This window comes from Engystomops pustulosus, chromosome 11, assembly GCF_040894005.1.
Source record: "Engystomops pustulosus chromosome 11, aEngPut4.maternal, whole genome shotgun sequence".
Taxonomy (NCBI): Eukaryota; Metazoa; Chordata; class Amphibia; order Anura; family Leptodactylidae; genus Engystomops; species Engystomops pustulosus.
The window spans coordinates 75,725,337-75,869,515 of record NC_092421.1 but is presented as its reverse complement, the minus strand read 5'-3'; the positions used below and the strand labels follow the sequence as shown (position 1 = coordinate 75,869,515).

At 46.0% G+C, this 144,179-nt stretch overlaps 3 protein-coding genes and 1 long non-coding RNA gene across 11 annotated transcripts in view; 2 read left to right on the top strand and 2 right to left on the bottom strand.

Annotated features, from left to right (window-relative positions):
• The window catches only part of LOC140106240 (C-type lectin domain family 2 member B-like), a 24,471-nt gene extending 4,480 nt beyond the window's left edge, over window positions 1–19,991 (bottom strand). Inside the window, exons 1-6 of the mRNA XM_072130522.1 lie at window positions 19,749–19,991; window positions 13,361–13,414; window positions 12,169–12,237; window positions 11,608–11,643; window positions 9,350–9,510; window positions 8,138–8,247 (exon numbers count right to left, since the gene is read on the bottom strand). Coding sequence (XP_071986623.1) covers window positions 8,138–8,247; window positions 9,350–9,510; window positions 11,608–11,643; window positions 12,169–12,237; window positions 13,361–13,414; window positions 19,749–19,833 — 515 coding nt within the window. The 5' untranslated portion in view covers window positions 19,834–19,991. The remainder of the gene's footprint in view (window positions 1–8,137; window positions 8,248–9,349; window positions 9,511–11,607; window positions 11,644–12,168; window positions 12,238–13,360; window positions 13,415–19,748) is intronic.
• Window positions 19,992–25,550: 5,559 nt separating this feature from the next.
• Window positions 25,551–118,255, top strand: LOC140105681 (C-type lectin domain family 2 member D-like). 8 transcript variants are annotated; one of them, XM_072129695.1, is made up of 9 exons: window positions 46,348–46,649; window positions 76,521–76,747; window positions 100,331–100,376; window positions 102,479–102,529; window positions 103,025–103,069; window positions 104,432–104,530; window positions 108,242–108,429; window positions 108,923–109,029; window positions 117,937–118,255. In XM_072129695.1, the coding sequence occupies exons 2-9, from the start codon at window positions 76,736–76,738 to the stop codon at window positions 118,046–118,048; spliced, it is 660 nt and encodes a 219-aa protein (XP_071985796.1). In that variant the 5' UTR covers window positions 46,348–46,649; window positions 76,521–76,735; the 3' UTR covers window positions 118,049–118,255. The 8 variants fall into 8 exon arrangements, with proteins under 8 accessions (XP_071985798.1, XP_071985796.1, XP_071985793.1 ...); XM_072129692.1 differs by lacking the exon at window positions 46,348–46,649 and adding an exon at window positions 62,743–63,099; XM_072129694.1 differs by lacking the exon at window positions 46,348–46,649 and adding an exon at window positions 62,748–62,791.
• Window positions 34,592–46,015, top strand: LOC140105684 (uncharacterized). The gene is made up of 3 exons (XR_011850620.1): window positions 34,592–35,148; window positions 40,580–40,647; window positions 45,313–46,015. It is a non-coding gene; the product is annotated as an uncharacterized lncRNA (long non-coding RNA).
• Window positions 118,256–118,981: 726 nt separating the features above from the next.
• LOC140105683 (C-type lectin domain family 2 member D-like) lies at window positions 118,982–130,202 on the bottom strand. Its single transcript, XM_072129699.1, is given in 7 exon segments — window positions 118,982–121,443; window positions 122,605–122,711; window positions 122,996–123,078; window positions 123,081–123,170; window positions 123,397–123,495; window positions 124,288–124,366; window positions 130,076–130,202. Coding segments are annotated over 7 exon segments (621 nt in total). The 5' UTR covers window positions 130,109–130,202; the 3' UTR covers window positions 118,982–121,313.
• Between the last annotated feature and the right edge of the window lie 13,977 nt (window positions 130,203–144,179).

Here is a 144,179-nt window from a genome sequence, read left to right as displayed (position 1 = left end):
GCAAACGGTCCGACTGAGCGTTGGAATGCCCCCTAATTTGTGTCGCATGGAGGCTAATGCAGCTGCGCCACAAAACGATCACGTGCAACACAAATGTGGTGCAGACACTCCTTAACCCCTTAGCGACCTGGCCCTTTTTCGTTTTTTCTTTTCCATTTTTCACTCCCCACCTTCAAAAATCTATAACGTATTTATTTCTACATGTAAAAAGCTACCTGATGGCTTGTTTTCTGTGTAACAAATTGCACTTCATAGTGATGGTATTGAATATTCCATGTCATGTACTAGGAAGCGGGAAAAAAATTCCAAATCCAGTGAAAAAACGCATTCACGCCGTTTCCTTGTGGGCTTGGATTTTACAGAATTCACTGTGCGCCCCAATTGACGCATCTACTTTATTCTTTGGGTCGGTGCGATCACAGGGATAACACATTTGTATAGGTTTTATAATGTTTTCATACATTTACAAAAATTAAAATCTTCTGTACAAAATTTTTTTTTTTTATTTTGCCATTTTCTGGCACTAATAACTTTTTCATACTACGTTGCACGGAGCTGTGGGTAGTTTCATTTTTTGCGACTTTTGATGACGTTTTTAATGTTACTATTCTTAGGACTGTATGACCTTTTGATCACTTTTTATTGAATTTTTTATATTTTTCAAAATATTCTATTTTGATAGATCGACCAGATACGGGGATTTATAAGGTGTTGATTTTTACTGTTTATTTATATTAATATGACTTCTAGGGAAAGGGGGTGATTAGAATTTTTAGGGGTTTTTAATAATAAAATAATTTTTTTAAACTTTTTTTAATTTTAATTTTTATTATTTTTCTGACCCCCTAGGGTACTTTAACCCTAGGTTGTCTGATTTATCCTGTTCATATACTGCCATACTACAAATCACACATTGTAATGAATAGGTTAAAACGAGACAGCCTCAAGTCTTCGGAAGACCCGTCCTCTGATGACCATGCACCGCCATCTTTTTGAAGCCACCAACAATACCTAATTGCAATGTGCAGCAAAGACTTACCGGCTATGGAGAGGGCTCAGCCCATGAGCCCTCTCCATAGACTCACACCCGACACATGCTGTATTATTACAGCACGCGTCGGGAAGGGGTTAAATACCTGTGCAAGCAGTTTACACCTAAAAGAATGTGCAAAGTCCAACAGAGAACTGGTGCAAAGCCCTAAGTAAATGAGCCCCAGTATGTTATTAATTGGGGGAACCACAACTATTTTATTAGGGTAACAGTTTATTCAGGGCTTTAGAACAGTAACATTTTGGGAGGTTGCAATGGGAGGCAGAGAGTGTTTTTGTTATGGGGATATATTTGATATTTTTTGGGGGAACAGCATGGTTTTGTTGTGGGGATAGATATTATTTAGGAGAACAGTGTGGGATGTTTATTTTGTCCAGATAGTGTAAATCACTGTGGTATTTTTAGGGGCACAGTGTGGGATGTGCAGTCAGGAGCTGAAGACATCTGGCATAAAATTCTGCAGTGACCCGAATCCTCGTCGGACAACGCATGGCGGGGATCGCGACGGGACGGGTAAGTAAATGTGCCCCAGTATGTTAGACATGTCTCAGCATGTGTAGTGCTTTAACTGAAGTGTGAGTGAGAGAAGCTTGACAATTCAATCTGGTGCAGGGGCCCCTGTTATCATCAGTTATTATAAATGATATCAGAAGTACTGACACTTACATCCATAATAGAGATGAGCGAGCACTAAAATGCTCGGGTGCTCGTTATTCGAGATGAACTTTTCCCAGTGCTTGAGTGCTCGTCTCGAATAACGAGCCCCATTGAAGTCAATGGGAGACTCGAGCATTTTTCAAGGGGACCAAGGCTCTGCACAGGGAATCTTGGCCAAACACCTGGAAAACTCAGAAAATGATGGAAACACCACGGAAATGGACAGGAAACAGCAGGGGCAGCATGCATGGATGCCTCTGAGGCTGCTTAATCGCACCATTATGCCAAAATTATGGGCAACAGCATGGCCATGACAGAGTGACCGAATGAGGCTAGATAGCATCTAAAACATCCAATAATTGACCCTGACACTATAGGGGACGGCATGCAGAGGCAGCGGCAGCAGCGGCAGCTGGAGGCAGCTATGGAGATGATATGTGGAGTTAGCAATGGAGACAACGTGTGGAGGCAGCTAAAAAGACGACGTGTGGAGGCTGCTATGGAGACAATTTAATTTGGATAGTGCCTGTATGTGGCAGTCCAAAAAAGTTTTCAAACCAGAGGAGCAGGTAGGTGGCCCTCCAGAAAAATTAAATAGATTGAGTGCCTGTATGTGGCGCTCCCAAAAATTGTTTAAAACAGAGGACCGGGTAGGTGGCCCTCCAGAAAAATTAAATACATAGAGTACTATAGCTGGAGCCAGTTGGCCCTGGCAAAAAAAACCCAGTTTCCTCTGCTTTAGTGTACAAAGAGGAGGAGAAGGAGGAAAATGAGGAGGAGTGCATAAATTATTCAGGTTGAGCTTCCTTCACCTGGTGGAGAATGGAAATCCTGAGAAATCCAGGCTTTATTCATCATGATAAGCGTCAGCCTGTCAGCGCTGTCAGTCGACAGGCGTGTGCGCTTATCGGTGATGATGCCACCAGCTGCACTGAAAACCCGCTCGGACAAGACGCTAGCGGCAGGGCAGGCAAGAACTTCCAAGGCGTACAGCGCCAGTTCGTGCCACATGTCCAGCTTTGAAACCCAGTAGTTGTAGGGAGCTGTGTGATCTTTTAGGACGATGGTATGGTCAACTACGTACTCCCTCACCATCTTTCTGTACAGATCAGCCCTACTCTGGCGAGACTAGGGACAGGTGACAGTGTCTTGCTGGGGTGACATAAAACTGGCAAAGGCCTTGTAAAGCGTACCCCTGCCAGTGCTGGACAAGCTGCCTGCTCGCCTACTCTCCCTCGCTACTTGTCCCGCAGAAGTACGCCCTCTGCCGCTAGCGCTGTCAGAAGGGAAATACGGTTTCAACTTGTGCACCAGGGCCTGCTGGTATTCATTCATTCTCACACTCCTTTCCTCTCCAGGGATGAGAGTGGAAAGATTTTGCTTGTACCTTGGGTCCAGGAGAGTGAATACCCAGTAATCGGTGCTGGAATAAATTCTTTGAACGCGAGGGTCACGGGATAGGCAGCCTAGCATGAAATCTGCCATGTGCGCCAGAGTCCCAACACGCAAGAATTCACTCCCCTCACTGGCCTGACTGTCCATTTCCTCCAACTCCTCTTCTTCTGCCCATACACGCTGAACAGTGAAGGACTGAACAATGCTCCCCTCTTCTGTCTCGCCAACATTCTCCTCCTCTTCCGCCTCATCCTCCTCCACCTCCTCCGATATGCGCTGAGAAACAGACCTGAGGGTGCTTTGGCTATCAACAAGGGAATCTTCTTCCCCCGTCTCTTGTGACGAGCGCAAAGCTTCCGACTTCATGCTGACCAGAGTTTTTCAACAGGCCAAGCAGCGGGATGGTGAGGCTGATGATGGCGGCATTGCCACTGACCATCTGTGTTGACTCCTCAAAGTTACTCAGCACCTGACATATCAGACATCCACGTCCACTCCTCATTGTAGACTTGAGGAAGCTGACTGACCTGACTACCAGTTCTGGTGGAAGTTGACATCTGGCAGTCTACAATCGCTCTGGCTGCTGGTAAACTCTGGATAACATGGTTAATGTTGAATTCCACCTCGTGGGCACGTCGCACAACAGTCGGTGAGCGGGCAGTTGGAGGCGGCTCTGCGCTGACCTGAGAGTGGCAGCATCTGTGCTGGACTTCCTGAAATGCGCACAGATGCGGCGCACCTTCGTGAGCAAATCAGACAGATTGGGGTATGTCTTGAGGAAACGCTGAACTATGAGATTTAACACATGGGCCAGGCATGGCACATGTGTCAGTCTGCCGAGTTGCAGAGCCGTCACCAGGTTACGGCCGTTGTCACACACAACCATGCCTGGCTTCAGGTTCAGCACTATACTTCCTTTTGCGCTCCAGCGTCTGGGGTATGGAGAGCTGAACGCTGCGCATGGAGACATTGGTGGATGCTGTGGAGGCTCTTGGAGGCGAAGATGTGGTTTTCGCACGGGAGGTGTTTGGGCCGGGGTCCTGGGCAGGGGGCTGTCTATCAGAGGCAGCAGATGACACAGGGGAAGGAGCAGTGGTGTGCCCGGCCAGAGGTGAACGGGCTTGGTGCCATTGAGTGGGGTGTTTAGCATTCATATGCCTGCGCATACTGGTGGTAGTTAAGCTAGTAGTGGTGGAACCCCTGCTGATCTTGGTGTGGCACAGGTTGCACACCACAGTCCGTCGGTCATCCGGTGTTTCTTTAAAGAACCTCCAGACTTCCGAAAATCTAGCCCTTGCCACGGGAGCTTGACTACGTGAAACATGTGGCACTGATGCACCAGCTCTGGCCCTGCCTCTCCGTCTGGCCCCACCACTGCCTCTTCCAACCTGTTCTCGTCGAGGACTCACCTCCGTCTCAGAAGCACTGTGTTCACCCGGCCTATCAACCCAGCTTGGGTCTGTCACCTCATCATCCCTCAGTCTGCTCCCCCCTCGGACTTCCTGCCCTGACAACAACTTCACCACTGTCTGACAACCGTGTCTCCTCATCGTCCGACACCTCTTTACACACTTCTTCCACTACGTCAACAATGTCATCATCACCCACAGACTGCGACCGGTGGAAAACCTGGGCATCGGAAAAGAGCTCAGCAGCAACCGGACAAGTGGTTTGTGACTCTGGGAAGGGTCCAGAAAACAGTTCCTCAGAGTATGCCGGTTCAAATGCCAAATTTTGCTGGGAGGGGGCAGACTGGGGGGAAGGAGGCTGAGGTGGAGGAGCTGGAGGAGTGCTGATTTCGGTGACATGGGTGGACTGCGTGGAAGACCGACTGGTGGACAAATGGCTAGAAGCATTGTCCGCAATCCACGACATCACCTGTTCGCATTGTTCTGGCCTCAACAGTGCTCTACCACAAGTCCCAGTAACTTGAGACATGAACCTAGGGAGTGTAGCTCTGCGGCGTTCCCCTGCTCCCTCATCAGCAGGTGGTGTGTCACCCCGCCCAGGACCACGGCCTCTGACCCTTGCAGTAGTTGGACGCCCACGTCCACGCCCTCGTCCTCTACCCCTAGCCCTCGGGTTCAACATTTTCAAAATTAAAGTGTAAACTGTAAATTTTTTTGGATTTATTTATTTATTTTTTTTTTACAAAACGATGCTATCCTATTGCTATGGCTAGTTTCTAACCTACACTGACAGCACACAACTGGATTTTGTGCTGTGTCTGATGACTTTGAGTTATTAAAAAAAAGCACCAGTATTTTTTGGTGCACTAAGTTGCATATGAAGTCACCCACAAAATTTAAGTGGAAAAACACACTACAGGCTAATCCAACTTTGACGGGATTTCTGTAAAACAAGACGAAATGAGGCTCAGTATTGTGTGTGGCCTCCACATGCCTGTATGACGTCCCTACAACACCTCTGCACGCTCCTGATGAGGCTCATTATTGTGTGTGGTCTCCACGTGCCTGTATGACCTCCCTACAACGCCTTGGCACGCTCCTGATGAGGCTCAGTATTGTGTGTGTCCTCCACATGCCTGTATGACCTCCCTACAATGCCTCAGCACGCTCCTGATGAGGTTTTGGATGGTTTCCTGAGGGAATTCCTTGCAGACCGTGACTAAACCATCCGCCAACTCCTGGACAGTCTGTGGTGCAACTGTGGTGGACAGTCCATAGCTTTAATGCCTTCATCTTGCAAGAACTGCTGACACTCCAGCCACATGAGGTTTAGCATTGTCCTTCATTAGGAGGAACCCTGGGCCAACCACCCCAGCATATGGTTTCTCAGGGGTCTGAGGAGCACATGGAGGGCTGTGCGGCCCCCAAACCTTTACTGACCACTGCCAAACTGGTCATGCAGAAGAATGTGTCAGGCAGCAGATCCCTCTGCAAGGCATCTCCAGTCACGTCTTTCACATTTACTCAGTGTGAACCTGCTTTCATGAAGAGCACAAGGCGCTAGTGTGGACGTCGGCCACTCATACCATCCTCATGGAGTCAGTTTTTTGTGTAGACACATGCACTTTTTTGCCTGCCGAAGGTCATTTTGCAGGGCTCTGGCAGTGCTCCTCCTGTTCCTCCTTGCAAAAAGGCTGAGATAGCATCCTGCTGCTGAGTTGTTACCCTCCTACTGCCCCCTCATGGTGCACTGACAAGTCTCCTGGTAGCACCTCCGGCCTCTGGGCACATACAGCAAACCTTCTCACCAACATTCAAAATTGACCAAAATATCAGCCAGAAAGCATCGCTACTAAGGAGTGGTCTGTGGTCCCCACCTGCAGAACCACTAACCTCCAATTGCTAATTGCCAGCGACCTATAGGGCCGCCCTGGAAATACCCGTGACGCCGTTGGTTATGTAAGTAAAAAAAACCTTACAAAAAGAAAACAATAATTGTATTAAAAAAACTTAGATTATATACATAGAAATAGGTTAAGAATTAGTATATGTTCATCAGATCTCTGCGATGGTTCAAACCTGTGGGGATGCGAGTATTTAATGTGAGGATCCAGTACGTTTCTCTGGATCGCTGCTTCTTGGTCCAGTCTCTGCCCCTTTTTGGTTTGGCTATCCGTTCTATTGGTATAACTTTCAAAGTACTAGTGTTCCCAGAATGGATTTCTTTAAAATGCTTTGATGCACCAGACACTGTTGAAGATAAATCCAATGAGGAACTGTATATGTCCATACAATTATGGATCGTATAGATCTGAAACGCATCAGTTTTTTTTTTTGTTGTTGTCATGGTATCCTTCATGTTTTTAAAATGATGCAATAAAAGTTGTTTTTAACTGAAATATTCCATGGATTTGGTCAAGTGCTGGATAAACTTTATCTTCTTCCGTGTTCCCTACCGACTCCAACTAAGGTTCTCCTCCGTGCACCGGCATAGTAGGACATCAAAAGGGTGAGCTGATAAGAATTTTTCTTCTCTTCTTCTATATCTATACATATATATCTATACATATATATATATATCACTGCCTCCTCTGCCAGGGCAAGAACATCCCTGGATCGCACTACTGATTTGCAGTTGTTTGTGTTATTGATAAATGAGTGATTGATAGAGTAGATTTTCCATTCTCCCATGCTACACTGCAGAGTTGCTCCATCAAGTAAGGGGAGCAGGATCCCTATTCTTGTGATCAGTGGCAGTTCTTGCAGTTGTAGATCCACCAATCGAAATCTTATCATCTATCCTATGGATGGTGATAAAATGTTATCTTGAGTCAAACTCTTTAAAGGGAAACTGTCACCACATTTGCACATAAACAGCCAGTGACGGTCAGTTAATAGACCTCTATAGGAACCTGACCTTTTAGCTAAATATTGTTTGGCTTACATCCACATAAATCCCCTTTTATCTTATATTCCCTGGCATCAGAGGGGGTGTGTCCTGTTCGGCCGGCCCCTCCCATCTAATCCTCCCCATGCCGTATGCCTCCTTTCTGGTCACAGTTCATGTCATGTGACCAGAGTGACATCATCTCAAGTACTTTAGCTTCTTAATAATAGCAAACTGTACCCCATGCATATATCTGACCACATGAAGTCACAGCATCCTCCATGGACTTCTATTCCTCTCCATCCTCCATGGAGGCTGCTGTGATTTCATGTAATCACATACATTGTGTACAGTTTGCTATACTTAGAAGGCAGAAGGACCTGCAATGATGTCACTTGTCAAGGCACTGTGACACAAAAAAAAATGACACAATATTGCCCATCTGTACATAGAGCTTTGTATGTCTGTAGTTGAATATTAGAAGAGGGTCCCTAAGTACAAGGAGGCAGAGCAGGGATTTGAACAAACACAGAGCTGTCAGTCACAATAATGGGGCGTGGTTCACTGGCAGCCTGGGAGAGTGATAAGTAAGAAATACCAGAGATGAGTCAGAAATGGGGAGGGCTTGTAACCCTTTAGTGAGAGTGGTCAAAATCTGGTGACAGGTCCTCTTTAATATTCCAGGAGCCAGATAAAGCAAAGTATATACACTACATATGGTAATTATCTCCTACTTACAGTTCTTCAGTGTATGATACGCCATTTACCCAAGTCCAATGTGTATTCTCATCTGCACGTTTAAGACCGATCCAGTGATTGTCGCTGTCTTTAGTCCTAAACAAAAACTCCTGCGAATAATAAGAGGAACATAGTTATTACAGGCAGTCCCCAGGTTACATACAAGATAGGGTCTGTAGGTTTGTTCTTAAGCTGAATTTGTATGCAAGTCAGAACTGTATATTTTATCATTGTAACCCCAGCCAAATTTTTTTTGGTCTCTGTGACAATTGGATTTTAAAAATGTTGGATTGTCATCAGAACCAGGATTAACAATAAATCTTCATTACAGACGCCTGTGATAACTGTTATAGATGATTATTGTAGCCTAAGGCTAAAATACAGTAAATTGCCAACATCCAGAGGTCCGTTTGTAACTAGGGGTCGTCTGTAAGTCAGGTGTTCTTAAGTAGGGGACCGCCTGTATATATTTATCTGTATGTATGATAACTGGTTATACATGTCCTTGCTGCAAGCGCCTTCTACACAGTAGCCTCCAGTCACTCACCAGTCCCTTCTACACAGTAGCCTCCAGTCACTCACCAGTCTCTTCTACACAGTAGCCTCCAGTCACTCACCAGTCTCTTCTACACAGTAGCCTCCAGTCACTCACCAGTCTCTTCTACACAGTAGCCTCCAGTCACTCACCAGTCTCTTCTACACAGTAGCCTCCAGTCACTCACCAGTCTCTTCTACACAGTAGCCTCCAGTCACTCACCAGTCTCTTCTACACAGTAGCCTCCAGTCACTCACCAGTCTCTTCTACACAGTAGCCTCCAGTCACTCACCAGTCTCTTCTACACAGTAGCCTCCAGTCACTCACCAGTCTCTTCTACACAGTAGCCTCCAGTCACTCACCAGTCTCTTCTACACAGTAGCCTCCAGTCACTCACCAGTCTCTTCTACACAGTAGCCTCCAGTCACTCACCAGTCTCTTCTACACAGTAGCCTCCAGTCACTCACCAGTCTCTTCTACACAGTAGCCTCCAGTCACTCACCAGTCTCTTCTACACAGTAGCCTCCAGTCACTCACCAGTCTCTTCTACACAGTAGCCTCCAGTCACTCACCAGTCTCTTCTACACAGTAGCCTCCAGTCACTCACCAGTCTCTTCTACACAGTAGCCTCCAGTCAATCACCAGTCTCTTCTACACAGTAGCCTCCAGTCACTCACCAGTTCCTTGCTGTCATCTATAACCGCCAGTGATGCAGTGCGGTTGATGCAGAATTCCTGGCTGTTGCTCCATGTGTCAGGTTTTTTAGAAAAGTAGTAACACTTTCCGTTGTATGGGATCCAGTCATCATCACATGCAGTAACGGTGATTTTCTTTTCATCTATACAAGGAAGAACACAATGGCCCATATTTATTAAAGTGTCTGCGCCAGTTTTAAGTCGCGGCTGCTCTGTGTCCGACAAGACAAAAACAACAAAAAAAAATGTGCACATAAAGGGGCTATTACTGTTTAGTCAGAGTTTGTATCACATTTATTACTGACATGCGCCACAATTTTGCAGCATGAACAAATTGCACCAAAAAAATGATGCCCACTTCCCAAGCAGTGCAGGGGGCGCCAGATTCATGAAAATCGTGCTGCATTTCTGATGAATCTAGAGCCCCCCGCACACTCCACAGGCAACTGCACTAGTACTGATAATTGTGGGCCACGTCATCTGTAAGATCGTGCGCCCGATATCCTGCATGTGTCGCTTCCCCGCTCAGGTCCGACGGAGCTCACCTTCTTCTTCCCAGTGCATGTAAGTGTATTGTCTTGTGACACAATTTGAATGTTAAATCCCGCGCTCAGTCTGTACCAGTCAACGGCCGTGCGACACAATCCCCAGTTAAATACCACAGCGTCGCAAATCCCGAAAACTTTGAAAATCTGACGAAAGTGCGACCTGCAGGCCCTTAGTAAATAAGACCCATTATTAAAACATTAAACACATAAAAGAACTCTGCTTTAACACTGTTCCCTGGAGAAAACACAATGGAGTAATATTTCCCTGCAGCGTTTTCAGGTTGACTAGAAGCAGTTCAGCATGATATGTCTCAAAACTAAGATTAAAGGGGTTTTAGAAAATTTGTGGAATGTATTATCTATTTACAGTTCTATGAAAGCCTTGCCCGTATGATAAAGATTTAGGTTATACAATCTTACATAATGTGGTGCTCCCACTTATATACTATGACCCCTCTATTGCCTTACTCCTATACACTGACATCCATGTCCCCTTACCATTACCTTCTCTGTCCACATTCCTCATTACTATAACTTCTGTATGGCCCCACTCCCAATATCCTTGAATCTAACTGAGCATTAAGTTCTGTGTACCCATTCTATATACTGTGCACCCAATGTATCCTCTCCTATAACTACTAAGGCTGGCGGCACACGTGGCGTTTTGAACCCAGTTTTGTGCTGTTTTTAAGCAGTCTGTTAAAAAACGCATCAGTTTTTGTCCATTTTTCCCCAATTAATTTTTAACGGACTGCTTAAAATCGGCCCAAAACACCTTGTGTGCCGCCAGCCTAAGACTACCCGAGCAGCCTCTCCTATAGTTCGTGAAGTATTGACAATATCGAAATCCTGCCATGCATGAGACTTAAAAACTAAATTAATTTTTTTTTTAAATCGAAAGAAAAAAAAAACATTCCTGCATCCAAGGGCGCCGCCTCTGTAACTGGGTTCTTGGCACAGATCCTCAAGTACCTAATAGCAAATATCAAAGTTCCAGCATTTCCTCTTTTATGTCAAACCTCAGGTGTTACTTATAGAAAATCAACTCCGAAATTATATGCAAACAAGCAGTGAAGAGGCACTATTAGGGGCCGAAGGGGGAACATTACACCAGACACCATAAGTATTAATCTCTGTAAATATAAGAGCCTCATCAATGAAGTGGTAGTTACAGAACCAGACATATAGGCAGTTAACAATACAGTAGTGAGCTGTCGATAAAGATCCACTTCCTTCTATATCTTTAACAGTCTGTATCTTCGGTTCAGTAGCGCACAGTCATGATGAAAATGGAAAGATGAAAATCTCATCTTTGTAATGACACTAGAACTAGGTTCTATAGTGATTTAAATGTTTTACATTATCCTGTTCGTTGCCCCCCTTCCATTATTTCCATTCTGTTCACTCAAAAATACACATTTTACAAAAAAAAAGGAAATACGAGGGTGCTATAGAACCCAAGACACGGTCGCCTGGTGTGATATTCATATTCCAACGTGTAAAAGTGATTTTTTACTTGTAATTTGCATAAAATGGCGATTTTTTTTTTTACTATAAAAGACGCAATGCCGGAGATGATATTGTACAAGTAGCTTAGAAACGTAACCAAAATGGATCCAATTGAGAGAAGAAAAGTCTAAATGTAAAATGGTCTTAAGATGAAAACCCTAAATCACCAGTAAATGTTCTCACCTGCCGGTCTGCAGCTGGGGATGTCATTCCGACCACCTGATGAGAAATGAAAAAGAAATTCGGTGAATCTTATATCATGTGACCTTTCCTAATTCTCCTCTTAGATAGTGATACATTGATATTACTAAGGCGGTTTTTACATTGCTGTTAGAGCTGCGCATCTCTTGCGTTTTGCCTCCATTGTGTCTCTGCTTTGCTTCCGTTTTGTCTCCGTGTCCGCAAAAAAATCCGAAAACTTTTACATTGTTTTGAAAACATAACACTGGTTCCCCAACCTCATAAGTGAATCAGAAAAACTGACCTGTCATCACCTTCTGTGTATCAGTATCAATGAAAAACAATGGACTGTTTTTAAAATATTTTCCATAGAACACGGATCAGAACACGGATCAGTGAAAAAAAAGCCATAGAGAGAACACCCAGAGAAAACAATGGCTCAGAGAGGCATCTGCAAGAATCATGGAACCATTGATGTGAAAACCAGCGCCAATGTGATTACTTGTGATCAGTCTCATTGCAGATAACCCCCCCCCCCGAAGGTTAAGGAATCATTATACTTACTGCCGACAATGATGAGTGCTATCATTAATCCAATATTCAACAGTATTGAAGCAACAATCACCACACGTTCTTTTATAAAAGAAAAAAAAAACATTTACTGAAATGTGGAACAAACAAATAGTGAAGACATTTGCACAGATGTAATAGAATCGGTGTACAAAGACCTGTGTGGACTTTACTGCAATGAGGATCCCTACAACCACTGAGAAAAGTCACACAGGTGCACGGCTAGTTATCTCCCTGGTCATGTGATGTCACACAGGTGCACGGCTCATTATATCCCAGGTCATGTGATGTCACACAGGTGCACGGCTAGTTATCTCCCTGGTCATGTGATGTCACACAGGTGCACGGCTCATTATATCCCTGGTCATGTGATGTCACACAGGTGCACAGCTCATTATATCCCAGGTCATGTGATGTCACACAGGTGCACAGCTCATTATATCCCAGGTCATGTGATGTCACACGGGTGCATGGCTTGTTATATCCCAGGTCATGTGATGTCACACAGGTGCACAGCTCATTATATCCCAGGTCATGTGATGTCACACAGGTGCACGGCTGCTACTGTAGTTTAACTCTCAACACCACAATATTACTGAAGAGACATAGGTTAAAAAATACAATAATAGATATTTTGCAGTACCAGGACAACATCTGTAGACGACTTGTTCTTATTGTTTCTTATTGTCTATTATCTTGCGAGCGAGATGAAATTATACAGTTATACAATTATAACATATTTTGGCCAAAACCCCAATCTGTCCAGATGAGGAGCAATATCGTATGTGTAGAGATGTGTGTGTGGATGTAAGCTAATCTGCCTTGTTATATCATCCATTGCACCGCAGTATCCTGTAGCCACCTCTAGGTGGCAGTGGAGAGACATCTTCCTCTCTGTATTAGGGCTGGGTTACTTGTGATTCAGGATTAGCCGGCTCATTGCAGTCACCATACTGTATACTGTATACACTCAGAAAGCAATGGGCTATTTTGTGACTTGGGTAACTCCCTTTATGACGTCTGTCTGCCCCAATTAGACCTATAGACAGAGGTTATTTCTGTCTTGAGACTATCCCTTTAAATTTAAAAGGAAGATAAACCATCCACCATTGTCCTGCTGTGGGTTTTTTATAATGCAATGATATTCTGGCTCCAGCCTAACCCCAAACAATAGATTTTTTATTACCTTTTGTCAACTTTATTCTGGAGTGACCATATTTTGTTAGAAAATCTTCATAACCTGCCAAAAAGAAAGAAAAAAGTTGTGAAAATTTGTAGCATGTTAGGAAAATGTTCTTGGGCTCCTTTCACACTGCGTTCCGTGATCTGGAGGCGAATATTGGGAGAAGCCGCAGATATATACAACACGTAGAAGGAAACCATCACCTTTAGGGTGGCGGCACACGTGGCGTTTTGAACCCGTTTTTAGGCCGTTTTTAAGCAGTCCGTTAAAAAACGCATGCATTTTTTTTAAAAACGCATCTGTTTTTGACCGTTTTACCCAATTATCTTAATTAAGATAATTGGAAAATGGACAAAAACGGTCAAAAAATGGATGAGTTTTTTAACGGACTGCTTAAAAACGGCCTAAAAACGGGTTCAAAACGCCACGTGTGCCGCCACCCTTAGGCTCCTATGTTAAAAAATAACATTAGCTACCACCGCATGTAAATGTATAGTTAACACAAAACAATGGCAACCTTAATATATGGCGTCAAAACAGAGACCACCCCCCACCCACGGAAAAAGATCCACCTACATAAGATCCCCCCATGTAGGGACCGATGGACATGTGTCCTGTAGTAAATGAGTCAGTGATTAAAAAAATGTGAATGAAAAAAAGAAGTAAGGAAGAATAATAGGAATAAGTCAGGATCTGTCTGAGGTCCTGAGCTCCAATCATCCACATCTAGTAATAAGTCAGGGATGGATGTGCACGGGCTTTGTCTGTCTGCTGGCTTTTCCATGTTATCCAGAACCTGAGTGCACGGGGTTAATATCCCGCAGAGCTGGTAAACAACTTTATGAGGCGGAAGCAGCCGGAGCCTCAGATCCGGGAGGATTTATATATATATATACAGTATGTGGGAGAGACATTATAGAAATAGTAAGAGACATCTCATTCTATGTAGAACATGCTTCTCCCGATGTCCATATTCATCAGGTTCTTGTAGTTCTGGTCCATGATATCAGATGGATCTGTCAGGTCTGAGAGCAGCAAAGTATAAAGCAGAAGGCGAATGGGAAATCTAGAGTTCTCTCTACGTCAGATTCTGGCATTGAATAGTTAACAGTAATAATTTCAGGGGGTGCCAGGGCCCCAACCACTTGGCCCTAAAAGGCGCCCCCACCAAATGTGGGTGATTCAGGTGGTTGCATGACCACCCAAACAGCCTACAGTATATTGGGGACCGGCTCTATGGCTGGCAAAGTGGGTCTCGCTCTGCCATAGACCATCGGAGATGTACTAAGATGCGACCCCCGGTGGTATCCTGACACATCGGAGAAACTGAGAAAGGTGAGTACAATTTTATTATTTTATCCAGGACTGTATATAGTTATTTTGGGGGTGCATAGAGTTATTGTAGGGAGGTTACTACTGGTTATACAATAGCTCCTGCTTCTCACCTGACAGTGTCCTGACAGGAGGATGAGTCTCAGTGAAATCCTTTGGCTGAAGAAGCAGTTTCATTTCTAACAACACTGAAAGCTCAGATATAGTAGGGAGGAGGAGACTTCGAGGAAACAAAACCTATCGATATTATCAAGAAAGTAAAACCTGTTTTTCCATTTTTCTTTATTCTACCACTAATTGTTAGAAATTCTGCTCTGTTATCTGGGGATAACAAATACTTTCATAGTAGCAGCAACAGGACTGTAAAATGGATTCAAATTCCAGGATTTATTTATCCTGCTGTGCTCTTAAGCCAGGGGTGGATCATAGGGGGATGCCAGGGCATCTACCAAATGTGGGTGATTCTGGCGGTCGCACGACCACCCCAACAGCCCACAGTATATTGGGGTCCGGCTCTATGGCCCTGTACCCCCATAGATTTCAGTTTATGGCAAAGTGGGGCTTGCTCTGCCATAGACCATCGGAGATGTACTAAGATGCCGGCGCCCTGCCGCTGGTGGCGCAGTGTGGTTTCTTAGTACACTTCCAGTGGTATCCTGACACCACAAGGGAAGAAGATGAGGTTGGTGCTGTCGGAGAAACTGATAAGGTGAGTTCAATTTTATTATTTTATCTAGGACTGTATATAGTTATTATGGGGGTGCTGTATATAGTTATTATAGGGAGGTTGTATATAGTTATAGGGGGACTGTATATAGTAATAATAAGGGGCTGTATATCATTATTATAGGCAAGTGTATAGTTATACAAGAGGGGCTGTATAAATTTATTATAGGGAGGCTGTATATAATTATTATAGGGGGCTGTATATAGTTATTATATGGATGCTGCATATAGTTATTATAGGGGGTTGTATATAGCTATTATAGGGGGGTTGTATTTACTTATTATAGGGAGGCTTTATATATTTATTATAGGGAGGCTGTATATAGTTATTATAGGGAGGCTGTATATAGTTGTAAGGGGGCACTATATAGTTATTATAGGGAGGCTATATATAGTTATAGGGAGGCTGTATGTAGTTATAGGTAGGCTGTATATTGTTATAGGGAGGCTATATATTGTCATTTTAGGGGGCTGTATATAGTTATAGGGAGGCTGTATATAGTTATTAAAGGGAGTCTGTATATAGTTATTGGGGGGCTTTATATAGTTATTATAGGGGGTTTTATAGTTATAGGGTGCTGTATATAGTTATAGGGAGGGTGTATATAGTTATAGGGAGGCTGTATATAGTTATAGGGAGGCTGTATATAGTTATAATAGGGAGCCTGTATAATAATCACAATCTTGCGGCCATACATACGCCCCCCCTAGGCCGGCAATGGGCGCACGGAGTGATACGCTGATGCACACATGCGGCTTTGTACCACTCCGTACACAGGGAAAAGATAGGTCACCCCTCATCCTCTCCACGGCGCCGGACGTATGCGGGCACATGTTTATGTGAATGCGCCCTTATTGTCAGGACAAAATAAACAACATCTAACATTTATGGAATGTTGCAGATATTTACTTTGTGTACAAGGTGAATAACACTATTTCTGGCTATTCTATGCATTCTGCATTATCTACCTGTTATCTGTTTACCCCTTTCCAGATGGGTTCCTTGCTCATGTGACTCAATGCTCCCCCTTCCCTCTCCATAGACATCTATGCAATCTGACACCTTGGTGATCTTCTGTCCATCTTGTTAAATAAAAAAAAAATCTACATTAACTGATTGTATCAGCAAACAGGGCCGGCTTATAGGGGGGCTTTCAGGGCGTGTGCCCCGGGGACCCCACCACTTTGCCCTTAAAGGGGCACCCACCAAATGTGGGCAATTTGGATGGTCGCATGAACCGAATCGCCCACTGGGTATTTGGGAACGGTCTGTGTTTTTGCTGTACGGGGCAGTCAGCGCGCATGGGGCATGCCCCGATTTCAGCTTACGGCAGAGTCAGAGAACAGTAGTTTCCCTGCTCTGCCATTCGATGGCCCGGGGAAACTCAAGATGGTGGCGCCTGCTGCTGGCGCCGGCACAATGTGTGATGTCACTGCGCCGGCTCAGAGTGTAACGTCACTGAACTTCCTGTCGGCTGGGTGCCACCATCTTGGTACACCTCTGAGGGACACCGCGAGGGAAGATGATGAGGTCGGCGCGCATCGGGGGAACGGGAGAAGGTAAAGTATAATTTCATTATTTTACCTTGGACTGTATATAGGTTTTATAGGGCAATTGTATCTAGTTAGTTATTATAGGATGTGTATATAATTATAATAGGGGGGCTGTATATAGCTAGTTATTATAGGGGGGATATATAGTTATAATAGGGGGACTGTATGAAGCTAGTTATTATAGGGGGATATATAGTTATAATAGGGGGACTGTACATAGCTAGTTATTATAGGGGGTGTATATAGTTATTATGGGTGTCTGTATATAGTTATTATAGGGGGTGTAAATAGTTATTATGGTTGTCTGTTTATAGTTAGTTCTTATAGGATGTGTATATAGTTATAATAGGGGGACTGTATATAGCTAGTAATTATAGGGGGTGTATATAGTTATTATGGGGGTATATAGTTATGACAGGGGGACTGTATGTAGTTAGTTATTTTAGGGGATGTATATAGTTATTATGAGGGGGTGTATATAGTTATTATGGGTGTCTGTATATAGTTATTATAGGGAGTGTATATAGTTATTATGGGTGTATGTATATAGTTATTATAGGGGGTTGTATATAGTTGTTATAGGGGAACTGTATATAGTTAATGATGTGGGACTGTATATAGATAATGTTGGGGGGACTGTATATAGTTAATGCTGGGGGTGCATATAGTGATTACTGATTACTGGGATATAGTGATTACTGGGAAGCTGTATATAGTGAATGCTGGGGGGCTGTATATAGTGATTACTGGGGAGCTGTATATAGTGATTTCTGGGGGCTGCATATAGTGATTGCTGGCGGGCTGTATATAGTTATTACTGGAGGGCTGTATAAAATTATTACTGGGGGGCTGTATATAGTGGTTGCTGGGGGGCTGTATATAGCGATTACTTGGGGCTGTATACAGTGATTGCTGGGGGGTTGTATATAGTGATCACTTGGGGCTGTATATAGTGGTTGCTGGGGGGCTGTATATAGTGATTATTGGGGGCTTTATATAGTGATTGCTGGGGGGTTGTATATAGGGATTACTTGGGGCTTTATACAGTGATTGCTGGGGGATTGTATATAGTGATTACTGGGAGCTGTATATAGTGATTGCTGGGGGTTTGTATATAGTGATTACTGGGGGCTTTATATAGTGATTGCTGGGGGGTTGTATATAGGGATTACTGGGGGCTGTATATAGTGAATACTGGGAGCTGTATATAGCTATTACTGGAGAGGCTGAATAAAGCTCTACCCTGTCTAAACTACATTCAATGGGGGCGCCCACCAGATTTTGCGCCCATGGGCCCCCACCAGATCATTACCACAGGATGTCTGTGGGACATGCAGTAACTCCCGGACATTTCATATACAGAGGTGGTCGTATCCAAGGACACAGTCTTGTTTCTAAGAGACTGTATTACTACAATTATGAGAAATCATCTTTACACAGCTAAAACATTTTTAATAACATGTAATTGAAGAAATGTTTATATATGGCAGATTAATGAAACTGAATGTGAATGGCCAGACGTTAATACCATTTTAAGTTGAATTTGTATGTAAGTCAAAACTGTATATTTTATAATTGTAACCCCAGACAAAATGTTTTTGTCCCTGTGACAATTGTATTTTTGAACCCATAGTTACAGACAGACCCCTCTGACCTCTGGTGAAGCTGTAAGGTGTCTGTAATGAAGCTTTATGGATAATCCTTGGTCCCATTACAGCAAAAAATGTTAAACTCCAATTGTCACTGGGGCCAAAATTATTTTTGTCTGGATCTACAATTCTAAAATATACAGTTTCGACTTACATACAAATGCAACTTAAGAACAAACCTCCGGACCCTATCTTGTAACGTAACCCAGGGACTGCCTGTGGTTACATTCAGCTGCTTCACCAGAAGTCAAAGGGGGCAGTGCGGTCCGTCTGTAACTAGGGGTTGTCTGTAAATCGGGTGTCCGTAGAAAACCCGGTCTGTCCTGATGAGGAGCAAAACCCTGCAATATCCTGTAGACCTCTATAGGGGGCAGTGGAGAGACATTTTCTCCTCCAGTGATTAACCCTTTCACGCGCAGAATAATGTTTCTCCTGGCAGCTTTTGGGGCGGTTTTCAACCAAATCTGTCAATAGATTGTATTTAATTAACTCAGAGACAGTACACAAGGGGTAACACTAGAGGACCGCTCCGATAACAGTCTCTGATTTCCCTACTTGGTTATATTGATAAAACCGTCTCGGGATTGTCCCTAAGGGAAGAGAAGTGACTGCCCACGATTGTTCTGCTGCGAGTTTGTATAATGCAATAATATTCTGGGTCCGGGCCAAGCCCTGGGATATACACAATACACAAGTTTTTGGCTACACTGCTTGTAAGGGTGTAGTTTCTGCGCTATTTCATCACACACATAAAAAGTGCTGCTTTAACATATGGCAAAAATCAGGACACAGGACCCTGCACATAGTAAACTGCACATAGTACACTGGACCCTGCACATAGTACACTGGACCCTGCACACTGCACATAGTGCACTGGACCCTGCACACTGCACATAGTGCACTGGACCCTACACATAGTGCACTGGACCTAGTAAATGTGCCCCAGTATTTGTCTATGAACCACATCTAGTGATGATGGATCCGTCAGGTATAAAGCAGAAGATGAGCAAGAAATATATAGCTCTCTATACATCACATTCAGTAAATGACTAGAAATCGTCCTGAAGTAACATTACCACTAGTAATAATCCAGTATTAACCAGAAGGAAACAACAACTTGTCATTCTCACCGATCTTCATTTGATTCCCATAATCCTTATTTTTCTTAGTGTTGCCCAGGGCCTCGAATTCGGGGATAGGAGTTTCTTCTTCCATCTCCGTGGTACTTAGTAAGATCCCCTAATGTCCTCACAGGGTAAGAATGTAACGTTCCCTCTCCATACACTCTGTAACCGAGACTGAAGCAGCAGTTTCTGTTTCCACCACAAAGGGTGCAGCTACATCCGAGAGAATCAGAGGCAAGAAACGAAACTAAACAAGATGAAATATGAAAGTAGCGAGCAAAGTGACATCTGCTACTGCTACGAACTCATATTATCAGGGGAATGCAGAATCTATAGAAAATCTATTCTGCTCTGAATGTATTATACAGATTATTCTGGGGATAACAAATACTTTCATAGTAGCAGCAACAGGACTGTGAAAATGGATTTATAGCCCAGGATTGTAGATTTATTTATACTGCTGTGCCCTTAGCTCTCTGCAGTCACTGCTGTAGTTATCAACCTCCACAGCTTTTACTCAGAGCAGGCGGGAGTAAACTCATCTGTAAGGTAACAAGTGCCCACTGAGGGGGTCATTTACTAAGGGCCCGATTCGCGTTTTCCCGACGTGTTACCCGAATATTTCCGATTTGCGACGATTTTTCCCTGAATTGCCCCGGGATTTTGACGCACGCGATCGGATTGTGGCGCATCGGCGCTGGCATGTACGCGACGGAAATCGGGGGCGTGGCCGAACGAAAACCTGACGGATTCAGAAAAGCCGCCGCATTTTAAAAAAAAAAAGTGTCGCGGGACTCGCGCTTACCTTCACCAAGTATAGGATGTGGTGAACTTCAGTGCATTCCGATGGTCTTCAGCACAGCAGCGCCACCTGGTGGACGTCGGAGGAACTACCTTAGTGAATACCCAAATCCACCGCAGAGAACGCACCGCTGGATCGCGAATGGACCGGGTAAGTAAATCTGCCCCTGAATGTTTATTACCGATTACATGCATTTCTATTGAAACACATAAGCGATAGTGACAAGTCCCTCCCTGTTCCGCCTGGATTGTATTTTGAAACACGACCAAGACAGAACATGTAAACGCAAAGTTCTTGGAGAACAGAAGAAGTTGTCTTACTGGAAGAAGTGACCAACACAACCAGTCAGAAATCTGCAGCATTGTCATATTTTATATCATATGCTTCACATACCCATTGGGCTAATAATGGTAGACAGTCCCATGTAAGTTCCAAGCTTACAGTCAACACGAAAAAGGGGGACCTACAGAATTGGGAATTACATGGAACCCACCTCAATGGTTAGGATTTATCCAGCCATGTACGGCAGAACATGCTACTTTTTGCCCCTTTTGCACAAAAGGCAAAGCAGGTTCCGGCCAGTTCATGCAGCATTCACATGTAGGGTGCAACTAGCTGGAACATCGATATATAACTCTTAACAAAATTATTATTTAATAAGTGTCATGTACTTTTGACATTCAAATTGTTAGTGAATATTAATTTTGCTATGAATTATGGTCACAATCACTTCAGTGATGCAGCTGGCCGCATCCAGGCCGCTCTGCCTAGTTGCAGCCTTATAACTGCCATCTCAACTGCATCATTATCAGCAACGATGAAAGACATGAACAGAACAGGTTTCCCCTTGAATATCAAATTCACCTGTTCATTTCATGTCCTTCACTTCATAATAGCTCCCAATCATCCCAGATTCGGCGGGACAGTCCAGGTTTCTTGCTGCTGTCCTGCTGTCCTGAACAGTTGGAAGATTGTCCTGTCTGTCCCACCTCCTCCTTTACCAGTTCTCTGCTGCCTCCACAAGTCTCTTAAGGAGACATGTGGAGATGGCTCCTCCATTTGGTTGGTCCCACCCCCTCCTCTGAGTCAACACCAGGGCCCCCGAGAGTCAACCATATAACAACCCATATAACACTTTCCCTATTAGGTATTTCTGGAAATTTTGCTGTGTTATTTTCCAGAAAGATTTTGATATGTACAAATGAAACTGAAATTAAAGCATAGAGAATTATACTAAACTCCAACCAAACCATATATTTTCTGAGAGCAGAAACTTGCCCCATTTTTAAAGTTGCATTAAGTAGGCACTAGAGATGAGTAGGTTGTTTAAAATCCAGATTTGACGGGTTCGTAACAATTTAATGTAAAAATGTGATTCGGTATCCGAACTTCGGTCTAAACCTTGACTAGAACACATACCCCATTGAAGTCAATGGGGATATGGATTTTATCACCCAAAAATGGCAGTAAAATACACAAAGAACCAAAAATTGAAATGAATATAATGAAATGTACAGTATATAATGAAATGCTGTTAATGTGCTAGAAGACGGTATAGATAGTGATGATTGGATTTGACCAGCAATGTTCATGGGAAATGTTAAATTCTCCTTTTCAGGCAGTGTTAAGTTCAGTGTGTGTATTCCCAGAATGGATAGGCCAGATAAAGTTAAAGAAATGGTCAATCGGATCGTCCCCAGATTTCTGTTGCATGAAAGAAACCCCTGCTAAATATCTGTCACAGCGGCGCAAATTCCAAAAAACGTCAGAAAAACCAACGAAAGTGCATTACGCGGAGGCTTAGTAAATAAGCCCCTTTATGTCTTATTAACCCATCATGGGAACTTCATTGTGGAGTCCCCGCCAGACCAGAGAGAAATAGATATAAAAACACTTCTCCCTTTCTGTATTGGGGATGCAGCTCATAGTTTGGCCTTGTAATTACCAGAAGCGATCCATATGATTAACTTATTGCAGAACTGAATGAATATCGGTTACCAATGAATACAATTCTGCCATAGAAAATGCCATGCAAACATTTGATCCATGTATAGAAAAACCCAGAGCCATAAGCAAAGGGGGACATGACTTTGGTATGGGGGGGAATCTAGAACACTGGAATTTTTATGTATTTTTATTGAATTAATAGGTGTGGGTCTGCTTTGCGGGGACCAAATATGTGGTTTGTGGTGCAGGTCTATGTAATATCAAGTGTGGTGATGTGAGAGTGTTGTGGCCCAGCAGTACCGTATTTTCCGGGCTATTAGGCGCACCGGACTATAAGGCGCATTAGTAATAAACGCCTTATATATGGAATAATTCCATATGTAAGGCGCACCAGACTATAAGGCGCAGGGTCCGTGGGCGTGGCGGAGGTCCATGGGCGTGGCAGGCAAGCGGAGCGGAGACAGACCCGGCAAGAGGTGAGCGGTCTCCGGGGAAGGGGGTCCGTTCAGGTGGAGGAGGGCAGCGGACCCTACTTACATAGGTCCCCGCTACCGGAGACAGCAGATCTCCAGCGGGAACTGCAGACCACACGGTAGAAGTTGGTTGGCGTTATGGCGCCTGTTGTTCGTGCCACGTGGTCTGCAGTTCCCGCTGGAGATCTGCTGTCTCCGGTCTCCGGTAGCGGGGACCTATGTAAGTAGGGAACACTGCCCTCCTCCATACACCGGACTATAAGGTAATCCTAGGTTTTTATGTGCGCCTTATAGTCCGGAAAATACGGTATTTATATCACTTCCTGTCCTGGGTTTCTCTTCCTCTTTCTCTATGGAGAAACATGTCTGCTGCCTGAGGCAATATAATACTGGAGTTATATCACACTGTAGTCACCACATACACCTCACACATCGGGGCAGATTTACTTACCCGGTCCATTCGCGATCCAGCGGCGTGTTCTCTGCGCTGGATTCGGGTCCGGCCGGGATTTATTAAGGTAGTTCCTCCGCCGTCCACCAGGTGGCGCTGCTGCGCTGAAAAGCATCGGAACGCGCTGAGTTCACCGGCTTGGGCTGAGTGAAGGTAAGTGCAAGCTCCGCGACAGATTTTTTTGTTTTAAATGTGGCGGTTTTTCCGAATCCGTCGGGTTTTCGTTCGGCCACGCCCCCCGATTTCCGTCGCGTGCATGCCAGCGCCAATGCGCCACAATCCGATCGCGTGCGCCAAAATCCCGGGGCAATTCAGGGGAAATCGTCGCAAATCGGAAATATTCAGGTAACACGTCGGGAAAACGCGAATCGGGCCCTTAGTAAATGACCCCCATCATGTACTAATAAAGAATCAGCTTCTACATCATGTATAGAAGGATTTTTACCTCAGAAATCATAATTAACACAGGAGTTTATGTAATAATCTCCTCATGAATATAAGCCCAGTTATCTTATATATGGCAGACATGACTGTATGTCGGCTTATTACCTCATATACTGCGGATATGGCTGCTTAATGTTACTGGGAGAAATCATTTATAATATTATGTGGACATGCTGCAGGGGTGACCTGCTCCCAGTTACCTAACATAGTGCAGACATGGCGGAGCAGGTATCTGCTTCACACAGGGATCTCTATGGGATGTTTATTACCTCACACACTGTAGATATGGATGTTTTTCTATTGCATGGGAGCTTTCTGCTGCTCATATGTGCTCTTACAGCACTACTGCCTGTAGCCCTACATAATTATCAGAGGGGTCCAGGTGCACCCAATGGCGCTGGAAGGAAAGCGATTCACTCACTAAGGCCGGCGCCACATGTAGCGCTTTGTCTGCGCTTGCAAACGCAAACAAAGTCGCGCCCACCGGGGCGGGCCTCGGCCCGATCGCATCGTCGTTTCTATGGAAACGCCTGCGATCGGGAACGACCGCTGGTTAATTTAACGCGAAACACCGGCGGCTCGTTCCCGATCAGAGCCGTTTCCATAGAAACGCCGATGCGATCGGGCTGAGGCCCGCCCCGGTGGGCGCGACTTTGTCTGTGTTTGCAAGCACAGATAAAGCGTTACGTGTGGCGCCGGCCTAAGATTGAGGGTGCTGTCACACGTCGCGTTTACTGCATGCGTTTAAAAACGCATTGCTACAGCTGAAGGGAAATTTGCCTAATTAAACAGCTGTTAACACCTGCGTTTACAAAACGCATGCGTTAACCGCGATATTAACGCATGCGTTAACAATGCGTTAACAATTGCGTTTTGTAGCTTTATATAGGTTAAACCATTGTATAAACATTTCTTATTTTTTTATAATATTTTTTGTATTTTAGTATTATTTTTTTTAAAACATAGTTTGTACAGATAAATTTAAATCACAACAAACATAAAGTGCAACAAACCCCTCCGACCTGTATGCCGGCCAGCCAATGGGCATGTAGGCCAAATAACCCAACTAACCGCCACCTGTGACAAGTGTAACACCGAAAATTACCTTAAACAAGGGAGGGCGGGTGGGAAACACGATCCAGAAAGAGGGTGAGTGACGTCTGCAGCTCTTATTTATACTATGCCCACTTCCTGTACCACCCACGACACAAGCCCACCCCTAGTCACGTAGCCTCCACCACCAGCCCCGCCCCTAGTCACGTAGCCCCCACCTCCCTGGCATACGCAGGAAATTAGAAAGGAAAACCACCTCAGTCAAAGAGGGCCTATTCCCGTAATCATTACCCCGCTACCTAAGACCCCTTTGTGCAGTCATTAGCCCAACAGCTAATGACCCGAGGCTTAAAGGGGTTGTGTCACCATTGCACATTGCTGTAATTGGGTCCAATGCATTGTTAAAAGTACTTTCACCATTTACACTTATTACAAAATCTGCAGGCTTACTGAGATAAGTCCTTTTGTTCTGGTTGCTGGCGCCCCCCGGTGGTAGCTGTGTCCCGTCCTGAGCAACAGCTGATCTGGCCGAGTCTGTGCACAAATATTCCCCCAGCTGCTCTGCACTACAGATCACTCCACACTGAGAGATCACCTGACACACTGCAGCCAATAGGAGGTGAGAGAGGAGGAGGGGCAGAGATTGTGCTGTGATGGCCACGGCTCACCAGCTATACAGGAGCCTACAGCAGCAGATACAAGGTAACTGCAACCAGACATGTCTGCTCAGAGGAGTCCTCCCCTAACATGGATCATAGCAATGTAGCAGCCCTTTCCTCCCTCCACCATTAGTCAGGTCACAGAGGAGCCTACAGCAGCAGATACAAGGTAACTGCAGCCAGACATTACTATCTGCTGCACAGAGGAGTCCTCCCCTAACATGGATCATAGCAATGTAGCAGCCCTTCCTCCCTCCACCATTAGTCAGGTCACACAGGAGCCTACAGCAGCAGATACAAGGTAACTGCAGCCAGACACGTCTGCACAGAGGAGTCCTCCCCTAACATGGATCATAGCAATGTAGCAGCCCTTCCTCCCTCCACCATTAGTCAGGTCACACAGGAGGCTGCAGAGATAACACAAGTAACAGGCTGAGCTCTGACCTCTCCTGATGCAGTCCTCCTCCTGTACTCTCCTCCATGCACTGTCCCTCCATGCTACCCTGCTCTCCTGCAAAGGGGCCCCTGTGCCTGACTAGCAGGGAAGTAGCTAAATATCAGTAACATGTGAGAAGCTGTCACCTATTTATCTATCTCTCTATCTATCTATCTATCTATCTATCACATATCTATCTCTCTATCTCATATCTATCTATCTCATATCTATCTATCTCATATCTATCTATCTCATATCTATCTATCTCATATCTATCTATCTCCTATCTATCTATCTATCTATCTCCCATCTATCTATCTATCTCCCATCTATCTATCTATCTATCACATATCTATCTCTCTATCTCATATCTATCTATCTATCTATCTCCTATCTATCTATCTATCTCCTATCTATCTATCTATCTATCTCCTATCTATCTATCTATCTCCTATCTATCTATCTATCTATCACATATCTATCTCTCTATCTCATATCTATCTATCTCCTATCTATCTATCTATCTCCTATCTATCTATCTATCTCCTATCTATCTATCTATCTCCTATCTATCTATCTATCTATCACATATCTATCTCTCTATCTCATATCTATCTATCTCCTATCTATCTATCTATCTCCTATCTATCTATCTATCTATCTATCTCATATCTATCTATCTATCTATCTCATATCTATCTATCTATCTATCTCATATCTATCTATCTAGTGATTTGGTTGCAATTCCTTACAAAATACACAGAAAGAGATTCAATCAACATGCAAAAATACAAAAGTTTATTAGTAAAAGTCACAAAAACAACTATTGCACCTAATTTTGTACAATCAGTGCATACAAGAAGAGCAAAACAATGTATTCTCACAGCATCATGGTCGGTCAGGCGGACAGCAAAGTGTAAATATGTCGGAGGTCTAGAAAAATGCAGGGACAGCAAACTCCATGCGTATCCTCTCTTCAAAGTGACTTCCTCAGGGGTAAGTGGCACTTTGGAGTGACGATACACGTGGGGTTTGCCTCCCCTGCAACCACCTAGACTTCCGCCATGCATGTCAGCCTGACCGACCATGATGCTGTGAGAATACATAGTACATGTGTACTATGTGCAGTGTAGTGTGCAGGGGGCGCCAGATTCAGGATTTCTGGCGCACGTTCTTCATGAATCTGGTGCCCCCTGCACTGCTTTGACAGACTGCACCAACTTTTTTTGGTGCACTTTTAACATGGGGCGTGCGACACATTTCAATTGGACTTCTATTGGATCAGTAAATGCAGGGACTATTTGAGCACAGCAGGTGGAAGGAGACTCTGAAGGCTGAGCGCTCTGTAGCACTGAGGTGTGGAATAACTGCCGCTGTCAGTGCTGTGCATGTGCCTGGCCCCTCCCACATCTGCTTCTGTGTGGAACAGAGTAGAGGCTGAACACGCATCATAATAACAAATAGAAAGGTATCTTTACTTCCAGGTAACCATTACAAATAGATTTTTGAAATATTTTAACCTCTTTGACAGCTTTTTGTAGTCAATTGTTTCGTGGCATAACCCCTTTAATGGCTTCTGCAGATTCGTTACAATGAGCTGCAAAAATGCCATAAATTGCAATACAGAAGTGTTGCAGTATATGATAGGAACGATCTGACCATCTAGGGTTAATGTACCCTAGATGGTCTAAGAAATAGCGGGAAAAAAAAGAAAAAAAAAGTTTAAAAAATAAAAAAAAATTATAAAATATTAAAAATTCAAATCACCCCCCTTTCGCTAGAACTGATATAAAACATAATAAACAGTAAAAATCACAGACATATTAGGTATCGCCGCGTCCCAAAATGCCCGATCTGTCAAAATATAAAAACGGTTATAAGCGGCGGTGACCTCCGAGGCGGGAAATGGCGCCCAAATGTCCGAAATGCGACTTTTACACCTTTTTATATCACATAAAAAATGGAATAAAAAATGATCAAAATGTCGCACAGACCTCAAAATGGTAGCAATGTAAACGATGGCTCATTTCGCAAAAAATGACACCTCACACATCTCCGTGCGCCAAAGTATGAAAAAGTTATTAGCTTCAGAAGATGGCAAAAAAAAATTTTCTTTTTTGTACACATTCGTTTAATTTTTGAAAATGTATTAAAACACAATAAAACCTATAGAAATTTGGTATCACCGCGCTCGCACCGAACCAAAGAATAAAGTAGGCATGTTATTTGGAGCGAAGAGTGAAAGTCGTAAAAACTGAGCCCACAAGAACGTGATGCACGTGTGTTTTTTTAAAAAAATTTTTTTCCACATTTGGAATTTTTTTTCAGCTTCGCAGTACACGGCATGTTAAAATAAATAACATTATGGGAAAGTAAAATTTGCCCTCACACAGGTCTGTACACGTAAAAATGAAAAAGTTAGGGATTTTTGAAGGTGGAGAGCGAGAAATGAGTGAAAAAAACCCTGCGTCCTTAAGGGGTTAAACACTAAAATCCTGGCACAAAACTCCCTCTTTGACTAACTACAATCAGATTTCTGACCCAATCCTTTTACCGAGACTGCCCTGACCAAAGACTCTAATGATCTACTGGCTGCCAAGACAAAACATTACTCTGCTCAATTCGTCCTTGATCTGCCCCCTGCCTTTGACACTGTTGATCACTCTCTCCCGCTGCAAACATTGGGGGTCATTTACTAAGGGCCCGATTCCGGAATGTCCGACGAGGATTCGGAGCTGCCGAGATTCACTAAGATCGTGCGCCCAATTTCCTGCATGTGTCGCTTCCCCCGCTGAGGTCCGATTCACCACAATCTGATTGGGTGTGCCCAAAAAACCTTGGAAAAAAATTGCGAAACCTGATGCAAATGTGTCCAACTGACCCTTAGTAAATATGCCCCATTATCTTTCTTCCATCTAACACAACCTTCCCAACAAACCTGACCGTCACAATTCATGGCTCCACACCCCGGTCCCTAAGGAGTCATCTTTGCCTTATCCTATAAGCCTTACATCCAGGCCCTTATTACAATCTGCTGATTCCACCTCAGGAACATCTCACACATCAGATGCTTCCTCAAACCAGTGTCTACAAAATTGCTAGTCCCAGCCCTCATCATCTTCTGTTTGGACCACTGCAACATTCTTTTTTGTGGTCTTCCAGCTAAGACTGGAGGGTAAGAGCAGCGAACATATAATAAAATAATAAAAAGGCACTTTAAATTACCAACACGTCCTTAACTCTTATAAATAACAATACCCGTACAAGGATGTCACCGCCTATAAATAATGAGAACAGACTTCCTGTTGGGTGGTGAAAGGCCGCAGCTCTTTTATAAAGTGAATAAGATTAACAATCTTAACCAAACATAAGGCACATTTTTTCCGGAGTGTCTCTGCCTGAAGCGGACTGCCCAGACGGACTCCCATCCACCACTACAGACTTCCAGGCGGTGTCAAGTTCTTTCATTTCCACCAGCTGCCACTTGAAGAACACTGAAAGATAAGAGAACAGCAACAGTACACGAACCACAACAGATATGGGGGGGAGGGCGGGGCTGCTTCCAGGTGTGGGCAAAGGGGTCCGGGTAAGCAGGGAGGGTGAATTATAAAGGTTAGGGAGGAGGGAGATACATATACACCCCTTAAAGTGTAATAACCCCTTTGTAAACTTTTAATGTAAACCTACACGGTCTGTATGGTAGAGGATGGACACCAGCACACAGGGCTCCCCGGAGGCTGAGGGATTCGACTAGGGGGGAGTAGGACAGCTCCAGAGGACCCACAATCCTGGGCAGCAGGTCAATGGGTTATCTGTAGTGAGGGTAGGATGCCGGAAAGCTCTCACTCCGTGTGTCTTAATCCAGCTGATTAGAAGAATTGTGAAAGTTGGAGGAGGCCATAGATAACAAACAGGGGAGCAACAACAGCGGAAGCAGCCATAGCAGCTACTATGGGACCTGGCATCCGACCTGAAACACTAGAATATGCAGTATTATGTATATTATGCGGCACATTGTACATATACACTCACCGGCCACTTTATTAGGTACACTTTTCCAACTGCTCGTTAACACTTAATTTCTAATCAGCCAATCACATGGCGGCAACTCAGTGCATTTAGGCATGTAGACATGGTCAAGACAATCTCCTGCAGTTCAAACCGAGCATCAGTATGGGGAAGAAAGGTGATTTGATGCCTTTGAACGTGGCATGGTTGTTGGTGCCAGAAGGGCTGGTCTGAGTATTTCAGAAACTGCTGATCTACTGGGATTTTCACGCACAACCATCTCAAGGGTTTACAGAGAATGGTCCGAAAAAGAAAAAACATCCAGTGAGCGGCAGTTCTGTGGGCGGAAATGCCTTGTTGAGGTCAGAGGAGAATGGGCAGACTGGTTCGAGCTGATAGAAAGGCAACAGTGACTCAAATCGCCACCCGTTACAACCAAGGTAGGCAGAAGAGCATCTCTGAACGCACAGTACGTCGAACTTTGAGGCAGATGGGCTACAGCAGCAGAAGACCACACCGGGTGCCACTCCTTTCAGCTAAGAACAGGAAACTAAGGCTACAATTTGCACAAGCTCATTGAAATTGGACAGTAGAAGATTGGAAAAACGTTGCCTGGTCTGATGAGTCTCGATTTCTGCTGCGACATTCGGATGGTAGGGTCAGAATTTGGCGTCAACAACATGAAAGCATGGATCCATCCCGCCTTGTATCAACAGTTCAGGCTGGTGGTGGTGGTGTCATGGTGTGGGGAATATTTTCTTGGCACTCTTTGGGCCCCTTGGTACCAATTGAGCATCGTTGCAACGCCACAGCCTACCTGAGTATTGTTGCTGACCATGTCCATCCCTTTATGAGCACAATGTACCCTGTAACATCTGATGGCTACTTTCAGCAGGATAATGCGCCATGTCATAAAGCTGGAATCATCTCAGACTGGTTTCTTGAACATGACAATGAGGTCACTGGACACAAATGGCCTCCACAGTCACCAGATCTCAATCCAATAGAGCATCTTTGGGATGTGGTGGAACGGGAGATTCGCATCATGGATGTGCAGCCGACAAATCTGCGGCAACTGTGTGATGCCATCATGTCAATATGGACCAAAATCTCTGAGGAGCTTCCAGCACCTTGTTGTATCTATGCCACGAAGAATTGAGGCAGTTCTGAAGGAAAAAGGGGGTCCAACCCGTTACTAGCATGGTGTACCTAATAAAGTGGCTGGTATAACACTGCACATCTTCCAAAGTACACTGCACTTTGGAAGAAATGTGGGGTTAGAGGGAGGGGACAGCAGGACGGCAGGACTAGGATCTCTCATCTCTAATTCCTGCCCTGTACTTCCTTTATTCAGGAGCTACTGGGACTAAAAAACTGGATAAATGTCTTTAAGGGTATAAATGTGTGAGTATACAATTATGTATATTTTCTGAGGGGTGAGGGGGGCCCCATTCACAATCCTGCTTTGGGGCACTGCCTCTCCTGGTTACGCCCCTGATAACAAATATAAGAAGATACTTCAGTCCTGTGAGTAATGTCCTTGGTTTATCGTGATAGATTTTAATTGTGTATTTCCTTTAAAACAAATTATACGTTATCTAAGGGGGATGTTTCGTAAGAAAATATCAAGAATCGGCCACGTAAAAGTCTAAGATAAAGGGTGAGGACTCAACAGGAACAGAACGACAAGTCCTACAGTATAAGAGTCCATAAAGAAAGATTCAAAGTTTGTTGGGCTAACACCTTCTGCGAATTGGAATGTTAAACAAAAGGCAATGGTCCCGATTTATTAAAGCCCCTGCGTCCGTTTTTCTGTCGGACTTTGCTCGTTCTTTTCAGTGCTTTGCACTGGGATTTAAGAAGTGTCTATGACACATATTTGTCATGGCTTCACTATACTGTACTGCAGGGGGCGCTCCGGTGCTCCATCGGACCGTGCGCCAGATTTATTATGCAAAGTCCGACAGAAAAGTGTCGCACCCCCCATGTTAAAGGGGCACCAAAAAAGTTTGGTGCACTCCTACATCTCACTTCCTACATCTGGTACTAGAAGCCTCTTGGGGAATGGAGGACGTGTCCCTTCTGCTGATCTCAATCTGCGGTTTCAGGACTTTAGGAGCACCCACAAGGGTCCTGAAATGATATGATATGAGGATTTCATGGATGAAGGTGCTTCTCTGTTTAAAATTTGGTGGGTCGTCATGGGCCCCCTCGAAGGCTCGGGCCCTGGGCTACCGCCCAATACGCCCATATTATAATCCACTGCTGTCCACACTGTTGCAGGATCTGAAATGCAGTTTCCTCTGCGGTATCTTGGCTAAGCCTCATCACTGGTGGGAGGGAAGGGGCAGCCCTTAGCGCAGGGCACACACAACTTTAGCTCCTCTCAAGGACTTTATGTACTTTTATCTTTTTGAAAGTGTAATAAAATTCTTGAAAGGAGCTAAAATCATGTGTGACCTGCACTAAGGGCTGCCCCTTCTCTCCCACCAGTGATTTGGCTTACCCAGGATACTGCAGAGGAAACTGCATTTCAGATCCTGCAACAGTGTGAACAGCGCCCTATTGAGGTGAATGGATGGAAGTCAAAGGAAGCCGATTCCACAGCTCTTTTTAGAAACTATTTCTCGATAACTGATAAGGGCTTTGCCTTTTATTTGACATTTCAATTCGCAGAAGGTTGTAGCACGACAGCCTTTGAATATTTTATGTTGTTCTGTTTTGCCCGGGGATATCGGCGTGTCACCTGCCTTGGGTATTTGCTTTCACAACAGAACAGAACCTGTACCAGACTATTATATCAACAATGTCCTCATGTGATGAAGGGGTTGGGTGAGATTCAGACTCCTCCAAACACCAGGAAAATGTCCAGTTTGGGGCCCAGACTTTGGCATGAACCAGAACCCCATTGAAATCAATGGGGACTTGAATTTCGCCATTAAAAAATGGGTGTATAATGTGGTGAGTAAGGGGTAAAAGGCTGAAAAATATGGGGAATTACAGGGCAGTTTTTCACACAAAAGGGCTAGGGAAAGTCCTTAAAATCATTTTATAAAAAAATAAAACAAAGAAATAATAATAAAATAATTTTGTAAAAAATAAAATGCTATTGAGGTTAAAGGTCGTTGAGGATAAAGGGGTTTTCCCAGGAAAGAAAATTCTCATATTTCAATCCCCTAGTGATGTTGACTCACTAAAGATCATTTTAACCCCTTACTTTACAATGTTACTCGATCTAATTGTTGTTTTAGCTCCTATCACTCCTTAGGCTGCTCAGTGCAAAATTCCAGGGTGTGGGCGGAGACTCTCTAAGCAGACACAATGGGGCAGATTTACTTACCCGGCCCATTCGCGATCCAGCGGCGCCTTCTCTGCGGTGGATTCGGGTCCGGCCGGGATTCACTAAGGTAGTTCCTCCGCCGTCCACCAGGTGGCGCTGCTGCGCTGAAAAGCATCCGGATGCCCTGAAATTCACCGACCCGGACCAAGTGAAGGTAAGCGCGTCCCAAGCGACACATTTTCCGTTTTTAAATGCGGCGGTTTTTCCGAATACGTTGGGTTTTCGTTTGGCCACGCCCCCCGATTTCCGTCACGCGCATGCCAGTGCCGATGCGCCACAATCCGATCGCCTGCGCCAAAATCCCGTGGAAATCGGCGCAAATCGAAATATTCGGGTAACACGTCGGGAAAACGCGAATCGGGCCCTTAGTAAATGACCCCCAATATAATCCATCTAGTGCTGTGGGGTGACAATGTGGTTAGATTATCAGGGTACAGGTGTATATACACTTTCATCTGGCTTCTGACGTTGTACTAACACACTGACACATAGATGATGAGATGCATGAAATGCCTATTACACAGAGGCATGACAGATAGAGGCTAACAGACCCTTACATTGTGTGCTCTGCTACATCTTTCTTCTCACAGATGTGTCTGCCTTCCCCTTCTCCCGGATCACTTATCTGCTTGTAGTTTGTAATTTGCACCTCCTCTCTCTCTTCAGATGTCACGGCAGGAAGTGATCAGTGAGAGTCTCTAAGCTCCGTGCAGGGGGCGGGGCTACAGGCTCAGAGCAGAAAGACCCAGAAATCTTATCTCCTCACTGTCACACCCAAGATGGCGGCTACCCGACCCTAAGTCAGAAATTACAGGGTCGGGTCTAGGTGCAACTGAAATTGTGTACAGCAGGACTGATAGAGACAGGTTGGAATTCTGTGAAATGCTGGATTTTTGTTAATAACAGGGATTTAGAGAATGTGTTATTTTGTTATCCTGAGTACATGTAAGAAACTTGTCTTTGTAGTAATGTGACAGCACAATAGTCGCCGGGCAGGACAGCACCTGCAAAGCACAGAGGGCGAGCTCTGGCCATGTGTACAATTTTTCCACCCAGAAATTGAACAGGGAGTAACAGTCTACGAGTCACAGTGTGTCTTTTGGTATTACCTGCCGTATCCGTTGGTGGTGGAGGTTGAGGAGAATTGAACTTGGCGTTCCACTTTGTGGCTCACTCTCCCTCCCCAAATGTTCCTGTTGCGTTGATGACTTCCTCCTCCTCCTTGTTGTGCTGCCACTGAGCCCTCAATGTCGAACGGGAACTCAGCCATTAGTGCCTCCACCAAACTTGTACTCCCTCATTTTAGTTGTACGCTCTACTAGTAGAATTGACCCGGTCAAGAACTATGACCTATCCACTCAGTGTGGGAGATCAAATTATGTCATGTGACTGTGTGCACCTGAAACCTCAATAACAATAATAAGAATGAGACAAAGAGACGGTTATCTAGTTCCCAGACACTCGCAGTCAACAAGAGAGCCTGGTTCCTAGTGCTTCTTATAATAAGTATATTATAGCATAAGCCTATCGTGGCTTCACACGTCACAGCACAGCAGATAATATCCAATCGCAACAGTTTAAACGTTTCTAGGGCGCTGTCCTTTGGGAAGTCCCTGTACACTCGAGGGTGGAAGTATGTGGTTATCGGCATCCTGACGTCTTGTCAACTGTAGCAATTTGGCCAACGTCCCTCGAACACAAGACAAAAATAAAAATGAGGAACAAAGAAATATGAAATATGTTTTCTGCCATTTAAAGTAAGCCAAGCATATAAGCTACACCAGAGGTTCCTGGTCAGTTTATCAATATTCCCATGACTTTCTCATTTCCACCCTCGAAACTGACCGAGAACATCTTCTAGGGCAGTGATTTTCAACCTTTTTTGAGCCGCGGCACACTTTTTCTACTTAGAAAATCCTGGGGCACACCACCAACCAAAATAGCACAAAATGACACTAAAACAGTCATATTATACATATAGTTAATAATATAGATTTTAAATTTATTTTACTCACTCAGTGTGAAACCTGGGCCTGTTTTGATGAACACAAAAGGGATCTCCTCCCTTTACTAATAAAAAGCCCCTAGCGGCCTCCCTTTCCTGATAAAAAGCTCCTAGCTGCCTCCCTTTACTAGTAAAAAACCTCTAGAGGCCTCCCTTTACTAATTAAGAGCCCCTAGCAGCCTCCCTTTACTAATTAAGAGCCCCTAGCGGCCTCCCTTTACTAATTAAGAGCCCCTAGCGGCCTCCCTTTACTAATTAAGAGCCCCTAGCGGCCTCCCTTTACTAATTAAGAGCCCCTAGCGGCCTCCCTTTACTAATTAAGAGCCCCTAGCGGCCTCCCTTTACTAATTAAGAGCCCCTAGCGGCCTCCCTTTACTAATTAAGAGCCCCTAGCGGCCTCCCTTTACTAATTAAAAGGCCCTAGAGGCCTCCCTTTACTAATTAAAAGGCCCTAGAGGCCCCCCTTTACTAATAAAAAAAGACCCTAGCTGCCTTCCCTATACAAATAATAACCTTATATACTTACCCTCCGGTGATGTCTTCTTCCGCGTACCTTCACTCCTAATAGCGGCTTGGCTCCTCCAGGTTGCACCGCGCGCCTCTGGTCACGTCACTTACGCGACCTGACGTCAGTCACGTGACATGGGCCGCGCGATGCAGGAGGTACAGAAGGTGGGCGGACAGCTACACAGGGGCACCCAGGGCCGGCTCCAGGTTTCAGTGGGCCCTTGGGCGACAAAGCCTCAGTGGGCCCCTTTGCAGTAAACTGGCATAGCGGCATTGGATTCATTTTATACAGCCTCTTCACCCTCATAAATTAATTATATGCAGCCCCCCATGAATTAATTATATACAGCCCAGGCCCCTCTCACCACCCATAGTTTAATTATATGCATCCCCCTCATCGCCCATTATATGCAGCCCCCTCCTTTTCTCCAAAACATTACAGGCAGCCCCCTGCATGCACCGCCCATTCATTATATACAGCCCCCTCCTCATGCCCCCATTCATTATGTACAGTCCCCTCCTCATAGCCCCCCCCCATTCATTATATGTGGCCCGCTCCTCCCGCGCCCCCCCCCCGTTCATTATATGTGGCCACCTCCTCACGCCCCCCCATTCATTATTTACAGCTCCTTCTCATCCCCGTGGACTAGTAAATGTGACATTTAAAATAAAAGAATAGTACTCACCTCAGTCTTCTACTCAGATCCGGAGCTTCCAATTCGTTGTCTTCCTCCTCCTGCCAGCAGCCGCACAGCCCTTCACACGCAGCATCCTGCAGCATACCGCGCACCACTTTACGGCACTAGCACCCAGCACAGCCAGGCTGCTGGGGATTACACCACACGGCAGCGTCTTTCGGCAAGCGGAGCGCCGCTTTGCGGTGCCGGCTGCAGGGGAATGAGAGGGGTGCTGGCGCCGTGGCACACTCAACCATGTGTCGCGGCACACTAGTGTGCCGCGGCACACAGGTTGAAAATCACTGTTCTAGGGAGATGGGAGGGGTAGAGGCTAAAATACTTCTAAGTTGCTGCCTAGCGATGTTGGTTGTCTGTTCATGGGTTAATCCCATCCCCGACAGCTCCTGGCTCTCTGAACACGAAGACCTAAAGACTTGTTCCGTATCCCTAATCTTGAGTTATCTTGGGTTTGGGGATTCTAAGTGGGTTGCCCCTTTCGTCCTTACATCTAATACACAGATTCACGTTTTCCCTCTCATTGTCCTCCAAGGGGTGCTCTAGTGTCTCTATATAATCATACAGAAGGGGCATTGTGGGGGCTAGATCATCCACGGAACAAGTCAACGGGGGTCACTTACTAAGGGGCCGAATCGCTATTTTTCATCGGGTTTCCAGAATAATAATGATTTGCGCCGTTTTTCCCTGAATTGCCCTGGAATTTTGGGCCACGCGATCAGCGCTTCGGCGCCGGCATGCATGCGATGGAAATTGGGGGTGTGGCCATCAGAAAATCCGACGGATTCGGAAAAAATATCGATGGAGAATGCACCGCTGGATCGCGACAGGACCGGTTAAGTAAATGTGCCCCAACATCTTTTTTAAACAGGATAGCGCAGGCCGTCACCAGGAGCATTAGAACCAGAAATCCTAACAAAGCCACTTGGAGGAGTATACCTTTCCATTTCCCTAACCACAAAGTGAAGGACAAAGGGGCAGATTTACTTACCCGGTCCGTTCGCGATCCAGCGGCGCATTCTCTTCGGTGGATTCGGGTCCGGCCGGGATTCATTAAGGTAGTTCCTCCGACGTCCACCAGGTGGCGCTGCTGCGCTGAAGAGCATCGGAACGCACTCAAGTACACCGGCCTATTCCTGGTGAAGGTAAGTTCAAGCTCCGCGACACTTTCTGTTTTTTAAATGCGGCGGTTTTTCTGAATCCGTCGGGTTTTCGTTCGGCCACGCCCCCCGATTTCCGTCGCGTGCATGCCAGCGCCGATGTGCCAAAATCCGATCGTGTGCGCCAAAATCCCGGGGCAATACAGGCAAAATCGACGCAAATCAGAAATATTCGGGTAACACGTCGGGAAAACGCGAATCGGCCCTTAGTAAATGACCCCCAAAGTGTCCACTCAAGAGTTTCTTTTGAGTTCCCTGGACAGTCCTTCAAGGGTGTGTGTAATGGATCCATAGGGGGCGATGTCATCTGGGATGTACATGCAACAAGCCCCTCCCGCCATCTTACAGACTCCTCCCTTCTCAGCAAGGATCATGTCCAAAGTCAAGCGGTTCTGGAAAGCATCTTGGATATAATTCACAAATCTCTGTTGATTACAATAAAAACAGTTAAACCAATCAACATCTTTGCTCATAGCTATCAGGGGAATAATGGACTCTAGACCTGCCCATATCTGATTGTGGGCCTTGTACTCATCTGTTACTCCTGCTGTATCTATATATATATGTTGTTATCTTAGACCTTAGAACTGTTTTTTTATCACGGTACACTCACCTTTCCAGCTTCTTGACCTGACTCTTCTATCTCCACAAATCCAGTACACATCAGACACTGCTAATACAGGGCTACCTGTAGGGGCATTTATTAATGAAGGCGCAGAGTGGTGCTGGAACCTTGTTGTATTTTTCAGTTTGTGGTGCAAGGGATTAATTAATTGGCGCATGGACTAAAAGGTTTAGAACTCCCTAGACTTGCTTTTAGCTTCTTTCTTTTTGTGCCACAAATTGCGCCAAAAACTAGTCAACAAATAGAAGCGCCAGAAGACAGTTGGATTCACAACTGGCACTAGAAACTTGCACCAAAAATAGTCAAAGTCGAGAGTGTCGGAAAACCCCAATTTTGTGATCCACTACTTTGGACAATTGTTTGCATCCTGTGTCACAGGTGAACTCGGCTCACGCTCCATAGGACCTGCTTTCTTTTGCATTTTGGGCAGTCGGCTCATGCTCTCCACCAGAGATTGCAATTATTTCCCCCTTTATGCAACCTTTATGGCACGGGTGTGTGGAGGGGCGTGAAGGGCCCCAATGCGTATGTGGAGGGGCGTGGAGAGGAGCCAACTACTGTCACCCCCTGCTGACCACAAAAAGCGGAGGTCCTGTTCTCACTATCTGAGTAGTTCTGGAGAGTGGATAAGAAAAACAAAAAAAAAAAGTTTATTGGATTGGTGCCTATTATGCTGCTGAATTCTTATGCATTAAGTATTGTGTGTCTTTTGGGTGTTTTACATTTCATTATTTTGGCTTAGTCTGGTCCTGCAGGTGTAGACAGGTGTAGAAATTGTTGGCTCTGGATTCCACCGCGTTGGGCTAAACTGGAGAGGTTTAAAGTTTCATGTATCCACTTACACTACTGATTTACTCAAAATTTGTTTCTACCCTACACATATGTCTCCTCCACTCTTCTCTTCTCTTCTTGCCTTTGTGTTCTCACGTCTATACAAAAGTCATCATCTCACAGACTGTGTTGTGTCTATTCCTCAGTCAATAGGTGGCCTTATGTCTTCTTAACAGGAAATACAGTATCACTTAGAAGATGTGGCCCTGCACCCTCCACCCATAGGAGGAGCTCGGCATCACCACTGTTTATGTACGAGCCGAGGGCTGGGCCCACGGGTTCAGCGAGGACACGATGCCAAACAGATAAACAGCAATTCAAATTCTCAGCAAACTGTTTACTAAGTAACAACAGGAAGTGAGACCTGAGGAAATTGCAACAATGTATAACAGAAAGGATTTACAGAGAAATATTGAATAGATTATTATAACAACACTATACCCCAAGTTCCCACAGTTAGGCCAAAAACCAGGTCTCCACTTAAAACAGGACAACTTATGTTATGTAAGAGTCCCTTATGTAATTTGTGTATCACTACGTGGTCTCCGTAGGTGCAACCAGCCGTACTAACAAGTCCTTGAGGTCTTTCTTTCAAGTACTGTATTTTTCGGACTAAAAATCCTTTGATTTTCTCAAAAATCAAAGGTGCGCCTTATAGTCCGGTGCGCCTTATATATGAACCATACTGACTGACAACAGCTGCCTTGAACTGTGCACAGGTCTGCCACCTGCCGGTCATTCATCCTTATAATCACGTGCACCTTATACTCCGGTGCACCTTATATATGAACCTAGACGTTTTAGCAGGCGTTTATTGATAGTGCGCCTTATACTCCGGTGCGCCTTATAGTCCGAAGAATACTGTAGTCTTTCTGCCTAGAAGACTTCTCCTGCCATCAGCTAAGACCTCCATCCAGCACATAGCACCTGCCCTGCACCCGCTATCCTTCTAACTGACTCTCCTTCACTAAGGCTCATTTACTAAGGGTCCGCGGACCGCGCTATCGTCAGATATTTATTATACCCTAAGATTGTGCCCCCTTTACACATATAGAGGAAAGCTTTTTCTTCATTCAGAAATCCTACTACTAGTTTTCTCCAATCACATACTAGGCGGGAAACTCAATCCATCCTATCAGTATCTCTACAGCTGACACACCTTCTCATTCATTCATTACACTCCACCAAAGACATCCATTATTTTAATCCAATCCTATGCTAGGCGGGACATTCGATTAGTCCAATCAGCTTGTCTTATCGAAGCTTGTCTAAAAGAAGAATCAGGGGCTACGGTCAGATTAACTTTTTAATGTTTTAACTTGTGGACCTTGGCTGTTTGTAGCTCCCATAGAAAATAGAGCACATTGCTAAAATTTTATCATAGTTTTATATTTGTTTTTTCAGCAAAACAACTCAGTTCAGGGATCAAACAAGATATGTTCCTGCATCAGTGTAGCTGCAGCATTCTCAAGGTATGTTTGTTTCATAAAGCATAAAAGCAAATGGTAGATTTCCTTTAAAGGAAACCTACCACGTGAAATTCACCTTGTAAGCTTCAAATACCGAGCATCAGCTCAGGGTGAACTGGTGCCGGAGCATATTTTCATTATTCTCCTAAACTGCTGTATTGCGGTTTAAACACTTTTGTAATCTTTATATGTGAAGCCGCTTCGCCGCACCGTGGTACACGCTCGGCGCACCATGCGCCGAGTAATAAACATTACTAAAGTGTTTAAACCGCAATACAGCGGTTTAGGAGAATAATGAAAATATGCTCCGGTATTTGAAGCTTACAAGTTGAATTTCACATGGTAGGTTTCCTTTAAGGAGGACAGAGGGATGAGGAGTAGGGTCATGTAAGTGGAGAAAGAGGCATTTAGAGTCTCTAATAACATCAGTCTGACGACAGCCCCCCCCCCCCCATTTCTGTTGCACGGAACCCTGAAAACATCGGAAAGTCCGGCGAAAGTGCAGCCGCAGACCCTTACTAAATATGCCCCAATATATCCACATGAACACAACTGCAATGTCATGGCTTATGCCCGTTCTACACTTGCGAGTGTGATGCGATTCGGGCCGGGAGATCCCGGCTGCACGTGTTGCGAGTGTGATGTCATCATTTACTATTAGTGCACCATTTGGTTATAGTTTAGACCGGCTTCATGAATTATTTTAGATGTTTATCCTGTTTTGTATACCACATCATCTTGTATCAGATGTTCACCTCATTGTGAAATAAAAGGACACCTGCACTGAGATACTAACTTGGGGCATATCATGGAGATACAATCATGACAACAGAATAAAAATTCTAACAATGAGCTTTTTATTCTTTCTTTTATTCTTATTACACAGTGGGGCACATTTACTAAGGGTCCGCGGAGAGCATTTCCGTCGAATTTCCTGACTATTTCCAGCACACGCGATCGGAATTTGGCGCCGACTTTCATGCAACACAAATCTGGAAGCATGGCCGTCGGACATCCCGACTGATTCGGACTGAGTACGAGATTTAAAATTCAAATTGTGTCACAAAGCGGGATGGTCTTGCTGCGGCAGGATACCACCAGGTCGATCCACAGGTGCGACCAGCCCGCGGTGGCAGCCGAGGTCGAGACACCTTTGCAGGAGACAATCTCGTGGTAAAGTTCAGACAGGAACGGACTGGAACACACAGGAGCAGGAAGGCAGGAACATACAGGAGCACGGGAACAGGAAGGCAGGAACACACAGGAGCACGGGAACAGGAAGGCAGGAACACACAGGAGCACGGGAGCTGGAAGGCAGGAACACACAGGAGCACGGGAGCAGGAAGGCAGGAACGCAGGAACACAAAGGAGCAAGGGAACAGGAAGGCAGGAACACACAGGAGCATGGGAGCAGGAAGGCAGGAACACACAGGAGCACGGGAGCAGGAAGGCAGGAACACACAGGAGCACGGGAGCAGGAAGGCAGGAACACACAGGAGCACAGGAACAGGAACACTGGAACAGGAATGCAGGAACACAGAGGAGCACGGGAACAGGAACGCAGGAACACGGGAGCAGGAATGAACAGGAATATCGCAGGGAGAGTTTCACAATGGCGTAAGCTTAAAGATCCGGCAGAGTGTGCAGGAAGAGGCAGGCTTATATGCATTTTCAGAAAATGGCCAGTGCCCAATTAACGGCGTCCTTGCACTTTAAATCTAGAGAAGCTAGCGTGCGCACGCCCAAGGAGTCGGGAAAGCGTACGCACAGCGGAGGAAGAAGATAGAGGAGCCGGGACGGGTAAGGCACGTGGGCATGCGCTAGCGTGGGTAGAGGGGTATGGGTGAACCGATATGGGTCGCGGGACCACTCGTGACATGGGCCCCTATCTATCATGGCTAAATCCTTGTCATTTTCTATTGTATGCCAATTATCTCTCATGGCTTTTTTGACGATATCTGCCATAGGGGAAAAGTCAAAAGTAAAAGAGAATTTTTCCTTTTCTTTTATCATGTCCCTATTTCTCAATCATTCTTTCTGGCTTTTTAACCTCATTTTTTCATTTGCCCGATCTATTACTTCCTCAGGGTAATCCCTTCTCAGGAGTCTCTCTTTCAGTTCCCCTGCTTGTCTCTCAAACTCGATCGGATTGTGGTGCATCGGCGCCGGCATTCGCGCGACGGAAATTGGGGGGCGTGGCCAAACGAAAACCCGACGTATTCGGAAAAACCGCCGCATTTAAAAACGGAAAATGTGTCGCGAAGCTTGCGCTTACCTTCACTCAGCCGGCCTCGGTGAATTCCAGACACCTGGTGGACGGCGGAGGAACTACCTTAATAAATCCCGGCCGGACCCGAATCCAGCGCAGAGAACGCGCCGCTGGATCGCGAATGGGCCGGGTAAGTAACTCTGCCCCCTTATTCTTAAGATTTGCCCGTAAAGAATAGCTTCTTTACATGTCTTGGGTGATAACTTTTATAATGAAGCAAGGCATTAGTGGCTGTACAGAAGTACAGATTTCACTATCCTTTATCTCTATCAAGACATCCAAACCTTCAAGTCTATTACTGGTTATGGCGCACGTAAATGCCATGTTCACCTTATTAGTATGATTTAAGTACTCAACCATCTCCATGAATGTTTCTTCTGTACCGTACCATATAATCATTAGAAAGATAAAGAGGTGGTTGTAAATCCCGCAGTTAAGGGGGGAACGTCCTAATGATGGATAGCAGATACTATAAGGCAGAAGTACAGAGGTTGTTTGGGGATGAAAGAACATATAAGAGGCTATCTAAAGACCCCACACAGAAGTACTTGGAACAACATAGGACTTTCCTAAGATAACAAGTTGAGAAAGGGATTTTATTAAAAAAAATGGCGGAGAAATTGTTACCCTCTTTTCCCAAAAAAAACAGAATGGTATTTCTTGCAGAAGGTACATAAAAATCTGGATAAGCCGCCGGGTCAGCTTATTGTGGCAGCCATGGGCTCTGTCACTATACGTGGACTGGCTGCTTAGACCGGTATTAAAAGACATCCCCTCCTATTTAAAAGATACTAATGATTTTTTAGTATTAATGAACTATTTAATGAACAGGTGTGGCAAAGAGACTTTCTTTTGGCCTCAATCGATGTAGAGAGCCTCTATACACGTAAACCCCACAGAGAAGGAATAGTGGCAGTAAGGGAGGTTGTATCCAAAGCAGGAAAAGACGATGATTATATCAATTTTATCTGTGAAGCATTACTGTACATCCTGTCTCATAATGCTTTCTTTTTGATGGGGTCTGGTACATGCAAAGGGACGGAACAGCCATGGGCACACCCGTCTCCTTCACATACGCAAATATTTTCCTGGTGGTGTTTGAGGATGTGTACCTTTACAGTGATAGTAACCCCTATGTAAAATACATCCAGATGTATAGAAGATCCGTGGACGATGTTTAATCTCTCTATTGCTTGCTGTTCATTCTTAGTCATATTATGGCCCTCTTTTTTATAAATAAGTGCCACAACTTCCTTTGTTCCTTCCTGTTTTCAATATAGATCTATTGTTCTCCCCTGAAGGGCTCTATACTTCCTGGTGGTCTAGCCAAAAACAGAATGCATTCTTGCTCAACCTCAGAAAGTTCACGGTACCAAAAAAGCCAAGTGGGCCAATCTCTACTGGGGTCTCGGCCTCTTTCACACATTTTACTTTTTTTTTCCTTTCTCCCTTTGTGTGTGATATTTTTTAAGATTCATCTTTCTTAAACCTTTAAACAGATCTATTTCAAATTCTACTTTATTAAATTGTTTAGTATAACAGAGACTCAGTCCTTTTTGTAATGACGTGAAACAGTCCTTGCCCAAGACATTGACTAGGATTTCTTCTTTTTTCATTGTCTCCATGTCACTTGTTTTCTCTTCTGTTACTTGTTATTCCTGGCTTTCCAGGAAGAGAAACGCCTCCAACAAGAAACGAAACTTACAACCATGTCCCCTCCCAGCACATGTCCCCTCCCAGCACCAGCACATGTCCCCTCCCAGCACATGTCCCCTCCCAGCACATGTCCCCTCCCAGCACATGTCCCCTCCCAGCACATAAAACACACCGTACTGCATTACAAGTCACTTGCTCTACAATCGTTTGGCAAGACAAGTTGCATTTTACAAAAATTGTGACTTACCAGCAAAATTTAATGGTACAAGCATAATGTGTGACCTCCCCACTTTCTACTGTACTGCACCTCCCTCTCACACAGAACTGTATAACATAGTATTGAAGAAGAAGAAATAAAGGGACAACATGTTGTTCTAGACATAACTAAATATTTTTGGGATGTGGAATGCATCATCTGTGTTTGAATGCTTTCATATAAGAGTGATTTGAAAAACAGGCATGTTCCCAAAAAAAATTGGGGCTCATCTACTAAGGGCCACGCTGCTCACTTTCGTCGGACAAGCAATAGAGTTATTTAAGCACTACAGTTTTTACTTAGAGCAGAGGGTCCGGAACGTGGGAAAGCTTAGTGTAGTAGAGTGAGCAAGTGTACACTAGTGGTTGCTGACTGGAGATATCATTTTTGGGGATAGTAGGTAGTTGATGCTCTTAGGAAGCTCAAGAGCAAAGCTGTTGAAGTCCACCAGATGAAAAAGCTTTCTTTCAATGTCTTTTATGTTAAGGATGCAACTGGACCAATGGAAGTGGAAGCAAAGATTTCCTGGAGGAACAGCAGTTTGAGATCATGGAAAAAGTTTGGTATATGTAGGAAGGAAGAAAAATGTAACTTGTAGACCAAAAATTTTATCTGCTTACAAGCGATGAATGGGTCCTACAAACCTTAAAACAGAACAGCCAAATTTGTCTCTCTGGAAGAAGTGACCCACACATCCAGTCAGCACATCCAGTCAGCACTGGTTTCGACTTACGTGGAGAGTCCGGCGACGCAGAGGTGGTCCGCGGTTCCAGCAGGAAGAGGAGTCGGAGGATGTCGGTGGCGTCATCAGAAGACGATGGAGCGGCCGGTATGCGGAGTCCGAGGGCGGCAGGAGGTTCGAGGTCCACCGGCGGTGGAAGGCGCAAGATGGCGGCGGCGCGCGGAGGACACAAGATGGCGGGCGGACCTGGAGGTGGGCGGAGCAACGCTGGCCGGAAGTCCGGAACCGGAAGTCGGGGGTCGACGGGAGCCGAGAGGAGGAGCCAGCCCAGACGCGACGCTCACCTCGGACCAGCTGGAGTGTGAGCCGTGCGCCAGGCAGGGCGGCAACAGCTAGCGGCAGCGAGAGAGCGGAGGCTGGGGAGGAGGATGCCCCCAGCAGCCCAGGCAGCGATGGGAGCGGCGGGGAGGAGGCCGCGGTCGGGGGCCTGGATGCGGCCGGGGCCTAATGCGTGGTGGCAGCGGGGGGGGGGGGGGGTCGGGTCCCCCCTTCACCCAGGATGCACAGAGGGGCGCTGCAGCTGCATGGGGCAGCGGATGGGGGCCTGGATGTGGCCGTGGCCTCACGTGCGGTGGCAGCGGGTGGGGGGGGTCGGTTCCACCCTTCACCCAGGATGGGCAGAGTGGAGCAGCAGCCGCATGGTGCAGCGGATGGGGGCCTGAATCCTCCATCCAGGGGTAGCCGCAATGTTAGCTGGGTCGGTGGGGCTAGTGATAGGGCTGCTGTGGGGATGCAGCACTTTATGGGGCCTCCTGGCAGCAGCATGGGTGAGGGGGGGGTGCAAGGCGCACAGTGGTTAGGCGATGCTGTTTGTGTTCGCTGTGTTTCGTCTGTCTTTTTTCCTTACCAGATGCAGAGTGGCGCTGAGGCGGCCATGCTGGACACAGTGCGTTGTGCGCTAGGACTGGCCGCGACAGGAGGGGAACCCGTAGTGACGCCTGCAGCAGGATCAGCGGTTACGGTGCCGGTATTGGCTCCAGGAGGGATGTCAGCGGTGGGAGCAGTGCCCGTGGGCCAGGGGCTCGTTACAGGTCCCGGCGAAGCCGGGCCGGCGCCAGGAGGCAGCGGCGTCGCAATTACAGGTGGGGCCACAGCTACACACACACAGCTTCATACAAACACACATAACACTCCAGTGATAATAGCCACAAATACTTCTGATGCAGGGGCTGTTTCTAGCGTAGGGCCTCTTCAGGAGTTTATGCAGGGGATGCAGCGTTTGATGTCAGTCTTTGAGAAGGCTATGGGGTCACAGCGTGGGGGGCCAGTATCGGCCTGTGGTGCTGGGGCGGTAGGGCCATCTAATGTAGGGGTGACCATGACGACGAATGCAGTAGTGGCAGTGACGCCCACAGTGACGGAGGTAGTTAGCGCAGGGGCAGGTGGAGATTCGGTGGGGTCAGCTAGTGCTGGGTCAGTGACGGGAAACGGGCTAGAGAGCGCAGTGGTGGCAGTGAGTGGGGCGAAAGGTCCGGCGAGCAAGCCAGATGATGCGCCTAAATTGTTGCCAGTTTCGGACGCGGCGTTGGGCAACTTGTACATTTGTTTTGATGGGCCTCTGGGGGGTCATTTAAAACAAGAAGTGAAGGATAAAATATGGAAAAGGGATAATCTAGACATTTTTACGTTGTTGCCTTTAGAGTGCTTTAGTGTTGAGCGTTGGGAAAAGGGGAAGGAACATCGTAAGGAGGAGGATGAAGAGAGGCGCCGCTACCGGCTGATTCCTCGTAATTTTGGGAATTGGCTGCATGCTTTTTCTATTTTAGGTAGTGTCATTGGGGAAAAGCATCCTGAATGGTGCTCGAGGTTGTTTTGTCATCAGGAAACTATATGGGAGGCGTACAATACATATGGGGGGATAGCATGGCTTAGATATGACGAGCAGTTTCGTCAAAGAATGGCTGTGCGATCTTCCCTAGAATGGGGGCATAGGGATATTGGGCTGTGGATGAGGTTAATGACAGCGCCGAAGCCGGCGCCGAAGAGTTCTTACTTTGGTGGGGTGGCGGTGGCTGGGTCACCCTTTCAACCGGGGCCCGACGGAGCCAAGGCTGGAACCCCGTCGGGCAGCGGGAGAAAAGGAGTCTGTTGGAGGTATAATGAGGGTAACTCTACTTGGGGATCATCTTGTACCTTCAAGCACGAGTGCTCTGGATGCGGGGGTCTCAACCACCCCTTGTCACGTTGCTTCAGGAGGAAAGGACAGGGACAGCGGACGGGGGATAGTGCTCACAAAGGGGGTGAGGCTCGGCGTAATGATGCCGTGGCTCGAGAGATATCCAAATAAAGAAAAGGCTTGTTTGTTAATTCAGGGCTTTCAGGATGGGTTTAAGATTCCATTTAAGGAAGGGGAGCCAGCATTTTTTGCAAGGAATCTGAAATCTGCGGAGGAATCCCCAGGGGTGGTTCGGGAAAAGTTGCAGAAGGAGGTTAAGTTGGGTCGTATGTTAGGCCCCTTTGTTAATCCACCGGTTGGGAATTTACGGGTTTCACCACTGGGTGTAGTTCCTAAAAAGGAGGAAGGGAAGTATCGCCTGAATCATCATTTGTTTTACCCGCGGGGGGGGGGGGTTCGGTGAATGATGCTATAGATCCAGCTATGAGTTTGGTTTGTTATACTTCATTTGATGAGGCTGTGAGTTTGGTGAGGGCGGCTAGAGGTGGAGCTTTGATGGCGAAAGCAGACATTGAGGCTGCATTTCGTTTGCTACCTGTACATCCTGAATCAATGCATTTGTTGGGGTGTTATTTTGAAGGGGGTTACTATGTGGATGGCTGTCTGCCGATGGGGTGTTCTATCTCGTGTGCCTATTTTGAGGCGTTTAGTACATTTTTAGAATGGGTGGTTAGGGAACTGTCTGGTGGTGCTGGGGTCATTCACTATTTAGACGATTTTTTGTGTGTAGGCCCGGCAGGGAGTTATCGGTGTCAAGTTTTGTTGTCCACGCTGTCTGAGACATTTGATAGCTTTGGGATGCCTTTGGCGGTAGATAAGACCGAAGGTCCAGCCACGAAATTGTGTTTTTTGGGTATAGAGTTGGATTCGATTACTATGGAGTGTCGTTTGCCAGAGCAGAAGTTGGGGGAGTTGCGCTCTAGTGAGGCGTTAGTGAAGTCGAAGTTGACATTGCGGCAGGTGCAGTCCTTGCTAGGGAGATTAAACTCTGCCTGTCGAATTATGCCCATGGGGCGGGTTTTTTGTCGGAGATTGGCGCAGGCGACGGCTGGTGTTAAGCGGCCGGAACACTTCATTCGGCTGAAAAAAGAGCACAGAGCGGATTTGCGGGTTTGGGACGAGTTTTTGGTTGCCTACAATGGGAGGACATTGTGGCTGGCGGAGCCTGTTTCTAATGCGGAGCTTCAATTATTTACGGATGCTGCAGGTGCCATAGGTTACGGGGCGTTTTTTCAAGGGGAATGGAGTGTGGGGTCTTGGCCTGAGTGGTGGCACGACCAGAGGCTGACGGCTAATTTGTGTCTGCTGGAGTTATTTCCGATTGTGGTGTCCTTGGAATTGTGGGGTAGCCAGTTAGCAAACAGAAGCGTTGTTTTCCATTGTGACAACATGTCAGTGGTTAATGTTATTAACAAACAGACGTCGAGCTCTCCCCCGGTCATTGTGTTGTTGCGGCATCTGGTGTTGCTGTGCCTTCGTTTGAATGTGTATTTTCGGTCGGTACATGTTCCAGGTGTAGATAATGAAGTGGCGGATGCTTTGTCTCGATTGCAGCTGGTCAGGTTCCGGGAGTTGGTTCCGGGGGCGGCGTTGCGGTCGATGCAGTGTCCGGAGCATTTGTGGGAGATGATGCGTTGAAATTATTCCCATGGGTTCAGTTGTCCTTAGCCCCTTCGACTTGGGATTCCTACAAGAAGGTATGGCGTGATTGGTTTATATTGCTTGATGAGTGGTGTGCAGTCGGGGGGTCATCTAGTCGAGAGTCTGTCTTGTTTTTTTTTTTGATGCGACTTTTTGAAAGGAGGGCTTCTGTGGCCGTGGTTCAGAGGACGTTGGCGGCGTTGGCCTTTCTGTTCAAATTAACAGGTGGGGAGGATTCGACTCAGGGATTTTTAATGAAGCAAGCAGTGAAGGGATACAAGAAGGGTCATTATAGGGAGGACTGTAGGAGACCTGTATCTTTTGATCTTTTGAAGGATTTGGTAGGAAAAGTTCGGGAAGTTTGCGTGTCAGAGTACGAGGGCTGTTTGTTTACATTGGCATACTCTTGGGCATTTTTTGGGGCTTTCAGGATAAGTGAGTTGGTGAGCGGAAGCTGCTCTCACAGCGGGGGTATTCAGTTGCGGAATGTGCAATGTGTGGATGGTGAGGTGAGGATTGTGTTGCTGGACACTAAAACGGATCGCTCTGGTCAGGGTTTTTTGGTGCGTTTACGGCGGGTGCCTGGCTTTGTGGGTTGCCCGGTGGAGTGCTTTGAGTCCTTTTTGTCAGTCCGTCCAGCAACAGGGGATGCGTTATTGGTTCACCAGAATGGGAAGGCCTTGTCTAGATTTCAGTTTATTGCAGTTTTTAGAAAGTGTTTGATCACATTCTTTTCGCATTGGAGCTGCGACTGAGGCAGCCAGGTGGGGTTTGTCGGATGCCGATATTAAAAAAATTGGGCGATGGGAGTCTAGGAGGTTTCGTTCTTATGTTAGGCTTTATAGATTAGAGAAATGAAGGTGGGAGTGGTGTGTGTTTTGGCTGTTACGCTTGTTTATTTTTTGATAGGTTTTAAAAGATGTGTCATCTGGATTTTCGGACACTCTTTTATTCATTGGGCGGAAAAGAGGGCTCAGCTACGTTTGGGTGGTAGGTTTCTTGGGCTCGACGGAAATTTGGTAAGTGTGCGTTGCCTTGGTTACAGGGGGCTTAAGTGGGAGGCGGTGCGTGCGAAGTTGCGAATGGCAATTGAAAGATGGGGTGCTCCGGATGTCTTGTTGATTCATGCCGGGGGCAATGACATCGGGAGTTTCCCTATGCGTCAATTGATTAAGGCGATGAAGAGGGATGTGTTGTGGTTTATGAGTGAATATCCGGATGTGTTGTTGATTTGGTCTGAGATGGTGAGAAGGGAGCAATGGAGGAACGCAGTTTCAGTGGCGGCACTGAATCGGACTAGAGTGAAGATCAATAAGTGTTTTGGTAAATTCATCCGTTTGAATGGAGGTTTGATGGTGCGACATGGATTGTTGGAGGCTGATCGCAGCTACACGGGTAAGGATGGTGTGCATTTGACGGATCTTGGGTTGGATGTTTTTAACTACGGTTTGTCTGAGGTTGTCGGTTTTGGTTGGAGGGTGTGGCGGTGCACGGGGTCTTGAGGAGTCAAGACGCCGCGCTGTTTTGGGTGCTTGGCAACAGATAATTTTTATTAGGTAAATTGATGGCATCATTTGTTCTAAAGTCCGGGAGTTTGGAAAAATTGAATTACAGTCTCCTTGAGAGTGTGACCTCAGGAGCTGGATTCTTTTGATATTTGCCACATTCTGCCCTCGCCACTTGCCAGGTTGGTGTGCGGCTTGTGGATTGGTAGGTGTGGTTGTTTACACGCTGAGCGTGAGTTCTGAGCAATGATATTTTACATAACGGTTACCCCGGACTAAGTTGGTTGTCATAATGGACAAGCATTTTCTGTTCTGTTGTCAAGTACTCGGCCACTAAAATTTGACGTTTAATGTATTCAACATATTTTGTAATTTGTTAATATATGTTTAATAAAGTTTATATTTTACAGATTTTCAAAGAATAAATAAAGCTGTGACCAGCACTTTTCCAACAATAAAATGTGTGTGTGTTATTTAGTTGGTTAAGGAGGGTTCCTTTTTCTGCTCTGTGAGCCGTTCCTATGACAGCCCTATCCTGGTCATGGTAAATTTGAAACTGTTCAAGCTTCCTTTTTTTTTAAATGGCTTGAGGTTGCAAAAAGTAGCAATTTAAATTTAGTACTAATAACCACCCATTTTATGCTGATGCCAATTGGCCCAGAGCATGGAAATATTCCTTCTTGATCCTCTAATATGGCATAACTGGACCATGTACCAACAAGAAAAGATGTGATATTATTGCTCTCCAAAAAGGCATCCAGGCCTCTCTTGAACATGTTCAAATTATCAGCCATAACAACCTCCTGCGGGAGAGAGTTCCATAATCTCACTGCTCTTACAGTAAAGAATCCCTGTCTATAGAGATCATAGAACCTCCTCTCCTCTAGGTGTAGAGGATGCCCCCTGTCAATGGTGATGGTAGAACCTCCTCTCCTCTAGGTGTAGAGGATGCCCCCTGTCAATGGTGATGGTAAAACCCCCTCTCCTCTAGGTGTAGAGGATACCTCCTGTCTATAGAGATGGTAGAACCTCCTCTCCTCTAGGTGTAGAGGATGCCCCCTGTCTATGGTGATGGTAGAACCTCCTCTCCTCTAGGTGTAGAGGATGCACCCTGTCTATGGTGATGGTAGAGCCTCCTCTCCTCTAGGTGTAGAGGATGCCCCCTGTCTATGGTGATGGTAGAACTGCCTCTCCTCTAGGTGTAGAGGATGCCCCCTGTCTATGGTAATGGTAGAACCTCTTCTCTTCTAGGTGTAGAGGATGCCCCCTGTCTATGGTGATGGTAGAACCTCCTCTCCTCTAGCTGTAGAAGATGCCCCCTGTCTGTGGTGATGGTAGAACCTCCTCTCCTCTATTCGTAGAGGATGCCCCCTGTCTATGGCGATGGTAGAAGTGTCTCTCCTCTAGGTGTAGAGGATGGCCCCCGTCTATGGTGATGGTAGAACCTCCTCTCCTCTAGGTGTAGAGGATGCCCCTGTCTATGGTGATGGTTATACCTCCTCTACCCTATGAGTAGAAGATGCGTCCTGTCTATGGTGATGGTAGAACCTTTTCTCTAGGTGTAGAGGACGCCCTATGTCTATATCAACCGTAGGTGATGGATGCCCCCTGTCTGCAGTGATGGTAGAAACTCTTCTCCTCTAGGTGTAGAGGATGCCCCCTCTCTATGGTGATGGTAGAACCACCTCTACTCTAGGTGTGAGAATGCCCCTTGTCTATGCTTGATAATGGCTCTGTGGATGAGCTGAAACGTTGCACCTTATTTGCAATGGGTGAATAAAGATCACCTTTACACTTACCAGAGTGCTGCCTCATTGCATTTTTTGGATATCTTCTCTTCTCTAGGTGTAGAGGATGCCCCTGTCTATATCAACCGCTGTTGATAGTTTCCCGCTGTCTATAGTGATGGTAGAACCTCTTCTCTTCTAGCTGTAGAGGATGTCCCCTGTCTATGGTGATGGTAGAACTGCCTCTCCTCTAGGTGTAGAGGATGCTCCCTGTCTGTGTTGATGGTAGAATCTCCTCTCCTCTAGGTGTAGAGGATGCCCTCTGTCTGTGGTGATGGTAGATCCTCCTCTCTTCTAGGCGTAGAAGATGCCCCGTGTATATGGTGATGGTAGAACCACCTCTCCTCTAGGTGTAGAAGATGCCCCCTGCCTATGGTGATGGTAGAGCCGCGTCTCCTCTAGGTGTAGAGAATGCCCCCTGTCTATGGTGATGGTGGGACCCCCTCTCCTCTAGGTGTAGAGGATTCCCCCTGTCTATGGTGATGGTAGAACCTCCTGTCCTCTAGGTGTAGGGGATGCCCCCTGTCTATGTTGATGGTAGAACCTCCTCTCCTCTAGGTGTAGAGGATGCCCCCTGTCTATGTTGATGGTAGAACCTCCTCTCCTCTAGGTGTAGAGGATGCCCCCTGTCTATGGTGATGGTAGAACCTCCTCTCCTCTAGGTGTAGAAGATGCCCCTGTCTATGGTGATGGTAGAACCTCCTCTCCTCTAGGTGTAGAGGATGACCCCTGTCTATGGTGATGGTAGAACCTCCTCTCCTCTAGGTGTAGAGGATGCCTCCTGTCTATGGTGATGGTAGAACCTCCTCACCTCTAGGCGTAGAGGATTCCTCCTGTCTATGGTGATGGTAGAACCACCTCTCCTCTAGGTGTAGAGGATGCCTCCTGTCTATGGCTATGGTAGAAATGCCTCTCCTCTAGGTGTAGAGGATGCCTCCTGTCTATGGTGAGGTAGAACCTCCTCTCCTCTAGGTGTAGAGGATGCCCCATGTCTATGGTGATGGTAGAACCGCCTCTCCTCTAGGTGTAGAGGATGCCCACTGTCTATGGTGAGGTAGAACCTCCTCTCCTCTAGGTGTAGAGGATGCCCACTGTCTATGGTGACGGTAGAACCTCCTCTCCTCTAGTTGTAGAGGATGCCCACTGTCTATGGTGATGGTAGAACCACCTCTCCTCTAGGTGTAGAGGATGCCCCCTGTCTATGGTGAAGGTAGAACCTCCTCTCCTCTAGGTGTAGAGGATGCCTCCTGTCTATGGTAGAAATGCCTCTCCTCTAGGTGTAGAGGATGTCCCCTGTCTATGGTGATGGTAGAACCTCCTCTCCTCTAGGTGTAGAGGATGCCTCCTGTCTATGGTGATGGTAGAACCTCCTCTCCTCTAGGTGTAGAGGATGCCCCTGTCTATAGTGTTGGTAGAACCTCCTCTCCTCTGGGTGTAGAGGATGCCTCCTGTCTATGGTGATGGTAGAACCTCCTCTCCTCTGGGTGTAGAGGATGCCCCTGTCTATAGTGATGGTAGAACCTCCTCTCCTCTGGGTGTAGAGGACGCCCCCGTCTATGGTGATGGTAGAACCCCCTCTACTCTGGTGTAGAGGATGCCCCTGTCTATAGTGATGGTAGAACCTCCTCTCCTCTAGGTGTAGAGGATGCCCCCTGTCTATGGTGATGGTAGAACCTCCTCTCCTCTAGGTGTAGAGAATGCCCCATTGTCCTGGTCACAGGCCTAGGTATAAAAAGATCTTTGGAGAGATCCTTGTACTGCCCGTTCAGGTATTTGTACATTGTAATGATCTGAATAATCCCAAATTTGTAATCTGTCATTGTATTCTAGCCCCCCATTCCCCTAATAATCTTGGCTGCCCATGGCAACCAATTACAGTTCAGCTTTGATTTTACCAGTGCTCATGAATATTTTAAAGGGGAGCTGTGATTGGTTGCCATGGGCAACTAGAAATATTCTGACTTTCAGACAGCTTGTTAAATCTGTCCCAATATTTTATGTGTGGTCTGACCAGGCAGGGGCGGACTGGGAATTTAAAATGGCCCTGGAAAAACCTGTAAAAGCGGCCCCATTTTATGGGCGGAGTCAAGACATCTGGGTGGAGTTATAACCAACAAATTGTTGGTACATATAGAATAACTCAATACAAAATAAAACTACTAAAATACTTTCTCCCATATACAAGCTAACTTCTATAATCCTGCCCCCTACAGGAATATAAATACTATAATACTGCCTCCTATGTACAAGAATATAACTACTATAATACTGCTCCCTATGTACAAGAATATAACTACTATAATACTGCCCCCTATGTACAGGAATATACCTACTATAATACTGCCCCCTATGTACAAGAATATAACTACTATAATACTGCCCCCTATGTACAAGAATATAACTACTATAATACTGCCCCCTATGTACAAGAATATAACTACTATAATACTGCCCCCTATGTACAAGAATATAACTACTATAATACTGCCCCCTATGTACAAGAATATAACTACTATAATACTGCCCCCTATGTACAAGAATATAACTACTATAATACTGCCTCCTATGTACAAGAATATAACTACTATAATACTGCCCCCTATGTACAAGAATATAACTACTATAATACTGCCTCCTACGTACAAGAATATAACTACTATAATACTGCTCCCTATGTACAAGAATATAACTACTATAATACTGCCTCCTACGTACAAGAATATAACTACTATAATACTGCTCCCTATGTACAAGAATATAACTACTATAATACTGCCTCCTATGTACAAGAATATAACTACTATAATACTGCTCCCTATGTACAAGAATATAACTACTATAATACTGCCCCCTATGTACAGGAATATAACTACTATAATACTGCCCCCTATGTACAGGAATATAACTACTATAATACTGCCCCCTATGTACAGGAATATAACTACTATAATACTGCCCCCTATGTACAGGAATATAACTACTATAATACTGCCCCCTATGTACAGGAATATAACTACTATAATACTGCCCCCTATGTACAAGAATATAACTACTATAATACTGCCCCCTATGTACAAGACTATAACTACTATAATACTACCCCTATGTACAAGAATATAACTACTATAATACTGCCCCCTATGTACAAGAATATAACTACTATAATACTGCTCCCTATGTACAGGAATATAACTACTATAATACTGCCCCCTATGTACAAGAATATAACTACCATAATACTGCCCCCTATGTACAAGACTATAACTACTATAATACTACCCCTATGTACAAGAATATAACTACTATAATACTGCCCCCTATGTACAAGAATATAACTACTATAATACTGCCCCTATGTACAAGAATATAACTACTATAATACTGCCCCCTATGTACAGGAATATAACTACTATAATACCGCCCCCTATGTACAGGAATATAACTACTATAATACTGCCCCCTATGTATAGGAATATAACTACTATAATACTGCCCCCTATGTACAGGAATATAACTACTATAATACTGCCCCCTATGTACAAGAATATAACTACTATAATACTGCCCCTATGTACAAGAATATGACTACTATAATACTGACCCCTATGTACAGGAATATAACTACTATAATACTGCCCCCTATGTACAAGAATATAACTACTATAATACTGCCCCCTATGTACAGGAATATAACTACTATAATACTGCCCCCTATGTACAAGAATATAACTACTATAATACTGCCCCCTATGTACAGGAATATAACTACTATAATACCGCCCCTATGTACAAGAATATAACTACTATAATACTGCCCCCTATGTACAAGAATATAACTACTATAATACTGCCCCTATGTACAAGAATATAACTACTATAATACTGCCCCTATGTACAAGAATATAACTACTATAATACTGCCCCCTATGTACAAGAATATAACTACTATAATACTGCCCCCTATGTACAAGAATATAACTACTATAATACTGCCCCCTATGTACAGGAATATAACTACTATAATACCGCCCCTATGTACAAGAATATAACTACTATAATACTGCCCCTATGTACAAGAATATAACTACTATAATACCACCCCCTATGTACAAGAATATAACTACTATAATACTACATATATACACAGAAGCGAACATGAAAAAAATCAGTATTTATCATATACAGCTACAGAAAACACATGAGATCCTCACCTATTGCATCCAATGACATCAGGTGTCGTGTCCTCAGATTGTACTTGTTCCTCTTCTCCATTAGTTCCACCATCTCCTTGTCTCTTCCTCCAGGTACACAGCTTTCCTGCAGAGTTTACCACACAGACGTCTTATGTTCTGCACTTTCCCATTGTCCCTTAACTGTCCCTTCTTCTGCTACCACCTATACTGTGCCCCAAATACTGTAATAGAGCCCCCTGAAATATTAGTACCACACAAATAGTGCCCCATAATGTAACACACTGTAGTGGTAATGACCCCAGCCCGCCCCAGACATGCAGTAAATAGCCCCAGCCCGCCCCGGACATGCAATTAATAGCCCAGCCCGCCCCAGACATGCAATTAATAGCCCCAGCCCGCCCGGACATACAATTAATAGCCCCAGCCCGCCCCGAATATACAATTAATAGCCCCAGCTCGCCCCAGACATACAAATAATAGCCCCTGCCCGCCCTAGCAATAAAATGAATGCCCCAGGCCCCAGCCTGCTTTGCTTATATAATCACTGCCCCATTTATACAATGAATGCCTCCAGTCTAGAATTAAAAAAAAAAAAATCATAATACTCACCTCTTGTTCTTCGGAGGAGGTTTCTTCCTGTCCTCGGTCTTCGCTAGCTTGGTGTAGAGGTGCAGGATAGTGAAGTCACTACCCCGCGCCTCTTATACCCAGCAAGCCGCGGAGCAGCAGGTGGACGGGAGAGCTGACGGCTGACACGGTATGTGTCTGCGCTACTCCGCGCTACACAGGTCACGCAATGACGTCAGTTGCGTGACCTGTGTAGCTGCATACAGTAACACACAGACGCAGAAGCAGCGATGCTGCGCTGCGTCTGTGTGCTAATTAATAGTACCTGCATCGTACGATCGTACGATGCAGGTACTACAGATTAAATCAAAAGTTATGCATAGGCAGTGCGGACCGGCCCGGACCAGCTCCGGACCGGCCCCAGACCGGCCCAGAACCAACCGGCCCACCGGGAAAATTCCCGGTGGGTACAATGACCAGGGATTTGTATAAGGGCAAAACTATGTCCTTAACACGAGAATCTATCCCCCTCCTGCTACATCCCATAATTGTAGTTGGTTTATTAGTAGCTGCCTGGCTCTGGTCACTCTGGACCCCCAAGTCTTTTTCTCCATTAGTTTTACCATCAACACTGGTTGTGCACCCCTGTTCTAGCCCTTTAGTTGAAATGAATGTAGATGCACGTTATGTACATGCTCAGTAGTGAGGCATAAGTTACTGGGAAGGAATGCCAGCATTTATCGCAGCACTGCTAGAGGGACCAGGAAAACAATACTGTAAAGTCAAAGCCAGTGATTATTTTGGTGGAGCTGAAGTCGATATTGGAGTCGGAATTAGGGAAATTGAGGGTTCTGAAGTTTGGCTAACCGGCCCACAGCCCTTCATATTATACTGCTGGTTTGGTCCTGCAGGTGTAGACAGCTGAAGAAATTCTTTGCCCCAGATTCCACTGGGTTGGGTTTTAAAGTTTCATGTATCCACTTGTACTACTGATTTATACAATGATTGTTAACTTAACATTTAGATTCTATGAATGATCTCTCGTGCTTGAAAACTTTAGTATATTGGAAGTGGTCTAGTCCATTTTGTCCTTATCTCCTCTGTGGTCTCCCCGCTAATACTCTTACTTCCTTTCCAATCCATCCATGAGTCTGTTGTCCGGCTCCACTTTTTTCAATTCAGTATAAAATATTAACCAGAATACCATCCAGACCCTGCCCCTCCATACATATCTGACCTATGCAGCTAAGAGCGTCTCACACATATATTCCAGTCCATAACCTGACCCCCCATGTATCTATGACCTACGCAGCCAAGAGGGTACCAAACATAGGGAGTCGTTTATCAATTGTGGTGCAGGGTCCATGTATTTGGCGTATGGATTGTGCTATAATTTAATTGCCTTCCATGGGGCTGGAATTTTTGGACAATTCTATAGGATGTGTATTTGGGTAGATAAGGTTCAGTCTTGTGGGCATAAAGTACCACTTTAAGATGGCATCTATATGTGATGTACAGCGTAGTGTCTGGTATGTCATTTTTAATTCAGCTTTCCATTTTACTTAAAGGTCCAATTTACTTCCAATTTCACTTGAAGGTCTTCTTCCCATTTTATTACGTTGTGAGTCTTGATGAGGTCTGTTCTTTTCCCTATTTTGTTGTAGAAGAAGGAGATTCCTTTTTTCCCTGGCTGCTGTTTATCCAGGAATAAGTTGTGTTACATTTTTGGTGTTGCTTGGTTTAGTGAATTGTATAGGTTTTAAGCCTTACAATTTGCTGAGCTTTGCTGTTTGGAAGGCCTTTGATGGATAGAAGGTATCTGGTGTCTATGGGGCCTATTTAGTAAGGGTCCCGCGGCCACATTTTCATCGGGTTTTCCGACTTTTCGGGGATCGCGGCAGGGAATGGGTCGCATGCGAACAGATTTTTGCACATCAGCACCGGCTTTCATGCGACAGAAATCGGAGGGCAGGCCATCGGACGATCCGACGGATTCGGACTGAGAGCGGGATTTAACATTCAAATTTGTGTCTCAAGCCAAGCACTTACATGCACCAGGAAGAAGAAGGTGAACAGGGAAGCGACACAAGCAGGAAATTGGGCGCACAATCTACATGAATCGCGGCAGAGTTCATCCTCGTCGGACCGTCCGGATCAAGGATCGCGTAGGGACCAAGTAAGTAAATGTGCCCCTATGTGTCCATTTGGGTTGAGGATGTCGCCTATTACTTCCATTACTCTTTGTCTCCATACTTCTAGTTTAAGTTGTTTGGTTTGATTTTCTAGAAAGTTTAGTGTTTTTATTTCTGATCATGTTTTCCCATATTGAGGCATATTTATCAGGACTTCTGTGCCACGCTAGCTTATTGCTAGCACTTGTGACTATTTTTGCCCTCTCCGCCACATTCACGCCAGTGGGGCGTGAAGGGGTGTGAAGGGGGGCCGCGGCTCGCCAGGAGTGGGCCGGCGCAGGGCGTTACTGCCTGGCGTAAAATAAACGCTGCGCAGACCCTTAGTAAATAAACCCCCTTGTGTCCCAGCCAGGCCTGGTCAATAGTGAAAATATCAATTCTTGAATATGCATTGTGATCTTTTTCGGTGTATGTTGTATTCTCCATATGTCGTGAAGTCCAATTTTCCATGAGAATGAGTGGAGCTCGTATGGTTTATGTTTCGTGGAGGAAGTGGAATCAATGTCATGTTGTACTGCAGCGCTGAAGTCACCACAGATTACTAATGATCCTTGTTGTATCTGTCTGACTTTATTATTTTTGTCATAAAACAGTTTTGTCTTTTATTTGGGCCATATAGGTTCAATATTGTATACCTTATTGTTATTAATAACGCCTATTATTATGATGAATCTGCTGTTGGGGTCGTTTATCTGTTGTTCTGTTTTGATGGATAGGTGTGATTTGAATGCAGTTAATTGGCCTCTTTTCTTTCTATTGTATGTTGAGAAGATAATAGTTGGGTACAGATTGTGGTTAATTTTGGGAGGATTTGTAGCTGATATATGTGTTTCTTGTAGGCAGCAAATATCTATGTTATTGCATTTGGCCTCACGCCATACTGATGCTCTTTCATATGGGCTGTTAATTCCCTTTACGTTTAGGGACATTATTTTAATACCCATCTACTTGTTTTTCGTGTGCTTTAACCCTGACTGGTGTATATGGGATGTAATGCTTATGTTTGGTTCTTTCCTATTGTGTCACATGATGTGTGGGCAGGAGGCAACAAAAACATTTTAACAAAAATACATTTAGTTCTGCATCTATCTTTCAGCATTACAAGCAGGGCCGGATTAAGGTTGGTGGGGGCCCCTGGGCGAAAAAGCTGGTGGGGGCCCCTGAAAAATGTACTTGTTAAGCTAACCTTTAATTAATGAAACTGAGCTTCTGCAGAACCTAATCATACACACTTCACTAGGTGAAGAATATAATAATACATTGTATAATCAGTACCTCGAAGTACTACATGACTCAGCTGCTACAAAACATCACATTACTCCAGGAAAGCCTCATAATACAGACCTCAGTTTGTCTGTGTTGGATAATAACAGTGCTGTTGCCAGTAATAGTCTTCAAACAGAGACACTGGGGCACATTTACTAAGGGTCCGAATCGGGCATTACCGTCGGGTTTTCCAAATTTTAGCGTTTTGCGCCGAATTGCCCCGGGTTTTTGGCACACGTGATCGGATTGTGTCGCATCGGAGACGGCTTGCATGCAACGGAAATTGGGGGACGTGGCCGTCAGAAAACCCGGTTTCTGTAGAGGGCTGGTTTTCTGTCTAACAATTTATACTTCCTAGAGAGAGCATTAAATATTCCATGCCGTGCACTAGTGATTATAATTATTTTTTTACTACTTATTTGACCCCCCCCACCAAGTGTACTTTTACATTTAGAGGTCTGATCATTCCTACCACATACTGCAATACTATGGAGAATTTCCTAGGGATCTATAACAATGTGCTCTGGCACAGTGTAATAGATCCTGCCGAATGGCAGGTGCCAAGGGAACAGATTGTCGCTCCCCATTGATGTCACAGGGAACGACGATCGAACCAAAATGGTGGGATTTTGGCAGCAGGTAAATGGTTAATACACTCAATGGGGCAGATTTACTTACCCGGGGTCCCATCGTGCATTGTCTGACGAGGATTTGGGTCCGGCGCAATTCACTAAGATCTTGCGTCGGAGTTCCTGCTTGTGTCGCTGCTGCGCTGAGGTCCGCCGGAGTTCTCCTGCTTCTTCCTGATGCATGTGAGTGCTGATCTTGCGACACATTTCCTTTTTTAAATTCCGCGGTTTGTCCGAATCCGTCAGGTTGTCCAACAGCCACGCCCCCCGATTTCTGTCGCGTGCAGACCCTTAGTAAATGAGCCCCAATGAGTGCTAGTGAGGGTTTTGGCTACATTCATCCTTAACGCATTATGGTGTACATGTACGTCCTAATGCCTTAAAGGGGTTGTCCGAGAGTAATGAAAAAAAAACTAAAGGTGGCCGGAGGGTGCTGCTTAAAAAAATAAAGATCTACTTGCCTTCCGGCGCTGTCGCTCTGGTCCGGGCGCCAAGTAAACAAACATGGCCGTTGGAGCAGCGCTGGACTCAGCTTCCGGCCGGACCCGACAACCTTCCGGCCCCCATACACAGTGCTGTGAATAGGGACGAATAGGCGTGGCCGGTCACGGCCGGCCGGAAGCTAAGTCCAGCGCTTCTCCTGCGGCCATGTTTGTTTATTACTCTCAGACAACCCCTTTAAGGGGTTAAAATCACAGATCCTGACTGCGTGTGCTGGCCTGTGGGGTAGAATAAGTGAAGGGGTCTATGGAGGGTGGGTTTTACTCAAGTACACAGGTTTACATAGCAAATGCTGCCAAAATAAAATAAAGAAGGTTTACAAGACAGCAGCCACTGCGTACCAGGCAACAAGTGGTTAAGAGTGTGAGAGCAGAGACCGGGGGAAGGGAGCGCTTATCACTTATCTGATCCTGTGCTAGAGAAGTGCAACACCCTCATGCAAGGCAGAGGAGTGGTTGCGAATACGTCCCACCATGTAGCTTGCAGCCTGTGAAGGGTCTGATCAACCCCACAGCAGGTCACTACATAACAAACACCTCACATAGATGGGCATTGCAGTGGTAGATCCTGCCTGGTAAGGCAGGAGTTAATTGTTTGATGTGATGTCAGATGTGTCATCCAATCACATGTGTTATTCCAATATGTCTGTGAGCTGAGATGTAATTGGAGGAGCAGCCACCACCTGACCAGGGGAAGTAACAAAACCCCTGGGCTAGAAACTTCCAGATCAGTGCAGGAGCCCGGCTCCCTGCCTGCCGGCAGGAGAAGTTAGTTCTCTCTTAGAAGAGAGTTCAGTTCCAGTCAGACTAGAGAGTCTGAGGACTCAGTGCAGCTAGCACACCAGACTGTAGTTAGACAGAGAGAGAGGAAAGGGATATCATCCTACCTTCAAGGGTGATACCTGAAGCTACACAGGACAAGCTGAAGCATCCTTCCAGGACACAGCTACCTCCCAGCCTGCCCTTGCATCCAGGCTGATGATTTACCTCCTGTGGCTCCCTCCAGCTGCACCTCAGCACTCCCCCATTTTGTTAAGGCACGTTGCTGCAGTTCCTGTCGGTTCCAATAAAGAACTGTAAGTTGTTTTTGTTCAACGTCTGCCTCCGTCTGGTCCCTGCTACTACAGGGCACCCTGTCCACCACACAGAGACTCATACTCTAGACACCAAAGGGTTGCCCCAGGGAGATCCGCTATAGCAGCCTCTCCCTCATCATTTCTTGCACATACCACCTGCTGGAGACCTGCCAGGCTGTAGGACAGCCCTCCGGTTCCCCATACCAAGCACCGTGACAATAGCGTGCCTAGGCCGCAACCGCCAGCCACTCAGGTACTGCGGGCCCCGGCTGTCTCTAGGCCCCGGTGGGGGATATTGCAGAAGTTACAGGTCAGACACTGCAGCGCTGTACAGGCTCCTCTTCACACACTGCAGGCAGCCTTCATCTTCACTCTGAGCCACCCGTTGCTACTTACAAGGGGAGAAGGGATTGCGGGATGCGCTCCTGCTGCTGCTCTGCCATAAAGCTCATTTGTATTGCTGTCCTGTGAAGGGCCGATATATATGAGCGCATAGATTACGTGTAGGGGAGAATAGAGGGGTATGGTGGAGGCCCCTCTTCACCCCATCAACCCAATCTGAGAATGTGCCATTAATGACGACCCTCTGTTTTCTATCACTTAGCTAAATACTTTCCCAAAATACACAGATTTTCCCCTATTCCCAGCAGTCTCATTTTATATACCAATCTTTTATGCTGCACTTTGTCAAATGCCTTTGAAAAGTTCAGATATACAACATCCACAGCGTCCCCCAGATCCAGTCTTGAACTTACCTCCTCATAGAAACCAATCAGATTAGTCTGACAGGACCGATCTCTCATAAACCCATGCTGACGCTGGGTTATAAGGTTATGCACAGTGAGATACTCGAGGACAGCATCTCTAACAAACCCCTCAAATATTTTCCCCACCACAGAAGTTAGACTCACAAGGCTGTAGTTTCCAGTATCAGCTTTTTATCCTTTTTTGTACAGTATATTGGTACCACATTCGCCAGTCCTGTGGAACATAACCAGTATGACTATCACGGTGCATAGTTGATACAGAACCTGGGGGTGTATGCCATCTGGGCCCGGTGATTTGTCTTAGTGGTTGTGCGGCGGCGCCGTACCTCTTCCTGCATTAAGCTGTTGACATTGCAAAAAGAATTTACATTATTCCTCATTGTGTCTTCCACCAGGGGAGTTTCCTGGGTAAAGACAGTCGACAAGGGTACGACATTCAGTAGATTGGCCCTTTCCTTATCTCCTTCCACAATGACCCCCATGTTATTCCTAAGAGGGCCCACACTCTCCGTTTTTAGTTTCTTATCATTTATTTACTTGAAAAATAATTTGGGATTATTTTTACTCTCCTTGGCAATATTTCTCTAAAGTCTTTATCTGCTTTTTACAGGATTTATTTTTCTCTATATAATCCTATAACACCTCATCGCTACCTTTGCATTTTAGCACCTTAAACGCCTTATCTTTCTTGCGTATTGGTCCCCTTACAAGACTACGGTAGTTACCACATTGGCTTTTTTCTTGTTCCTCTTATGCTTTTTCTCATATGGTATGTGTTTCTCACAGGCCTTTTTTTTAGAATATTTAGGAAAAAGTCCCATTTTGACCTTCTCCTGTCCCGAGTAAAATAGAAGAGCTTTTAGTGGTATCTAGCCCTGTGTGATAGCAGGAGCCAGGGGCTCCTTTATACTCTACAGACCAGGCCACTAGGGGAAAAGTGAGGACAAATAGCTGCCACTTATTCTACCCCTGTTCATACTTTGTTCAGAGCCTCCTCCCCCTCCATGTTAATGCAGGAGATTACTGCAGGTCAGAGAAGAAGGGGAGTAGGGTGATGGTGGCTGTGCTGCACCTCGGGTCTTGGAGTGAGCTGTATCCTCCTCCTCCTCCTGGAGAGGGAGAAAATACTGATCTCAGGAGGTAAACAATTGATAAATGTGGGTATGTGTGTGAGTGATTGTCTATATACAAAGTGTGGAAATGACACATGTATACAGCGTTGGGGGCGCCATTTGAATTGTCGCCTCAGGTAGCAAAAAGGCTTCAGAAACTGTTTTATCAGATACTTGGAATCTAGTGCAACATCCCCCACCGGGGCCTAGCCTTTTCTTGGGGCCTGGAGACAGCCGGGGCCCGGAATACCTGAGTGGCTGACGGTTGCGGCCTAGGCACGCTAGTGTCACGGTGCTTGGTATGGGGAACCGGAGGACTGTCCTACAGCCTGGCAGGTCTCCAGCAGGTGGTGTGTGCAAGAAATGATGAGGGAGAGGCTGCTATAGCGGATCTCCCTGGGGCAACCCTTTGGTGTCCGGAGTATGAGTCTCTGGGAGGTGAATAGGGTGCCCATGATGCAGAGGCAGACGTTGAACAAAAATAACTTACAGTTCTTTATTGGAACCGACAGGAACAGTAGCAACGTGCCCGGACAAATGGTAGAATGCTGGGTCTGCAGTTGGAAAGGGAACCACAGGAATGGAACATCAGCCTGGATTCAAAGAGCAGGCTGGGAGATAGCTGTGTCCTAGTAGGATACTTCAGCTTGTCCTGGGTTGCTTCAGATACCACCCTTGAAGGTAGGATGATATCCCTTTCTCTCACTAACTAGCTCCTCAGAGCTGCTCAGACAGTGAGCTGAGCTCTGACTGCACTCTGGTCTCCTCTCTACTCTATTCTGCCTCTAATCCACTAACTCTAGAACTTTATGACCAGGGGTTTTATTACTCCCACTGGTCAGGTTGTGGTTCCTCCTCCAATCACATCCCAGCTTACAGATACAATAGGATAACACATGTGATTGGTTGACACATATTACCTCACATAAAACAATTAACTCCTGCCTTACCAGGCAGACTCTACCGCTGCAGTGTTCCCCTGTGTTATGTAGTGACCTGCTGTGGGGTTGATCAGACCCTACACAGGCTGCAAGCTACATGTTGGGACGTATTCGCAACAACCCCTCTGCCTTGCATCGGCAGGGGTGTTGCACTAGCAAATGCATCATGGGGTTCGGATGTAATATCAGGCATGTCTGGGTCCTCCTCTTGTGTGTCATTTAGCTCCTCATCATGCAGTTTCTGTTTTTGCTTTGCAGGGCTAATTGAGGGGGAATTATATGCAGAGTTAGGAGATGATAGCAGGGAGGATGTGTCAGAGGAGTTTCTCTCTGCATGATCCTGCCGGCTGGTGCTGGTATGTGTGTTCCCGCGTTTAGCGTGGAACAGCGCCATTTTGGGATCCCGCTGAGCTGTTATTGTGGAGCTGCCTAAGAGCACTGACCTTAGGGGGTTTTCTGTCTGACCTGAGTCGCTGCCACTCTCCTTATTCCCCCGATCTTCTTCAGGCTATGGGATTTTCATTGTTGCTTCCCTGCTGGCTGTGTTGTGGGAGCGGATGCGGTGAGTGCTGGTGTTTAGAACCGTTGGCGACATTTTTAGCTCTTCTAGGGCGCCGCAGAGCTCGGCTGTCGGTGTGTCCAGTCGGCTTCTTTAGCCATTCTTTTCCTGCCTGATGCATGCATTATAGTTCCCCTGATATCTGGATGTCTGTTTTTTCTATCTGGCAGGTGGTGCAGATGGCTGGCTGGTAATAAGTTAAGCTTTGGGAATGGAGCTACTCTCCTATGGGGCCATGGATGCGACACAATTTGAAAGTTAAATCCAGCGTCAGTCCGAATCAGTCGGATTGCCTGTCGGCCCGCCCCTCGATTTGTGTTGCATGAAAGCAGCGCAGCTGCACCAAAAACCAATCGCGTTTGACACAATGGGGGCCATTTGCTAAGGGCCCGATTTGCGTTTTCCTGATGTGTTACCCGAATATTTCCGATTTGCGCCGATTTTCCATGAATTGCCCCAGGATTTTGGTGCATGCGAACGGATTGTGGCACATCGGCGCTGGAATGCATACGACGGAAATCGGGGGCGTGGCCGAATGAAAACCCGACGGATTCAGAAAAACCGCCGCATTTAAAAAAAAAAATGTGTCGCGGTACTCGCGCTTACCTTCACTTGGTCCGGCTTGGTGAAGATCAGTGCAATCCGGGGAACTTCAGCAGCGACACCTGGTGGACGTCGGAGGCACTGCCTTAGTTAATCCCGGCCGGACCCAAATCCACCGCAGAGAACGCGCTGCTGGATCGCGAATGGACCGGGTAAGTAAATCTGCCCCATTCTCAGTGCAGACACCTGTTACATACATGTCCAAGCCGTGCAAATCCCCAAAACAGCGAACAGTCCTACAAAAGTGAGTAGCGCGACCCTTAGTAAATAGCCACTCTCTGGCCGCTATGTGACTTGTATTCAGTATGTTAGCAGTTTTCCCATCTGTAGACTCTCTCCATAGTTGTCTCAGAGCTGGTGGCTGGAGACCAGCCGCTATGATGTCTCCCATCCACTGCACACAGAAGGTAAAGGAGAATCTGCCCTCTAAGTCATATAGAACATTATAGAGAAGTACTGACCAATACTGATGTACTTGGGGTGAGACTTACTAATAGCTTTATTTGCCTCAGTGAGTGAATGAGAGACACATGCAGACAAAGATTTTACAGTGCAGTTAAGGAGGACAGAGAGATGAGGAGTAGAGTCATATAAGTGGAGAAAGAGACATTTAGAGTCCTAAATATGATATATTACAATTATTATATTCACTTGCTGTATCCATTTGTGCAAAATGAGCCTGATACCAACCATAAGTTACATTTCATGTCTGTAGCTATCACGTACAACAAAAACGAAAGAGGAAGTTTGATTGAAACCATAAAAAAATCTTTGCATAAGAGTTAACAACGTTGCAAAGAAAATTTTGCAAATTGTGTGAATTACGTGGGAAGTACGATTAGACCTTTAAAAACGCGGGTGTCAGAACACATCAGTAGAGATGAGCGAACATGCTCGTCCGAGCTTGATGCTCGGTCGAGCATTAGCGTACTCGAAACTGCTCGTTGCTCGGACGAATACTTCGCCCGCTCGAGAAAATGGCAGCTCCCGCCGTTTTGCCTTTTGGCGGCCAGAAACAGAGCCAATCACAAGCCAGGAGACTCTGCACTCCACCCAGCATGACGTGGTACCCTTACACGTCGATAGCAGTGGTTGGCTGGCCAGATCAGGTGACCCTGGGATAGACTAGCCGCTGCCCGCGCTGCTCGGATCATTCTGTGTCTGGATGCCGCTAGGGAGAGAGCTGCTGCTGGTCAGGGAAAGCGTTAGGGTGTTCTATTAGAATAGTGTTAGGCAGGAGTGATTCTACAAGAACCCAACAGCCCTTCTTAGGGCTACAATAACGTTATACTTTTTTTTTTTTATTTGCAGCTAGTACCATATTGTGAGGAATTAGCAGGGGGACTTGCTACCGTTGTGTTTAGCTCTTAGTGACACACATATCCACCTCAAACACCAAAGTGGGAAAATTTAGTAGGGGTTGGATTTCAATTAGGCACAGTCTGCCATTTACTTTTTATTTTACGTTTATTTTTTTAATAACTCAGTGTCATCTCATCTTGCATAGTAGTGTGCTTTCATACTTGGCTAGAAAATAGCCATAGGAGAATCCAAACGGCTTACTTACGCCTACAGTAGCGTTATATATATTTGATTTCTGGTTGATCTGCTGGTGGCTGTACTTGCTGCAGTGCATCTACTAGCAAATTGTGAGCAATTTGTAGTGAGACTTGCGACCGCTGTGTTTTGCGCTTAGTGACGCACATATCCATTGCAAAGACCGAAGTGGGAAAATTTATTAGGGGTTGGATTTCAATTAGGCACAGTCTGCCATTTCCTTTTTTATTTTACGTTTATTTTGTTTAATAACTCAGCGTCATCTCATCTGGCATAGTAGTGTGCTTTCATACTTGGCTAGAAAATAGCCATAAGAGAATCCAAACGGCTTACTTACGCCTACAGTAGCGTTATATATATTTGATTTCTGGTTGATCTGCTGGTGGCTGTACTTGCTGCAGTGCATCTACTAGCAAATTGTGAGCAATTTGTAGTGAGACTTGCGACCGCTGTGTTTTGCGCTTAGTGACGCACATATCCATTGCAAAGACCGAAGTGGGAAAATTTATTAGGGGTTGGATTTCAATTAGGCACAGTCTGCCATTTCCTTTTTTATTTTACGTTTATTTTGTTTAATAACTCAGCGTCATCTCATCTGGCATAGTAGTGTGCTTTCATACTTGGCTAGAAAATAGCCATAGGAGAATCCAAACGGCTTACTTACGCCTACAGTAACGTTATATATATTTGATTTCTGGTTGATCTGCTGGTGGCTGTACTTGCTGCAGTGCATCTACTAGCAAATTGTGAGCAATTTGTAGTGAGACTTGCGACCGCTGTGTTTTGCGCTTAGTGACGCACATATCCATTGCAAAGACCGAAGTGGGACCGAAGTGGGAAAAAAAACCCGAGGGCTAGGGGTAGAGGACGAGGGCGGGGACGTGGGCGTCCAACTACTGCAGGGGTCAGAGGCCGTGGTCCTGGCCGGGGTGAGACACCACCTGCTTATGAGGGAGCAGGGGAACGCCGCGGAGCTACACTCCCTAGGTTCATGTCTGAAGTTACTGGGACTCGTGGTAGAGTACTGTTGAGGCCAGAACAGTGCGAACAGGGTATGTCGTGGATTGCCGACAATGCTTCGAGCAATTTGTCCACCAGTCAGTCTTCCACGCAGTCCACCCATGTCACTGAAATCGCCACTCCTCCAGCTCCTGCACCTCAGCCTCCTCCCCCCCAGTCTGCCCCCTCCCAGGAAAATTTGGCATTTGAACCGGCATACTCTGAGGAACTGTTTTCTGGACCCTTCCCACAGTCACAAACCACTTGTCCGGTTGCTGCTGAGCAATTTTCCGATGCCCAGGTTTTCCACCAGTCACAGTCTGTGGGTGATGATGACCTTCTTGACGTAGTGGAAGAAGTGTGTAAAGAGGTGTCCGACGATGAGGAGACACGGTTGTCAGACAGTGGGGAAGTTGTTGTCAGGGCAGGAAGTCCGAGGGGGGAGCAGACTGAGGGATCGGAGGATGATGAGGTGACAGACCCAAGCTGGGTTGAGAGGCCGGGTGAACACAGTGCTTCTGAGACGGAGGAGAGTCCTATAGCAGAACAGGTTGGAAGAGGCAGTGGTGGGGCCAGACGGAGAGGCAGGGCCAGAGCTGGTGCATCAGCGCCAAATGTGTCAACTAGTGAAGCTCCCGTGGCGAGGGCTCTTGCGGCGAGGGCTAGATTTTCAGAAGTCTGGAGGTTCTTTAAGGAAACACCGGATGACCGACGGACTGTGGTGTGCAACATTTGCCAAACCAGGATCAGCAGGGGTTCCACCACTACTAGCTTAACTACCACCAGTATGCGCAGGCATATGAATGCTAAACACCCCACTCAGTGGCAACAAGCCCGTTCACCTCCGGCCGTGCACACCACTGCTCCTTCCCCTATGTCAGCTGATAGTCAGCCCCCTGCCCAGGACCCTGCCACAAAAACCCCATCGTCGCCTCCACGATCCTCCACAGCATCCACCAGCGTTCAGCTCTCCATACCCCAGACGCTGGAGCGGAAACGCAAATATAGTGCAACCCACCCGCACGCCCAAGCCCTTAATGTCCACATCTCCAGATTGCTTAGCCTGGAGATGCTGCCCTGTAGGCTAGTAGAGACCGAGGCCTTTCGCAACCTCATGGCGGCGGCCGCCCCTCGGTATTCGGTCCCCAGCCGCCACTACTTTTCCCGATGTGCCGTCCCAGCCCTGCACCAGCACGTGTCAGACAACATCATCCGTGCCCTGACCAACGCCGTTTCTGACAAGGTCCACCTGACCACGGACACGTGGACGAGTGCTGCCGGGCAGGGCCACTATATATCGCTGACGGCACATTGGGTTAACTTGGTGGAGGCTGGGACCGAGTCTGACCCTGCGGCTGGTCATATACTGCCGACGCCGAGGATTGCGGGGCCTACCTCGGTCCAGGTGTTTCAGGCCTACTATGCCTCCTCCTCCTCCCACCCCTCCTCCACCTCCTCCTCCGAACTACCATCCGTGGGCATGGCGCCATCAGTCGGTAGCTCTAGGCACAGCAGCAGTGCCGTCGCTAAGCGACAGCAGGCGGTGCTCAAACTGCTGAGCCTAGGCGATAAAAGGCACACCGCCCAAGAGCTATTACAGGGCATCACGGCGCAGACTGATCTGTGGCTGGCACCGCTGAACCTGAAGCCAGGCATGGTTGTGTGTGACAACGGCTGTAACCTGGTGGCGGCTCTGCAACTCGGCAGACTGACACATGTGCCATGCCTGGCCCATGTGTTAAATCTGATAGTTCAGCGTTTCCTCAAGACATACCCCAATCTGTCAGATTTGCTCACGAAGGTGCGCCGCATCTGTGCGCATTTCAGGAAGTCCAGCACAGATGCTGCCACTCTCAGGGCAGCGCAGCGCCGCCTCCAACTGCCCGCTCACCGACTGTTGTGCGATGTGCCCACGAGGTGGAATTCAACATTAACCATGTTATCCAGAGTTTACCAGCAGCGCCGAGCGATTGTAGACTGCCAGATGTCAACTTCCACCAGAACTGGTAGTCAGGTCAGTCAGCTTCCTCAAGTCTACAATGAGGAGTGGACGTGGATGTCTGATATCTGTCAGGTGCTGAGTAACTTTGAGGAGTCAACACAGATGGTCAGTGGCGATGCCGCCATCATCAGCCTCACCATCCCGCTGCTTGGCCTGTTGAAAAACTCTCTGATCAGCATGAAGTCGGAAGCTTTGCACTCGTCACAAGAGACGGGGGAAGAAGATTCCCTTGTTGATAGCCAAAGCACCCTTAGGTCTGTTTCTCAGCGCATATCGGAGGAGGTGGAGGTGGAGGAGGATGAGGAGGAAGAGGAGGAGAATGTTGGCGAGACACAAGAGGGGACCATTGTTGAGTCCTTCACTGTTCAGCGTGTATGGGCAGAAGAAGAGGAGTTGGAGGAGTTGGAGGAGGAGGAAATGGACAGTCAGGCCAGTGAGGGGAGTGAATTCTTACGCGTTGGTACTCTGGCGCATATGGCAGATTTCATGCTAGGCTGCCTATCCCGTGACCCTCGCGTTCAAAGAATTTATTCCAGCACCGATTACTGGGTGTTCACTCTCCTGGACCCACGGTACAAGCAAAATCTTTACACTCTCATCCCTGGAGAGGAAAGGAGTGTGAGAATGCATGAATACCAGCAGGCCCTGGTGCACAAGCTGAAACACTATTTCCCTTCTGACAGCGCTAGCGGCAGAGTGCGTAGTTCTGCGGGACAAGTAGCGAGGGAGAGTAGGCGAGCAGGCAGCTTGTCCAGCACTGGCAAGGGTACGCTTTACAAGGCTTTTGCCAGCTTTATGTCACCCCAGCAAGACACTGTCACCTGTCCCCAGTCTCGGCAGAGTAGGGATGATCTTTACAGAAAGATGGTGAGGGAGTACGTAGCTGACCATACCATCGTCCTAAATGATCACACAGCTCCCTACAACTACTGGGTTTCAAAGCTGGACATGTGGCACGAACTGGCGCTGTACGCCTTGGAGGTTCTTGCCTGCCCTGCCGCTAGCGTCTTGTCCGAGCGGGTTTTCAGTGCAGCTGGTGGCATCATCACCGATAAGCGTACACGCCTGTCGACTGACAGCGCTGACAGGCTGACGCTTATTAAGATGAATAAAGCCTGGATTTCTCATAATTTCCAATCTCCACCAGGTGAAGGAAGCTCAACCTGAATAATTTATCCATTCCTCCTCATGTTCCTCCTTCTCCTCCTCTTTGTACAGTAAAGCAGAGGAAACTGGCTATTTTTTGACAGGGCCCACTGGCTCTAGCTATAGTACTTTATGCATTTAATTTTTCTGGAGGGCCACCGACCCGGTCCTCTGTTTTAAACAATTTTTGGGAGTGCCACATACAGGCACTCAATCTATTCCATTTTTCTGGAGGGCCACCTACCTGCTCCTCTGGTTTGAAAACTTTTTGGGACTGCCACATACAGGCACTCAATCTATTCCATTTTTCTGGGGGGCCACCTACCTGCTCCTCTGGTTTGAAAACTTTTTGGGACTGCCACATACAGGCACTCAATCTATTCCATTTTTCTGGAGGGCCACCTACCTGCTCCTCTGGTTTGAAAACTTTTTGGGACTGCCACATACAGGCACTATCCAAATTAAATTGTCTCCATAGCAGCCTCCACACGTTGTCTCCATTGCTACCTCCAAAAGTCGTCCATATAGCTGCCTCCATACATCGTCCCTTTATCAAACGAGGTGTGTCAGGCAGAAATTTGGGTTGTTTTCATGGATTCCACATCAAAGTTGTTAACTTTGTCGCCACCCTGCTGTGTTATCCACAAAATATACTGGCAAACTTTTATCATTTACCAATATTATTTCAGCGCTTCTTGCGCATCTGTTTACATTCCCCTCACCCGCCATATCCCAAACTTATAAGAACGCTACTACACTTGATCTTATACAAAAGGTTCTTAGAAGTGCTGTTTGGGGAGTAGCCTAGAGACAGGGGCTTGGATTGGCGAAAGCTCGCCTGGCAGCGGAGCGCCAGCTCCATGCCAAGATCCAACTAACATAGTTTTAACTGCAGCACCTTTAATCTACTACTAGTTCACTGCCTCCATAATAATAATAATAATAATCTTTATTTATATAGCGTCATCATATTCCGTAGCGCTTTACAAATCATAGGAAACAAATACAAATGTAATGTAACAGAGCACAACATTTGTATGGAACAACAGGAGTGAGGTCCCTGCTCGCCAGAGCTTACGGTTTATGAAGATGATGGGGTAACACGAGGTAAAAGAATATTTAATGGTCAAGCCATTCTTCTTAGGGAATAGAACAAAATATAATAAATGGAATTGCTGTCGCTTGAACCACTCAGCCGTCATCTTATATACCAGGTCCAGGGTGAATGGGACTGCAGAGAAGTCTGGTGCCTGTTGGTTGCTGGATAACAGATGGGAGGACGACACAGGACGGGTTAGTAGAAGAGTTAAAACTTCATGCAGTTAATGAGTGTTATAGGCTTGCCTAAAGAAATGGGTTTTAAGAGCACGTTTGAAACTTTGGAGGTTAGGTATTAGTCTGATAGTCCGGGGCAGAGCATTCCATAGAATTGGTGCAGCTCTAGAGAAGTCTTGGAGACGCGAGTGGGAGGTCCGCACTAGGGTAGAGGTTAATCTAAGATCACTGGCGGATCTAAGAGCACGGGTTGGGCAATACACTGAGATAAGAGAGGAGAGGTAGGGGGGTGCAGCATTATACAGAGCTTTATGGATGAGGGTTATTATTTTAAACTGTATTCGAAAGGAGACTGGAAGCCAGTGCAGCGACTGGCATGAACTGTAAGCATACATGGTCCCCTTATCAAAAGAGGTGTGTCAGGCAGAATTTTGGGTTGTTTTCATGGCTTCCATGTTAACTTTGTCGCCACCCTGCTGTGTAATCCACAAAATATACTGGCAAACTTTTATCATGTACCGATATTATTTGAGCGCTTCTTGCTCACCTCCTTTGGTTCCTCTCTGCCACCCATTGGTTTGAAGCCTGAGTCCATTTAGGGTATGTCGCCATGACACTCTCTAGCCTGCCACTGCTGCCGCTGCCTCTGCATGCCGTCCCCTATAGTGTCAGGGTCAATTATTGGATGTTTTACATGCTATCTAGCTTCATTCTGTCACTCTGTCATGGCCATGCTGTTACCCATAATTTTGGCATAATGGTGCGATTAAGCAGCCTCAGAGGCATCCATGCATGCTGCCCCTGCTGTTTCCTGTCCATTTCCGTGGTGTTTCCATCCTTTTCTGAGGTTTCCAGGTGTTTGGCCAAGCTTCCCTGTGCAGAGCCTTGGTCCCCTTGAAAAATGCTCGAGTCTCCCATTGACTTCAATGGGGCTCGTTATTCGAGACGAGCACTCGAGCATCGGGAAAAGTTCGTCTCGAATAACGAGTACCCGAGCATTTTAGTGCTCGCTCATCTCTACACATCAGTGATGCTTCAAAAATAGACAGGTTAGGAGTACAAAATATGTCTTCCCTCTCGAAACATCGGCTTACATGTCCCCTGGGTGATGCCTCCAGTACCCACATTTAGACCCTTTCAATACACAGTGTAATGTCATCGACAAACGTTGAGAGGATATAGTGATCAAACACTTAGGAGAGCATATTCAAAAGCAGCCTCCGCTTGTCTTAGAAATCGCATGTCTTTGGCCCCTTCCACACTTGCGACTGTGATGCGATGAACTCGCATCACACTCGCAACGCATGCTGCCGGGAACGCACGGCCCGAACGCTGCACCGCGGGAGTGAACTCAGCATGTCAGTTCTGATTTTGCTACTTCCACTCTTGAGGAAGTAGCACAAGTGTAACCTCGCTGCAAAGGGTAAATATTCTTACCCTGCTGGACTCTTCAATGTCTGCCAGTCTGCAGATTGGAGCTGCTGCTCAGGACCCTCACATAAATAGCCCACCAGAAGTATAGGCCTGCCCCACCTCGGCAGGTCCCGTCTATCATAAAAGAAAAATCTATTGCAACTGTGTCTTTATGACACAGACATAATTGATACACACATAGGGGCAGATTTACCTACCCGGTCCGTTCGCGATCCAGCGGCACATTCTCTGCGGTGGATTTGAGTCCGGCCGGGATTCACTAAGGTAGTTCCTCCGCCGTCCACCAGGTGGCGCTGCTGCGCTGAAGTTCCCCGGAGGCGCGCTGGAATGCCCTGAAATTCACCGGCCTATTCCTGGTGAAGGTAAGTGTAATTTTCGCTACACATTTTTTGTTTTAAATGCGGGGTTTTTCCAAATCCGTCGGGTTTTCGTTCGGCCACTCCCCCTGATTTCCGTCGCGTGCATGCCAGCGCCGATGCGCCACAATCCGATCGCGTGCGCCAAAATCCCGGGGCAATTCAGGGAAAATCGGTGCAAATCGGAAATATTCGGGTAACACGTCAGGAAAACGCGAATCGGGCCCTTAGTAAATGACCCCCATAGTGACACAGCGCAGGGGGAAGGCTGCATATTAATACATTTGAAGGGACTATATAATTGAACTAGAGTGTTGTATAAATTAGAGGAATTAGATGCTATATGTAAATTAATTAGAAGGGGCTGTATGCAAAAAAATTAGAGAGAGAACATGAATTTAGGAAACACTCTATAAATTTCAATGTAGAGGAAACAAAAGGAGTGAGGGCCCTGCTCACAAGAGCTTACAGTCTATAAATATATGATAATTAATTCAAGGACATTACTAAATGCATCTTTTGCGTGTGTCTGAGTCCTCTAGTCACTATCTAAACTCCTAATGTGTGAGACAGCACTCAGCATGTGTAGCGTAAGGTCTGATGTGGGCCGGTGACGCCGTATGGGGGCGATATCAATTGTCAGTAATGTTATTATTATTTTCTTGATCAGGGTGTTGGCGCCTTTCAATGATTCGCCTGTTAGCTTCAGTGGATGAAGAGTTGGTCACTGTATCGATGTATGTTAAACTCAAGACCGATGGGGAGCCCACAAGCATTAAATAGCTGGGTACAATAGTAGCCCTAATCTCCCACTGCTGAATTCCTATGACTGACAACATTTCCAGCGCAACCAGAAGCGTCCAATAAAGAACCAGAGACACAAAAATGGGGTGCAGGGTAAGTACACTGCTGCGCTCTTAGTTCTCTGCCTCGAGTTTCTCTACTCCGCTCCACGAGACCTGTAAAAATTGTCTTTTTTAATTATTACTTTATTAATTGTTTCCCAATTTTGATACAGTCACAAAAACCCTTAGAAATTAGTCAAGTAAATGGGGGGGGGGGGGGGGGGGCTAAACATTACTTATGTAGAGAAATGTGTTTAAAAAGGCCAAACCTCATATACAAAAAATGAAAAATCTTTTAAAATTCTACTATACTGTCTATTATACTGTCTACTATACTGTCTATTATACTGTCTACTATACTGTCTATTATGCTGTCTATTATGCTGTCTATTATACTGTTGCTTTTACTGCTCCCATGTTAAGAATGTCACGTACTGTAATAACATGTAACCAGCAGAACAATCCAAAGATATGTACAATAAGATACGTAGATATGAGCAACAGACACCTGAGTGAAGTTGAACCCCCCCCCCCCACTCTCCCACCTTGTCCAAATCTAACAAAATTGGTGTCAAACGTTTGTGCAGCAGAAATTTTTGTTTGTGCCGCTATAGTTTTTAAGATATTAATAAAAGTTTCCAGAGGTCATCAGAGGTCAACCAGACCCCCCCCCCACATTACCCAAGTCAAACAAAACTGGTGCCAATCAATTCTGCTACGTTTGTGCTGCTCAAATTTTTGATTGTGCTGCTATTGTTTTGAAGATATTGGGGGTCATTTACTAAGGGCCCGAATCGCGTTTTCCCGAAGTGTTGCCCGAATATTTCCATTTTGCGCCGATTGTACCTGAATTGCCCCGGGTTTTTGGTGCACGCGATCGGATTGTGGCGCATCAGCGCCGGCATGCGCGTGACGGAAATCGGGGGGCGTGGCCGAACGAAAACCCGACATATTCGGAAAAACCGCTGCATTTAAAAACCGAAAATGTGTCGCTCGGGACGCGCTTACCTTCACTTGGTCTGAGCCGGTGAACTCCAGGGCGTTCAGATGCTTTTCACCGCAGCAGCGCTACCAGGGAAATGCATGCGATTGTTAAGCCGATCGCATACGTTTCTCTGGAAACGCATGTGCGTTCGGGCCGAGGACCTCCCCCTGTGCGCTAGCGTCGCGGTATGAACGGACGTCTAGCGGTACGTGTGACCGCCGCCTTAGTGAATCCCGGCCGGACCCGAATCCACCGCAGAGAAGGCGCCGCTGGACCGCGAATGGGCCGGGTAAGTAAATGTGCCCCATTAACTAATTAGTAGAGTTCAAAAGGTCAACCAGTCCCCCCACATTAACCGCAACAAACAAAAGTGGTGTCAAACGTTTGTGCTACATTTGTGCTAGTTTGTGCAGCAAATATTTTCATTTGTGCTGCTATTGTTTTTAATGCATTTATCATTTCTTCCAGAGGTCATTAGAGTTCATTCCTTCCAAAGTACAATGGGGCAGATTTACTTACCCGGTATTCGCGATCCAGCGGCACGTTCTCTGCGGTGGATTCGGGTCCAGCCGGGATTCACTAAGGTAGTTCCTCTGACGTCCACCAGGTGGCGCTGCTGCGCTTAAGTCCGCTGAGGCCCGCCGGAATGCACTGAAGTTTACCGGCCTATACCTGGTAAAGGTAAGCGCGAGTCCCGCAACACTTTTTTTTTTTTTAATGCGGCGGTTTTTCCGAATCCGTCGGGTTTTCGTTCGGCCACGCCCCCCGATTTCCGTCGTGTGCATGCCAGCGCCGATGCGCCACAATCCGATCGCGTGCGCCAAAATCCCGGGGCAATACAGGGGAAATCGGCGCAAATCGGAAATATTCGGGTAACACGTCAGGAAAACGCGAATTGGGCCCTTAGTAAATGACCCCCAATGTGTTTGCTAGCTCCCCCTGGTGATCAAACCAGAGAAGTGTCACAAGGTTTGTTTTTTAGCAGTTCATCCTAAACACCTTAACTTATGTAAACACCTAAACATACCTTAATAACCCCTTAGCGCTCTGCGCCATAACTGTACTGCGCTGAGTCCCGCGAATAGCGCTCAGCGCAGTACAGCTACTGCGCAGAGACGATGCCGGTTCAGCGCTGCACAGCAGCCGAACCGGCATCGGGGGTCGCGGGATGTCAGCGGCAATCTACCGCTGACATCCCCGGCTAACACCCGCGGCATTTAACATGCCTTCCGGGGGTCTTTAACCCACGATCGGCCCCCCACGCTGTTTTCGGAGGCGCCGATCGCTGCTATGGCACCTCTTGGGTCCGATCGGGACCCCAGAGAAGCCTGAAGGCAGTGCCTTTAAGATGGCGTCTGTGACGTCATCTTAAAGGCAAAGTGTCAGCCTATGCATCTGCATAGGCTGACACTGCTAATACCCTGCAATACATCAGTATTGCAGAGTATTATCATGAACAAGCAATCAGATGATTGATTGTTCATGTCCTATGGTGGATCAAGAAAAAATGTTAAAAAAAAAATTTTCAATAAAAAATAACTTTATAAATCACTAAAAATGCCTATAAGCCCCAAAACATATAAAGAGACATATAACGCTCAAAAAAGTCTAAATCATAACACAAACCCCACATATATAGTATCACCGCGTTCGTAACAATCCATAGAATAAAACTAAATAACTATTGAACCCATATGATGAACACCGTAAAAAAAACCTTTAAAAACCCGCCAAAAATTATAATTTTTACATATTATATCCCACTAAAAATGCAATAAAAAGTGATCAACAAAACATATGTACTCCAGAATGATACTGTTGCAAAGTACAACATGTCCCGCAAAAAAACAAGCCATCAACCAGCTCTGTAGCCAAAAACGTAACAATGTTATGCCACTTGGAAAACGGTGATGCACAAATGATAGATTTTTCCACACATTAGGGTTTTATTTGACACATTTAGTAAAACATAAGAAAAAATATTCATGTCTGGTATCCCCGTAATCGTATCGACCCATAGAATAAAGATAACATGATTATTAGTCTATACGGTGAACACGAAAAAAAAAAAGTAAAAAATCCAGTACAGAATTGATGCTTTTCTACTCATGACCTCAAAAAAAGTTCAAAAATTTTCAACAATAGGTGATACCAACCCCAAAATGGTAACACTGGAAAAAGCATCTCATCCCGCAAAAAAAAGTGCAGTCACATGACCCCAATAACGGAAAAGCGAAAATTTTATAGCCTTCAAAGGGGGCCAATGAGGAAACTAAAATCCTGGCAGCTGCAGGGCGCTCCTTCCTTTCTGCGCCTCGCTGTGCGCCCATAAAACAAGTAATGTCCACATGTGGGGGGTCACTGCACTCAGGAGAAATTGTAGAACAAATTTTATGGTGGGTTTTCTCTTTTTATCTTTTGGAAATGTGTAAATTTTAGGGCTAAATGAACGTATAACCGACAAAATTTGACCATTCTAAATTTCACCGCCATTTTGATTCAATTACTATGAAGATCTCAAGGGGTTAACAATCTTTGTAAATGCTGTTTCTGATAGTTTGAGGGGTGCAGATCTGAAAATGGGTTGGTTATATGGGGAGTTTTAATGCTAAATATGTAAAATTTAATTTCAAACAGTATTTATCCCCAAAATAGTCAATTCCGAAAATACGGAAAATTGCTCTTCGATTTGTAGGCCGCGTGACGTCAAAATAAATTATCCAAACATTTCAAAAATTATGAAAATGTAAAATAGACAAATGGGAAATGTTATCCAGCAAGTTATTTAGGTGGTAAATCTATCTGCCTGAAAACGCGGTGATTTTGAATTTCGAAAATGGCAAATTTTTCTACTTTTCAAATTTACCACTAAAATGAAGTACAACATGTGGGGAATAAACAATCTCAGAATCGCTTTGATAAGTAACAGTGTTCAAAAGTTATAACCATATAAAGAGACGCAGGTCAGAACCCAAATAAAGGGACTGAGCCTTAAGCTACAAAATGGCTGCGTCCTTAAGGGGTTAAAACCCGTAGCAGCACCAACAAAGATTTTTGCTGGGTAATTTTTTTGGGTAATGTGGGGGGGCTGGTTGACCTCTGATGACCTCTGGAAACTTTTACTAATATCTTAAAAATGATAGCGGAACAAATGAAAATTTCTGATGCACAAACCAGCACAAATGTTCGACACCATTTAGTTACATTTGAACAAGGTGGGGAGGCCAACTTCACTCAAGTGCAACAGACAACAAATTTATAGAGGGAAAATGAATATATATATATATATATATATATATATATATATATATATAATATATATATACATGTATGTATACAAGAGCCCTACCAGGACGTTCAAAAGTTCTATCTGTGATGTCATCATAACCCCTCGGCACAGGCCGCTGTTTTGGAGTTCTGCTGGACTCCAACCTCTCCTTTGCACCTCTTGCCAGATGCACCTTAAAAATATTTTTTATAGAACCCGGCGTTTTCTTACAACTTAAACCTTTAATACACTAATTGTCGCTCTGATTCCCTCTCGTCTCGACTACTGTAACTCCCTACTAATCATCTTCCACTCGCTAAACTCTCTCCTCCACAATCTATTCTCAATGCAGTAACCAGGCTCGTCTTTCAGACCAAACTCTACACGGATACCTCTGCACTGGTTGACCATCTCCTTCCGAATACAGTTTAAAATAATAACCCTCATCCACAAAGCTCTGCAAAATGCTGCAACCCCCCCCACCCCCCGACCTCTCCTCTCTATCACCCAAACCGCACTCTTCGATCTGCCAGTGATCTTAGATTATTCTATTCCTTAATTCGAACCTCTCATGCACATCTCCAGAACTTCTCCTGAACTGCACCAATTCTCTGGGATGTCCGTCCCTGGACTCTAAGACTAATACGCAATCTCCAAAGCTTCAAATGTTCTCTTAAAACTCATTATTTAGGCAGATCTATCACACTTCCAACCAATTCTGGGTACTCATCCTGTCTGTTACCCGCCAGCACCAATCGTGCATGTTACTGGTAATTGTTTGCTGCAATATGCCATTCGCCCGCATCCGAGGCGTGACGTACAAATGCATCACGTGTCGGTAAGGGGTTAAATTATTTTTATTCCATTCCCTTGTACAAATGGCTGGACCGTTATACAAGCGCCTATACCTCTTTTGTTACCCCCTCATCCTCATAGACTGTAAGCTCTTGTGCCCCCGCCCTTATCCTCATAGACTGTAAGCTCTTGTGCCCCCGCCCTTATCCTCATAGACTGTAAGCTCTTGTGTTCCCCCTCATCTCCATAGACAGTAAGCTCTTGTGTCATCCCCTCATCCTCATAGATTGTGAGCTCTTGTGCCCCCCCCTTATCCTCATAGACTGTAAGCTCTTGTGTTCCCCCTCATCCCCATAGACTGTAAGCTCTTGTGCCCCCCCCCCCCTTATCCTCATAGACTGTAAGCTTTTGTGTCACCCCCTCATCCTCATAGATTGTGAGCTTTTGTGTCATCCCCCATCCTCATAGACTGTAAGCTCTTGTGTCACCCCCTCATCCTCATAGACTGTAAGCTCTTGTGTCACCCCCTCATACTCATAGACTGTAAGCTCTTGTGTCACCCCCTCATCCTCATAGACTGTAAGCTCTTGTGTCACCCCCTCATCCTCGTAGACTGTAAGCTCCTGTGTCTCCCCCTCATCCTCATAGACTGTAAGCTCTTGTATTACCCCCTCATCCTCATAGACTGTAAGCTCTTGTGTCACCCCCTCATAGACTGTAAGCTCTTGTGTCACCCCCTCATCCTCATAGATTGTGAGCTTTTGTGTCATCCCCCATCCTCATAGACTGTAAGCTCTTGTGTCACCCCCTCATCCTCATAGACTGTAAGCTCTTGTGTCACCCCCTCATACTCATAGACTGTAAGCTCTTGTGTCACCCCCTCATCCTCATAGACTGTAAGCTCTTGTGTCACCCCCTCATCCTCATAGACTGTAAGCTCTTGTGTCACCCCCTCATCCTCATAGACTGTAAGCTCTTGTGTCACCTCCTCATCCTCATAGACTGTAAGCTCTTGTGTCACCCCCTCATCCTCATAGACTGTAAACTCTTGTGTCACCCCCTCATCCTCATAGACTGTAAGCTCTTGTGTTCCCCCTCATCCCCATAGACTGTAAGCTCTTGTGCCCCCCCCTTATCCTCATAGACTGTAAGCTTTTGTGTCACCCCCTCATCCTCATAGATTGTGAGCTTTTGTGTCATCCCCCATCCTCATAGACTGTAAGCTCTTGTGTCACCCCCTCATCCTCATAGACTGTAAGCTCTTGTGTCACCCCCTCATACTCATAGACTGTAAGCTCTTGTGTCACCCCCTCATCCTCATAGACTGTAAGCTCTTGTGTCACCCCCTCATCCTCGTAGACTGTAAGCTCCTGTGTCTCCCCCTCATCCTCATAGACTGTAAGCTCTTGTATTACCCCCTCATCCTCATAGACTGTAAGCTCTTGTGTCACCCCCTCATAGACTGTAAGCTCTTGTGTCACCCCCTCATCCTCATAGATTGTGAGCTTTTGTGTCATCCCCCATCCTCATAGACTGTAAGCTCTTGTGTCACCCCCTCATCCTCATAGACTGTAAGCTCTTGTGTCACCCCCTCATACTCATAGACTGTAAGCTCTTGTGTCACCCCCTTTATCCTCATATACTGTAAGCTCTTGTGTCCCCCCCCTCATCCTCATAGACTGTAAGCTCTTATGTCACCCCCTCATCCTAATAGACTGTTAGCTCTTGTGTCACCTCCTCATCCTCATAGACTGTAAGCTCTTGTGTCACCCCCTCATCCTCATAGACTGTAATCTCTTGTGTCACCCCCTCATCCTCATAGACTGTAAACTCTTGTGTCACCCCCTCATCCTCATAGACTGTAAGCTCTTGTGTCACCCCCTCATCCTCATAGACTGTAAGCTCTTGTGTCACCTCCTCATCCTCATAGACTGTAAGCTCTTGTGCCCCCCCCCTCCTCATCCTCATAGACTGTAAGCTCTTGTGTCACCCCCTCATCCTCATAGACTGTAAGCTCGTGTCACCCCCTCATCCTTATAGACTATAAGCTCTTGTGTCACCTCCTCATCCTCATAGACTGTAAGCTCTTGTGTCACCCCCTCATCATCATAGACTGTAAGCTCTTGTGTCACCTCCTCATCCTCATAGACTGTAAGCTCTTGTGTCACCCCCTCATCCTCATAGACTGTAATCTCTTGTGTCACCCCCTCATCCTCATAGACTGTAAACTCTTGTGTCACCCCCTCATCCTCATAGACTGTAAGCTCTTGTGTCACCCCCTCATCCTCATAGACTGTAAGCTCTTGTGTCACCTCCTCATCCTCATAGACTGTAAGCTCTTGTGCCCCCCCCCCTCCTCATCCTCATAGACTGTAAGCTCTTGTGTCACCCCCTCATCCTCATAGACTGTAAGCTCGTGTCACCCCCTCATCCTTATAGACTATAAGCTCTTGTGTCACCTCCTCATCCTCATAGACTGTAAGCTCTTGTGTCACCCCCTCATCATCATAGACTGTAAGCTCTTGTGTCACCCCCTCATCCTCATAGACTGTAAGCTCTTGTGTCCCCCTCATCCTCATAGACTGTAAGCTCTTGTGTCACCCCCTCATCCTCATAGACTGTAAGCTCTGGTATCACCCCCTCATCCTCATAGATTGTAAGCTCTTGTGTCACCACCTCATCCATTCATTTCTATACAGCTACAGATGCAGGTGTGGCGCTGTTTTTGGAAGAATGCAGTCATGATTTTCGACCTCGGCAGAATTACTGACGTCTGAAACCTGACTTCTGACATGTAACTTCTCATACTTGACTACTGACTGTAACACCTGACATCTGAGTGTGACACCTGATATCTGGTAAATAGAAACACAGCGTCTGGTCTGGTGAGTATTAAATCTGCTTATAGACACAAACAAACTGTGATTCAGTCAGCACGAGTCTACTCAAGCAGAAGCCATGTATCTCCTACTCATGCTTACTTGGGAACATAATGGCTACATAAGATTTCTACACAGCAAGGAGATGTAGTATATGGAATATTCATGCCGATTGTGGCAAATAAAGCTACTCAGGGGTCATTTGAGTATGTAAGCACGAGTCATCGGCGGCTTAATGCCCCATTAAATTAAAAGAAATATATACACTGCCCCTCAAGCATTAAAATTCATGTAGTGCCATCCATTTATTATAACCACTCTCTGAGAATGTTATATAGAGACCCCCCCTAATTATTTGTATACAGCAACCAGATTCAAATACACAGGCATCCTAAATGATTCATATACAGCACACCCCTAGGTAATACACAGCACCCCCTAATCAATGCTGTAATATACAGCCACTCAGAATTCATGTGCCACCCAACTATGCCTGCTAACAAAGGGTTACAAGTCCTCCACCTAAAATTAGCTGCCTAAAATTACCTTAATTACAGACGTTTTTCTGATATGCAAATTAGCTTTCCTGACTCATCTCTGGTATCTCTGACTCACCGCTTTCCCAGGCTGGCAGTGAACCACGCCCCATTATTGTGACTGACAGCTCTGTGTCTCTTCAAATCACTGCTCTGCCTCCTTATGCGTCCGTCTGCTAATATTCAACTACAGACATATAAAGCTCTATGTACAGATGAGAAATATTGTGTCAATTTTTTACACGGTGCCTTGTGTTACATTCATGACATGTGACCAGTGACATCATCGCAGGTCCTCCAGCCTTCTAATAATAGCCAACTGTACACCATGTATGTGATCAAATGAAATCACAGCAGCCTCCATGGAGGATGGAGATTACTAGAAGTCCATGGAGGCTGCTCTGACTTCATGTGGTCAGATACATGCATGGGGTACAGTTTGCTATTATTAAGAGGCTAAAGTACCTGAGAGGATGTCACTCTGGTCACATGACATGAACTGTATCCAGTAAGGAGGCATAAGGCATAGGGAGGATTAGATGGGAGGGGACGGCCGAGCAAGACACTGATGCCAGGGCATATATGATAAAAGGTGATTTATGTGGATGGAAGCAAAGGAATTTTTAGCTAAAAGAAGGGGGTCAGTCAGTTACTAGAGCTCTATAGGAACCTGTCACTGGCTGTATATGTGCAAATGTGCTGACAGACACTGCTGTGCTCTGTGCTCATATTGTTAGTTAGGGAGGGGGGTACTATATGGGGTAACTAAGGGGAACATTATATGGTTTTAATATGATAAGTTATCTTCCATGCACACAGGACTCCTAATCTGTATATACAGTACATAGTATAGAGCTGCTATCTGAGAGCTTTCAGTATGACCTCTTCTTGTAATGTAATAGTGAAAAGGAAAATGAAAGAGTGTAGAAATACATTCCAGGAAATTCCCAGGATAAAAATACTGCCCCACCTCATCCAACCCTCTTTAACCATTTTGTGTTAATCCGCAGTTATCACCATAGTCCCAACCCCGATCCCACCCCCTTGTATTCCCATGCAGCATAATACCGAGATTAATGGCCCTTACACTGTATAATGCCCCCCCCCCTCTCTGTGCCTTACACACATTTTAAAATGTCCCCATACTGTATAATGCCCTATTCTCCCCCCCTGCCCCCCCTCTTATTGTCCTTTCCTTCTCTGTCCCCCATCTTATTGTGCCCCCTCCACCCCTCTATATACTGGGGGCATGTTCTGGGCAACCCTATATACTGGATAACCCTATATAATGAGGGAAGGCTGCCGTGCATTTAATGAGTGAGGGGAGGTTGCAGGGCATTTCATTAGTGAGGGGAGGCAGTTGGGCATTTCATCATTGAGGGAGACAGCAGGGCATTTCAGCAGTGAGGGGAAGTACATAGTGTTCCAGCAATTGTTACACAGAGAAAGATTTAACAATACAAATAGGCGCGTTCTTACTTGTTGCAAGTTCCTTTGTTGCAAAAAAACATAATTACAGGACAGCAAGCAAAAGGAGTGTGATCCAGCTTCCAACGAAAGGCAAAATAAGAATAAAAGTCCACTTTATTTAGAAAAATAACATGATAAAAACATCATAGGACGTCCATGAGAAGAAAAAACTGACGCGTTTCGGGCGAAAAAACGCCCTTAGTCCCTGTCAAGACATTTGTTAGAAACTCATTGTGGTGACGTCTCAGCCATGTCTGTAATTCCCATTGAGCGTTTACCACGCCCCCGTAGAGGAGGAGATTGGACCAGACAGCTGCGATCTCGTGAAGCCTTCTGGATCCTCTCCCTCCAAACAAGGTTCCCACAGGGTTTAAATTATAAGAATGATCTTATGTATCTCTATTAATACTTCTTCACCTGTGGTTCTACATCATTGTATTTGTATATTATCTTTTGTTCTCCTATTATGTTCTAACGCCTGCATTCTAACAGGCTCCGCCTTGTTGTATCATGTGACTCTTCACTTATACTTAAATAGTCTCCTCATATTCCATGTGTTAGGCTACGACTAAGGGCGTTTTTTCGCCCGAAACGCGTCAGTTTTTTCTTCTCATGGACGTCCTATGATGTTTTTATCATGTTATTTTTCTAAATAAAGTGGACTTTTATTCTCATTTTGCCTTTCGTTGGAAGCTGGATCACACTCCTTTTGCTTGCTGTTTCTCTCTGGTTCCCCAGCCCAGGTGTCCGTGCAGCCACGATTCGCCCTCCACATAGAACATATTGGTGAGCTGAAAAAAACCCTTTTTTTTCTTATAATTACAGGACGTTGCGATACCGCACCATGCAGGTTACATGACACATATGGGGAAGCAATTACAGTTCAAGAATATACTAGTCACAATAACACATAGACAGACATATATAGGGGATATTACAGGTGTGGCGCTGACAGTGTTGTGCTGAACTAGTGGTGCACTGCTGCTGCAGGTATCGGTTTGGCAGAAGATGCACTGTCGTAGTTCCATTGTTGGCAGGTACCAGCACTTAAGCTGCCCATTTCTGGCTGCCACTGGAGCCTTGGTGCTGGTTCTTCCTGATTTGCGTTAAGGCTCTCTTCGTAATCACTTACATTTCCGGTGCTCTGATGAAGCTGCTAATGGTGCTCTTGGCTGCCAGGATCCATTACCGGCGCTCTGTTGCAACTAGTTGTGCGACATGGAGCCCCTGCTGCTGATGATCCGCTTGGTGCAGAGTGATAGAGTGAGAGGCCAAGTTAATGCCACAGGGCGGAGTCAGAGGAGTAAGGGGGAGGCCGCAGTTCAAAAGCCGGTGCCTATGCACAGGCAGCCACCTACAGTGGCGCCATCTTGACAGTGCATCTTTCCTAAGTGCCACCACAACTTCACTAGATTTGGAGTGAGAAGGCGATGGAGGAAAGAGGTTATTTTTGTTTTCCGGATAACATGTTGAAAGACAAGAGTTAAAGAGAACCCGTCATGCAAAATAACCCCCCTAAACTAAATATATTTTCACAAACTGCCATTAGAGAGCATTGCCTCTATCCCTTCATTGTCCCTCTACATGCCTGTAAACCTAAGCAATGAGGTCCTAAAGCTGTATGCAAATGACCTGTGAAATGTCCAATGAAGCATTAGCATATTCAAGCTGTCCACGTTATTCATGAGTGGGAGGCACAGCCACACCCCCAGTGCATGACTGACAGCCTGTATAATGATGTGAGGCTGTGTAATGATGTGCTTCCTGGTGCTGGTGGCCACGCCCCCTGCAGCCTGTGTGTGCATGTGTGTGTATAGGAGAGATACAGCAGCTCCAGGCAGCCATGTTATAGCAGAACATGTCAGATTCATGTGTAGCTGATGTCTGTGTCTCTCACCTGTATATTAGGAGGATGCAGCATGTCAGCAGATGCAGCACACACACTAGCCATGCTTTACTATACATTACACACAGACATGAGCAGGGGGAGGAGAGGGGTAACAGGGGTGACATCACTGCCTCTGACCATGTGACCAGCCTCATTTACATAATAAAGAAAAGATGATTTTTATAATGATTAATGTATGAAATAACTAGATAAAGGCTGTGATGGATCCTTGTGAGCTGCTCCAACAGGTAGAGGTGACAGGACTAGTGACACAGACCTGATGACAGGTGTCCTTTAAGCATGTCCTTACAGATATTGTCCCTTTGTTCCCTTCTGGTTCAATTCTGGAATAATTCTAAGCACTTAAATAGTCGCACTTACAAAAGTTGCACTGGGTAAGACCTCGGTCAGGTATGACTTGTAGTGTCCAATTTATACACTAGGGTAAATTAGTTACAACTATCAGGTGTTAATCCAGAGGGTAGATAGACACTGAAAGGAGTCAGGAAGTCTCCAGTGGGAACAGGGAGACAGAGCTGCATTTACACAGACCAATAACATGAAAGATTAGAGGTGCAGAGAGTGTCTATAGAGAGTGCAATGGTATCTATATAGCTGAGCTGCTGTATCTAAGCTCCCATTATAGAAGTTCCCTCTATATATGGAGCCGAGCTGTTGTATCTAAACTGCCTTTATAGAAGTATCTACCATACATAGAGCATCTTAGCAATTATTATATAAGCATCCACCTTATATAGACCTAAGCTGCTGTATCTAAGCTGTCATTATAGATGGGTCTACCATAAGACGGTATATCTAGGCTTTCAATATACAAGTATCCACCTTCCATAAAGCTGAGATGCTGTATCAAAGTTGTCATTACTGAGGTATCTACCATAAGTAGAGCTAAGATGCTGTATCTAAGCTGCCATGTTAATAAAGTTTATAGAAATTATACATCCCATATATTTATTGATGAGGATGATACTGTATATCATGGAACTTGTACCCATAACTATAGAGGACTCTAGCCACTGCGTCTATGGGTCATATGATGCTGTTAAGTACTGATGGGCCGCTTCTGCCGAATATAAGGAATTGTGGTTGGGGGTGAAGTGTATGACAATGAAAAGATCTGCTTTTAGAACATCATTGACACAGTGCTTGTGGGGCTGAATGTAATAATCCAGGGTAACACATTCCAGAGAACTTGTCCAGGACAAGAAAAATCTAGGGAAATGTATCAATAGGGTTATATTATAGAAGTTATCTGATTGTAACATCCGGGTCAGTCTCTTTCTCTGTCCGCAGAATGCAGTTTGCGACTTTTCATAGTGTGAACTGCGCTTTATGTAGTTGGCTGTACTGAGACTAATTACACCAGTTCTTCTTCAGCTCAGTTCTGGTCATTTACCTACTGTGATGGACAGACCTCCGCTCCAATCAGCTGGGACTGAGGCTCTCTGGTTACCTATTCAGATAATACCTAGATATCTGTTCCAGCTGGTTCATGTTTTGATCTTGTTATATTTCTAGTTAGCTGATCCTGGCTTACGTTTTCTGACTTTCCTTTTGGACTTTGGATTTTGTGCTTTATTTCCTATCTAGTTGTGACCCAAAACACTTGTTATTCTTCCGTATTATTTGTTTGTGTGTCCTTACATTGGCGTTGGGAGGGAACATTGACCTGTTCCTGGCCACTGGTTTGGGTGTCGCCCAGTAATTAGGCAGGTGACTATTTGGGGGCTCAGGTTTTGGGCTCATTGTCCTGCCTAGGTCCTGCTTACACTCATTATGGTATATATTACATACACAGTGGTCATGGGGATGTAGGACTATATTTATTTGGACATTTGCCTTGCAGGATCCTAGGAAAGTTGAGTGACAGCTATAATAAAGACTGCACTGGGTGTTGTCCCATATAGAGCGGCCAAGTTATTTCCCTTCTACTTCTGTCCTTCAGATGGTCACATGTTTCTTCCTAGTAACTATGTGGGGAGTGAAGAGTATGAGATAATGTGAAGGAGGGGACATCCCTGGGGGGATATCCTGCAGTACGATGCGGTGATTCATAACCCAGACTGTGATTAGTGGAATGGGGCGAAATCCAAAATCTGCCGGATATTTTCCATGTGATACATGTGTCCTGGTCTGCACCGCTGCTTCTCCAAATGGGACAGAGTGATGGAGCCTGGTTACCAATGGGTTAAGAGCTTCCTCATTAGACAAGGATAGTCTCCCCATTGCTCTATGGACTCCTGCCCCTGCCAATCTGCGACCACCCTCGAGACCAACTTTCTCCATCCAGACAAACAAAAATACCAAATATAGTCATTTTATTGGAAAAGTACACAGACATCAAGTATTAAATACATTAACACCAAATTTAGAGAAAAATACACAGCAGTGAGGACCCCCCGATTCCATGACAGAATTCGAGAGAAGTTATGACTGTTCTCATTGTTTTACCAATCTAATAATAATGTCCGAAATTACATATGGAGCCACATCACTCAATACACTCATTTCCCCTGTAATGTTAAAAAAAAATTACCGTAGCATCACATAATGGTAAAAAAAAAACACTGACAAAAGTTCCAAATTCTCTCTGAAAATCTTTATCAAGACAAAGTGGAAACTTCCATGAGTCAAAGAGCGACATTTATACTCATAATGTATTTCTCTAGTGTTCTGGGTTCTGGGTGTCGATGGAAATTTGTAGTGTGACAAAATAACTTGGTATGAAAAATTCTCAAAACAGGCGGTCACTTTGGGGGCCTACTTAGCACAGTACTACTACTCCTATCCTGTAACTCTTTTATTTTATATGAAAGTATAAAACTTAACATAAATCATCAAAGTCAACAGAAACAATCGCTAGTCCAGCCGACACCTCGCGCCTCGCACCTCACACTGACACAATATACATAATAAGAACAGAAAACGGCCCTCACCGGGATCATAACAGAAACTAAAAGCTGACCCTGCCGGTCCAATGCCAGGAAAATGCAACACAAATAAACCAATAATAAGCAATATAATATATACAATAAACATAACGAAAATCAACAATGACGACAACATTTTTTTTTTATTATTTTTTTCATTTTGCAATTTTTTTTTTTTTTTTTGGAATTTTTTTTTTTTTTTTTATTTTTTTTTATTTTTTTTTTCTTCTCCTCCTCCCCATTAGCACCCTCCCCCCCTCCACACCCCAAGCCCCAGTGTCCATTGTCCATAGTGTCCCACATACTCACCACCCCCCCACCCCACCTAACACCCCCCTACTATCACATAACTATTACAAAAAAATATATTAATAATAATATAAAACACAACAATTCAAAAACTACACAAATTATCATTATTCCCACAAAGCCCAAGTTCGGCGCCTCCAAGCCCCACATCTACCGGATCCTCAAAACAAAACAAAAATCTGCAGTGTCAGCATCAGCCCAACACCAGGAGCGGAGATGACAGACTAAGGGACACTAAAGGAGAACCCCCTCCAAAGGAGAGAGGCCCTCCCCATGCCCAGCCTCTCATACTCCAGAGAGCGCACCTTCCCCAGGTCACCCAGAATGTTCCTAACCACCTCATCCACCGGGAGGATTTTATTCTGAGCTGATACTAGACATCGTGCGTTCCACATGTGGTACCTGACCACTAGACTAGCTAGAAATAAAGTGCATCGGTCCAGGCCACCAAGGCCTCTTAATGCTCCATAGGCCCACTCCGCATAGGAGAGACCGGCCAACCTGGATGGAAGTGCCCACCCGGTTGTACACCTCTGTGTTATAGGGGCACTGAAGCAGGAAGTGGTCCATGCTCTCCAGCAGACCACCATACTCCTCCCGGGGACAACCGCTTTCCTCAGAGCTCCTACACTTCAGATTGTCCCTCACACACAGCTTACCATGGAAGCAGCGCCAAGCCAAGTCCCAAAACTTCAAGGGGATCCTGATGGAATTCAAAAGTCTCAAACCCACCCCAAGATCCCGACTTGGGCAATCCCTGAGGGCCAGGGGCTTCTGGAAATGGGTCAACAGAACCCTATGGTCGAGGAGTTTCCTCGACATGGTCCTGATCTCCCACATTCCCAGACCCCACCGGCGAATCACCTTCAGAACCGGGGTAGCGTAAGCCGGAAGATGCCCATGAGGTGTACGAAGATCCTTCACTTGCCCCCCTGTCTCCCATTCCTGGAAGAAAGGCCGAAACCATCCCCTGCAGGAGTATACCCACGGAGGAGCCCTCTCTTTCCAGAGGTTTGCAACATTGATTTTAAGAAAGGTACTCACTAGGAATACCACAGGGTTGACCATACACAACCCTCCTTGTCTCCTCGTGCGGTAAGTAACCTCCCTCCTGAGTAGGTTCAGCCTATTCCCCCATAACAGCTGGAAGTACAGACTGTAGACCCGAGCCCAGAGAGGCTGTGGCAAGACACATACACTGCCCAGATAAATCAGTAACGGGAGCAGGTAGGTTTTGATCAGGTGAACCCTTTCTCTGAGGGTCAAAGACCAACCCTTCCACTGGTTAACCTTCTGAGTGGCGATCTTAAGCCTGCCGTCTCAGTTTTGCATGGGGTAATCCCCCTGGCCAAATTTGATGCCGAGAACTTTGGCAGAGTCCTGGGGCCCTGGAAGAGTGTCCGGGAGATCAAAGCCTGGATCCCCCTCTCCCAGCCAGAGACTCTCACACTTATCCCGGTTGATCTTGGACCCAGAAGCCTCCGAGTAGCGGTCAACCTCCGACATCACCCATTGCGCCTCCCCTCGCGAGGACACAAAAATGGTGACATCATCAGCGTACGCTACCACCCTTAGAGTGGCTTCCGGTGCCGCCTGGTCCATCCCGACTCCCACTAACGGCCCACGATCAACCATCCTAAGGAATGGGTCAATCGCGAACACGTATAGAAGTGGGCTCAGAGGACAACCCTGGCGGACACCAGACCCGACCTCAAAAGAGCGGCCAATCCATCCGTTCACAAGCGGGAAACTCTCTGCCCCTGCATACAAAACCTTTAGCCAATTGACAAACTCCCCCGGCAGGCCATACCTCAGAAGGACAGACCAGAGGTACTTGTGGTCAACCCGATCAAACGCTTTTGCCTTGTCCAAGGACAGCAAGTACCCCTTCCAGTTACCAGCCCTGCCCTGCTCCACTGCCTCCCGAACACAGAGCACAGCACTAAATGTACTGCGGCCTGGAACAGAGCAGTGCTGGGTCCCCGAAAGGAGCCGGGGCGCAAACTGCACCAGCCAATTAAACAGCACCTTTGCCAAAACCTTTCTGTCCGTATTGAGAAGTGCTATGGGCCGCCAGTTCTCAATACGAGATCGGTCCTTACCCTTTGACAGAATGATCAGGGCAGACCTCCTCATTGACTTCGGCAGAGCGCCCGAGGAAAGACACTTATTGAATACCTCAGTCAAGAGGGGAACCAAGGCGTCCTTTAAGGTCTTATAAAACTCAGATGTTAAGCCATCCGGGCCTGGCGATTTCTTGAGGGCGAGCCCTTCAATCGCCCGGCTGACTTCCTCTTCCCTGATCACTTCGGTCAAAACATCAAAAGAGGGGTCTACTCCTGGCTCAGGGACAGTTTCTGCCAGGAAAGCCGACATCACATCCTGATCTAGATCCTTCCTGCCCAAGAGGTGTGAGTAGAAGGATCTGACGACCTCCAGAATCCCTGATCTGGACCTTTTCACGGATCCCGTACTGTCAACCAGTCCTGTGACAACTTTACCATTCACTGACATCTTGCAGTTTCTGTAAGGGTCGGGCGAGCGGTATTTCCCGTAATCCCTCTCAAAAACCAAAGATGCGTGTCTATCGTACTGACACCTCTTCAGCAAGGATTTCACTCTGGAGATGTCCTCACGACTACCTCCAGTCGAGACGAGATGCTCGAGTTTCCTCCTCAGGCCCTGATACAGGCGGTACCTGTCCAGGCTCCTGAGGCTCGAGAGCTGGCGGAAGAATCTCGCCACCCTTTTCTTGAGCATCTCCCACCACTCTGACTTACTGCTACAAAGGCCCATCAATGGTACCTGGCTCTGAAGAAAGTCCTCAAACGATTGTCTTATCTCTGCTTCTTCCAGGAGAGATGAATTGAGCTTCCAGTAGCCTCTTCCCATCCGGGGGGTCTCTGTAACATTCAGAGAAAACAAAATTAGACAGTGGTCAGAGAACTCCACCTCAACAACGGACACTGCTGAAGAAATGGCTTCCTCCTTTAAAAAAAACCTGTCTATTCTAGACCTGCAGCTACCCCTATAATAGGTGAACCCCGCGTGGCCTGGGGTGTGCCGGATGTGGACATCCACCAGGCGAGCCTCACTAGCTATGCTATTAAGTGCTACGCTATCATAAGTCAGCGTGTCTATGGAACCTCCCCTATCTTGGAGCCTTGTGACAGCATTAAAGTCCCCTCCAAAGACCACCTGCCGACTTGTAAAAAGGTAGAGCTTGATCCTCATAAAGAGACACTTTCTACTCCAGCAAGACTGGGGACCATAGATATTAATAAGACAAAGTTCTTGTCCCTTCATGAGGACATCCAGGATCAGGCACCTCCCCATTTCTAACTCAATAACCCGTCGGCATTCTACCGGTGCGGTAAAAAGTACCGCCACTCCACTATACGGCTCGGCCACAAGAGACCAATAGGAAGGCCCATGTCTCCATTCCCTCTTAGCTTTATACACGGCCGCCAAATCTGGCAGCCTGTTCTCCTGCAAAAATAAAATGTCGGCTTCAACGCGGCCAAGAAAATCAAAGGCCGCAAATCTAGCCGCATCAGACTTAATGCTGGCGACATTAATGGACGCCAGCGTCAACGGAGTGGGTGCCGCCATCAAGAGTGATTGAGTTAGACGGCTTTCTTTTTCCCACCCCCCTCCTTTAGGGAGACAGGCATATCCATTGCCCCCTTGGTCACCCCACCGTCAGACTCATCGTCCCCATCAGCAGACTCTGGGCCAGTTTCCCCCCTCGAGGACCTTTCATCCTCCGAGGAGGGAGACTCGGTGCCCCCCACAGGACCTACCGCCACTGACTCCAGATCCTTACCCCCTACCTCCTCTTCCGAAGAGGAGATATCCTTGAGGGCTTGGAAACGGTTTGAGAGAACAATCAAAGGGGAGGTGGTTTGGCCTTCCTTTGAAGCGGCTGCAGCTTTCACAGTTTTGCGTTTTTTCTTTTTGGCACCCTTCTTACGTTTTTCATTTAGCCACCTCCTATTGTCCTCATCCATACTCTCATAAAGAGAGGAACCAGTGGTGATGGCCTCTTCCTCTTTCTCCAGCCTCCTGACCTCTTCATCCAAGTCCTGTTCCCCCAGGGCCTCAGCTGCGGCAGCACTTGTCTCAGGAACAGGGCTATGACTCACCCCAGCAGCCTGGGGCTCCCCAAGCTCTCTGCTCCTTCGACGGCCTTCAAGTCGCCTCAACTTAGAAGGCGGCGTGGTTTTGCCTTTCTTCCTTGGCCCCTCTGCCCCTTCAGCCCTAGCAGAACCCTCCACAGCAGGAGCAACACCTCGGCTCTCTCCCACTGGGGCTCCGACTATATTGGCAAAGGAGTGAGGGCAGCGACTGAACAGGTGACCAAGCTCACCACACAGATGACACCTGATCTGCTCACAGTTTGCGGCAAGATGACCAACCCCACCGCACAATGCGCACTTCTGCACATGGCAGTTGGCGCTAAAGTGCGTAGGATCACCGCATCTGTGGCAGACCTTTGGCTGCCCCTGGTAAAAGATCAGGATTCTGTCCCTCCCCAAGAAAGCTGAGGAGGGAATGTGGGTGACCGTGCCTCCTGAACGCCTCAACTTAACCATGAAGGTCCAGGCTCCTGACCAGATGCCAAACTCATCCAAGTTCTTTTTAGGAACTGCCACCACTTCGCCATACCTGTTCAACCAGGTCATAATATCCATGCATGAAAGTGACTCATTACATGTTAAAACGGTCACTCTCTTGACCTCATTTTGACGGGACACCGCTTGCACAGCGAAATCCCGCCAGCCGGGCTCATTGCGTTTCAGCTCAAAGATGTCAACTGCCTTGGAGGGCACGCATCACTGCCCCTCCAGCGAAGACGGACCACATTCCTACGAGTCCCCACTGGCCCGGCTGTCGGGAGAGACCACACAGTGTCTCCCCCTCTTTCCTCTCGGAAGGCTGCCAGGCCAAACCTGTCTATCCAAAAGGATAAATCAACCTCCTGCCCCTCTACATTCATCGTTCTCTCTCCCCTTCTGAGGGCCTCCAGGAGGCGCCGTTGCAACATGCCGTCCCCAAAGTCTGGTGATGGGGAGGATACACCAGCAGCCCCAGCAGCGACACTCGCATAACTACGCGTCTGAGATGCTGCCACCAGGGGGGCAGATGGACCAGCCCCCACTGACCCTACAGACCCACCACCTACAACAACATTACTACCACCATTCACACCACTATTCACACTACAAGATGGTACACTAGCTTCCACACACACAGTGGCTGGACCAGCTGCAGTCTTTGCCGCAGGGGATAGGACCATCTCCCCAGGACAGGCGGAAGACCTCTGGCTTGTGACAGTCCCATCCAGTCCAGCGTCCTTTTTTTTTCCTCCAGGAGGATCGGGTCCCTTTGCCCCAACTGTCCTTCACACAGCGGCAACCGCTTAGCAGCTGCCACAGGTTCCAGGGCAGCCGGAGCACTCACAGCAGGCTCTAGTGCCAGGCCGCCCCCCCCCCCCTCTCACTGACGGACCTGAACACCAGAACCAGAACATGCCGTGCCCGCCGCCGGGCCGCCCTCACTGTTCGGCCTCATTGCCGATGTCTGCCCCACGTCACCTTTGCTACCACAAGCAGAGATGACGTCTGTTGCCATTAGCGATGCCATAGGTTTTATCTTCCCACTCCCTTGCTCAGGGTCCACAACAGAACTCGAGCTGGGGTGGAAAGTGGGACTCGCACAACGGGCTTTCCCTGCCGCTGGCGGGGGGTGCACAGGGTGGGGCACATATACAAGTCTTACCTCCTCTCTGGCCGAGATCTTCTTAGCCTTGGTCTTTATTTTCATCTCCGGTCCCAGATCATCACCAAACGCCATGTTCTCCATATGGACCGGAGACTCGAGGAGGCGTATCTGCGTCATCAGCCTCCCACCCCGGCCGCTGGTGTCATCTTCCCCCTCACCAGCAGAGCTGGAGTCTGATGGCAGAGCCACCTGCTCTGCAGGGGGCCCGCTGTACGGAGTCTGCTGATGTTGCTGCAGACTATCAGATGGACACTGCTGATGTTCTGGTGCAGTCTCTTCCACCACCTCATCCATCTGTGACTGGAGGCCCCTCAGTCTCCGGGTTTTCTCCTCCATGGCCCGGAACCGGTCATCATTCTGTAGCTTCTCTCTGAAGGGGCCGCTGTGCTGCAGGATGATGGTCTTCCTTCCCTCCAGAGAGTTGATGTTTTTCTTTAGCCGCTTTGCAGTCTCTGCAAGCTCCACCTTGCTGGTCCTGGTCGCAGTCGTCATCTTTGCCCGGGTCTCTCGCAGCTCCTCCCGGAGCCGCCACAAGGTCTTACTGGCTTCCTCATACTCACGGAGGTTCTCTACAATGCGGGTGCTGTAGCTGACATCAGGCTCCCGGGCCTTGCGCACCCACCAGTCCTGGTCACCCCCGTGAGTACTTAATTTGTGAGGCTGCTCCAGAAGGAGCGCTGCTGGGTCCTGCCACCTCACCTCCACCTGGGGCCTTTCGGCGTCCACGGATTTCTGGCTGCGACCCGCGTGGAGCTGCACTGCTGCGACTCCTCTCCGATCTTCTGACCGCTGCTGGCTTGGCCGGTTGCTGCGTCTCTCCAGCTCCCGCCGGCCTAGTCCGGGAACTGGAGGCCTTGGACTGGCGTCCACTATTCATTCCCAGGACCTGCACTCTCCCTGGGGAGAAAATACAGGCCCCGGCTGGTCTGGGATCTCCTGGCTCTCACTCACAGACAGAGCACCTGGAGCAATCAGAACCACACCCACAGGCTGAGCACTTCCTTCTCCTGTATAGATGGGCACAGTACTACTACTCCTATCCTGTATATATGGGCACAGCACAGTACTACTACTCCTATCCTGTATATATGGGCACATCACAGTACTACTCCTCCTATCCTGTATATATGGGCACAGTACTACTACTCCTATCCTGTATATATGGGCACAGTACTACTACTCCTATCCTGTATATATGGGCACAGTACTACTACTCCTATCCTGTATATATGGGCACAGCACAGTACTACTACTCCTATCCTGTATATATGTGCACAGCACAGTACTACTACTCCTATCCTGTATATATGGGCACAGCACAGTACTATTACTCCTATCCTGTATATATGGGCACAGCACAGTACTACTACTCCTATCCTGTATATATGGGCACAGTACTACTACTCCTATCCTGTATATATGGGCACAGCACAGTACTACTACTCCTATCCTGTATATATGGGCACAGCACAGTATTACTACTCCTATCCTGTATATATGGGCACAGTACTACTACTCCTATGCTGTATATATGGGCACAGTACAGTACTACTACTCCTATCCTGTATATATGGGCACAGCACGTTACTACTACTCCTAGCCTGTATATATGGGCACAGTACTACTACTCCTATCCTGTATATATGAACACAGCACAGTACTACTACTCCTATCCTGTATATATGGGCACAGCACAGTACTACTACTCCTATCCTGTATATATGGGCACAGCACAGTACTACTACTCCTATCCTGTATATATGGGCACAGCTCAGTACTACTACTCCTTTCCTGTATATATGGGCACAGCACAGTAGTACTACTCCTATCCTGTATATATGGACACAGCACAGTACTACTACTCCTATCCTGTATATATGGGCACAGCACAGTACTACTACTCCTATCCTGTATATATGGGCACAGCTCAGTACTACTACTCCTTTCCTGTATATATGGGCACAGCACAGTAGTACTACTCCTATCCTGTATATATGGCCACAGCACAGTACAGTACTACTTCTATCCTGTATATATGGGCACCGCACAGTACTACTACTCCTATCCTGTATATATGGGCACAGCACAGCACTACTACTCCTATCCTGTATATATGGGCACAGCACAGTACTACTACTCCTATCCTGTATACATGGGCACAGCACAGTACTACTACTCCTATCCTGTATATATGGGCACAGCACAGTACTACTACTCCTATCCTGTATACATGGGCACAGCACAGTACTACTACTCCTATCCTGTATATATGGGCACAGCACAGTACTACTACTCCTATCCTGTATATATGGGTACAGCACAGTACTACTACTCCTATCCTGTATATATAGGCACAGCACAGTACTACTACTCCTATCCTGTATATATGGGCACAGCACAGCACTACTACTCCTATCCTGTATATATGGGCACAGCACAGTACTACTACTCCTATCCTGTATACATGGGCACAGCACAGTACTACTTTGGTTTGCAGAAGAGACATTTTATGGGTCTCTGAGGGGCCCTGAGCCGGATGTTCCCTCCTGAGCCAGATGTTCCCACATCCTGTGATCCCTGATGGATTAGTCTTAAACAGACTGATGATTTTATGTGTAGATACAAAATGAAGTTCTCGCTACTTTCACTTTCTTTTCCCCTCGTCGCCTCGTGAAGAGCAGACAATGACAGTAAAGAGAGAGTAAAACTTATTCTCATTCTTTTTTCCTGCACTTACATGATGGTTTTGGGATCTAACTTCCTTTTTGTACAGAATTTTACTTCCAAAGAGACTCCGTATTCTTCCGGATCAGACACAGGTGAGATAATAATATGGAGCGGGGACAGGGATTGTGGTCTTTGGGCTGTAATCTTACTTTCACCTACGATGTAGAACAGAAACAAACTCCTTTCCTGGAAATATATTACTGGAAGGGGATTCCACAGCAGTTCATAATATTCCCGAGCTGTCACCCGGGCCATGTCACCCGAAACTGCCATGTGGGGAGATCATAAGCATACCTCCCAACATTTCTGGAAGGGAAAGAGGGACAAAATGTCGGCACGCTACGCATCCCCCCTAAGCCACACCCCCAATCATGCCCTGTCCACGCCCCAAATTCTTACCATAATATCATAATAATAATCATATTAAATAAATTTATGCCCAGGCTGGGATACGAACCCAGAACCTGCACACTCCACATGCCATAGACACACAGGTCTTCTCAGAGATTATTATTGTAATTATTGGGATAATTATTTTTATTATTATTATTCCTATGGAGACAATTACTATTAATAATAATAATTGTCTTCATAATAATACAAATAATTATAATAATAATTGTCTCAATAATAACAATAATAATCTCTGAGAAGATCCCTCTCCATATTCCAGTGCATGGAGCCTGTGTCACAGTGTAACAGTGAAGCTCTTAGTTACAAAAAATCCATATATAGACAACCACTGAGCTCATAGCCTAATGGGTAGGCTATGGCTGCAGAGGTTCTGGGTTCAAATCCTGTGCTGTGCAAAAATGTATTTAAATGAATTAAATGGAGCCTTGTGTCTGGGGAAGCCCTGGGTGATGTAGACAACACCATATATGGACAGATGGTGATATCTCCCTGATGACGTGGTCCCTTCCCTGCCTCTAACCCGACACATCTCTCAAAAGGATTCCCTACCCAATGTCAGCATAAGCCATTCAGTACTGCAAGTTCTGGCTTTGAAAGTATATACTAGGCAGGACCTGGAGGGAATATCCGGGACAATCTCCCAACTGCCTGTGACAGCGGGGCAGAGGTGAAAAACCAGGACTGTCCCGCCAAATCCGGGACGGTTGGGAGCTATGTTATAAGGGCTCCTTTACCAGCCCTGATGTAGGGTTGTGACACAGATGATATACAGAGCAAAGAATGTATCGAGAACCAAGGAGAGAAAATGGCTTCTCTTTGGTGGTAATAGAAAGCAGATATAAAATTTGAAAAAGGTAGTTTATTTCTACTACATATAGTGACGCCTTTTTTAAAAGTAATGGATAGAGTCAAAAAATTAGTTCTGGTGCTAAGTATGTAAGTGCATGATGGTTCCAGATAAATCCTGGCGGGCAGCTGCGATACACTTCGACTCCAGATCATAGGTACAGGCATGGGACATGGACCCCCCGCTCCAGCCCACTGCACTGCCTGCCAAAGCCCTCCCCTCCGCCCAATTGGTATAGAGGTCTAAGAAGTCTCTGCAGCCGTTGCGACCCCTGTTTTCAGAACGGTCATGGGCTGAACTTAATGGAGTTTAATGCAAACACCTGCAGCTAATACTAGTACAGGTCACGGGTGTTTACTGTTCAAGTGCCGCAGACTTGGGTTCAATCAGTGCCCGCCCCCGAGTGGCACTAATCAGGTATAGGAGAAGGACTGAACATTGGCAGCCAGGGTCAGCTCCAGGTTTCATTAGGCCCCTGGGCGACAGCCTAAGAGCCTTGGAGTGAATTTAAAAACTAAAACAAACACTCTTTTGTTCCCTAAAATATTCCATTGTTTATCATCCCAAACAGTCCCCTCATGGTTATTTTGTATAAAGCCCCATCACCTCATGGATTCCTAAGATAAATCCTTATGTGGGCCCCCCCAGCAGCTCTGGGCCCCAGGCACTTGCCCAGGTATGCCCAGAGCTGGCACCGGCCCTGTTAACAGCAATAATCTGATATTGATAACTAATACATAGAAAAATCATGAAAACCAATAGAAAACCCCTTGGATAAATTCATATCTTGGTCCTATGTGTCCTGTAGTTTGTGTTGTTATAGAGTGAAGTCTTTTAAGCACGTGAGAGCGCGCAGTTTTTATTGTTTTGTGCCGTGTTTTTAGGCTAAAAAATGTTGATTTATTGTAAATGATAATAACTTGTGTCCTGTAGGAAGAAAAAGATCGGGAGCACAGGGAACATCAGAAGGACCCACACATGAAGGTAATGCACAGGACTGCCGGTACTGGCAGATAGGTTCGGATAGGTTTTGGGCAGTCCATATGTACTCCAGCCCATTTTTGATCTTTTTTAAAAATTCTTATTTTTATTTCCATATTCAAAAATTTTTTTTAATAACTTATGTAGCCAGGGCAACACACAGCACTGCATAGAAGGCCAGAAAATTGTGCGGCCGGGCAATGGCACCCATAGATGTCTATGGCACCTGGTCATGGTGTGGGAGCATACGCTGTCTCACCGCACCGAGACCGAGCCCGGAGAGTGTGGCGCAAAATATAAGACATATCCTATATTTTGCTGTCTTTACAGCACAGCTGCTTGGCTTTCGATGAGCAGCGCTCACCCCTCCTCCCTCCCGTACACGACTACGAGCATATGAATGTGCACAAGGGCTTAGTCCAGTAAACCAGTTAAATCAATTTTATGTGCAATTTAGCTTTTATTATTTGATTTACATGAATTGTGTTTTTGATGCAGGAGAAACGGGATTGAATTTATCCAATCAGGATGAAGGACAAGCAGGTATTGGACACTGTCTATCATAAATATTAATATCATCATAGAACTAAACGTTTACTAAACTCATAGACTAAACGTAAGATCGCCAGCACAACAGGGCTAATAGGCTGCTACTGCTGCTGGTTTATATAGACCCAGCACAGCCCAGACAGTGACAACTCTCACATTGTTAAAGTTTTACATGTCCTTGAAGTTAAAGAGAACCTGTCACCAGGTGTTACCCCACTAATCTACTAGGCCCCTCTGAGCAGGTATGAAATAACCTTGCTAGAATTCCCTCTTTTATGTGAATTCTCATCGTTTTAACTCATCCCCTGTCTTCTGTTCTATAGCACCTAAAAACAAGATTCTTGTGTCATACTAAAGATAAGAATCTCATCTTTCAGATAACATCAGCCTTATAGGTTTGTGAGCTAAACAACCAGAAATACAAACATCCAAATACATATATGGTAATTCAAGCTGCAGAAAAGATCCCGTTACCGCCTGTATGTCCAGTTCTGTATCTCACAGAACCAAAAGCTATGATCCCATATGGGATCAGAAAGATGAGATTCTTATCGTTAATATGACACAAAAAGCAATGTGTCATATTAAGCAATGATCCTATAGAACCAAAGATAGGGACTTCTGAAGGGACCCTCCCCCTGTTACCAGTGACTCATCTCAGACAAATATGACTCTTCTCACCTCATTTTCACATAAAAGAGGCAATTCTAGAAAGCACCATCCATACCCTGAAGGGACTAATCATTTAAAACCTGATGAGGGAAGTTCTTACCTGTTACAACCTCATTTACAGGAAAAGTTTAAACAAAAAAAAAATTCCCATTGCTCTTCTCTGACCATTGTGGAAAAGAAAAGAAAAAAGAATTTTATTTTTTTTTTTAGAAACTATCTGAAATATTTCTGTCCCTTGCATTTCTGATGTTACCCTAAAACGCTTATTCATACTTCAGTTTCTGCTGCCAGTGATAACATACTGATGCTTTTTAGTCTATGGGGGACATCTGTCATTTGTAAACCGTCGCCTTTTTTTGGGCACTAAAAAGTTGCAAAACAGTTACATTGGTTTTTTCCGTGACTTTTTCTCATCAAAAAGTTACATGGGGCAAGGCTCGCCACTTACAGAAAGGAGCTGGCACCTGCAGACCACGGACTCCCATAGAAGGTAAAGGGAGAATTATCAAGACCGGCGCATTGTATAATAGAGGCCATCCTGGGGCCAATTTAGGATGAAGGAAGAACCTGATTGGTTCATTTATAATATCAGAGTTTATTATGGTGACAACCTTGTAGATTGTGATGAATGTTACACTTGACACTTAAACAATCTAATACCTATTTATGTTTTTTCATTTCCAGATAGGAGGAAACCCCCTAGATGCCCACATTGTAGGAAGTGTTTTTCTGTTTTGCTATTGGTCATAGTTCTTGTTCTGACGTCATCCGTGGGTATTACAGGTAAGTCCCAAACTTGTAATGGGGAATTTTAGACGCTAGGAACCTCTGAGTAATCACTAGACTGGGTCCTACAGACCTCAGTGTAACACCGGCAGTCCACCAGCGGGTCAACTTGGCAGATCCCCATGGTGGCCAATATCCTACCACCTTATCCTCAACCACTGAAGGGTCCACTTGCTCTCCCTACCCTGGTCCTACAATGCCCAATTAATTCCTCCATCAATCTCAGTGCACCTCTAGGGATAAAAGCAGCTTCCCCCGCAGGAAGGTGCCTTAGCATTTAGGTTCTATCGGTGAACTGTATCTTGGACCCCTGTCTGCCCCTGATACAACATGACATCCTGGTTCCTGGCATCAGTGTCTCTTCATCCAACTGGTGTTCCAGGACTTTTTTAAAGAGGTAGAAACCTTTTCAGAGAAGTCCATATTCAAATATGGAGGTTATAGAGTAGGAACCCATTGGATGTCACCCTTTATTTTAGCCGTAAGTCAAACCAATCTGGTGGCACATTAGTGGGTTTTGTTGCACTCAACATGGTAGTGTCAGTGAGTATAAGGTTATGTTCACACCTTAAGAAATCAAAGCAAAAAATTCTCTGCGCACTAGTGGGGCGCTTAAAAAGTAATCCAGGAACAGAATTTGTGTCCAAAAATAGCAATTTATTCTACAATAAGCATAAAATAACAAGGCATCATAGTGCAATAAAATGCAAATCATAAAATCGATATAAAATGTCCTCTTAACGCGTTTCGGGTACTGTGACCCTTTTTCAAAATTACGGACAGTAATGCAATATTATTAAAACCAGCGAAATAAATACATTTTAGAAAGACATACCTGTAAGTAGGCCAAAATCAGATTGGTTGCTACAAGCAGCATCAGTAGCGTAAAAACGGAAGTGACCGGCGGCATCAGTAGCGTAAAACCGGAAGCGACGGGCGGCATCAGTGGCGCGAAACCGGAAGTGACTCACGGAAGTGACGTCACTTGTGCAGATGCGCAGGGGTTTAGTCTGTCACTGCGCATGCGCGTGAACATGCGCATGCACAAAATGAACACAAAACCGGAGACCCCATCAGGAAGGTGTATCTAATAAACCAACCTGCCCTTGCGCCTGCGTGCACACAGGCGCATCCGCAGATGGAACAAAATGTTGATGGGGAAGCAAATCCAGTAACCAAGCAACATTTGACCAATATATAAATGGAAAAAAGAGGGGGTAATGGTGGAATTACCAACCAGTGATCTCCTTATACTTATATTTACAGAGGGGTTTTTAATCAATATACACCTTCAAGGCTCTCATTTAGGCCAATGGGAGTGAGGCATTGAAGCTTAAAAATCCCAAACATCTCCCTCCTTTTGAGATGGTTAAATCTCTGTGGAGTGGATGCATCTATAAATTCTACCGGGGCTAGACTAAAATCCTTATAACATTTGTTGTGATGAGTAGCAGCATGTCGGGATACGCTATGTAGAGCAAAGCCGTTCTCTATATTTGACCTATGTTTGTTAAAGCGTTCTCTTAGGGGTTGAATGGTCCTACCAATGTACTGGACTCTACATGTACACTCTATGAGATAAATCACATAGCACGAGCTACAATTCATAAAACTTTTAATCTCAAAAGATTCCCCTATTGTATTGGATATGAAACTCAGCTGTCTGTGTCTGATGCTGATGCAACACTTGCACCTGTTATGGCCGCACCTATAGCTGCCTACCACTTTGGGAAAAAAGCTAGGGTGTATTTTGCCAGACTCAGGGCGAAGACGACTAGGGGCCAGAATATTCTTAATGGTACGTGATCTCCTGAATGTCAATTTGGATCTTTTGGGGTTGATTTCCTTCAAAAAAGGATCATGTAGTAAAATCCCCCAATGCTTGTTAATGATACTCCGAATTTCTGAACAGTGGAATAAGTAGAAACGAAATTGACACCTCTTATCTCCATACCATCTGTAATAGTTTCTATCCTCGGTTTCAGGCAGGCCTCTTGGCTCAAAGAACCTGCTCTTGCTTGTGCTGTAGCTATAAGGGTAGAAGGATACCCCTTAGCTCTAAACCGATTTGTTAGAACCTCGCTCTGGGAAAAAAAGTCACCATCCTCAGTACAATTGCGCCTTATTCTTTTGTACTGCCCATACAGGACGTTGGTTAGCCACTTCTTGAAGTGACTGCTAGAGAAGTCAAGGTAGCTATTGCTATCGACCTTCTTAAAGAAGGTCCTAGTCTTGATCTGACCATCAGGTGTATGAAAAACAACAACGTCCAAGAACTCAGCATTATTAGATGTAATTTCACATGTGAATTCGAGACCCCACTCGTTTTCATAAATGTCTCTTACAAACTCAAGTGCTTCCTCCTTGCTACCCTTCCAGATTATAAAAATGTCATCAATAAATCTCTTGTAGAGAAGACATTTACCAAAAGCATTATGTGGGTAAATGAACTCCTCCTCAAAGAGTCCCACATATAAGTTAGCGAAACTGGACGCAAATTTGCTGCCCATCGCAGTACCCCTTTTCTGTAAAAAAATCTTATTGAGAAATTAAAAATAATTATGCAGCAAATTTGAGCACCGTGAGTCACTTCCGGTTTCGCGCCACTGATGCAGCCGGTCACTTCCGGTTTTACGCTACTGATGCTGCTTGCAGCAACCAATCTGATTTTGGCCTACTTACAGGTATGTCTTTCTAAAATGTATTTATTTTGCTAGTTTTAATAATATTGCATTACTGTCCGTAATTTTGAAAAAGGGTCATAGTACCCGAAACGCGGTAAGAGGACATTTTATATCGATTTTATGATTTGCATTTTATTGCACTATGATGCCTTGATATTTTATGCTTATTGTAGAATAAATTGGACACAAATTCTGTTCCTGGATTACTTTTTAAGCGCCCCACTTGTGCTCAGAGAATTATTTGCTTTGATTTCTTATCACTCACGGTTATCACCCACTGATAACCGGGATTCTGAGCCCTGGGAGCTGCTTTCTGTATCCTAGAAACTAGTGTCTGCAAACCCACATATTCCTTGGACTGTTTGAGCCGGACCCCAGGTTGGGCTATATATGTGCTACTTGAAGAATTCACAAGGTGAGCACCCTATTGGTATTTCTACTTCAAGCTCTACTCAAACGATATCACCCGAGGCGCCGTCCCCTGTGCCTTTTTTCTCTTTTCTTATGTTCACACCTTGGCTAGGTTTTTATCACATCAAAATATTAGAAATCTTCATAGATCCATGAGGCAACATTTCAATCCATTGCATGGAATCTTCGTTATGGTGTAAGCCATCTAATTTTACGAACAATTTCACTTTGAGGATAGAAGTTGTCCATATTGTCAGAATAAGAGAACATGCTCAAGCTTCTGGCTTTGAGGCAATTAGTCCAAAATTAGGCAAACTTGAAAATTGAATAGCTTTTACTGAAACTTGCCTTCAACCTCGTTGATTGATTAAGATCAACTGGAGGTTCTAATGACGAATCAACCCTAATATTCTTTAGGTTGAGATGTTAGGAATCCCATAGACTAATGCAAAATCTACTGAGCCATAAGAGTAAAGGCTTTGGAGTATTGATGTGAAACTCCATGTTCTTTTGGTCATACAAGGTCCATTAGCTAGTTGGACGTGATCACCATAGATGGTCTTCTAGGTAGATGTTTGGTTACATTTATGATTTTCTACTTTTTCTTTTTAAGGTTTAAGGAGGAGCATGAAACATCACTGTCCAAAAATTGTTACCTCTTCTCCTTGTGAAGATGGTTGGATCTGGTCCAGCTATAAATGTTATTATTTCTCTAAGAATATTAGTGAGTGGCAGTGGAGTCAGGACTTTTGTGCCACTAGGAACGCGTTGCTTGCCCATGTAGAGTCCTTGGAGGAGCTGGTAAGTACAGTCTTTGTTATGAGTCTATCGTGGCCTGGGTAAATTTAGGTCTTGGAGAACTCCAGCTCTGCTGCCCATGGAAGTTACACATGACAAAGTGACAATATTCGTGGTTTGTTGACGTCTTCCAGAAGGTAACACAATAGCTTAGGCACTTATCCTCCATGCCAGTATATGGAAATCAAGACAACCTCTTATATTGGACATAGTCTTAGGTATTTCACCAGTCATTAGTGACTTAACCCAAGAACAATGTTGTATGTATGAAGGAAGCCACAATGTTGAGGGAAAACAAGGTCCTGCATGTTCACGAGGAACCAGACGTGTCTAGTTGTGCTCATCATCTGTCATGTATGTTCTCTACCTCCACTTCTAGTTACAAGGTTGACAATGATGACAACAATGTTTCAACCCTTAGGCTACATTTTTTGCATTTGTATCATAGTCGTAGGTTTCGACATTTTATTTTAACCCTTATTTTTCTTGTGTGTAGGATTTTATCACAAGATTTAAAGGACCGCCTGATCACTGGATTGGCTTGAACAGGATAAACGATACAGAACCTTGGCGCTGGACAAATGGGTCCTTGTTTAATAATATGTGAGTTATTATTATTCAGTTTCTCTAGACCAGACTTTATATTGTACAGACTGTATATTGCGACACACTTGGTAGCCTACAGGTGCACCTCCTGGGTATTCCTAAAGAGCAATGGCAAGTACAATGGGGCATATTTACCTACATGGTCCTGTCGCGATCCCCGATACGAACGGCACGCCGAAGATGAAGTCCGGCGCGATTCACGTAGCTCGTGCGCCCAAGTTCCTGCATCCGTCGTTTCCCCGCCGAGGTCCACCGGAGTTCACCTTCTTCTTCCCGGTGCTTGTAAGTGCGTGTCTTGTGACACAATTCGAAATGTTAAATCCCGCGCGTAGTTCGAATCCGTCGGATTGTCCGACGGCCCACCCCCCGATTTGTGTTGCGTGCTAGCCGGCGCTGATGCGCCAAAATCCGTTCGTGTGTGCCAAAATCCCCTGTTAAATGCGATGCAAAACGGAAATAGTCGGGAAAGCCGACGAAAATGTGCTCCGCGGACCCTTAGTAAATGAGCCCCAATATGTTTTCACTGTCAACCAAACTCCCATTTTCTAGTGCCCTAAAGAACATCTAGTGACCTTTCCATGGTAGCCCAGGTGTGCACCTAGCACTCACTCCTCTGCTCTTGATGGTCTACTTAGTCTATGGTCATAGAGGGACTGTAGGGACTTGTAGACCAGCACCATCAAAACCGATGCTCTTGACCCGGGGATTTGCCAACCTCCAAAACAAATCTTTATTGAATGACAGGGACCATTAAATTGTTGTGGGTATGTGGGTAGGCCGTAGCATTTATTTTTGGAAAAAACCTTAGTTAATAAGTAACAAAACATTTAAAGTTCAAAAAGTTGAAAAAACAAGAAAAAACAATTCTTCTTAGAAAAAACCTTCGCCCGAAATGTCGGCTGCTGGACGGCAGACGTCATGTGGGGGCCTCCCTTCTGCCTACGGGCATGTGAAAACTCCGCCAATGCTGTGACATCTGAAAAGACAGAGAAAACAGCCAGAAACCGGAATGCCAAGGAAACCTGAAAAGAAATATATCCTGAGGGCAGGGTGGGTGGGTGACTTCTCGCTACTTGGTCCAGGCAGAAGGAAAGAGGACCCCCCCCCCCACGTGCCCCCAATGCTTTTAAAACCATGGGGCGGGCTCTGCAAGCCGGCCCCCCACCTCCTTTAGTTACTGCCCAAAAAAGAGGGGCCAATCGCCACCTTCTGCATCCATTAAAATTAAATAAAATCCCCCTACAGTCCCCCGCTCCTTCTCTATTTGATTTGGGGCTAGTGAGACTGTAGGGACTTGTAGACCAGCACCATCAAAACCGATGCTCTTGACCCGGGGATTTGCCAACCTCCAAAACAAATCTTTATTGAATGACAGGGACCATTAAATTGTTGTGGGTATGTGGGTAGGCCACAGCATTTATTTTTGGAAAAAACCTTAGTTAATAAGTAACAAAACATTTAAAGTGCAAAAAGTTGAAAAAACAAGAAAAAACAATTCTTCTTAGAAAAAACCTTCGCCCGAAATGTCGGCTGCTGGACGGCAGACGTCATGTGGGGGCCTTCCTTCTGCCTACGGGCATGTGAAAACTCCGCCACAGGAGCAGCCGCTTCAAAAATTTATTAACGCCGGCTGCGACCCCCCACACATGCCAAAGCCATAGCTTTCTCCGCCAACTCCTGAAGGCCCAGCAAAAAAATATCCATACCGATAGCATTCAGATGAACTCCGTCCCCAATTAACAAATGCCGGTTGTCCCCTTCCAAGTCTTTATGCCGAAAAGACACTCCTCCTAGAGAAGCTACATGTTTCGAAATCCTAATATTTAGGATTTTCCTAGCCCTTTCAATTCCTTCGTGATCCCTGGCTCCTCTCCAGTGGCATCGGGGTATAACCTCAGACCATGCCAAAGACATTGACCTAAATAGCGAAGGGAAGCGAGAGAGGTCCTGCTTCATAAGGGAGATCAGTTCCCCTACTTTTACCCGGCCGAGGTCATTACCTCCAGCGTGCAAAATGACGACCGCCTGTTCCTGACAGTTTCTACTGATCTCAGCTACCTCAGCCAGGACCTGGGACCACATCATGCCGCGAGTGCCGCGCCAGTGCACCTTTGCATTAGATAGGCCTAAGTTCCGTCCGCATGGCCGCACCGCAGCTCTCCGCTCCGCCCAATGAATATATGAGTGGCCCACTATCCAAACATGCCTGACAGCACCTGAAAAGAGGAAGGCTAATTAAAACAAGGGGTTGAGATCTGGCCGAATGTAGGATTTAAAGCAATCGGATTTCCAACGGCCGAGTGATTTTATGGCATCGGCACTCATTCCACAGGAGTGGGCGGTAGTCACCGCACCAATGCGGAATGAGTGGGTTCCGAATTCTTTTGGGTCCAGGCCTAACAGGGTGAGAGTTTTTTTGAAAACAGAATAGAATTGAAAACGTGTAAGAGGGGCACCCGATTCGTGTACTAGGAAATTTTTGGAACCCGCTGGGCGAAGCTGCGCAAAATTCCATACATGGAAGACGGGGCAGGGGTCAGAACCCAAAGGCAAGATGTACAACCAAGTGCCTCTGCCAAATATGTCAGTTTTGGAGTAGCGAATGCGTATTTTAACGGAGGATGGGGAGGGAATAACGTCCGACTGCAGTAACCCACCCTGTTTAGTGCTGCTAAAGGGGACTAACTCGCCGATACGAAGGGCCCCGAAAAAAGACATGGAGAAAGCCGCTTTGAATAAGGAAGCCTCAAAGGCTGAGCTGCAAACCCCATCCAAAGCCCCGATGATCCGATTTAGCAGGGGAAGTGATACCGGTCTACGGGAATCTTGTGTTGACCCCATCCGTTTCCATCCTTTTAACAATTGTTTTAACAGGAATGATTTTGTAATATCTGGGCAGTCATGCAAATTTAACATGAACGCTAACCCCGCTAAACTAACTTTTGCCTTGTGAAATGAAGCACCTTGGTTTTTTAAAGAGGCTAGCCAATCAAGCGTGTAATTGAGGAGGAGGGATTTCCCCGCGGGTATGGTACCGCCAGAGAAGATTAACCACTGGTTCCAAGCTGCTGAATATTTTTGCCACGTTGCTTCGGATAAAGACTTCCTCATCAGTTGTACAAGCTGTTCCCGACCAGCTTCCATAAGTGCTGCAGGCAATCCGTCCCTACCTCGTCTGGTGACCCGTGGAGCTCCCTGAATAACTGCAATTGGGAACAAGACAGGGCATTAGCCATGTCGTTCGCCGCATCAGAGACATGCCTTGCTCTGAGCCAAATATTCGTTTGTAGGCATCTAAGGACTAAGTGACGGAGCAACGCAAGCACCGGATAAGAGGGTGAGGAAAGGCTGTTAAGGGCCTGTACTACTGCCTTATTACCAGACCATAGACGAATCCGATTGTTTGCCAAGAGAGGGGCCCAAAGATCTAAGGCTACCAATACTGGGAAAAGCTGCAGGAGAGTTAAGTTATTCGTACCTCCTAATTGTAACCATTCTGTGGGCCAAGAACCCCTGCACCATTTTTTACCATAGATGGCAGCAAAACCATGGGAGGGGCAAGAAGAGACAAAAAGGCCTAGGGAAGGGCTATCAACCTCTATTTCTTGAAGGATGCCAAAACCATTAAAATCCTGAAGGAACACCTGCCAAACTGAGAGGTCCTCCTTCAGGGGTTTGGTAACTCTAATAAAATGATTAGGGTTTTGGGTGCCTTTTGTGGCTAGGGACAGCCTCCGGGAGAAGGCGCGGCCCATGGGTATGACTTTGCAAGCAAAGTTCAGCAGGCCCAGGAGGACCTGAAACTGGTGCAAGGTTGCTTTCTTTTTATATACAATTGATTCAATCTCCATACGGAGACGGGATACTTTCTCCTCAGGTAATTTGAACGTCATTTCTAAGGTATTTAATTCAATGCCCAAGAAAGACAAAATGGTTACTGGGCCGACTGTTTTGTCAGGTGACAAGGGGACACCAATAAACTTAGCCAGGGATGTAAAAGTCTCGAGTAAAAGAGAGCAAGTATTGGCGTCCCGCTGACCAACAAACAAAAAATCGTCCAGGTAGTGCGTAGTGGAGTAAATTCCTGTTTCATATCCCAAGAGCCATTCCAAAAACGTGCTAAAAAGTTCGAAATAATAGCACGAAATGGAGCAGCCCATGGGGAGGCACATATCGTAATAGAATTTTTCTTCTAGGCAGCAGCCCAGCAGATGGAAACAATCGGGGTGTACTGGGAGCAATCTAAATGCGGACTCGATATCCGATTTTGCCAGTAAGGCTCCTGGGCCAGCCTGTCTAACCAAGCTAACCGCCCTATCAAAGGAAACATACGAGACCGCTGCATCCTCCTTTGATATAGCGTCGTTAACTGATGATCCCTTGGGGAATGAAAGGTGATGGATCAGTCTAAATTTGCCAGGTTCCTTTTTGGGTACGAGGCCAAGGGGTGAAATACGTAAATTGTGATATGGGGGTTCTGAAAAAGGGCCAGCCATCCTACCTAAATTAACTTCCTTGTGAACTTTTTCCAATGCTAACTTGGGATTTTCACGAACTGAAATTAAATTGCCGCATTTGAAGACCGCTGAAGAGGGCTGATGGGGGATGTAAAACCCGTAGAGAAAACCATCCTCAAGAAGCTTTGCTTCCTGTCTCTTTGGGTAGAGCTTTAGCCAGGGGCCTAGCAACAGAGCGTTCACCGGCGTTCTCGGGTTGGGAGGGGGCGGTATTACCTCTGTTACGTCTGAAGCAACGCATGGCTGAATGATTGCCCCCACAGATAGAACATTCGTGCCTAAATCTGCACGAGGAGTAGTATCTGCAGTGGCCCTCATTGTAGAGCCAGCATGCACCGGTAGGTTTTTATGACGCAGGGGCAAGCTGTTGCGATGACCCTGAGGAGGGCCCGAGAAAGGGGCATTGCGTACGCTGCGCTAGTATGAGCTGAAGCCACACGTCAGTGGCTCTGGAAGCCCATCCTATGCTAGGGTTGAGTGGGAGGCTACGACGAAATTCTTCATCGTAGCGCCACCAGGCCGATCCCCCGTGAAGTTTAAAACCGCTGATTATTGTGTCTAAGTACACAAACAGGTCAGGTGCGGTGGCTGGGGATTTTTGGGTTATGATGTAACCTAAGATTGAAAACGCCTGGAGCCAATTGTTTAGGGTTCTAGACGCTTTGAGTTTTTTGTCAGACCCCTTTTCAAATGAACGTTCTTTGTCGACCGTGATATGATCGACATTTAACAGGGACCATATGTCCACATAATCGCCCTTCCTAATTTTTTCTTTTAACTCCTCCGGTACAAAGGTACCTAAGGGGGAAACTGCGCAGAACATAGTGTCCTTAAAAGTAATCCCCGACCCTGGGTTAGCGCTAGCCTGAGGTGCATCCCCTCCCCCTGGATTGGCGCTAACCTGACCTGCGTCTCCTCCCCCCAGGTTAGCCTGGCTACCCTCTAACTGTGCTAGAAAGGATTTGACAGAAGTGATCATGTTTGCTGTGTCTTTGTGAGAGGTAATGGCCGACCATGAAGGAAGACCACTGAACTCACCGGATGCTGACGTCTGCGCTGGTTGCGCTGATGGGTTGAGCTGCGGTGGTCGAGTGGCTGAGGCAGCAGGTGAAGATCTTCGTTCTCCTTCCGTTGTCTTCAGTGAGGCCGTTGCTGAAGGCCTCTGGTCGCGGGTGTTGGACTGGAGAGAAGCTGGAGGCGATGGTCTGTTCATAGATGCTCTTGGTGATCGGTGGCTAGAAGCTCTTCTGGAACGCTTGGGCTGGTAGCGAGACGATCCATGCCGGCGATGTGCATCCCGGGAATGGTGAGTTTGATCGAGAAAGCGCGCCGCATAGCGGCCGCTTGAACCTGACGAGGAGGAGCTCTGGTATCCGTCATAGTGGTAACGGTGACGTCTTCTGCGGCTGTGACCTGCGGAGGAGAGCTCAGAGCCAGTATCGCCCCTATGACTGTGGTATGGCCTCTGAGGGGTAAAGGGGCTGCCGTGACGGTCCCTAGGGGATGTACGCCTGGAATCCCTGTGAACTGCAGCCGGGAGAGGTGTAGCATCAACATAATGGTGGGTGGCATGAAATGAGTTAGGGAGCTGGGGGAGGGGGACTTGCTTAGGGATGGAGAACCGTGCGGGTGGGTAGGCCGTTGGGCCTCTTGGATTGGGAGAGGGGGGGTGTGAGACCGGGACCTGCAAAAAGGGGGGGGGGTGCAAACTTGTGGCCTGTCCTTGGGGGAGGGGGGGGAAGCTGGGGGCCTGTTGGAGTCCTGAGGCCTGCTCTGGGTCTCAGGCCTGCACCTGGGGGAGGGGGAGGAGGCTTGAGGCCTGTTCCAGGCCTGAGGCCTGTCAGGGGCTGGGGTGTGGGATTTGGCCTGGGGCCTGGTCGGGGGTGGGTTATAAATTGAGGCCGGGGCTTGGGGCCTACCCGAGGCCTCAGGCCTGCCCTGAACCGGGGCATGGCCCGTGGCCTGGGGCACAACCAGGAGCATGGCCGAGGGCGGGGGATTGCTCAAGGCCGGAGGCCTGGTCGGGGCCGGAGGATTAATTGAGGCCGAGGCCTGAGGCCTACCCGAGGCCTCAGGCCTGGCCACGGCTGGGGCATACCGCGTGGACGGGGGCCCGGCCGAGAGCATCGCGGGGGGCGGGGGATTGCTCCAGGCCGGAGGCCTGGTCGGGGCCGGAGGATTAATTGAGGCCGAGGCCTGAGGCCTACCCGAGGCCTCAGGCCTGGCCGCGGCCGGGGCATGCCGCGTGGACGGGGGCCCGGCCGAGAGCATCACGGGGGGCGGGGGATTGCTCCAGGCCGGAGGCCTGGTCGGGGGCGATGAATTAATTGAGGCCGAGGCCTGAGGCCTACCCAAGGCCTCAGGCCTGGCCGCGACCGGGGCATACCGCGTGGCCTGGGGCCCGGCCGGGGGCATCGCGGGGGGCCTGGACGGGGCCGGGAGCCTGGCCGGAGCCGTGGGTTTGGTCAGGGCGGGTTGATTAATATAGGCCGAGGCCTGAGGCCTTAGGCCTCCGGAGGTGGTAAGGGGGGGTGCGGGCCGGGGAAAGTGGCGCATCGCTGCCAAGCGTCAGGGTCCGTCCCACGCTGTTCCCTTGAGGTCTTCGGCCTTGTTGCTGAGCTCAGCCTGCTGGATGATGGAGATCCTGGGCTGAGACGGTCTGGTGCTCGGATTCTTCGCACGGGCCTCCCGTGCTCGGCATCCAGCTGCTCCTCTTCTTCTCCAAGGGCTGGCACACTGCAGGGGATCACTTCTTCATCTTCAGCCGGAGATTCTTCTATGGTGTGAGGTGAGGAGCACTGGGTGGGCTGAATGGACAGGGAAGCGGCCGGCATATCGGATGCGTGGTCTTCTGGGGCGCGCTGCAGGATAGGGGCTGATGCAGCCGCGCGTTTCTGAAGCAGGGCATCAAGCCATGCATACCCCTCAGAATCCACTCTTTCCAGCACCTGGGCCTCCAAAGATGCCATCTTGAGGGTAGGCAAAAAGAGCGCACTGCTAGGAGGGTCCTGACTTCTCGCCACTTGGTCCAGGCAGAAGGAAAGAGGACCCCCCCACGTGCCCCCAATGCTTTTAAAACCATGGGGCGGGCTCTGCAAGCCGGCCCCCCACCTCCTTTAGTTACTGCCCAAAAAAGAGGGGCCAATCGCCTCCTTCTGCATCCATTAAAATTAAATAAAATCCCCCTACAGTCCCCCGCCCCTTCTCTATTTGATTTGGGGCTAGTGATTCCTCAAGTGGATATTGCCATTGCCGAGTGAATGTTCTTCATTCTTTCATGATGTAGATCTCCGAACATACATCCAGTGTATTCTGTTGTTTTCAGACTCTTCTAATGGTTATAAAACGGTGGAAGATTCCACAATGTTTTCGAGTCTACTGTGACACTGAATTGCAGGAAGATATGATGTGGACATGTAGGACCAATCATCCTCTCCACTGAACAATACTCTGATCACTTCTTACTCCATAGCCATACAACCTTTACTTCTATGGGACACAAGGTCTGAGTTTTCATTATTAAATAGAGTAACCTCCATAATATTCTCATGCATATTTCACATTTTTGAAGAAAAAAAAATTCAAACATTTCCAAATTTTATTGGTAATGTTAATCATTTAGTGATCTGATCTCAAAGTCAGGGTCTAGGTTTTCAAAAGAAAACAAATGTTCATTGGTCTCTTTCAGTGACTGTCTGCCTGTAGGCGGCAATCTCTTTCAGCGGCGGTTTGCCTGTCGGCGGCAGTCTCTTTCAGCGGCGGTTTGCCTGTCGGCGGCAGTCTCTTTCAGCGGCGGTTTGCCTGTCGGCGGCAGTCTCTTTCAGTGACTGTCTGCCTGTAGGCGGCAATCTCTTTCAGCGACTGTCTGAGAGCTCAAGTTTCATTTTCCCACAGGTGTTTATAAAATTACAGCTGATGTCTCATTGGTTTCCATGGGCAACTGGAACAGTTTTACCACAGAAATTTCTGATAAATCTCCCCCTATCTCTGTATCCCTATCCCTCTTACCTCACACAAGCGTCTTATACTTATTGCCTACAGTAACCAATCACAGCTCAGAGTTCATATTAATGACCTGTGGCAGAACAGCGACCAATCACAGATCAGCTTCTAACTGCCACAGCAGCAGCAGCAGCAGACAATGGCTCCTGTATATGGTGGGTAATAAGTAGGTTTCGGATAGAGCAGGGTGAATATTTCGGGTCAAAACCGAATCTATGATGTTCCAAGTCACAGGCAACAACTGTGCAAAGTTTGTTGAATGTAAACGCAACAGTGCAGATTCCTTTAGCGGACATACATACATATATACACACACACACACATCCAGCTTTATATATTAGATGAACCGTAATATTATGGGAGTCCTCTGTCCTCTCTTTCACAGGTTCAAAATTGCTGGAGTGTCTACCTGCGTCTTTGTGAACACCGAACGCGTCTCCAGCTCCAACTGCTACGGGGACAAGAAGTGGATATGTACCAAGCTGGAACGAAACTGATCCCCCACTACTCTCACTAGCAGTACTACTACCCCCACCAGTACCTGAATGGTAACTGCAATGTTCTATGTGGTTTTATGCCATTATATGGTATAATGGCATTCCGATGTATTCGTGAGGGGGCGGTCCAAGGCCCTGCTTCTTCCCCGGAACCGCCCGCTCGCTCCATAGGCCCACCCCTAACCCTGTCCCAACCCCGCCCCCTCATGAATACATCTGACCGATTTGCGAGCGGTCCGATGATTACGTTGTACCCCGCCACAGTGTTAGACAGCGTTACCAGAGGTTTCCGGTAACGCTATCCCTCCAACACTGCGGCGTTTGTTCAAGCTTACTAAAGTAAGCAGCTCCTAGTGCCGAAATTTTAGGTGACAGGTCCTCTTTAAGGGGTTAAAATACTGATATATTACTCTTGTTAGGATATACTCGCATAGAACTATACAATGACCTTGACATTAGGGAAATTCTGTGTTATGTTTCTCGGAATGTTGTTTGTACCATAAATAGATGTATTTAGTTTATATCACATTTTACAACCTCAATCTCTTCAAAGGCGGTTTCCATTTGCAGCTTATCCACTTCCTTGTTAAAGATGTAGATAAGAATTTACTGAAAATGGTGTGAATATATACGGTGACCGATTTCCTTGCTGGGTCTTTGCTACCAATCATTCCATGTAGTTTCCATGAAGCAGCTCATCCAAAACCGACAATAAAATCTTTTCATCTACTATGTAAGGATGTGGGTGACCCGATCTTGGCTTCAATGGACTGGTACCGGTTTATTTAGAAGTGTAGAACAGCTTTAATACGGATTTATTTGTGCCACATCAACATGTTGTCTATTGTACAAGGAAGCTGCTTCTGTAGTTCCTCGGGGGCGGGTCCTGGACTCGAGGGATGGGAGGCTTATGGCGACTTACCACCAGGCAGGAGTAGAATAAAAGGAGACTACTGTCCAAATGTCGTGGTGATGCCAACAAGTCAACAAACAGACCAGGAGATGGGTCATGTCATCCCAGAGAAGTTGACCAAAGACATTAGTAAAATTCTCCCCGGTCACTTCACATGGCTCATGCCACATCACATCCACTTTTTCCCAACACTCCTTCCACAGCGATGCCCCAAAATTCATCCAGTCTTCCAGCCTTCCTAGTGGTCAGGGCTTCTTTGTCCTACCCCATGCCTGGTAGAGTAAAATTAGGACAGCACCAATTCTAACGTTTGGAAGAGACTTCCAGACACCCAAAGGTGCAAGACACCCCAGGGTTAGGGGAAGAAGATCGGGGGAAAGTGTCTATAGACAACACCGAGAAGCTGTAAGTATTTCATGTTATTGGAGTGATCATAGACCTGTGTACTGGAAAGTACAGATCACAAAGACGAGGTCCGTGACCCCTCGTCGCTTTGTCAGACCAATGTAGCAGACGGCCGCCCGTAACCGTTCTGCTCCATGAATCTCTATGGGGCTGACGGAAACTGCCGAGGGACATGCTCACCGATCTCCATCAGCTCCATAGAGATTAATGAAGCAGAACGGTCATGAGTGGCCGTCTGCTCCATTAGTCTGACGGAGCGATGAGGGGTCCATGGAGACCCCCTCCCCCACTGATGAGCAAGTTTAGTTCGTGGGAAAACCCCTTTAAATATAAAGACATAAAAATCTCTCACAACTCCATGAAGAAGAGCATCAGAATACAAATCAAAAATGTAAATTTTAAATAAACTTAGAAATTAAATTTACAAAAATAAAGTGATTCTTTCTCCTCTTATTTTGGCTCTTCTCATCCTTCCTCCCTCCTCCTCCTTCCTATTCTGCTTTTCACTCTGAAAATTTCAGCCGAATCCCATCTTGCTAGCAAGATGGACAGAAACTCACTGAAAAGTCAGATTACATAGAAGTCTATGAAAAGGGGAGGGGGGAGCAGCGAGTCCCAGCTGCTAGGTCTCCACCAGAGTACGGCAAACACCAGAGGACATTTACACTGCAGAGAGGAGAGAGCCAAGAAAATGGAGATTATCTCATACTGACCACATAGTATTACATTGTTTTCTTAAAGGTGAGGTACACAGCAATGTTTTTTCTTCTTTCAATAACAGATATTACATTATAACATTTCTAAAACAGATTTAGGAGGAGACGGCTAAGAGACTGGGGACACAAATACCAAATTATAATCTTTACTGTCTGCCTTATATCAACGCACAGAGCGGCCTCAGTATATACAGCGCATCTCAGCGTCTATATCTAGATAGTAGTAAAATCCCTTTAATTGCCATTGAGACAGTCCAACTGCAGTGACCAATGGAGAAACAGGATACTGGACCATGACCATTTACACAATGCTCAGTAGCCGTCCATTCATCCCAATGGCTGCCTGCGGACTCCCTGAGTGATCCGGATGTCGGACTATAAAACATTTCCACAATGTTCAATAGACGCATCACAGCGGACCTCCTGCAATAGGACCCCTGGAGCTTGCACAGCCCAAATCCTTAAAGGGAATGAGGGTAAATACCTTCCCTTTACAGGAGTCCAGTTTTCTATGTCTCAGTTGCTGGTTTAAAGGGATTTTATACTTCAGGGCAGACAATAAATGGACTCAAGAAAATGTGAGCCAGCAGAGAATGGAAGCTCCATATTTAAAGGGGATTTTTAGTTATGTACATGGATATTCAATAATATATTCAATATTCTGGATCGCCACCAACCAGCTGAGTGCTGAGGAGATGCTCCCAATTATATGGGATCCAATGTCACAAACCCAGATATCCCCTTTAAGAGGTCGGAGCAGACAATGCTATGCAGAAGCCAAGATGCCCATCCCCCTTGTACATTAAACTAAAAAGTTGTGCTCATAGTTCAGCTGATTATTACCGTAAACAATCAGCAGGTTTCAAGTTGTAAGAAAACAACCAATTTTTTTTTTATTCTTTTTTTTCTTTTCTATAAAAACCTATGTAAAGTATCAAAAATAAACTATGTGCTCTATGTACTGACTGTACCCAGTCACCCAGACCCCTGGATGACCCATATCAAAATATATTTATCTCCAAAACTCAACATACAAACAGCTCTCAAGAGCTGAAGTGTGACTGACCCAAAGATCCCCACAAATATTTCGGCCTTATTGGGGCTCATCAGTGCAGTGTAGCCTTGTGTTGGGATAGGCCTGGGAAGAGGACACGATCCTCCGTTCTCCCGTACATAGGGGGCAGGTCGGCAACTGCAGATATTTGTGTACTCGGTCTCATAGAGTCTCCTACTAAAAATGAGAACTTTTTGAGTGGGCGTCGGGCTTGTTACAAATCCAGCGTTTATCCGAGTAGCACGAGGCGCTGGAGATGCGGATGCTATTCACAAGGACACAGTCCGAAACGCCGAAGATCGGGAATCTGGAAGTAAAGAAGAGAAACAAAGATATATAAAAAAACTAAAAAGTTTACCCTCTACTGATCAACCCCACTCTTACACGGCATAGGAGGGGTCACTTAAAATAAATCGACCACTGGGAATCTACTTTCCGAAATAATTCCCGAGGCAGATTCCCCCTCCCTGCACCATGCCCCAAACCATTATATCCAATTCTTTTATTTAGCTTTCCCAAAAATAAAGTAAATTATATTGATATGCAAATGAACTGCAGTGCCAATTGGGGCAGGGGGAGTCGTTCCTGTGATCTCCGGGGCAAAGGCTACTCCCCACCCCCAGTAGCCCCTGCTGATCTGCCCACCTGCTCGTTGTCTTTCGCTCTTTTGGCAGGTCGCCAGAAGAGGAATGGGAGATACTGCCCCTGCCTTTGCCCCAGAGATCAAAGGGGTTCCCCCAGTAGCCCCTGCAGTTAATTTGCACATCGTTATAGTTAACTTTATTTTAGGAAACGCTAAATAAAAGCATTAGAAAAAAAAAAGGTTTAGGGTTAGTGCAAAGAGGGGGAATCGACCTCAGGAACTGCTTCAGAAACTTTTTTATCATGCAAAAATAGTAGAACTTAGGAAAACCTTACGAACAAAAAAAAAAGGACAAAATGATCTTTTATTAACTAGATCAACATGCCTAAATATAGGGCTATTAAAAATGGCAACTAACACAAAAAAACAAGCCCTTATAGAATGATATTGAAGGTAAAAAAGTTACTCTCTTTATGTAGCAATGAAAAACTCCTACAAGAGGAAGTAGAGTTTATGCAACGGGGTGAGTGGACAAACACAAACTATCTTCCTCATACGTGATCCTAAATATCATAAAACATTTCCTTGAAGTGGTGCAATGTGGGATTTCAGATGCAACCCAGTCGGGTTTCCCAGTCACGGGAAGCATAAACGTCATACATAATGGGGAAATTGTGACGCAAGTGACACTGCAATTGGCCAAAGCCCACCCAGTGACCCCGGTACTTCTAACCAGGCCCCAGTGCTGAGAACCTGGTCATCCCAAACCGTGACCCCCTCCACCCCCCAATCCCTTTAATGTGTGTATGACTGCCTAAAGCAAACCCATCTCCGATTTAAATAAACTTTATTTACACCATTTGGTTTCAGTAGCCGTCCACTTACGTATCATTAAAGGTCGATCCATTTGTCCACACCCATGGACTTCCATCACTTTCCCTCCTGAGACCGATCCAGTGATCCGGAGATCCTTTAAATCGCAATATGAAGTCCTGGAGATAAAAACCCATGTGTGAAACGTAATCTAGAGGCTCAAACAGGACCAGTTGTGGTGGCCATGTTGAGGTACTGCAGCTCCGCTCTCAGTAACATGAATGGGAGCCGAAGCCGCGTGGCCACCAGACAGTGGACAGAGTTAAGCGAGCAGGAAGAGGGAAAAGGGCTGAAGAGATTCCACTCGCCAAAAAAAGTTTTAGAGGAAACCAAACCTGTTCCTTTTGATACCACTTTAACACCCCAAACAGCCCCCCATCCTCCGCACCCTGTGGCCACCTACCAGCTCATGTCGGGAGTCTATAATGGCAAGTGTCGCGTTCTTGGAGGCGCAGAAGTCTTGGCTCTTCATCCATTCACTGATATTTTAGAGAAGTAATAACATCTCCTCCGGTACCAGATCCAGTCATCGTCACACGGGTTCGGGATGATGGCGCCCTCAGGATTTGGACATTTACCTGTACGGGAACATTATACATGACATCTAAATAAACGAGACACATAATATAATATCCTGATATATTATGAGACTTTCTGGATGATCAGATGCTGGATTATGGGAAGTGTTACTACTCTACAACAAATCCGGTCCGACCCCAGCCGCTCTTACATGATGGTGGAGGAATCTTCATGTAACATTAAGACCTCCCTTCTGAAAGATGATCCGAGACCCTTCAGACTCACCTTGTTCACCACGAACGATGAGCAGAGCAATGGACGACACCGCTACGCACGTAGTCACCACTGCCAGTCCTCCAAGAGCAAAGAGCCATTTGTACTTTACTGAAGAAACAAAAAATTAAAAAACTAAACACCCCCCACCACCAACCCCTCCACCACCACCACCACCACTTCTCTTCCAAATCTGCATTGTACTTCCAGTTTCCCTGCTGACAAAAGGGGTATTCTCAGAAAAACCTCTCTAAGATCAGATGATCGCTATAAGTGTAGTCCTGAGGAGGTTCCAAAGAGGATATCCCACAAAAATATATTACCCCTTTACAGGGTAAGGGATACTGTAGATCTATTATCATGGGGGTCTTAAGCCCCACAATTCCAGAGGACTTTGAATAGAGCGATGGTCTTTGCTTTCGATCCCATAGACTTTGAATAGAGTGATGGTCATACGACCACAGTAGACGCCATCTATACCAATCCTATGGACTTTAGGATTTAGGTGGAGATGGTCATGTACGTGGGTCAGCCAGTACTCCGAAATGGAGTGATTGTCCCTCTAGCACTGTACTAGGCCATCTCCATCAGTCCGATAGACTCTAAATCGAGTGATGGTCATACGACCACTGTACATGGACCTTCTCCACCAATCTCATCAACAGTGGAATAGAAGGATAGGTCCTCCAGAAAAAGGGCTCGGGATCCCTGTTCTAGCGTTTGCTGGGGGTCCAAATGCTTTCCATAACTCATGTTTCCCGTATGAGTGGGGGGGTCTCCATCCATGTGTTATTCCAGGATGCCCAGGGCTCAGCTGTTATTAGTGACTCTCCGTTTCCCCTGTATATACCCGATATCGCCATCCTCTAGGTTTCTAGTCCAGTTTAAAGGTCAGACATTTACCAATATATTTTAAGCTTGAATGTAAAGGTGATGCGTCTCTTCTGCCTCTTTCCACCACATCTTGATTGGGTGCCAGAGCCTGAAACCAGAAATAAAAAAGTTGTGTTTCACAGATGATTTACATCTAACATCTGGAGATGGTGCACAGATGGCGCTGCCCCCCAGGAAGAGCCCCGGTATACCCCAGGGAGGGGGGGGGGAGCACCAGGGGTTTACAAATCACCAGGTACACACTATCACTATGTGCACATTTTAAAGGGGGAAGTAATTTACCAAGGATTTGAATAACAGTTTATCCATTGTTCCATGTTGTTTACAAGCACAACAGATACAAGGTAACAGATACAAGGTAACAGATACAAGGTAACAGATACAAGGTAACATAGATACAAGGTAACATAGCAACGGTTACTAATGGAACCGATACGCTGCACTTGCAGGGCAACACTTGAGATCAGATTATGGACAGCTCATGGTTATACATGATGCACAGACAACAAGTATAGGACACATGGATTGTCTTTACGAACTACTCAATTAATTTATTCCTAATTTTCAGGAGGGACGGCACAGCACAGATCCTATATAAGCCTCATGTCAGAAGGAGGGGGATGGGGACTCTGCAGGAGACAGGGCCCGGGGGCGACACACACTGGATCCTAATATAAGCCCCATAATGGTATGAGCTCTATATATGGGCTGACGGAGCGGAGGAATGTCTCATGAGAAACACTTGGATACTAAATAAAGAACGAGCCGCAGCGATATCCTCATCCCTATGGATTCCCATCTCAGCTCTGACTATATTGGGAAAACTTTTGGGATAATCTGCAGGAAGGGGGTCGGGGTCAGCTGTGAGAAAGGAGCAGATAGTCTCAGTGGTGCAGACTATCGTCACAGTAAAGTGACCAGGTTCTGTTCATGCAAACCTGAGTAGAAGTTGACAGTGCAGGCTCCCTGACAATGGCCTCTTAGATTGTAACACTGTCCTCCCAGCAGGCCAAGGCAGTTTAATCTGCCCATGTGATGCAGTGCTGAAGCATCATGGGATTGATACAAGACAGCAGTGAGATCGAGACATCACATTATACACTTCTACACTCTACACCCAGGTAACAAGTGCAGGGATGGAAACTGTATATGTCAGGGTCCGAACTGAGCTCAGCTGATCCGCCCCAACAACAATCGGCACAGCAGGGTCAGGTTCCGGAAGTAAATGCCCCCTCAATAAGGCAACCTGAGGATGCGTTCATACGTTTTGGTTGGACTGTGTTTCTAAATGAGGCTTGGCCCGATCACATATGTATTTCTAGTGAAACGCACGCGATCGGCAACAAGCACCAGGCATTTTCTGTGTAGACAATTAAAAATACGTGTCGCTCCTTACCGGTATATGTGATCGGACCAAGCCCCTCCCCGTACTGGGTGCATTGTGGTCCAAAAAACTCAATTTAACCAGAATGTGAATCCAGCTTCAGGAAGAAAAAAAAGATTATCTGCCGCTCAATGCTGTACAGAGGGAACGTGAGAGCGTACAAAGGGAACATTTATAATGAATGGCAAAAAAGTAAAAATAAACCTGCCCCTCCCCCAGACATCTGGGTGATAAAGAGCCATTGTGTGCGAGGCAGAAGACAATGAAACAAGTCAGGTGCTATATACAGCCCTCTGTATACTGATAGAAGAGCCAACGTCAGCAGACAGCACCCTGTTATGCGTCGCCTCTCCCAATACGTCAGGACCTCGTGTAACCTTTGTCTCTGAACAAACCGACTAGGACTCTTTTTTTAGGGGATGAAACAAATACAATCATCAACTCCTGGAACATCCACACAACTCTACACTCCCTGGACTCCATTGTGAATCTCTTGATCGCATTTAGAATCTTTGGACACATTGGGGCAGATTTACTTACCCGATCCATTCGCGATCCAGCGGCGGCTTCTCTGCAGTGGATTCGAGTCCGGCCGGGATTCACTAAGGAAGTTCCTCCGACGTCCACCAGGTGTCGCTGCTGCGCTGAAGTTCCCCGAAATGCACTGATCTTCACCAAGCCGGACCGAGTGAAGGTAAGCGCGAATCTTGCGACACTTTTGTTTTTTTAAATTCGGCGGGTTTTTTTAATCCGTCGGGTTTTCTTTAGGCCACGCCCCCCCCCGATTTCCATCGCGTGCATGCCGGCGCCGATGCGCCACAATCCGATTGTGTGCGCCACAATCCGATTGTGTGCGACAAAATCCCGGGGCAATACAGGGAAAATCGCCCCATTGGGGCTCATTTACTAAGGGTCCGATTGGCGCACTTTCGTCAGGTTTCCCGAATATTTGTCTTTTTCCCTGAATAGCCCCGGGTTTTTGGCGCAGGCGATCGGATTGTGGCACATCGGCTCCGGTTTTCATGTGACTTTAAAAAAATTTAAAAAATTTTAAAAAGGAAATGTGTCGCAAGATCAGCACTCACATGCACCGGGAAGAAGAGGGTGAACTCCGGCGGACCTCGGCGCAGAAGCGACACCTGCAGGAACTCCGACGCACGACCTTAGTGTATCACGCTGGACCCGAATCCTTGTCGGACAGCGCACCGCGGGATCGCGACAGGATCGGGTAAGTAATCTGCCCCATTTACTTAGAAAGACGGAAACATCATCAAAACTGCTCTGCCCGTGTATAATGCTCGGTGCGCCACATTCATTAAGAACGTGCGCCAGAAATTATAGATGTATCGCTTGACTGCACTGGCCCCACAGAGTTCACCAACTTTTTTCTGGTGCACCTGTAATATAGGGCGTGTGACACAATTTGCTTGTTAAAATTGGCGCTCGGTCCGACTGAGCAGCGAATTTGTGTCACATGTGGCATAGTACAACTGCGCCACAAAAGGGTCACGTGTGACACAATAGCGGCACGGACACTTCTTAAAGCAGATTACACCTAAAACAATGTGCAAAGTCCGACAGAAACCTGGCGCAAAGCCCTCACTAAATGTGCCCCAATGTCTCATGTCTAGCGACGGTCCTTATTTAAGCCCCTCTTCTGCCTGTAGTGCATCAGCTCCCTCCTCCTTCTCTACGCTGCCTTCAGCTGACATCTTCTCAACTGCACCTAGAAGCACAATTCTGGTTCCATTTTAAAGAGGAAACTCTCCTGTGTAATCTGTGTTTGTAGGTGCCACAGTCCGAAGTGGCAGCTGTATATGAATTACACTCCTGGCCCCTGATACGCTGCGGTGTTTGAAGCGATCACAAAAAGGGGAGTGAAAAATAGACGGGAAATTCCAGCATAGCCTAGAAAACAATAAATCCTAGAATAATTATAACCACATTAAACACAGTGGGGCAGATTTACTTACCCGGTCCATTTGCGATCCAGCGGCGCGTTCTGTGCGGTGGATTCGGGTCTTCCGGCAATTCACTAAGGCAGTTCCTCCGCCGTCCACCAGATGTCGCTGCTGCGCTGAAGTTCCCCGAGGTCCGCCGGAGTGCACGAGCCTATACCTGGTGAAGGTAAGTGCGAGTCCCGCAACGTTTTTTTTTTTTTTAAATACGGCGGTTTTTCCGAATCCGTCGGGTTTTTGTTCGGCCACACCCCCCGTTGTGTGCATGCCAGCGCCGATGCGCCACAATCCGATCGCGTGCGCCAAAATCCCGGGGCAATACAGGGGAAATCGGCGCAAATCGGAAATATTCGGGTAACACATCGGGAAAACGCGAATCGGGCCCTTAGTAAATGATCCCCAGTGTAATGATATGATAGAATCCCCACCGGGCAGACCGCTAGTTTTTGGAATGAGAATAATTACAGGAATTCCCAAACTTTTTTTTTTTCCGACTCCACATCCCATTCTAGGCGTCTGTAAACAAATGGGAACAGCACCAAAAGATGGTGGCGCAGGATACCAGGAGAAAGGTAAGTACAAGTCTTTGTTTGTTTTTAACAGCCTTCCATATATACAGGATAGGAGTAGTAGTACTGTGCTGTGTCCATATATACAGGATAGGAGTAGTAGTACTGTGCTGTGCCCATATATACAGGATAGGAGTAGTAGTACTGTGCTGTGCCCATATATACAGGATAGGAGTAGTAGTACTGTGCTGTGCCCATATATACAGGATAGGAGTAGTAGTACTGTGCTGTGTCCATATATACAGGATAGGAGGAGTAGTACTGTGCTGTGTCCATATATACAGGATAGGAGTAGTAGTACTGTGCTGTGCCCATACATACAGGATAGGAGTAGTAGTACTGTGCCGTGCCCATATATACAGGATAGGGGTAGTAGTACTGTGCTGTGTCCATATATACAGGATAGGGGTAGTAGTACTGTGCTGTGTCCATATATACAGGATAGGGGTAGTAGTACTGTGCTGTGTCCATATATACAGGATAGGGGTAGTAGTACTGTGCTGTGTCCATATATACAGGATAGGAGTAGTAGTACTGTGCTGTGTCCATATATACAGGATAGGAGGAGTAGTAGTACTGTGCTGTGCCCATATATACAGGATAGGGGTAGTAGTACTGTGCTGTGTCCATATATACAGGATAGGGGTAGTAGTACTGTGCTGTGCCCATATATACAGGATAGGAGTAGTAGTAGTACTGTGCTGTGCCCATATATACAGGATAGGAGTAGTAGTAGTACTGTGCTGTGCCCATATATACAGGATAGGAGTAGTAGTACTGTGCTGTGCCCATATATACAGGATAGGAGTAGTAGTACTGTGCTGTGCCCATATACAGGATAGGAGTAGCAGTACTGTGCTGTGTACATATATACAGGATAGGAGTAGTAGTACTGTGCTGTGCTCATATATACAGGATAGGAGTAGTAGTACTGTGCTGTGCTCATATATACAGGATAGGAGTAGTAGTACTGTGCTGTGTCCATATATACAGGATAGGAGTAGTAGTACTGTGCTGTGTCCATATATACAGGATAGGAGTAGTAGTACTGTGCTGTGTCCATATATACAGGATAGGAGTAGTAGTACTGTGCTGTGTCCATATATACAGGATAGGAGTAGTAGTACTGTGCTGTGTCCATATATACAGGATAGGGGTAGTAGTACTGTGCTGTGCCCATATATACAGGATAGGAGTAGTAGTACTGTGCTGTGCCCATATATACAGGATAGGGGTAGTAGTAGTGTGCTGTGCCCATATATACAGGATAGGGGTAGTAGTACTGTGCTGTACCCATATATACAGGATAGGAGTATAAGTACTGTGCTGTGTCCATATATACAGGATAGGAGTAGTAGTACTGTGCTGCGCCCATATATACAGGATAAGAGTAGTAGTACTGTGCTGTGCCCATATATACAGGATAGGAGTAGTAGTACTGTGCTGTGCCCATATATACAGGATAGGAGTAGTAGTACTGTGCTGCGCCCATATATACAGGATAGGAGTAGTAGTACTGTGCTGTGCCCATATATACAGGATAGGGGTAGTAGTACTGTGCTGTGCCCATATATACAGGATAAGAGTAGTAGTACTGTGCTGTGCCCTTATATACAGGATAGGGGTAGTAGTACTGTGCTGTGCCCATATATACAGGATAGGGGTAGTAGTACTGTACCCATATATACAGGATAGGGGTAGTAGTACTGTGCTGTGCCCATATATACAGGATAGGGGTAGTAGTACTGTACCCATATATACAGGATAGGGGTAGTAGTACTGTGCTGTCACAGTAACAGGACACAACCATCGAGACTATATAGAGGAGAACTGCAAGTCCCAGCACAGCCCTGGCAGTAATGTAGGTAGTGTCCGGTGCTACTTACCGTCTCCTCCTCCTCCGCTGTGACACCGCTCATGGTCTCTGCTCCGGGCGCTGCAGCCAGTACGAGTACATGAGACTCAAATACCGGACAAAACTGAGGAAAAAGTTTAAAAGATGCGGCGGGGCGGTTAACAGGGCGGGGTCAGAGAGACGTCACTGGAAAAACCCCAAAGGGGGAGACGTGACTGAAACTTATTATAGATCACATGACAATTATACAACTGTAACTATAGAGTACACAAATATACAATGTGCTACAAATATTAACCAGTCATTGGCCGATATTTAATGGCTTTAGCTTTTTCATTTTTGCGGAACTTTTTTCTGAGGAGGTAGAAATAAGGATTTGTAGTTTTTCCAGAATTTCCGCTTAATTTAATTTAAATTGCCTATAATTTTAAATTTTAGGCTTAAAAACTGATAAAATTGTAAAAAAAAAAGTGCTTTTTTTTCAGACTGTATCCAAATGTTTCCCTAGAGCAGACATTGGTCCGCGTCCGGCCCGAAAGCTGAGCAACCGAACGGAATCAGCGTCAGGCCACTTCCAATCGCGTTTACGTGCAGCGTTTCTAACACTTTTTTGTTGTGTTTTTAATGCGTTTTGAATCACTTTGGGAAAGCCACATGCGTTGTGGTGAAAACACGTTTACACTTATAGGATGTGTTTTTCCGTAAAGCGTTTCAAAAAAGGAGCATCCGGACCGCGGACCAGCGCACGCTGCGAGTTGGACGCATCAAACTTGCTCTTGTCTAAGCGGCCGAATAGTGTCACATATTTGTTTTAGGGTAACTGAGTGTTGTTTAGGGTGATGTTAGTGACCTGAAGGTGTGAACACATTGGGGGTCATTTACTAAGGGCCCGATTCGCGTTTTCCCGACGTGTTACCCGAATATTTCCTATTTGCGCCGATTTCCCCTGAATTGCCCCGGGATTTTGGCGCACGCGATCGTATTTTGGCGCATCTGCGCTGGCATGCACGTGACGGAAATCGGGGGCGTGGCCGAAAGAAAACCCGGCGGATTCGGAAAAACCGCCGCATTTTTAAAAAAAAATGTGTTGCGAAAATTGCACTTACCTTCACTCAGCCCGGCTCAGTGTATTCCAGTGCGTTCCGATGCTCTTCAGTGCAGGTCGATCGGCGGAGGAACTACCTTAATAAATCCCCATCGGACCCGAATCAAGCGCAGAGAACACGCCGCTGGATCGCGAATGGACCGGGTAAGTAAATCTGCCCCATTGTTTGGGTATGTTTTTTTATGTTTTTTTTTTTTTACTTTTATTTTCTACTATTTTTTATTCCAATCCTCAAAGGTCAAAATAGACTTTTGGGGACTTTAGAGGTTTGAATGTGGCACTTGAGAGTATAACAGGATTTTCCAAGTGTTATAAAAATTTAGGAGCCAGGTTGAAGAGGGCTTTTTAAAAAAAAATAAACCTGCAATCACCTCCTCCATTACTCCCGGTGTTCAGCGCAGCAGTCTGTTGCAGCCGTGCCCCTATATGTTTACAAGTGCATGGAAGCTCAGCGGACCCATCATTACATCACTACTGACAATAGATGATGTCACAGCTTATCTCCTCCTCCTCCCTGTACAATGACCTCTATATAGATAATACTGACCCATCATTATATCACCACTGACAATAGATGATGTCACAGCTTATCCCCTCCCCCTCCTGTACAATGACCTCTATATAGATAACACTGACCCATCATTACATCACTACTGACAATAGATGATGTCACAGCTTATCTCCTCCCCCCTCCCTGTACAATAACCTCTATATAGATAACACTGACCCATCATTACATCACTACTGACAATAGATGATGTCACAGCTTATCTCCTCCCCTCCCTGTACAATGACCTCTATATAGATAACACTGACCCATCATTACATCACTACTGACAATAGATGATGTCACAGCTTATCTCCTCCTCCCTGTACAATGACCTCTATATAGATAACACTGACCCATCATTACATCACTACTGACAATAGATGATGTCACAGCTTATCTCCTCCCCTTCCCTGTACAATGACCTCTATATAGATAACACTGCCCATCATTACATCACTACTGACAATAGATGATGTCACAGCTTATCTCCTCCCCCTCCCTGTACAATGACCTCTATATAGATAACACTGACCCCTCATTACATCACTACTGACAATAGATGATGTCACAGCTTATCTCCTCCCCCCCTCCCTGTACAATGACCTCTATATAGATAACACTGACCCATCATTACATCACTACTGACAATAGATGATGTCACAGCTTATCCCCTCCCCCTCCCTGTACAATGACCTCTATATAGATAACACTGACCCATCATTACATCACTACTGACCATAGATGATGTCACAGCTTATCTCCTCCCCTTCCCTGTACAATGACCTCTATATAGATAACACTGACCCATCATTACATCACTACTGACTATAGATGATGTCACAGCTTATCTCCTCCCCCCTCCCTGTACAATGACCTCTATATAGATAACACTGACCCATCATTACATCACTACTGACTATAGATGATGTCATAGCTTATCTCCTCCTCCTCCCTGTACAATGACCTCTATATAGATAATACTGACCCATCATTACATCACCACTGACAATAGATGATGTCACAGCTTATCTCCTCCCCTTCCCTGTACAATGACCTCTATATAGATAACACTGACCCACCATTACATCACTACTGACTATAGATGATGTCATAGCTTATCTCCTCCTCCCTGTACAATGACCTCTATATAGACAACACTGACCCATCATTACATCACTACTGACTATAGATGATGTCATAGCTTATCTCCTCCTCCCTGTACAATGACCTCTATATAGACAACACTGACCCATCATTACATCACTACTGACAATAGATGATGTCACAGCTTATCTCCTCCCCCTCCCTGTACAATGACCTATATATAGATAACACTGACCTATCATTACATCACTACTGACAATAGATGATGTCACAGCTTATCTCCTCCCCCTTCCTGTACAATGACCTCTATATAGATATCACTGACCCATCATTACATCACTACTGACAATAGATGATGTCACAGCTTATCTCCTCCCCCTCCCTGTACAATGACCTCTATATAGATAACACTGACCCATCATTACATCACTACTGACAATACATGATGTCACAGCTTATCTCCTCCCCATGTATAATGACTTCTATATAGATAACACTGACCCATCATTACATCACTAATGACAATAGATGATGTCACAGCTTATCTCCTCCCCCTCCCTGTATAATGACTGCTATATAGATAACACTGACCCATCATTACATCACTACTGACAATAGATGATGTCACAGCTTATCTCCTCCCACTCCCTGCACAATGACCTCTATATATAACACTGACCCATCATTACATCACTACTGACAATAGATGATGTCACAGCTTATCTCCTCCCACTCCATGTACAATGACCTCTATATAGGTAACACTGACCCATCATTACATCACTACTGACAATAGATGATGTCACAGCTTATCTCCTCCCCTCCCTATACAATGACGTCTATATAGATAACACTGACCCATCATTACATCACTACTGACAATAGATGATGTCACAGCTTATCTCCTCCTCCTCCCTGTAAAATGACCTCTATATAGATAACACTGACCCATCATTACATCACTACTGACAATAGATGATGTCACAGCTTATCTCCTCCCCTCCCTGTACAACGACCTCTATATAGATAACACTGACCCATCATTACATCACTACTCACAACAGATGATGTCACAGATTATCCCCTCCCCCTCCCTGTACAATGTCCTCTATATAGATAACACTGACCCATCATTACATGACTACTGACAATAGATGATGTCACAGCTTATCTCCTCCCCCTCCCTGTACAATGACATCTATATAGATAACACTGACCTATCATTACATCACCACTGACAATAGATGATGTCACAGCTTATCTCCTCCCCTCCCTGTACAATGACCTCTATATAGATAACACTGACCCATCATTACATCACTACTGACAATAGGTGATGTCACAGCTTATCCCCTCCCCCTCCCTATACAATGACCTCTATATAGATAACACTGACCCATCATTACATCACTACTGACAATAGATGATGTCACAGCTTATCCCCTCCCCCTCCCTATACAATGACCTCTATATAGATAACACTGACCCATCATTACATCACTACTGAAAATAGATGATGTCACAGCTTATCCCCTCCCCCTCCCTATACAATGACCTCTATATAGATAACACTGACCCATCATTACATCACTACTGACAATAGATGATGTCACAGCTTATCTCCTCCCCCTCCCTGTACCATGACCTCTATATAGATAACACTGACCCATCATTACATCACTACTGACAATAGATGATGTCACAGCTTATCTCCTCCCCCTCCCTGTACCATGACCTCTATATAGATAACACTGACCCATCATTACATCACTACTGACAACGGATGATGTCACAGCTTATCTCCTCCCCCTCCCTGCACAATGACCTCTATATAGATAACACTGACCCATCATTACATCACTACTGACAATAGATGATGTCACAGCTTATCTCCTCCCCCTCCCTGTACCATGACCTCTATATAGATAACATTGACCCATCATTACATCACTACTGACAATGGATGATGTCACAGCTTATCTCCTCCCCTCCCTACACAATGACCTCTATATAGATAACACTGACCCATCATTACATCACTACTGACAATAGATGATGTCACAGCTTATCTCCTCCCCCTCCCTGTACAATGACCTCTATATAGATAACACTGACCCATCATTACATCACTACTGACAATAGATGATGTCACAGCTTATCCCCTCTCCTTCCCTGTACAATGACCTCTATATAGATAACACTGACACATCATTACATCACTACTGACAATAGATGATGTCACAGCTTATCTCCTCCCCCTCCCTGTACAATGTCCTCTATATATAACACTGACCCATCATTACATCACTACTGACAATAGATGATGTCACAGCTTATCTCCTCCCACTCCCTGTACAATGACCTCTATATAGGTAACACTGACCCATCATTACATCACTACTGACAATAGATGATGTCACAGCTTATCTCCTCCCCTCCCTATATAATGACGTCTTTATAGATAACACTGACCCATCATTACATCACTACTGACAATAGATGATGTCACAGCTTATCTCCTCCCCCTCCCTGTACAATGACCTCTATATAGATAACACTGACCCATCATTACATCACTTCTCACAACAGATGATGTCACAGATTATCCCCTCCCCCTCCCTGTACAATGTCCTCTATATAGATAACACTGACCCATCATTACATGACTACTGACAATAGATGATGTCACCGCTTATCTCCTCCCCCTCCCTGTACAATGACATCTATATAGATAACACTGACCTATCATTACATCACCACTGACAATAGATGATGTCACAGCTTATCTCCTCCCCTCCCTGTACAATGACCTCTATATAGATAACACTGACCCATCATTACATCACTACTGACAATAGGTGATGTCACAGCTTATCCCCTCCCCCTCCCTATACAATGACCTCTATATAGATAACACTGACCCATCATTACATCACTACTGACAATAGATGATGTCACAGCTTATCCCCTCCCCCTCCCTATACAATGACCTCTATATAGATAACACTGACCCATCATTACATCACTACTGAAAATAGATGATGTCACAGCTTATCCCCTCCCCCTCCCTATACAATGACCTCTATATAGATAACACTGACCCATCATTACATCACTACTGACAATAGATGATGTCACAGCTTATCTCCTCCCCCTCCCTGTACCATGACCTATATATAGATAACACTGACCCATCATTACATCACTACTGACAATAGATGATGTCACAGCTTATCTCCTCCCCCTCCCTGTACCATGACCTCTATATAGATAACACTGACCCATCATTACATCACTACTGACAACGGATGATGTCACAGCTTATCTCCTCCCCCTCCCTGCACAATGACCTCTATATAGATAACACTGACCCATCATTACATCACTACTGACAATAGATGATGTCACAGCTTATCTCCTCCCCCTCCCTGTACCATGACCTCTATATAGATAACATTGACCCATCATTACATCACTACTGACAATGGATGATGTCACAGCTTATCTCCTCCCCTCCCTGCACAATGACCTCTATATAGATAACACTGACCCATCATTACATCACTACTGACAATAGATGATGTCACAGCTTATCTCCTCCCCCTCCCTGTACAATGACCTCTATATAGATAACACTGACCCATCATTACATCACTACTGACAATAGATGATGTCACAGCTTATCCCCTCTCCTTCCCTGTACAATGACCTCTATATAGATAACACTGACCCATCATTACATCACTACTGACAATAGATGATGTCACAGCTTATCTCCTCCCCCTCCCTGTACAATGACCTCTATATAGATAACACTGACCCATCATTACATCACTACTGACAATAGATGATGTCACAGCTTATCCCCTCTCCCTCCCTGTACAATGACCTCTATATAGATAACACTGACCCATCATTACATCACTACTGACAATAGATAATGTCACAGCTTATCTCCTCCTCCTCCCTATACAATGACCTCTATATAGATAACACTGACCCATCATTACATCACTACTGACAATAGATGATGTCACAGCGTATCTCCTCCCCCTCCCTGTACCATGACCTCTATATAGATAACACTGACCCATCATTACATCACTACTGACAACGGATGATGTCACAGCTTATCTCCTCCCCCTCCCTGCACAATGACCTCTATATAGATAACACTGACCCATCATTACATCACTACTGACAATAGATGATGTCACAGCTTATCTCCTCCCCCTCCCTGTACAATGACCTCTATATAGATAACACTGACCCATCATTACATCACTACTGACAATAGATGATGTCACAGCTTATCCCCTCTCCCTCCCTGTACAATGACCTCTATATAGATAACACTGACCCATCATTACATCACTACTGACAATAGATGATGTCACAGCTTATCTCCTCCCCCTCCCTGTACAATGACCTCTATATAGATAACACTGAGCCATCATTGCATCACTACTGACAATAGATGATGTCACAGCTTATCCCCTCCCCCCTCCCTGTACAATGATCTCTATATAGATAACACTGACCCATCATTACATCACTACTGACAATAGATGATGTCACAGCTTATCCCCCCTCCCTGTACAATGACCTCTATATAAATAACACTGACCCATCATTACATCACTACTGACAATAGATGATGTCACAGCGTATCTCCTCCCCCTCCTGTACAATGACCTCTATATAGATAACACTGACCCATCATTACATCACTACTGACAATAGATGATGTCACAGCTTATCTTCTCCCCCTCCCTGTACAATGACCTCTATGTAGATAACACTGACCCATCATTACATCACTACTGACAATAGATGATGTCACAGCTTATCTCCTCCCCCTCCTGTACAATAACCTCTATATAGATAACACTGACCCATCATTACATCACTACTGACAATAGATGATGTCACAGCTTATCCCCCCCTCCCTGTACAATGACCTCTATATAGATAACACTGACCCATCATTACATCACTACTGAAAATAGATGATGTCACAGCTTATCTTCTCCCCCTCCCTGTACAATGACCTCTATGTAGATAACACTGACCCATCATTACATCACTACTGACAATAGATGATGTCACAGCTTATCTCCTCCCCCTCCTGTACAATAACCTCTATATAGATAACACTGACCCATCATTACATCACTACTGACAATAGATGATGTCACAGCTTATCCCCCCCTCCTGTACAATGACCTCTATATAGATAACACTGACCCATCATTACATCAATACTGACAATAGATGATGTCACAGCTTATCCCTCCCCCTCCCTGTACAATAACCTCTATATAGATAACACTGACCCATCATTAAATCACTACTGACAATAGATGATGTCACAGCGTATCTCCTCCCCCCCCTGTCCAATGACTTCTATATAGATAACACTGACCCATCATTACATCATTACTGACAATAGATGATGTCACAGCTTATCTCCTCCCCCTCCCTGTTGTAGGAGATTAGCTCCGGGGATCGTCGTCTCCTAAGCAGACGACCAGCACACACAGGGAATTCACACAATGTGAGTAAGGTTAAGACTGGCCTCAGCCAGCTTTATTTGGCAGTACACAAACTCAAAACATAAAAATAATACCTAAGCCTCTCCGGCACTAACTAAACATCGAGGTTCCCTACCTCACCAGGTGCTGGCCTACTGCCAGCCACCCCAAAAACACAGCAACAGTTCACTGCCACCGCTCCACAGGCCTTTGCCGTAGCCTGTCTCTTCCCCAGGGTGGAGCCCAGTGTGAAGTCTGCCCCATGTATTAGTGCAGCCCCTCCAGCTGAAAACTAATCAACTTAATTAGACAGACCCAACTTTTCCAGGTCTGTCTTCTACTCAGCTTTTCATAAGGCAAAATGCACATTTTATGCCCAAAAGCTTCTCTAGTGGCAGACACCCTGCCACATATCCTCCCCCTGTGATCAAGGCCGTAGGCCTGATCAATAAGCTTAATTCTCCCTCCGGGGTCAAAGCTCCTATATTGGGGTCTAATCCCTACGGTTCCTAAAAGCACTGCAGAGACCCTACTATCTACTACATCTTCTATACCTGGAAAATGACAGCTTTTTTCCTTAACTGCAGGAGACACAGACAGCTCAAAATTAGTCCCAGCATCTCTTCCTTCACACAACTGATCATCTTCAATCATGTCTCTATTAACAATGATAGATTTTCTTCTCCTCTTTCTCTTGCATTTTACTGGAGACTCCACATACCCCTCAGGGCTTGGCATGGTTAGGCCCCATCTCTTCATCACCTTGTGGATGCCGTCACACCGGTTACCATCCACTGAGGCATATGCACTGTGCTTATTCCCCTTAGCATTGCACACGACACGCACGGGTTTGCCCGTTTTCCAGTCTTCAGCTTCGGCACCTTCTTTGGCATTGAAGGGGGCATTACCGTTCAGAACCAGGGCACGATTCACATTGGTGAGCTTCTGGTCACATGTCTGCAAAGCTGTGCGCTTGCTACCTCTGAGGTCACAACCTCCACTCTCGGTGTAGGTGAAACTCAACTTCAAAAAGAATCCAGATGGATATACAATCTAAACTCCATGACACCAAAAGGGCTAAATGAAGAACTACAATTTACAGGATTTTATAAAAAGGTATAACTTCTTACACTACATCCATCTAGTCAATACATTTTTTACATTTTATAAATAATTTTTAAAAAAACTTATAGTCTTTTTAAATTAATATGGGAGGCAATGAGTATTTATATAAAGGATCTATATTAATTTAAACAATTTAAGTAAATCGTCTGCATAGGAACTAGGGATGTTCTTTAAGGTGACACAAGGAATATGGTTACATATTTCTAGTTGGGGTGATATCACACAATCTATGTATGTTATATGCACTTGAAATGAATCCACTAACTAATTTTTTCTTTTTCTCATTTTTTCTATAATTTTTCTTTTCTCCGTTCTCTTTTCACTCTTTTTTGTTTTCAGATAGAACACTTCGACTAGCATTTCAACATAGCACAAGAAACTAAATTTAAGGCCATGCCTCTGTCACAATTGACTCAACACAAGGGGAGTGGTCCCCAAAAAGAAGAAAAAGACAAATTCACTCACCTTTACAACTTGAAAAGAACTACATTCGGCCTTCTCTTCTGACAAAGTAAAAGAAAAAGAACTAAATCACAGGGACACTAGCCGTCGTCACTAGATCACATTGGTACCAAGGCACCAAGGTTACTTAGAGCACTATATTACTACTAGAATGATGTATCCATAATAGCCACAAATCAATATGTCTACTATTATAAATCTTTTATATCTTTTACACCATTGTTATATGTCTAGATCCTATAACAGGGCTATATACTTGTCAAAAACATAGCCATCACCATATAGATTCCTTTGTATACATCACCAGTCTCCCTGTACCATCATATATTTTAACACTCTGCATGTATTATGCATGGATATAGATGCTTCGTGTAGTATATACTCTATCATTGTCTGTAATATCATTGTTTATATTTTTCTCCTTGTTAATTGTTGGTTCGCCCAGCCCCTAATAACCTGGATCATAACTCTTCATTTTAGAAGCTTACGATTATACACAGAGGGCGTTGCCAGCGGGGCTCCGGGGGTGTGCCCTCCTGGTCTCGCGCGGCTGACACAAGCTGGAGGTGGAGGATTGTGTCGGTCTCGCGAGACCTGGGATCGCGCATGCGCGGGGCCGCCGCGGCACGGCCCGCAACATACACACATGCGGCCAGCCAGCCATTATCTCCCTTCACAGGTGAGTTTACTCTCCCACCTCTATTAACGCATATATACAAGACCCCAAGGCACTAGACTCTAGACCCCTGAGGAAGCCACATCGTAGGCGGAACGCGTGGGGTGCGATATCTCCTCCACCCAACCACTTGGTGATATTATTTTTTATGCATACTTTTCACTAGACTAAGTTGCATTGCTTGTTCCGATTGGAGTATCATTCAAATATTGACTTTAGGACACTGCTTATACTATGATCGCATAGGTAGTCAATGCACAGTCCATTATTGATTGTATCATCTTGTTTATAAACACCAAGTTAAGATGTTACATTATCTTAGGTAGGGGGAGAACAGCACATGTTATTGTCATGCACTGTAGATAGCACTTTACCTCTTAAAGTGCTCATTTTTAGATGTTTTTAAATGTTAGTGTTTAATGTATTATTCAAATAAAATTTCTTTTTTGCTACATACCACTGAATATAGCCGTTTTCTTTGCACATCCCATCTGTTTTTTTTGAATAGGTGAAACTCATCTCAACATCAGCATCATCCTCATCACTTCCAGCTAACACTTCGGACTTCGGACCCAAGTCCTGGCATGGACTTTCCACAATGGCAGCCTTAAGCTCTTCATGGCTTGCACTAGGTTCCTGGCTGACCTCTTCCTCGGTCAGTCCTTCATACGCCTTGCTGGCCAACACCTCAGTCTTCACCGAGTCTTTCCTGTGTAGGAATTTCGAGGGCTCTGCTGACATTATATCAGACACCGTCTCCTCACATCCACTGCAGTCATCACCCGGTATATCTTCAAGGCACTTCTCACCATCCAGACCATCTTCACTTTCGCTCTTCTCCACAGGTTCAGCAGGCTGAGACAGCTCTTCACCTGTCTTCGGGAGGTAACCATCAACCCATTCTTCGGATTTTCCCAAGACTGTATTCAGGCTACTGGTTATAAGCGATCCCACTTGGGTGGCCATCACGGTTGAGACTACAGACTTAGTCACACCCACACCGCCTTGTCCTGCACCAGCTTCCCAGCCCAATATACCGGACATCGCACCTGTAATAGTGTCTCGGGCACCAGTCACTGTATTTGTCTTCAATACGGCTTTTCCAGCTGGCTGCTGAAGAAAAGCCAGGTTGGACTCCTGTTTCCCCAAACCTTTGCAAGCAAAGTCATTACTTGTGGCAACCGGTGGCTCCAGAATGCCCATGAGAGGCCTTGATCCAGTCACTGTAACGTCAGTCAAGGGCTTCTCCTCCTTCTCAGCAACATCACGATCACTGCGGATGCATGGGCGACCTTCCCTCACAGAATTGTAGACTGCACTCACCACACTGCAGGCAGAACTACCAAAGGGCTGGTGCATCACATGTTCCACCACCTTCTGGGGATCTGGGGTCCCCTCATCCGTAGGTGTATGATTAAGAGTGGCGCTTCCACCCTGTTCACACACAATTTCAGTCAGCACGCCATCATGCGTATTCTGCGGTTCATCAGCAGGTGTACAGGGGTCTGGTTTACGCCTGGTCTCCTTCCTAGGACACTTCTGGTGCCACATCACGACAGAACACACTTGGAGGTCGGCATCACCATTTTGGAACTTTCTTTTGTTCCCCGAACACGTACACATGTGAACCTCCCATTCACTTTTCTTTGCAAACACTGTATCACAGAAAGGACAGTACGAGATATCAATCTTCAACTCATGTTTCTGTAATATATGTCTCTTTAGGTCATCTTTTCTTCTATAAGACACGTGACAATTGTAGCATTTATACCAGTTATTCCGCAAACCAGTATTCACATGACGCTTCAGTTTATTGATGCTTCTTCTGGCCTTGTTCACACACGAACTCAGTACATCAATCTCCTCAGAAGCCTCAGGTGTATCAGATGTCTGGTCCCCCCCTGACATTTCCTGAACACTGATGTGAGACTCCTCCACAGGTGACTGACACAGGCTATCCCCACCTCCTGCAGGTTCTGAGCGAGTAGCTGCTTCTCTAGGGCTCTGTTCACACTCACTGTTTGTGTAACTCTGGGCTGAAGGGAAACCACTAACAATCAGGATCTCATTATCTTCACCTGCCCTTGCTATGGCGGTATCCCTATCTGAACTGCCATTAGCTACATTACACATCTCAGGCTCGCTACCTGTGTCATTACAACTCACAACTAGAGATGAGCTAGTCTATCCCAGGGTGACCCTGGGATAGACTAGCCGCTGCCCGCGCTGCTCGGATCATTCTGTGTCTGGATGCCGCTAGGGAGAGAGCTGCTGCTGGTCAGGGAAAGCGTTAGGGTGTTCTATTAGCTTACTGTTAGGCAGGAGTGATTCTACAACAACCCAACAGCCCTTCTTAGGGCTACAATAACGTTATAATTTTTTTTTTTTTTATTTGCAGCTAGTACCATATTGTGAGGAATTAGCAGGGGGACTTGCTACCGTTGTGTTTAGCTCTTAGTGACACACATATCCACCTCAAACACCAAAGTGGGAAAATTTATTAGGGGTTTGAGTAGAATTAGGCACAGTCTGCCAGTTTCTTTTTATTTTACGTTTATTTTTTTCATAACTCAGCGTCATCTCATCTGGCATAGTAGTGTGCTGTAATACTTGGCTAGAAAATAGCCATAGGAGAATACAAACGTCTTAATTACGCCTGCAGTAGCGTTATATATATTTGATTTCTGGTTGATCTGCTGGTGGCTGTACTTGCTGCAGTGCATCTACTATCAAATTGGGAGCAATTTGGAGTCAGACTTGCGACCACTGTGTTTTAGTGACGCACATATCCATCGCAAAGACCGAAGTGGGAAAATTTATTAGGGCCCGGGGTTGTATTTCAACTAGGCACAGTCTGCCATTTCCTTTTTTATTTTACGTTTATTTTTTTCATAACTCAGCGTCATCTCATCTGGCATAGTAGTGTGCTGTAATACTTGGCTAGAAAATAGCCATAGCAATAGGATAGCATCGTTTGGTTTTAAAAACTAAAAAACACAAAAAAAAAAAAAGTTAAAAAAAAAATACAAGTTATAACTCTCATTTTCAAAATGTTTAACCCGAGGGCTAGGGGTAGAGGACGAGGGCGGGGACGAGGGCGGGGACGTGGGCGTCCAACTACTGCAGGGGTCAGAGGCCGTGGTCCTGGGCGGGGTGAGACACCACCTGCTTATGAGGGAGCAGGGGAACGCCGCAGAGCTACACTCCCTAGGTTCATGTCTGAAGTTACTGGGACTCGTGGTAGAGCACTGTTGAGGCCAGAACAGTGCGAACAGGTGATGTCGTGGATTGCCGACAATGCTTCGAGCAATTTGTCCACCAGTCAGTCTTCCACGCAGTCCACCCATGTCACCGAAATCGGCACTCCTCCAGCTCCTGCACCTCAGCCTCCTCCCCCCCAGTCTGCCCCCTCCCAGGAAAATTTGGCATTTGAACCGGCATACTCTGAGGAACTGTTTTCTGGACCCTTCCCACAGTCACAAACCACTTGTCCGGTTGCTGATGAGCAATTTTCTGATGCCCAGGTTTTCCACCAGTCGCAGTCTGTGGGTGATGATGACCTTGTTGACGTAGTGGAAG

Bases quoted from the DNA above. Each gene is read 5' to 3' on its own strand.
- LOC140105681 (XM_072129691.1), top strand. From the start codon at position 100,295: ATGATGGTTTTGGGATCTAACTTCCTTTTTGTACAGAATTTTACTTCC. The intron at 102,530-103,024 runs GTAATGCACAGG...TTTTTGATGCAG, and splicing joins AGAAGGACCCACACATGAAG to GAGAAACGGGATTGAATTTA. The intron at 109,030-117,936 runs GTGAGTTATTAT...TCTCTTTCACAG, and splicing joins GGGTCCTTGTTTAATAATAT to GTTCAAAATTGCTGGAGTGT.